This window comes from Staurois parvus, unplaced genomic scaffold (assembly GCF_062004578.1).
Source record: "Staurois parvus isolate SC_StPar_1 unplaced genomic scaffold, SC_StPar_1.0 ptg000694l, whole genome shotgun sequence".
NCBI classification, from domain to species: domain Eukaryota; kingdom Metazoa; phylum Chordata; class Amphibia; order Anura; family Ranidae; genus Staurois; species Staurois parvus.
The window spans coordinates 6,147,091-6,291,269 of record NW_028318490.1 but is presented as its reverse complement, the minus strand read 5'-3'; the positions used below and the strand labels follow the sequence as shown (position 1 = coordinate 6,291,269).

General features: G+C 42.8%; 2 protein-coding genes and 1 long non-coding RNA gene across 3 annotated transcripts; 1 reads left to right on the top strand and 2 right to left on the bottom strand.

Moving 5' to 3' along the window:
- Positions 1 to 51,378: 51,378 nt before the first annotated feature.
- LOC149446240 (LRRN4 C-terminal-like protein) lies at positions 51,379 to 56,580 on the bottom strand. Its single transcript, XM_089652878.1, has 2 exons — positions 56,302 to 56,580; positions 51,379 to 52,448 (listed from the first exon to the last, which is right to left on the bottom strand). The coding sequence occupies exons 1-2, from the start codon at positions 56,317 to 56,319 to the stop codon at positions 51,516 to 51,518; spliced, it is 951 nt and encodes a 316-aa protein (XP_089509004.1). The 5' UTR covers positions 56,320 to 56,580; the 3' UTR covers positions 51,379 to 51,515.
- Positions 56,581 to 73,600: 17,020 nt separating this feature from the next.
- LOC149446239 (uncharacterized) lies at positions 73,601 to 90,035 on the bottom strand. The gene is made up of 2 exons (XR_016306247.1): positions 89,973 to 90,035; positions 73,601 to 74,017 (listed from the first exon to the last, which is right to left on the bottom strand). It is a non-coding gene; the product is annotated as an uncharacterized LOC149446239 (long non-coding RNA).
- A 27-nt stretch (positions 90,036 to 90,062) lies between these two features.
- On the top strand, positions 90,063 to 134,250 carry MTA2 (metastasis associated 1 family member 2). Its single transcript, XM_089652877.1, has 18 exons — positions 90,063 to 90,212; positions 109,963 to 110,030; positions 110,133 to 110,226; positions 113,740 to 113,857; positions 114,829 to 114,892; positions 114,982 to 115,099; positions 115,272 to 115,374; positions 115,887 to 115,986; positions 116,135 to 116,323; positions 123,836 to 123,910; positions 124,414 to 124,472; positions 124,557 to 124,654; positions 127,117 to 127,256; positions 128,487 to 128,715; positions 128,808 to 128,897; positions 130,226 to 130,344; positions 132,104 to 132,258; positions 133,527 to 134,250. The coding sequence occupies exons 1-18, from the start codon at positions 90,185 to 90,187 to the stop codon at positions 133,693 to 133,695; spliced, it is 2,016 nt and encodes a 671-aa protein (XP_089509003.1). The 5' UTR covers positions 90,063 to 90,184; the 3' UTR covers positions 133,696 to 134,250.
- The last annotated feature ends 9,929 nt before the right edge of the window (positions 134,251 to 144,179 follow it).

Sequence of the window (144,179 nt, the reverse complement as noted above, 5' to 3'; positions counted from 1 at the left end):
TTCAGCTGGCCAATGCTCTGAACAATTAGGATGTTCCGCTTTCCATCCTCAGTAGACAGGACGTGCAAAATTTTTCTATATTATTATTATACAGTATTTATAAAGCGCCAATAGTTCACTCAGCGCTGTACATTACAAAGGGGGACAGAACATGTGACAGAAGAATACCAATGCAATGCAAAACATGAGGGGATTGAGGGCCCTGCTCTTTCGAGCTTACAATCTAAGAGTTTCTGTCCTTAAGCCCAACAGTGTGCCATGAGATGACACAATGCATAGCCATGAAGAATTTTTATTTTTTTACAAGGCTGGGTTGCTGCCCCAGCACTCGATCCTCCTCCTTCTCAGCATGGACTTGGGACCAGGCAGAGTGGAGTTAAAAAAGAATTAGATGCTGAGAATCACACACAGCATACAGAACAAAAGAAGTTCTGCTGTACAGATAAAATACATAGAGAATAAGAAATGCATGCAGCATTGCACCAGAACAATATTCTGGCGCTTAAAACTCGTGGCACTGGCCACACAGCTGACACGTTCAGCTGGCTGATGCTGTGCACAATCATAATGATGTGCTGCTTTCGTATTTCTGTAGAATAGGGGTGCACAACACTTTTGTCTTTCTTTTCATTTTTCTAATAGTGCAAAAATGCACCATCAGAGAGGAATAATACTTGGGAGCTTACAGCTTGAAATCACAAACATAGAAAACCCACCCTTCCTCCCCCCCAAAACCCCACAACACAGCAAATCCACACACACTCGCACAGCAAATCCACACCCCCACATTCTTAAATTTACACAATATCCAAGTATGGATCTGGAAAGGTCTTACCATTTGTGGAGGATCAACTTCTTCCTTTCATGTGCAGAGGAGATTCATCTAGATCTTCTGAGGGAACACCTCACCTTCTTCTCCAGGCTCTGATGAAAGGGTCCTTGCAACACTTTTATCACTTTATGTCTTTAAGCTTGAGCGTGTACATTGGATGGGACCAAAAGTTGAGAACTGAAAGCCAGAGAGATGGGTTGCTCAGCAAACACATTCAACTGGCCAATGCTCTTAACAATGATGATGTTCTGCCTTCCATCCTCAGTAGACAGGCCATGCAAAATATTTCTATATTTCTGTCCCTAAGCTCAAGAGTGCCATGAGATGACACAATGCATAGTCATGAAGCGTTTTTGTTTTTTTTACAAGGCTGGGTTGCTGGCCCAGCACTCAACCCTCCTCCTTTCTCAGCATGGACTTGGGACCAGCCACGGCGGAGTTAAAAAGGACTATATGCTGAGAATCACACACAGCATACAGAACAAAAGAAGTGTTGCTGTATAGAGAAAATACATAGAGAATAAGAAAAGCATGCACCATCACACGAGAACAATATTCTGGAGCTTAAAACTCGTGGCACTGGCCTCACAGCTGACACGTGCAGCTGGCTGATGCTGCGCACAATCATAATGATGTGCTGCTTTCATTTTTCTGTAGAATAGGGGTGCACAACAATTTGTCTTTTTTTTCATTTTTCTAATAGTGCAAAAATGCACCATCAGAGAGGAATAATACTTGGGAGCTTACAGCTCAAAATCACAAACATAGAAAACCCACCCCTCCTCCCCCCAAAACCCCACAACACAGCAAATCCACACACACTCGCACAGCAAATCCACAGCCCCACCTTCTTAAATTTACACAATATCTAAGTATGGATCTGGAAAGGTCTTACCATTTGTAGAGGATCAACTTCTTCCTTTCATGTGCAGAGGAGATTCATCTAGACCTTCTGAGGGAACAACTCACCTTCTTCCCCAGGCTCTGATGAAAGGGTCCTTGCAACACTTTTCTCACTTTATGTCTTTAAGCTTGAGCGTGTACATTGGATGGGACCAATAGTTGAGAACTGAAAGCAAGAGAGATGGGTTGCTCAACCGACACATTCAGCTGGCCAATGCTCTGAACAATTAGGATGTTCTGCTTTCCATCCTCAGTAGACAGCACGTGCAAAATTTTTCTATATTATTATAATACAGTATTTATAAAGCGCCAATAGTTCACTCAGCGCTGTACATTACAAAGGGGGACAGAACATGTGACAGAAGAATATCAATGCAATGCAAAACATGAGGGGATTGAGGGCCCTGCTCTTTCGAGCTTACAATCTAGGTATTTCTGTCCTTAGGCCCAACAGTGTGCCATGAGATGACACAATGCATAGCCATGAAGAATTTTTATTTTTTTACAAGGCTGGGTTGCTGCCCCAGCACTCAATCCTCCTCCTTCTCAGCATGGACTTGGGACCAGGCAGAGTGGAGTTAAAAAAGAATTAGATGCTGAGAATCACACACAGAATACAGAACAAAAGAAGTGCTGCTGTACAGATAAAATACATAGAGAATAAGAAATGCATGCAGCATCGCACAAGAACAATATTCTGGAGCTTGAAACTCGTGGCACTGGCCACACAGCTGACACGTTCAACTGGCTGATGCTGCGCACAATCATAATGATGTGCTGCTTTCATTTTTCTGTAGAATACGGGTGCACAACACTTTTGTCTTTCTTTTCATTTTTCTAATAGAGCAAAAATGCACCATCAGAGAGGAATAATACTTGGGAGCTTACAGCTCGAAATCACAAACATAGAAAACCCACCCCTCCTCCCCCCCAAAACCCCACAACACAGCAAATCCACACACACTCGCACAGCAAATCCACACCCCCACCTTCTTAAATTTACACAATATCTAAGTATGGATCTGGAAAGGTCTTACCATTTGTAGAGGATCAACTTCTTCCTTTCATGTGCAGAGGAGATTCATCTAGACCTTCTGAGGGAACAACTCACCTTCTTCTCCAGGTGCTGATGAAAGGGTCCTTGCAACACTTTTCTCACTTTATGTCTTTAAGCTTGAGTGTGTACATTGGATGGGACCAATAGTTGAGAACTGAAAGCAAGAGAGATAGGTTGCTCAGCCGACACATTCAGCTGGCCAATGCTCTGAACAATTAGGATGTTCCGCTTTCCATCCTCAGTAGACAGAACGTGCAAAATGTTTCTATATTTCTGTCTTTAAGCCCAACAGTGTGCCATGAGATGACACAATGCATAGCCATGAAGAATTTTTTTTTTTTTACAAGGCTGGGTTGCTGCCCCAGCACTCAATCCTCCTCCTTCTCAGCATGGACCTGGGACCAGGCAGAGTGGAGTTAAAAAAGAATTAGATGCTGAGAATCACACACAGAATACAGAACAAAAGAAGTGCTGCTGTACAGATAAAATACATAGAGAATAAGAAATGCATGCAGCATCGCACCAGAACAATATTCTGGAGCTTAAAACTCGTGGCACTGGCCACACAGCTGACACGTTCAGCTGGCTGATGCTGCGCACAATCATAATGATGTGCTCCTTTCATTTTTCTGTAGAATAGGGGTGCACAACACTTTTGTCTTTCTTTTCATTTTTCTAATAGTGCAAAAATGCACCATCAGAGAGGAATAATACTTGGGAGCTTACAGCTCAAAATCACAAACATAGAAAACCCACCCCTCCTCCCCCCAAAACCCCACAACACAGCAAATCCACACACACTCGCACAGCAAATCCACACCCCCACCTTCTTAAATGTACACAATATCTAAGTATGTTTCTGGAAAGGTCTTACCATTTGTAGAGGATCAACTTCTTCCTTTCATGTGCAGAGGAGATTCATCTAGATCTTCTGAGGGAACAACTAACCTTCTTCTCCAGGCTCTGATGAAAGGGTCCTTGCAACACTTTTCTCACTTTATGTCTTTAAGCTTGAGCGTGTACATTGGATGGGACGAAAAGTTGAGAACTGTAAGCAAGAGAGATGGGTTGCTCAGCCGACACATTCAGCTGGCCAATGCTCTGAACAATTAGGATGTTCCGCTTTCCATCCTCAGTAGACAGGACGTGAAAATTTTTTCTATATTTCTGTCCTTAAGCCCAACAGTGTGCCATGAGATGACACAATGCATAGCCATGAAGAATTTTTATTTTTTTACAAGGCTGGTTTGCTGCCCCAGCACTCAATCCTCCTCCTTCTCAGCATGGACTTGGGACAAGGCAGAGTGGAGTTAAAAAAGAATTAGATGCTGAGAATCACACACAGCATACAGAACAAAAGAAGTGCTGCTGTACAGATAAAATACATAGAGAATAAGAAATGCATGCAGCATCACACAAGAACAATATTCTGGAGCTTGAAACTCGTGGCACTGGCCACACAGCTGACACGTTCAACTGGCTGATGCTGCGCACAATCATAATGATGTGCTGCTTTCATTTTTCTGTAGAATACGGGTGCACAACACTTTTGTCTTTCTTTTCATTTTTCTAATAGTGCAAAAATGCACCATCAGAGAGGAATAATACTTGGGAGCTTACAGCTCGAAATCACAAACATAGAAAACCCACCCCTCCTCCCCCCAAAACCCCACAACACAGCAAATCCACACACACTCGCACAGCAAATCCACACCCCCACCTTCTTAAATTTACACAATATCTAAGTATGGATCTGGAAAGGTCTTACCATTTGTAGAGGATCAACTTCTTCCTTTCATGTGCAGAGGAGATTCATCTAGATCTTCTGAGGGAAAACCTCACCTTCTTCTACAGGCTCTGATGAAAGGGTCCTTGCAACACTTTTCTCACTTTATGTCTTTAAGCTTGAGTGTGTACATTGGATGGGACCAATAGTTGAGAACTGAAAGCAAGAGAGATGGGTTGCTCAGCCGACACATTCAGCTGGCCAATGCTCTGAACAATTAGGATGTTCTGCTTTCCATCCTCAGTAGACAGCACGTGCAAAATTTTTCAATATTATTATTATACAGTATTTATAAAGCGCCAATAGTTCACTCAGCGCTGTACATTACAAAGGGGGACAGAACATGTGACAGAAGAATACCAATGCAATGCAAAACATGAGGGGATTGAGGGCCCTGCTCTTTCGAGCTTACAATCTAGGAGTTTCTGTCCTTAAGCCCAACAGTGTGCCATGAGATGACACAATGCATAGCCATGAAGAATTTTTATATTTTTACAAGGCTGGGTTGCTGCCCCAGCACTCAATGTTCCTCCTTCTCAGCATGGACTTGGGACCAAGCAGAGTGGAGTTAAAAAAGATATATATGCTGAGAATCACACACAGCATACAGAACAAAAGAAGTGCTGCTGTACAGATAAAATACATAGAGAATAAGAAATGCATGCAGCATCGCACGAGAATAAAATTCTGGAGCTTAAAACTCGTGGCACTGGCCTCACAGCTGACACGTTCAGCTGTCTGGTGCTGCGCACAATCATAATGATGTACTGCTTTCATTTTTCTGTAGAATACGGGTGCACAACACTTTTGTCTTTCTTTTCATTTTTATAATAGTGCAAAAATGCACCATCAGAGAGGAATAATACTTGGGAGCTTACAGCTCAAAATCACAAACATAGAAAACCCACCCCTCCTCCCCCCCAAAACCCCACAACACAGCAAATCCACACACACTCGCACAGCAAATCCACACCCCCACCTTCTTAAATTTACACAATATCTAAGTATGGATCTGGAAAGGTCTTATCATTTGTAGAGGATCAACTTCTTCCTTTCATGTGCAGAGGAGATTCATCTAGACCTTCTGAGGGAACAACTCACCTTCTTCTCCAGGCTCTGATGAAAGGGTCCTTGCAACACTTTTCTCACTTTATGTCTTTAAGCTTGAGTGTGTACATTGGATGGGACCAATAGTTGAGAACTGAAAGCAAGAGAGATGGGTTGCTCAGCCGACACATTCAGCTGGCCAATGCTCTGAACAATTAGGATGTTCTGCTTTCCATCCTCAGTAGACAGCACGTGCAAAATTTTTCTATATTATTATTATACAGTATTTATAAAGCGCCAATAGTTCACTCAGCGCTGTACATTACAAAGGGGGACAGAACATGTGACAGAAGAATATCAATGCAATGCAAAACATGAGGGGATTGAGGGCCCTGCTCTTTCGAGCTTACAATCTAGGAGTTTCTGTCCTTAAGCCCAACAGTGTGCCATGAGATGACACAATGCATAGCCATGAAGAATTTTTATTTTTTTACAAGCCTGGGTTGCTGCCCCAGAACTCAATGTTCCTCCTTCTCAGCATGGACTTGGGACCAAGTAGAGTGGAGTTAAAAAAGATATATATGCTGAGAATCACACACAGCATACAGAACAAAAGAAGTGCTGCTGTACAGATAAAATACATAGAGAATAACAAATGCATGCAGCATTGCACCAGAAAAATATTCTGGAGCTTAAAACTCGTGGCACTGGCCACACAGCTGACACGTTCAGCTGGCTGATGCTGCGCACAATCATAATGATGTGCTGCTTTCATTTTTCTGTAGAATAAAGGTGCACAACACTTTTGTCTTTCTTTTCATTTTTCTAATAGTGCAAAAATGCACCATCAGAGAGGAATAATACTTGGGAGCTTACAGCTCGAAATCACAAACATAGAAAACCCACCCCTCCTCCCCCTCAAAACCCCACAACACAGCAAATCCACACACACTCGCACAGCAAATCCACACCCCCACCTTCTTAAATGTACACAATATCTAAGTATGGATCTGGAAAGGTCTTACCATTTGTAGAGGATCAACTTCTTCCTTTCATGTGCAGAGGAGATTCATCTAGACCTTCTGAGGGAAAAACTCACCTTCTTCCCCAGGCTCTGATGAAAGGGTCCTTGCAACACTTTTCTCACTTTATGTCTTTAAGCTTGAGCGTGTACATTGGATGGGACCAATAGTTGAGAACTGAAAGCAAGAGAGATGGGTTGCTCAGCTGACACATTCAGCTGGCTAATGCTCTGAACAATTAGGATGTTCCGCTTTCTATCCTCAGTAGACAGGACGTGAAAATTGTTTCTATATTTCTGTCCTTAAGCCCAACAGTGTGCCATGAGATGACACAATGCATAGACATGAAGAATTTTTATTTTTTTACAAGGCTGGGTTGCTGCCCCAGCACTCAATCCTCCTCCTTCTCAGCATGGACTTGGGACCAGGCAGAGTGGAGTTAAAAAAGAATTAGATGCTGAGAATCACACACAGAATACAGAACAAAAGAAGTGCTGCTGTACAGATAAAATACATAGAGAATAAGAAATGCATGCAGCATCGCACCAGAACAATATTCTGGAGCTTAAAACTCGTGGCACTGGCCACACAGCCGACACGTTCAGCTGGCTGATGCTGCGCACAATCATAATGATGTGCTCCTTTCATTTTTCTGTAGAATAGGGGTGCACAACAATTTGTCTTTTTTTTCATTTTTCTAATAGTGCAAAAATGCACCATCAGAGAGGAATAATACTTGGGAGCTTACAGCTCAAAATCACAAACATAGAAAACCCACCCCTCCTCCCCCCAAAACCCCACAACACAGCAAATCCACACACACTCGCACAGCAAATCCACAGCCCCACCTTCTGAAATTTACACAATATCTAAGTATGGATCTCGAAAGGTCTTACCATTTGTAGAGGATCAACTTCTTCCTTTCATGTGCAGAGGAGATTCATCTAGACCTTCTGAGGGAACAACTCACCTTCTTCCCCAGGCTCTGATGAAAGGGTTCTTGCAACACTTTTCTCACTTTATGTCTTTAAGCTTGAGCGTGTACATTGGATGGGACCAATAGTTGAGAACTGAAAGCCAGAGAGATGGGTTGCTCAGCCGACACATTCAGCTGGCCAATGCTCTGAACAATTAGGATGTTCTGCTTTCCATCCTCAGTAGACAGCACGTGCAAAATTTTTCTATATTATTATTATACAGTATTTATAAAACGCCAATAGTTCACTCAGCGCTGTACATTACAAAGGGGGACAGAACATGTGACAGAAGAATATCAATGCAATGCAAAACATGAGGGGATTGAGGGCCCTGCTCTTTCGAGCTTACAATCTAGGAGTTTCTGTCCTTAAGCCCAACAGTGTGCCATGAGATGACACAATGCATAGCCATGAAGAATTTTTATTTTTTTACAAGGCTGGGTTGCTGCCCCAGCACTCAATGTTCCTCCTTCTCAGCATGGACTTGGGACCAAGCAGAGTGGAGTTAAAAAAGATATATATGCTGAGAATCACACACAGCATACAGAACAAAAGAAGTGCTGCTGTACAGATAAAATACATAGAGAATAAGAAATGCATGCAGCATCGCACCAGAAAAATATTCTGGAGCTTAAAACTCGTGGCACTGGCCACACAGCTGACACGTTCAGCTGGCTGGTGCTGCGCACAATCATAATGATGTGCTGCTTTCATTTTTCTGTAGAATAGGGGTGCACAACACTTTTGTCTTTCTTTTCATTTTTCTAAAAGTGCAAAAATGCACCATCAGAGAGGAATAATACTTGGGAGCTTACAGCTCAAAATCACAAACATAGAAAACCCACCCCTCCTCCCCCCAAAACCCCACAACACAGCAAATCCACACACACTCGCACAGCAAATCCACACCCCCACCTTCTTAAATTTACTCAATATCTAAGTATGGATCTGGAAAGGTCTTACCATTTGTAGAGGATCAACTTCTTCCTTTCATGTGCAGAGGAGATTCATCTAGACCTTCTGAGGGAACAACTCACCTTCTTCTCCAGGCGCTGATGAAAGGGTCCTTGCAACACTTTTCTCACTTTATGTCTTTAAGCTTGAGCGTGTACATTGGATGGGACCAATAGTTGAGAACTGAAAGCAAGAGAGATAGGTTGCTCAGCCGACACATTCAGCTGGCCAATACTCTGAACAATTAGGATGTTCTGCTTTCCATCCTCAGTAGACAGCACATGCAAAATTTTTCTATATTTCTGTCCTTAAGCCCAACAGTGTGCCATGAGATGACACAATGCATAGCCATGAAGAATTTTTATTTTTTTACAAGGCTGGGTTGCTGCCCCAGCACTCAATCCTCCTCCTTCTCAGCATGGACTTGGGACCAGGCAGAGTGGAGTTAAAAAAGAATTAGATGCTGAGAATCACACACAGCATACAGAACAAAAGAAGTGCTGCTGTACAGATAAAATACATATAGAATAAGAAATGCATGCAGCATCGCACCAGAACAATATTCTGGAGCTTAAAACTCGTGGCACTGGCCACACAGCTGACACGTTCAGCTGGCTGATGCTGCGCACAATCATAATGATGTGCTGCTTTCATTTTTCTGTAGAATAGGGGTGCACAACACTTTTGTCTTTCTTTTCATTTTTCTAATAGTGCAAAAATGCACCATCAGAGAGGAATAATACTTGGGAGCTTACAGCTCGAAATCACAAACATAGAAAACCCACCCCTCCTCCCCCCCAAAACCCCACAACACAGCAAATCCACACACACTCGCACAGCAAATCCACATCCCCACCTTCTTAAATTTACACAATATCTAAGTATGGATCTGGAAAGGTCTTACCATTTGTAGAGGATCAACTTCTACCTTTCATGTGCAGAGGAGATTCATCTAGATCTTCTGAGGGAACAACTCACCTTCTTCTCCAGGCTCTGATGAAAGGGTCCTTGCAACACTTTTCTCACTTTATGTCTTTAAGCTTGAGCGTGTACATTGGATGAGACCAATAGTTGAGTACTGAAAGCAAGAGAGATGGGTTGCTCAGCCGACACATTCAGCTGGCCAATGCTCTGAACAATTAGGATGTTCTGCTTTCCATCCTCAGTAGACAGAACGTGCAAAATTTTTCTATATTATTATTATACAGTATTTATAAAGCGCCAATAGTTCACTCAGCGCTGTACATTACAAAGGGGGACAGAACATGTGACAGAAGAATATCAATGCAATGCAAAACATGAGGGGATTGAGGGCCCTGCTCTTTCGAGCTTACAATCTAGGAGTTTCTGTCCTTAAGCCCAACAGTGTGCCATGAGATGACACAATGCATAGCCATGAAGAATTTTTATTTTTTTACAAGGCTGGGTTGCTGCCCCAGCACTCAATGTTCCTCCTTCTCAGCATGGACTTGGGACCAAGTAGAGTGGAGTTAAAAAAGATATATATGCTGAGAATCACACACAGCATACAGAACAAAAGAAGTGCTGCTGTACAGATAAAATACATAGAGAATAAGAAATGCATGCAGCATCGCACCAGAAAAATATTCTGGAGCTTAAAACTCGTGGCACTGGCCACACAGCTGACACGTTCAGCTGTCTGGTGCTGCGCACAATCATAATGATGTGCTGCTTTCATTTTTCTGTAGAATAGGGGTGCACAACACTTTTGTCTTTCTTTTCATTTTTCTAATAGTGCAAAAATACACCATCAGAGAGGAATAATACTTGGGAGCTTACAGCTCGAAATCACAAACATAGAAAACCCACCCCTCCTCCCCCCCAAAACCCCACAACACAGCAAATCCACACACACTCACACAGCAAATCCACACCCCCACCTTCTTAAATTTACACAATATCTAAGTATGGATCCTGAAAGGTCTTACCATTTGTAGAGGATCAACTTCTTCCTTTCATGTGCAGAGGAGATTCATCTAGATCTTCTGAGGGAACAACTGACCTTCTTCTCCAGGCTCTGATGAAAGGGTCCTTGCAACACTTTTCTCACTTTATGTCTTTAAGCTTGAGCGTGTACATTGGATGGGACCAAAAGTTGAGAAGTGTAAGCAAGAGAGATAGGTTGCTCAGCCGACACATTCAACTGGCCAATACTCTGAACAATTAGGATGTTCTGCTTTCCATCCTCAGTAGACAGCACATGCAAAATTTTTCTATATTTCTGTCCTTAACCCAACAGTGTGCCATGAGATGACACAATGCATAGCCATGAAGAATTTTTATTTTTTTACAAGGCTGGGTTGCTGCCCCAGCACTCAATCCTCCTCCTTCTCAGCATGGACTTGGGACCAGGCAGAGTGGAGTTAAAAAAGAATTAGATGCTGAGAATCACACACAGCATACAGAACAAAAGAAGTGCTGCTGTACAGATAAAATACATAGAGAATAAGAAATGCATGCAGCATCGCACCAGAACAATATTCTGGAGCTTAAAACTCGTGGCACTGGCCACACAGCTGACACGTTCAGCTGGCTGATGCTGCGCACAATCATAATGATGTGCTGCTTTCATTTTTCTGTAGAATAGGGGTGCACAACACTTTTGTCTTTCTTTTCATTTTTCTAATAGTGCAAAAATGCACCATCAGAGAGGAATAATACTTGGGAGCTTACAGCTCGAAATCACAAACATAGAAAACCCACCCCTCCTCCCCCCCAAAACCCCACAACACAGCAAATCCACACACACTCGCACAGCAAATCCACATCCCCACCTTCTTAAATTTACACAATATCTAAGTATGGATCTGGAAAGGTCTTACCATTTGTAGAGGATCAACTTCTTCTTTTCATGTGCAGAGGAGATTCATCTAGATCTTCTGAGGGAACAACTCACATTCTTCTCCAGGCTCTGATGAAAGGGTCCTTGCAACACTTTTCTCACTTTATGTCTTTAAGCTTGAGCGTGTACATTGGATGAGACCAATAGTTGAGTACTGAAAGCAAGAGAGATGGGTTGCTCAGCCGACACATTCAGCTGGCCAATGCTCTGAACAATTAGGATGTTCTGCTTTCCATCCTCAGTAGACAGCACGTGCAAAATTTTTCTATATTATTATTATACAGTATTTATAAAGCGCCAATAGTTCACTCAGCGCTGTACATTACAAAGGGGGACAGAACATGTGACAGAAGAATATCAATGCAATGCAAAACATGAGGGGATTGAGGGCCCTGCTCTTTCGAGCTTACAATCTAGGAGTTTCTGTCCTTAAGCCCAACAGTGTGCCATGAGATGACACAATGCATAGCCATGAAGAATTTTTATTTTTTTACAAGGCTGGGTTGCTGCCCCAGCACTCAATGTTCCTCCTTCTCAGCATGGACTTGGGACCAAGTAGAGTGGAGTTAAAAAAGATATATATGCTGAGAATCACACACAGCATACAGAACAAAAGAAGTGCTGCTGTACAGATAAAATACATAGAGAATAAGAAATGCATGCAGCATCGCACCAGAAAAATATTCTGGAGCTTAAAACTCGTGGCACTGGCCACACAGCTGACACGTTCAGCTGTCTGGTGCTGCGCACAATCATAATGATGTGCTGCTTTCATTTTTATGTAGAATAGGGGTGCACAACACTTTTGTCTTTCTTTTCATTTTTCTAATAGTGCAAAAATGCACCATCAGAGAGGAATAATACTTGGGAGCTTACAGCTCAAAATCACAAACATAGAAAACCCACCCCTCCTCCCCCCAAAACCCCACAACACAGCAAATCCACACACACTCGCACAGCAAATCCACACCCCCACCTTCTTAAATTTACTCAATATCTAAGTATGGATCTGGAAAGGTCTTACCATTTGTAGAGGATCAACTTCTTCCTTTCATGTGCAGAGGAGATTCATCTAGACCTTCTGAGGGAACAACTCACCTTCTTCTCCAGGCGCTGATGAAAGGGTCCTTGCAACACTTTTCTCACTTTATGTCTTTAAGCTTGAGCGTGTACATTGGATGGGACCAATAGTTGAGAACTGAAAGCAAGAGAGATAGGTTGCTCAGCCGACACATTCAGCTGGCCAATACTCTGAACAATTAGGATGTTCTGCTTTCCATCCTCAGTAGACAGCACATGCAAAATTTTTCTATATTTCTGTCCTTAAGCCCAACAGTGTGCCATGAGATGACACAATGCATAGCCATGAAGAATTTTTATTTTTTTACAAGGCTGGGTTGCTGCCCCAGCACTCAATCCTCCTCCTTCTCAGCATGGACTTGGGACCAGGCAGAGTGGAGTTAAAAAAGAATTAGATGCTGAGAATCACACACAGCATACAGAACAAAAGAAGTGCTGCTGTACAGATAAAATACATAGAGAATAAGAAATGCATGCAGCATCGCACCAGAAAAATATTCTGGAGCTTAAAACTCGTGGCACTGGCCACACAGCTGACACGTTCAGCTGTCTGGTGCTGCGCACAATCATAATGATGTGCTGCTTTCATTTTTCTGTAGAATAGGGGTGCACAACACTTTTGTCTTTCTTTTCATTTTTCTAATAGTGCAAAAATGCACCATCAGAGAGGAATAATACTTGGGAGCTTACAGCTCGAAATCACAAACATAGAAAACCCACCCCTCCTCCCCCCCAAAACCCCACAACACAGCAAATCCACACACACTCGCACAGCAAATCCACACCCCCACCTTCTTAAATTTACACAATATCTAAGTATGGATCCTGAAAGGTCTTACCATTTGTAGAGGATCAACTTCTTCCTTTCATGTGCAGAGGAGATTCATCTAGATCTTCTGAGGGAACAACTCACCTTCTTCCCCAGGCTCTGATGAAAGGGTCCTTGCAACACTTTTCTCACTTTATGTCTTTAAGCTTGAGCGTGTACATTGGATGAGACCAATAGTTGAGAACTGAAAGCAAGAGAGATGGGTTGCTCAGCCGACACATTCAGCTGGCCAATGCTCTGAACAATTAGGATGTTCTGCTTTCCATCCTCAGTAGACAGAACGTGCAAAATTTTTCTATATTATTATTATACAGTATTTATAAAGCGCCAATAGTTCACTCAGCGCTGTACATTACAAAGGGGGACAGAACATGTGACAGAAGAATATCAATGCAATGCAAAACATGAGGGGATTGAGGGCCCTGCTCTTTCGAGCTTACAATCTAGGAGTTTCTGTCCTTAAGCCCAACAGTGTGCCATGAGATGACACAATGCATAGCCATGAAGAATTTTTATTTTTTTACAAGGCTGGGTTGCTGCCCCAGCACTCAATGTTCCTCCTTCTCAGCATGGACTTGGGATCAAGCAGAGTGGAGTTAAAAAAGATATATATGCTGAGAATCACACACAACATACAGAACAAAAGAAGTGCTGCTGTACAGTTAAAATACATAGAGAATAAGAAATGCATGCAGCATCGCACAAGAACAATATTCTGGAGCTTGAAACTTGTGGCACTGGCCACACAGCTGACACGTTCAACTGGCTGATGCTGCGCACAATCATAATGATGTGCTGCTTTCATTTTTCTGTAGAATACGGGTGCACAACACTTTTGTCTTTCTTTTCATTTTTCTAATAGTGCAAAAATGCACCATCAGAGAGGAATAATACTTGGGAGCTTACAGCTCGAAATCACAAACATAGAAAACCCAACCCTCCTCCCCCCAAAACCCCACAACACAGCAAATCCACACACACTCGCACAGCAAATCCACAGCCCCACCTTCTTAAATTTACACAATATCTAAGTATGGATCTCGAAAGGTCTTACCATTTGTAGAGGATCAACTTCTTCCTTTCATGTGCAGAGGAGATTCATCTAGACCTTCTGAGGGAACAACTCACCTTCTTTTCCAGGCGCTGATGAAAGGGTCCTTGCAACACTTTTCTCACTTTATGTCTTTAAGCTTGAGCGTGTACATTGGATGGGACCAATAGTTGAGAACTGAAAGCAAGAGAGATAGGTTGCTCAGCCGACACATTCAGCTGGCCAATACTCTGAACAATTAGGATGTTCTGCTTTCCATCCACAGTAGACAGCACGTGCAAAATTTTTCTATATTTCTGTCCTTAAGCCCAACAGTGTGACATGAGATGACACAATGCATAGCCATGAAGAATTTTTATTTTTTTACAAGGCTGGGATGCTGCCCCAGCACTCAATCCTCCTCCTTCTCAGCATGGACTTGGGACCAGGCAGAGTGGAGTTAAAAAAGAATTAGATGCTGAGAATCACACACAGAATACAGAACAAAAGAAGTGCTGCTGTACAGATAAAATACATAGAGAATAAGAAATGCATGCAGCATCGCACCAGAAAAATATTCTGGAGCTTAAAACTCGTGGCACTGGCCACACAGCTGACACGTTCAGCTGGCTGATGCTGCGCACAATCATAATGATGTGCTGCTTTCATTTTTCTGTAGAATAGGGGTGCACAACACTTTTGTCTTTTTTTTCATTTTTCTAATAGTGCAAAAATGCACCATCAGAGAGGAATAATACTTGGGAGCTTACAGCTCAAAATCACAAACATAGAAAACCCACCCCTCCTCCCCCCAAAACCCCACAACACAGCAAATCAACACACACTCGCACAGCAAATCCACACCCCCACCTTCTTAAATTTACACAATATCTAAGTATGGATCTGGAAAGGTCTTACCATTTGTAGAGGATCAACTTCTTCCTTTCATGTGCAGAGGAGATTCATCTAGATCTTCTGAGGGAAAACCTCACCTCCTTCTCCAGGCTCTGATGAAAGGGTCCTTGCAACACTTTTCTCACTTTATGTCTTTAAGCTTGAGTGTGTACATTGGATGGGACCAATAGTTGAGAACTGAAAGCAAGAGAGATGGGTTGCTCAGCCGACACATTCAGCTGGCCAATGCTCTGAACAATTAGGATGTTCTGCTTTCCATCCTCAGTAGACAGCACGTGCAAAATTTTTCTATATTATTATTATACAGTATTTATAAAGCGCCAATAGTTCACTCAGCGCTGTACATTACAAAGGGGGACAGAACATGTGACAGAAGAATACCAATGCAATGCAAAACATGAGGGGATTGAGGGCCCTGCTCTTTCGAGCTTACAATCTACGAGTTTCTGTCCTTAAGCCCAACAGTGTGCCATGAGATGACACAATGCATAGCCATGAAGAATTTTTATTTTTTTACAAGGCTGGGTTGCTGCCCCAGCACTCAATGTTCCTCCTTCTCAGCATGGACTTGGGACCAAGCAGAGTGGAGTTAAAAAAGATATATATGCTGAGAATCACACACAGCATACAGAACAAAAGAAGTGCTGCTGTACAGATAAAATACATAGAGAATAAGAAATGCATGCAGCATCGCACGAGAATAAAATTCTGGAGCTTAAAACTCGTGGCACTGGCCTCACAGCTGACACGTTCAGCTGTCTGGTGCTGCGCACAATCATAATGATGTACTGCTTTCATTTTTCTGTAGAATACGGGTGCACAACACTTTTGTCTTTCTTTTCATTTTTCTAATAGTGCAAAAATGCACCATCAGAGAGGAATAATACTTGGGAGCTTACAGCTCAAAATCACAAACATAGAAAACCCACCCCTCCTCCCCCCCAAAACCCCACAACACAGCAAATCCACACACACTCGCACAGCAAATCCACACCCCCACCTTCTTAAATTTACACAATATCTAAGTATGGATCTGGAAAGGTCTTATCATTTGTAGAGGATCAACTTCTTCCTTTCATGTGCAGAGGAGATTCATCTAGACCTTCTGAGGGAACAACTCACCTTCTTCTCCAGGCGCTGATGAAAGGGTCCTTGCAACACTTTTCTCACTTTATGTCTTTAAGCTTGAGCGTGTACATTGGATGGGACCAATAGTTGAGAACTGAAAGCAAGAGAGATGGGTTGCTCAGCCGACACATTCAGCTGGCCAATACTCTGAACAATTAGGATGTTCTGCTTTCCATCCTCAGTAGACAGCACATGCAAAATTTTTCTATATTTCTGTCCTTAAGCCCAACAGTGTGCCATGAGATGACACAATGCATAGCCATGAAGAATTTTTATTTTTTTACAAGGCTGGGTTGCTGCCCCAGCACTCAATCCTCCTCCTTCTCAGCATGGACTTGGGACCAGGCAGAGTGGAGTTAAAAAAGAATTAGATGCTGAGAATCACACACAGCATACAGAACAAAAGAAGTGCTGCTGTACAGATAAAATACATAGAGAATAAGAAATGCATGCAGCATCGCACCAGAACAATATTCTGGAGCTTAAAACTCGTGGCACTGGCCACACTGCTGACACGTTCAACTGGCTGATGCTGCGCACAATCATAATGATGTGCTGCTTTCATTTTTCTGTAGAATAGGGGTGCACAACACTTTTGTCTTTCTTTTCATTTTTCTAATAGTGCAAAAATGCACCATCAGAGAGGAATAATACTTGGGAGCTTACAGCTCGAAATCACAAACATAGAAAACCCACCCCTCCTCCCCCCCAAAACCCCACAACACAGCAAATCCACACACACTCGCACAGCAAATCCACATCCCCACCTTCTTAAATTTACACAATATCTAAGTATGGATCTGGAAAGGTCTTACCATTTGTAGAGGATCAACTTCTACCTTTCATGTGCAGAGGAGATTCATCTAGATCTTCTGAGGGAACAACTCACCTTCTTCTCCAGGCTCTGATGAAAGGGTCCTTGCAACACTTTTCTCACTTTATGTCTTTAAGCTTGAGCGTGTACATTGGATGAGACCAATAGTTGAGTACTGAAAGCAAGAGAGATGGGTTGCTCAGCCGACACATTCAGCTGGCCAATGCTCTGAACAATTAGGATGTTCTGCTTTCCATCCTCAGTAGACAGAACGTGCAAAATTTTTCTATATTATTATTATACAGTATTTATAAAGCGCCAATAGTTCACTCAGCGCTGTACATTACAAAGGGGGACAGAACATGTGACAGAAGAATATCAATGCAATGCAAAACATGAGGGGATTGAGGGCCCTGCTCTTTCGAGCTTACAATCTACGAGTTTCTGTCCTTAAGCCCAACAGTGTGCCATGAGATGACACAATGCATAGCCATGAAGAATTTTTATTTCTTTACAAGGCTGGGTTGCTGCCCCAGCACTCAATGTTCCTCCTTCTCAGCATGGACTTGGGACCAAGTAGAGTGGAGTTAAAAAAGATATATATGCTGAGAATCACACACAGCATACAGAACAAAAGAAGTGCTGCTGTACAGATAAAATACATAGAGAATAAGAAATGCATGCAGCATCGCACCAGAAAAATATTCTGGAGCTTAAAACTCGTGGCACTGGCCACACAGCTGACACGTTCAGCTGTCTGGTGCTGCGCACAATCATAATGATGTGCTGCTTTCATTTTTCTGTAGAATACGGGTGCACAACACTTTTGTCTTTCTTTTCATTTTTCTAATAGTGCAAAAATACACCATCAGAGAGGAATAATACTTGGGAGCTTACAGCTCGAAATCACAAACATAGAAAACCCACCCCTCCTCCCCCCCAAAACCCCACAACACAGCAAATCCACACACACTCGCACAGCAAATCCACACCCCCACCTTCTTAAATTTACACAATATCTAAGTATGGATCCTGAAAGGTCTTACCATTTGTAGAGGATCAACTTCTTCCTTTCATGTGCAGAGGAGATTCATCTAGATCTTCTGAGGGAACAACTCACCTTATTCTCCAGGCTCTGATGAAAGGGTTCTTGCAACACTTTTCTCACTTCATGTCTTTAAGCTTGAGCGTGTACATTGGATGGGACCAAAAGTTGAGAACTGAAAGCAAGAGAGATGGGTTGCTCAGCCGACACATTCAGCTGGCCAATGCTCTGAACAATTAGGATGTTCCACTTTCCATCCTCAGTAGACAGGACGTGAAATTTTTTTCTATATTTCTGTCCTTAAGCCCAACAGTGTGCCATGAGATGACACAATGCATAGCCATGAAGAATTTTTATTTTTTTACAAGGCTGGGTTGCTGCCCCAGCACTCAATCCTCCTCCTTCTCAGCATGGACTTGGGACCAGGCAGAGTGGAGTTAAAAAAAGAATTAGATGCTGAGAATCACACACAGAATACAGAACAAAAGAAGTGCTGCTGTACAGATAAAATACATAGAGAATAAGAAATGCATGCAGCATCGCACCAGAACAATATTCTGGAGCTTAAAACTCGTGGCACTGGCCACACAGCTGACACGTTCAGCTGGCTGATGCTGCGCACAATCATAATGATGTGCTGCTTTCATTTTTCTGTAGAATAGGGGTGCACAACACTTTTGTCTTTCTTTTCATTTTTCTAATAGTGCAAAAATGCACCATCAGAGAGGAATAATACTTGGGAGCTTACAGCTCGAAATCACAAACATAGAAAACCCACTCCTCCTCCCCCCCAAAACCCCACAACACAGCAAATCCACACACACTCGCACAGCAAATCCACACCCCCACCTTCTTAAATTTACACAATATCTAAGTATGGATCTGGAAAGGTCTTACCATTTGTAGAGGATCAACTTCTTCCTTTCATGTGCAGAGGAGATTCATCTAGACCTTCTGAGGGAACAACTCACCTTCTTCCCCAGGCTGTGATGAAAGGGTCCTTGCAACACTTTTCTCACTTTATGTCTTTAAGCTTGAGCGTGTACATTGGATGGGACCAATAGTTGAGAACTGAAAGCAAGAGAGATGGGTTGCTCAGCTGACACATTCAGCTGGCTAATGCTCTGAACAATTAGGATGTTCCGCTTTCCATCCTCAGTAGACAGGACGTGAAAATTTTTTCTATATTTCTGTCCTTAAGCCCAACAGTGTGCCATGAGATGACACAATGCATAGACATGAAGAATTTTTATTTTTTTACAAGGCTGGGTTGCTGCCCCAGCACTCGATCCTCCTCCTTCTCAGCATGGACTTGGGACCAGGCAGAGTGGAGTTAAAAAAGAATTAGATGCTGAGAATCACACACAGCATACAGAACAAAAGAAGTTCTGCTGTACAGATAAAATACATAGAGAATAAGAAATGCATGCAGCATTGCACCAGAACAATATTCTGGCGCTTAAAACTCGTGGCACTGGCCACACAGCTGACACGTTCAGCTGGCTGATGCTGTGCACAATCATAATGATGTGCTGCTTTCGTATTTCTGTAGAATAGGGGTGCACAACACTTTTGTCTTTCTTTTCATTTTTCTAATAGTGCAAAAATGCACCATCAGAGAGGAATAATACTTGGGAGCTTACAGCTCGAAATCACAAACATAGAAAACCCACCCTTCCTCCCCCCCAAAACCCCACAACACAGCAAATCCACACACACTCGCACAGCAAATCCACACCCCCACATTCTTAAATTTACACAATATCCAAGTATGGATCTGGAAAGGTCTTACCATTTGTGGAGGATCAACTTCTTCCTTTCATGTGCAGAGGAGATTCATCTAGATCTTCTGAGGGAACACCTCACCTTCTTCTCCAGGCTCTGATGAAAGGGTCCTTGCAACACTTTTATCACTTTATGTCTTTAAGCTTGAGCGTGTACATTGGATGGGACCAAAAGTTGAGAACTGAAAGCCAGAGAGATGGGTTGCTCAGCAAACACATTCAACTGGCCAATGCTCTTAACAATGATGATGTTCTGCCTTCCATCCTCAGTAGACAGGCCATGCAAAATATTTCTATATTTCTGTCCCTAAGCTCAAGAGTGCCATGAGATGACACAATGCATAGTCATGAAGCGTTTTTGTTTTTTTTACAAGGCTGGGTTGCTGGCCCAGCACTCAACCCTCCTCCTTTCTCAGCATGGACTTGGGACCAGCCACGGCGGAGTTAAAAAGGACTATATGCCGAGAATCACACACAGCATACAGAACAAAAGAAGTGTTGCTGTATAGAGAAAATACATAGAGAATAAGAAAAGCATGCACCATCACACGAGAACAATATTCTGGAGCTTAAAACTCGTGGCACTGGCCTCACAGCTGACACGTGCAGCTGGCTGATGCTGCGCACAATCATAATGATGTGCTCCTTTCATTTTTCTGTAGAATAGGGGTGCACAACAATTTGTCTTTTTTTTCATTTTTCTAATAGTGCAAAAATGCACCATCAGAGAGGAATAATACTTGGGAGCTTACAGCTCAAAATCACAAACATAGAAAACCCACCCCTCCTCCCCCCAAAACCCCACAACACAGCAAATCCACACGCACTCGCACAGCAAATCCACAGCCCCACCTTCTTAAATTTACACAATATCTAAGTATGGATCTGGAAAGGTCTTACCATTTGTAGAGGATCAACTTCTTCCTTTCATGTGCAGAGGAGATTCATCTAGACCTTCTGAGGGAACAACTCACCTTCTTCCCCAGGCTCTGATGAAAGGGTCCTTGCAACACTTTTCTCACTTTATGTCTTTAAGCTTGAGCGTGTACATTGGATGGGACCAATAGTTGAGAACTGAAAGCAAGAGAGATGGGTTGCTCAACCGACACATTCAGCTGGCCAATGCTCTGAACAATTAGGATGTTCTGCTTTCCATCCTCAGTAGACAGCACGTGCAAAATTTTTCTATATTATTATAATACAGTATTTATAAAGCGCCAATAGTTCACTCAGCGCTGTACATTACAAAGGGGGACAGAACATGTGACAGAAGAATATCAATGCAATGCAAAACATGAGGGGATTGAGGGCCCTGCTCTTTCGAGCTTACAATCTAGGTATTTCTGTCCTTAGGCCCAACAGTGTGCCATGAGATGACACAATGCATAGCCATGAAGAATTTTTATTTTTTTACAAGGCTGGGTTGCTGCCCCAGCACTCAATCCTCCTCCTTCTCAGCATGGACTTGGGACCAGGCAGAGTGGAGTTAAAAAAGAATTAGATGCTGAGAATCACACACAGCATACAGAACAAAAGAAGTGCTGCTGTACAGATAAAATACATAGAGAATAAGAAATGCATGCAGCATCGCACAAGAACAATATTCTGGAGCTTGAAACTCGTGGCACTGGCCACACAGCTGACACGTTCAACTGGCTGATGCTGCGCACAATCATAATGATGTGCTGCTTTCATTTTTCTGTAGAATACGGGTGCACAACACTTTTGTCTTTCTTTTCATTTTTCTAATAGAGCAAAAATGCACCATCAGAGAGGAATAATACTTGGGAGCTTACAGCTCGAAATCACAAACATAGAAAACCCAACCCTCCTCCCCCCAAAACCCCACAACACAGCAAATCCACACACACTCGCACAGCAAATCCACAGCCCCACCTTCTTAAATTTACACAATATCTAAGTATGGATCTCGAAAGGTCTTACCATTTGTAGAGGATCAACTTCTTCCTTTCATGTGCAGAGGAGATTCATCTAGACCTTCTGAGGGAACAACTCACCTTCTTCCCCAGGCTCTGATGAAAGGGTCCTTGCAACACTTTTCTCACTTTATGTCTTTAAGCTTGAGCGTGTAAATTGGATGGGACCAATAGTTGAGAACTGAAAGCAAGAGAGATGGGTTGCTCAGCCGACACATTCAGCTGGCCAATGCTCTGAACAATTAGGATGTTCTGCTTTCCATCCTCAGTAGACAGAACGTGCAAAATTTTTCTATATTTCTGTCCTTAAGCCCAACAGTGTGCCATGAGATGACACAATGCATAGCCATGAAGAATTTTTATTTTTTTACAAGGCTGGGTTGCTGCCCCAGCACTCAATCCTCCTCCTTCTCAGCATGGACTTGGGACCAGGCAGAGTGGAGTTAAAAAAGAATTAGATGCTGAGAATCACACACAGAATACAGAACAAAAGAAGTGCTGCTGTACAGATAAAATACATAGAGAATAAGAAATGCATGCAGCATCGCACCTGAACAATATTCTGGAGCTTAAAACTCGTGGCACTGGCCACACAGCTGACACGTTCAGCTGGCTGATGCTGCGCACAATCATAATGATGTGCTGCTTTCTTTTTTCTGTAGAATAGGGGTGCACAACACTTTTGTCTTTTTTTTCATTTTTCTAATAGTGCAAAAATGCACCATCAGAGAGGAATAATACTTGGGAGCTTACAGCTCAAAATCACAAACATAGAAAACCCACCCCTCCTCCCCCCAAAACCCCACAACACAGCAAATCCACACACACTCGCACAGCAAATCCACACCCCCACCTTCTTAAATTTACACAATATCTAAGTATGGATCTGGAAAGGTCTTACCATTTGTAGAGGATCAACTTCTTCCTTTCATGTGCAGAGGAGATTCATCTAGACCTTCTGAGGGAACAACTCACCTCCTTCTCCAGGCTCTGATGAAAGGGTCCTTGCAACACTTTTCTCACTTTATGTCTTTAAGCTTGAGCGTGTACATTGGATGGGACCAATAGTTGAGAACTGAAAGCAAGAGAGATGGGTTGCTCAGCCGACACATTCAGCTGGCCAATGCTCTGAACAATTAGGATGTTCTGCTTTCCATCCTCAGTAGACAGCACGTGCAAAATTTTTCTATATTATTATTATACAGTATTTATAAAGCGCCAATAGTTCACTCAGCGCTGTACATTACAAAGGGGGACAGAACATGTGACAGAAGAATATCAATGCAATGCAAAACATGAGGGGATTGAGGGCCCTGCTCTTTCGAGCTTACAATCTAGGAGTTTCTGTCCTTAAGCCCAACAGTGTGCCATGAGATGATACAATGCATAGCCATGAAGAATTTTTATTTTTTTACAAGGCTGGGTTGCTGCCCCAGCACTCAATGTTCCTCCTTCTCAGCATGGACTTGGGACCAAGCAGAGTGGAGTTAAAAAAGATATATATGCTGAGAATCACACACAGCATACAGAACAAAAGAAGTGCTGCTGTACAGATAAAATACATAGAGAATAAGAAATGCATGCAGCATCGCACCAGAAAAATATTCTGGAGCTTAAAACTCGTGGCACTGGCCACACAGCTGACACGTTCAGCTGGCTGGTGCTGCGCACAATCATAATGATGTGCTGCTTTCATTTTTCTGTAGAATACGGGTGCACAACACTTTTGTCTTTCTTTTCATTTTTCTAAAAGTGCAAAAATGCACCATCAGAGAGGAATAATACTTGGGAGCTTACAGCTCAAAATCACAAACATAGAAAACCCACCCCTCCTCCCCCCAAAACCCCACAACACAGCAAATCCACACACACTCGCACAGCAAATCCACACCCCCACCTTCTTAAATTTACTCAATATCTAAGTATGGATCTGGAAAGGTCTTACCATTTGTAGAGGATCAACTTCTTCCTTTCATGTGCAGAGGAGATTCATCTAGACCTTCTGAGGGAACAACTCACCTTCTTCTCCAGGCGCTGATGAAAGGGTCCTTGCAACACTTTTCTCACTTTATGTCTTTAAGCTTGAGCGTGTACATTGGATGGGACCAATAGTTGAGAACTGAAAGCAAGAGAGATAGGTTGCTCAGCCGACACATTCAGCTGGCCAATACTCTGAACAATTAGGATGTTCTGCTTTCCATCCTCAGTAGACAGCACATGCAAAATTTTTCTATATTTCTGTCCTTAAGCCCAACAGTGTGCCATGAGATGACACAATGCATAGCCATGAAGAATTTTTATTTTTTTACAAGGCTGGGTTGCTGCCCCAGCACTCAATCCTCCTCCTTCTCAGCATGGACTTGGGACAAGGCAAAGTGGAGTTAAAAAAGAATTAGATGCTGAGAATCACACACAGCATATAGAACAAAAGAAGTGTTGCTGTACAGATAAAATACATAGAGAATAAGAAATGCATGCAGCATCGCACAAGAACAATATTCTGGAGCTTAAAACTCATGGCACTGGCCACACAGCTGACACGTTCAGCTGGCTGATGCTGCGCACAATCATAATGATGTGCTGCTTTCATTTTTCTGTAGAATAGGGGTGCACAACACTTTTGTCTTTCTTTTCATTTTTCTAATAGTGCAAAAATGCACCATCAGAGAGGAATAATACTTGCGAGCTTACAGCTCAAAATCACAAACATAGAAAACCCACCCCTCCTCCCCCCAAAACCCCTCAACACAGCAAATCCACACACACTCGCACAGCAAATCCACACCCCCACCTTCTTAAATTTACACAATATCTAAGTATGGATCTGGAAAGGTCTTACCATTTGTAGAGGATCAACTTCTTCCTTTCATGTGCAGAGGAGATTCATCTAGACCTTCTGAGGGAACAACTCACCTTCTTCCCCAGGCTGTGATGAAAGGGTCCTTGCAACACTTTTCTCACTTTATGTCTTTAAGCTTGAGCGTGTACATTGGATGGGACCAATAGTTGAGAACTGAAAGCAAGAGAGATGGGTTGCTCAGCTGACACATTCAGCTGGCTAATGCTCTGAACAATTAGGATGTTCCGCTTTCCATCCTCAGTAGACAGGACGTGAAAATTTTTTCTATATTTCTGTCCTTAAGCCCAACAGTGTGCCATGAGATGACACAATGCATAGACATGAAGAATTTTTATTTTTTTACAAGGCTGGGTTGCTGCCCCAGCACTCAATCCTCCTCCTTCTCAGCATGGACTTGGGACCAGGCAGAGTGGAGTTAAAAAAGAATTAGATGCTGAGAATCACACACAGCATACAGAACAAAAGAAGTGCTGCTGTACAGATAAAATACATAGAGAATAAGAAATGCATGCAGCATCGCACCAGAACAATATTCTGGAGCTTAAAACTCGTGGCACTGGCCACACAGCTGACACGTTCAGCTGGCTGATGCTGCGCACAATCATAATGATGTGCTGCTTTCATTTTTCTATAGAATAGGGGTGCACAACACTTTTGTCTTTCTTTTCATTTTTCTAATAGTGCAAAAATGCACCATCAGAGAGGAATAATACTTGGGAGCTTACAGCTCGAAATCACAAACATAGAAAACCCACCCCTCCTCCCCCCCAAAACCCCACAACACAGCAAATCAACACACACTCTCACAGCAAATCCACACCCCCACCTTCTTAAATTTACACAATATCTAAGTATGGATCTGGAAAGGTCTTACCATTTGTAGAGGATCAACTTCTTCCTTTCATGTGCAGAGGAGATTCATCTAGATCTTCTGAGGGAATACCTCACCTTCTTCTCCAGGCGCTGATGAAAGGGTCCTTGCAACACTTTTCTCACTTTATGTCTTTAAGCTTGAGTGTGTACATTGGATGGGACCAATAGTTGAGAACTGAAAGCAAGAGAGATGGGTTGCTCAGCCGACACATTCAGCTGGCCAATGCTCTGAACAATTAGGATGTTCCGCTTTCCATCCTCAGTAGACAGCACGTGCAAAATTTTTCTATATTATTATTATACAGTATTTATAAAGCACCAATAGTTCACTCAGCGCTGTACATTACAAAGGGGGACAGAACATGTGACAGAAGAATACCAATGCAATGCAAAACATGAGGGGATTGAGGGCCCTGCTCTTTCGAGCTTACAATCTAAGAGTTTCTGTCCTTAAGCCCAACAGTGTGCCATGAGATGACACAATGCATAGCCATGAAGAATTTTGATTTTTTTACAAGGCTGGGTTGCTGCCCCAGCACTCGATCCTCCTCCTTCTCAGCATGGACTTGGGACCAGGAAGAGTGGAGTTAAAAAAGAATTAGATGCTGAGAATCACACACAGCATACAGAACAAAAGAAGTTCTGCTGTACAGATAAAATACATAGAGAATAAGAAATGCATGCAGCATTGCACCAGAACAATATTCTGGCGCTTAAAACTCGTGGCACTGGCCACGCAGCTGACACGTTCAGCTGGCTGATGCTGCGCACAATCATAATGATGTGCTGCTTTCGTATTTCTGTAGAATAGGGGTGCACAACACTTTTGTCTTTCTTTTCATTTTTCTAATAGTGCAAAAATGCACCATCAGAGAGGAATAATACTTGGGAGCTTACAGCTCGAAATCACAAACATAGAAAACCCACCCCTCCTCCCCCCAAAACCCCACAACACAGCAAATCCACACACACACGCACAGCAAATCCACACCCCCACATTCTTAAATTTACACAATATCCAAGTATGGATCTGGAAAGGTCTTACCATTTGTAGAGGATCAACTTCTTCCTTTCATGTGCAGAGGAGATTCATCTAGATCTTCTGAGGGAACACCTCACCTTCTTCTCCAGGCTCTGATGAAAGGGTCCTTGCAACACTTTTATCACTTTATGTCTTTAAGCTTGAGCGTGTACATTGGATGGGACCAATAGTTGAGAACTGAAAGCCAGAGAGATGGGTTGCTCAGCAAACACATTCAACTGGCCAATGCTCTTAACAATGATGATGTTCTGCCTTCCATCCTCAGTAGACAGGCCATGCAAAATATTTCTATATTTCTGTCCCTAAGCTCAAGAGTGCCATGAGATGACACAATGCATAGTCATGAAGCGTTTTTGTTTTTTTTACAAGGCTGGGTTGCTGGCCCAGCACTCAACCCTCCTCCTTTCTCAGCATGGACTTGGGACCAGCCACGGCGGAGTTAAAAAGCACTATATGCTGAGAATCACACACAGCATACAGAACAAAAGAAGTGTTGCTGTATAGAGAAAATACATAGAGAATAAGAAAAGCATGCACCATCACACGAGAACAATATTCTGGAGCTTAAAACTCGTGGCACTGACCACACAGCTGACACGTTCAGCTGGCTGATGCTGCGCACAATCATAATGATGTTCTGCTTTCTATCCCATGTAGAATAATGGTGGCACTTTTCTGTCTTTCTTTTGTTTTTTTTATAGTGTAAGAATGCACCATCAAAGAGGAATAATACTTGGGAGCTTAGAGCTCGAAATCACAAACATAGAAAACTCACCCCTCCTCACCTTCCCCCCAAAGCCCCACAACAAAGTAAATCCACACACACTCACACTGCAAATCCACACCCCCACCATCCAAAATTCACACAAAATCCAAGTATGGATCTGGAAAGGTCATACCATTCATAGAGGATCAACGTATTGCTTGCTTGTACAGAGTAGATTCATCTAGATCTTCTGAGGGAACACCTCACCTTCTTCTCCAGGCTCTGATGAACGGGTCCTTGCAACACTTTTCTCACTTTATGTCTTTAAGCTTGAGCGTGTACATTGGATGGGACCAATAGTTGAGAACTGAAAGCCAGAGAGATGGGTTGCTCAGCAAACACATTCAACTGGCCAATGCTCTTAACAATGATGATGTTCTGCCTTCCATCCTCAGTAGACAGGCCATGCAAAATATTTCTATATTTCTGTCCCTAAGCTCAAGAGTGCCATGAGATGACACAATGCATAGTCATGAAGCGTTTTTGTTTTTTTTACAAGGCTGGGTTGCTGGCCCAGCACTCAACCCTCCTCCTTTCTCAGCATGGACTTGGGACCAGCCACGGCGGAGTTAAAAAGGACTATATGCTGAGAATCACACACAGCATACAGAACAAAAGAAGTGTTGCTGTATAGAGAAAATACATAGAGAATAAGAAAAGCATGCACCATCACACGAGAACAATATTCTGGAGCTTAAAACTCGTGGCACTGACCACACAGCTGACACGTTCAGCTGGCTGATGCTGCGCACAATCATAATGATGTTCTGCTTTCTATCCCATGTAGAATAATGGTGGCACTTTTCTGTCTTTCTTTTGTTTTTTTTATAGTGTAAGAATGCACCATCAAAGAGGAATAATACTTGGGAGCTTAGAGCTCGAAATCACAAACATAGAAAACTCACCCCTCCTCACCTTCCCCCCAAAGCCCCACAACAAAGTAAATCCACACACACTCACACTGCAAATCCACACCCCCACCATCCAAAATTCACACAAAATCCAAGTATGGATCTGGAAAGGTCATACCATTCATAGAGGATCAACGTATTGCTTGCTTGTACAGAGTAGATTCATCTAGATCTTCTGAGGGAACACCTCACCTTCTTCTCCAGGCTCTGATGAACGGGTCCTTGCAACACTTTTCTCACTTTATGTCTTTAAGCTTGAGCGTGTACATTGGATGGGACCAATAGTTGAGAATTGAAAGCCAGAGAGATGGTTTGCTCCAGCTGGCCAATACTTAGATCAATTACAATGTTCTGCTTTCAATCTTCTGCAGATGGGCCATGCAACACTTTTCTTTCTGTCCTTAAGCTCAAGAGTTTGCCATCAGAGGACACAATGCATAGCTACAAAGAATTTTAGTTTTTTTATGAGGCTGGGTTGCTGGCCCTGCACTAAATCCTCCTCCTTTCTCAGTATGGATGTGGGACAAACCAGTGTGGAGTTAAAAAAAGGATTATATGCTGAGCATCACACCCTGTATAAAGAACAAGAGAAGTTCTACAGTGCAGAGACCATACATATAGAATAAGAGCATTTTACACCATAAAACAAGACCAATATTGTGGAGCTAACAGCCCGTGACGTTGGCTGCACGTTCAGCTGGCTGATGCTGCGCACAATCATAATGATGTGCTGCTTTCCATCTTATGCAGTATGGGGATGCAAAACACTTCTCTGTGTCTCTTAAATACACCATCAGCCAGGAATAATAGTTGGGAGTTTAAAGCTGGAAATCACACAGATAGGAAACCGAGCCCTACTCACCTTCCCCCCAAACCCACGCGCACAGCAAATCCACACTCTCACCTTCTCAAATCTAAACATAACCCAAGTATGGATCTGTAAAGGTCCTACCATTTGTAGAGGATGTCCAGCTGGCCGATGCTGCGCACAATCAGAATGTGCTTTCCATCCTCTGTAGAATATGGGTGCTGAACCCCTTTTTGTCATTTTTTTTTTATAGTGCAGAAAACCACCATAAGATAGGAATAATAGTTGGGAGCTTAGAGCTTGAAATCACACAGCAAACACACCCCTCCTCACTTTTTCTTTCAAATGTATGCATACAGCAAATACACACACAATCTCACAGCCATTCCACACCCCACTTTCCCAAATTCAAACATTACCCAACTATGGATCTGGACCATTCATAGAGGATCAACTTCTTTGCTTGTGCACTGGAGATTCATCTAGATCTTCTAAGGGAACACCTCACCTTCTCCTCCAGGCTCTGATGATGGGGTCATGCAACACTTTTCTCACTTTATTCTCGAGCATGCACATCAGACAGAACCAATATTTCAGAACTTAAATACTGAGATGGGTTGAAAATCCAGCACATCCAGCTGGCCAATGCTTTGAAAATTTATGATGTTCTGCTTTCAATCCTCTGAAGACAGGGCATGCAACACTTTTCTTTCTGTTCTTAAGCTCAATAGTGTGCCATCGGATTAGACAATGCATGGTCATTAAGAATTTTGGCTTTTGGGGGATTTTGAGGCTGCGTTGCTCTCAGATAGGAATAATATTTGGGAGATTAAAGTTCAAAATCACACAGAACACCCACTCCCTTCTCACCTTCCTCCAAAATCCATGCAGCCAGCAGGGATCAGTATCTGTTAAGGAGTCAGCACTCGCTGGCATTAGGGTTTTTGCAGCCAAACCTCAACACTTTAGCAGCGCGCAATTTTTTTTGTAGTATACATTATAGGATTGTATAAACCCTAGGAGAACATATGGTTCCCGAAGGACACTAGTAACGCGGCACGCATAACATGCTGCAGTGAACAGTGGGTGTAACCCAATTGGGTTAATAGTGGGAGAAGCTTAAAGGGGCATGGTTGTATAAAACAAAAGCATTTTTGCACCCATAAAATGTGCTTAGATTAAAGTGGAACTTTAGTCAGAAACTTAAGTCTTGCTAGATCACTTCAGGCTGGCCCCTTTTGCAGATATTGCTATGGAAAACATTAAAAATATTATACTATACGGTTTAAAATCCAGTAATACACTGTCTCAACCTGCTCTGCACATGCTCAGTTGCTCTGCATTTTTCGGCATTTTTAGGCAATGTGCTGAATTTGTAGAGGCTGATCTGCGGACAGTCTAAATATTAAAGCTGAAGTAAACCCATCGATTTAACAGTTATATTTGTGGCATGCCAAGAATGCTGTCACATTTGCTTGTGTTCTCAACCAAACTGTCAAAACATCAAAAAACTGGTGTTATAACTCTGATCATATGTGCAGCACCATGACAGCAGATCAGATGGCAGCTTCCTTGTCAGAAAAGCCCTGCTGCTCAGGGCTTCAACAAAATAGCAGCCTCCAGCAAGAAAAAAAAGGGATAATGCTAGAGGCAATTATCAGTACGCACTAATTTTTGTTGCATAATTAATAATGTGGATGTTCTTTGCTAAAGCACTTTATTTTTTTATCAATTTTTTATCAAAATGTCCGACTCGGCCTCTGCAATGAACCGGTCCCTCCTCTGAACCTTGTAGCAAGCCAAGCTGAGCAAACTGTTGGCGCTATATAAATCCTGTATAATAATAATAACCCGTCTCATCCCCTCCTTCAGGCCTCGTTGTTTCCCTGCAAGCAGTAGGGTTGCCACCTCATCCCTTTAAAACCAAACACATTCATTACACAGGGTCTATGGCTGAGTAAGGTGGTAAATAAACTCACGTAGTGCCTTAACTGCATTAAATTAGCCCCATAACCTGTGTAATTAATACGTGTTCATGTTTGAAGGGATGAGATGGCAAGCAGAGCAGCCACATTACCCGATATCTGGGGAGTCCCCTCTGAGCAATATTCTTAATTTACACAGCACACCTGCCACACGGTCAGCCAATCAGATGTCAGTGTGGTGTCCTGCCTCTCTAAATGTTGCCAGAGTCAGCCCGCCCCCTCAATCCTATTGGTTTATCAGTTCACAGGTGTATGCGGAGCCCCGCCTCACACCAGAGCCGCCCCTCAGTCCTATCGTCTACTTTGGCTATAGAATTTATAAAGATGCTGGTCATGTAAACACCGTCTGACATAGAATGAGACGGGTGATGTCAGGATTTGTAGTTTTGATTCCCGTTCTGCTCCCTTATTCATCATGGCCGACTAAGCAAGGAGACCGCGCTTCTCTTAAAGAAGAACTCCGGGATAGGTGAAAAAAATCACCCATTAGTACCCTACCCTACACTAAACAGACTTTTCTCTTCAATGGTAAGGAATTTCAGAAATGTATTAACTAATTGAATTTTCAGGAATTCATCTCTGTAACTCAAAAAATGCCAGCATCTGCTCTGCCAAGGAGGAAGTGTAACAGCCGGGGTTACATCAGAACCTCTCCTCTCAGGAAACTACACTTCCCATCAGCCTTTGGGAATGTGGGCGGGTACACTAGGCCTGTACATGTTGAGTGTGTGCTTTCCCAGAATGTAAATCACGCCCCCTCATTCTCCAGCCACACACAACAGTGCAGAGAAGAGGTTGAGAGGAGCCTGGGGGGGGGGGGGGGGAGATGGAGATGTGGGGTGGTATTTTGTGGGAAAGAGGACGACAGGAGCTGCAGATACCTGCAGAGGGGGGGGGGGGGAGATGGGCGGTGGTATTGTGCAGGGGAAGAAGATGAGAGAAGCTGCAAATACATGCGGGGGAGGAGAGATGCAGGGTGCTACTGTGTGGGGGGAAGCTGATGACAGGAGCTGTAGATACATGTGGAGGAGGGGGGAGATGCAGAGTGGTAGTGTGCAGGGAAGAGGATGACAGGTGCTGCAGATACATGCGGGAGAGGGGGGAGATGCAGAGGGGTAGTGTGCAGGGAAGGGGATGACAGGAACTGCAGATACATGCGGGGTAGGAGGAGATGCCGGATGGTAGTGTGCAGGGAAGGGGATGACAGGAGCTGCAGATACATGCGGGGTAGGAGGAGATGCCGGATGGTAGTGTGCAGGGAAGGGGATGACAGGAGCTGCAGATACATGCGGGGTAGGAGGAGATGCCGGATGGTAGTGTGCAGGGAAGGGGATGACAGGAGCTGCAGATACATGCGGGGAAGGGGGGAGATGCAGAGTGGTAGTGTGCAGGGAAGAGGATGACAGGTGCTGTAGATACATGCGGGGCAGTAGGGGGGGGAGGTGCAGAGTGGTAGTGTGCAGGGAAGAGGATGACAGGTGCTGCAGATACATGCGAGGGAGGGGGGAGATGCAGAGTGATAGTGTGCAGGGAAGAGGATGACAGGTGCTGTAGATACATGCGGGGCAGTAGGGGGGGAGGTGCGGGGTGGTATTGCGTGGGGGGAGGAGACTGAGCAGACAGTACAGTCGGTGAGAGCGGTGGCTGGGCTGAGTGTATGCAGGATGAGGGGGCAGAGGGTGAACGGCTTCTGGAAGGATTACTGGTGGCTGGGAGCAGAGGAGGAGCAGATCAAGTTTCGGAGACCACCCCCATGGGCAGTACAGACTGGCGGTCTCTGAGTCCCGGTCCGCACACTACAGCAAGCAGGGACGGAAGTACATCCCTGCCTGCTGTATAGAACTACAAATGGGCTGTACCAAGACTGGTGACTGGTGGTGTAACGACTGTGCGCAATAGGGACATGAAAACTGTAGGCGACAGCCATCTTGTTAAGGTCTCAGCCATTTTGTTTTTAATGAGCAGTGATCTTCCTCCCCTCCCTCCTCCTGAAATCTCTGGAATTTCTAGCTGTAAGTGTTAAAAACATCAAAAGAGCCTCTTATTGTAACTAAAACACACGGTATATAAAGATATTTTTGCCTGGAGTTCTGCTTTATTCGCCATTTAACCATTAGCCGCCCGGCCAATGGCCGTTTGGCGGCTTCAGATGTGCTCCTCCATTCCGGGTGCACGCCATTTGGCGTGCTCCCGCACATGCGCCGTTTGCGCTAGTGCAGAGCGGCGCAGCAGTGCGATCTGTCGTCGGCCGTGCACCTCGGACACAGCCGATGACAGATCCGAGTACCGGCTCCCGTTGCTGGTACCATGTGACCTGCTGTGACCAATCACAGCAGGTCACATGACAGTTGTATACATGGATGGCTTCATTCATGATGCCATCCATTGTATACTAGTGCCTAGCTGTGAATGGTCACAGCTAATCACATGCACATGTCATGTGATTAGCTGTGACCAAATCACAGCTAAGCACAAAAAAAAAAAAAAAAAGCTGAATGAATCGATTTCATTCAGGTAAATGCTTGCTTATAGCAAAGTAATTCTTTGCTATAAGCAAATTGTGTAAAAAAAAAAAAAAAAAAAATACTGATCACTTCCCCAAAGTAGTACAATGTTATTATGGTAACATTGTACTATTTTGGTCATAGTAAAATATGAAAGAAAATCTTAAAAAAAATAAAAAACATTTAATAATAAATTAAATATAATAAAAAAATAAAAAAAAATTAAAAAAATATATATATTTTTTTTTTTTCATACTGTCACCAGTCAGTGTCCCTGTTCACCGCCATGCCAGTTATATGATGACGCTGTACTGCACTGGTGACAGTATGTAAAAAAAAAATAGTGAAAATTATTTTTTTCATTTTCGGAAAAATTATGACAAAAAAATACAACTTCAAAAAACTCGCCATGCCTCTTATGAAGTACGTCGGACTGTCTACTCTGCAAAAAGGGGTCATTTGGGGATATCTGTACTATTCTGACATTCTTGGACCTCAAGAAATTAGATTGGCCGTCAGTACTTCAGGATTGATCAATTTTCAGATCTATACCATAGTTTGTGAACTCTATAACTTTCCTACAAACTAAAAAATACATCCTAATTTGGGTTATTTTCACCAAAGACATGTAGCAGAATACATCTCGACCTAAATTTATGAAGAACAATTATTTATTTGTAAACTTTTATAACAGAAACAAAGAAAAATTTGGTTTTTTTTCAAAATTTTTGGTCTTTTTTTGTTAATTTAGCAAAAAATAAAAACCCCAGCGGTGATTAAATACCACCAAAAGAAAGCTCTAGTTGTGTGAAGAAAATGATAAAATTTTAGTTTGGGTACAGTGTTGTATGACCGCGCAATTGTCATTCAAAGTGTGAGAGCGCTGAAACCTGAAAAATGGCCTGGGCAGGAAGGTGTAAAATTGCCCGGTATTGAAACGGTTAACTGTCTCTGCTTTCTCCTTCTAGCGGTCGGACGCTTTGTGCCATTTCTACAGCATGAGAGGTGGGAGTTATGTCTTTACGCAGGAACAGCTGCTAAACACATCTGTTCCCGAGTGGCCAGCTGCCAACTGAGGATGACTCCTCCCAGAGCTAGCTCCGCCCACTTCAGTCCTGTGTGGCTCCGCCTCTTGACCAATCAGACCCCACCCCCTCAATCCTATTGGTTTATCAGTCCAGAGATGTATACTTAGCCCCGCCTCACACCCGAGGCGCTTCTCAGTCCCATCCAAATTTCAGTTGCTCCCCCCCTAAAGATAACTGCCGCCCTTCTGCTCCCTGGACACTGTACTTGTCTGCTGAACGATACTTCAGACTGCTGCAGTTTCTCCCCTGCAGGTTTGTACACATAATAGATGTACTGGCCAGTTTATCATCAGGTCTGGGGGGGGAGCAGCGGGGTGGGGGAAGTTGCCTGTACCTCTCCCCTGTCATCTAATACTATTTATTAATTATTTATTTCAGGTACTTATATAATACAGGTCACTATCCCTCCATTACCTCTTCACTGTCTTCCGGGGCAGTTGGAGTTGGTGGGCGGGGCCGGGGGTGTGGCTGCCTTCTCCACTCCTCCCACAGACAGCTTAACACAGGAAGAGAAGTGGATACAGCAGCCAATCCTTGGGAAGTCTAATGAGCAGTGATCTTCCTCCCCTCCCTCCTCCTGAAATCTGTGGAATTTCTAGCTGTAAGTGTTAAAAAACATCAAAAGAGCCTCTTATTATAAAACACATGGTATATAAAGATATTTTTGCCCAGAGTTCTGCTTTAATCGCCCATTGACTGTCTCTGCTTTCTCCTTCTAGCGGCCAGACGCTTTGTGTGATTTCTATAGCATGAGAGGTGGGCGTTATGTCATCACACAGGAACAGATGGTAAAATAGTTCGCTCCCCTGAGTGGCCAGCTGCTGACCGAGGATCCCTCCTCCGCACAACACTCTAAGTTATAATGAGCAGCAGCACTAAAGGTCCTCAGAGCTAGCCCCGCCCACTTCAGTCCTAGCCGTTTATCAGGTGTGTGCGTGGCTCCGCCTCTCCACTGATCAGACTCCGCCCCCTCAAACTTGTTGTTCGGTCCCTCCTCTGCACCCCATAGCAACCCATCTCCTCCCCTCCCTCGGGCCTGCCGTGTTGGTTGTTTCCCTGCAAGCAGAACAGCCACATTACACCTCTTCTCTGGCAAGCCAGCTGCCGGCTGAGTCCCCTCTGGGCAATATTTTTAATTCCTACGGCACACCTGCCGTGCGCTCAGCCAATCAGGTGTGAGTGTAGTGCCCTGCCTCTCTAAAGGTCGCCTGAGTCAACCCGCCCCCTCAATCCTATTGGTTTATCAGTCCACAGGTGTGTACTTAGCCCCGCCTCACACCCGAGGCACCTCTCAGTCCTGTCACCCACCTCAGCAATAGAATTTACAAAGATGTTTGTCGTGTAAACAGCGTCTGACATAGAATGAGACGGGTGATGTCAGGATTTGTAGTTTTTGATTCCCACTCTGATCCCACATTTATCATGGCCGACCCTTCTATTATTCACCATTTAACTGTCTCTGCTTTCTCCTTCTAGCGGTCGGACGCTTTGTGCCATTTCTATAACATGAGAGGTGGGAGTTATGTCATTACGCAGGAACAGCTGCTAAACACATCTGTTCCCCTGAGTGGCCAGCTGCCAACTGAGGATGACTCCTCCCAGAGCTAGCTCCGCCCACTTCAGTCATGTGTGGCTCCGCCTCTCGACCAATCAGACCCCACCCCCTCAATCCTATTGGTTTATCAGTCCAGAGATGTATACTTAGCCCCGCCTCACACCCGAGGCGCTTCTCAGTCCCATCCAAATTTCAGTTGCCCCCCCCCCCCCAAAGCTAACTGCCACCCTCCTCCACACTGGACACTGTACTTGTCTGATGAACGATACTTCAGACTGCTGCAGTTTCTCCCCTGCAGGTTTGTACACATAATAGATGTACTGGCCAGTTTATCATCAGGTCTTGGGGGGGGAGCAGCGGGGTGGGGGAAGTTGCCTGTACCTCTCTCCCCTGTCATCTAATACTATTTATTTATTTTTTATTTCAGGTACTTATATAATACAGGTCACTATCCCTCCATTACCTCTTCACTGTCTTCCGAGGCAGCTGGAGTTGGTGGGCGGGGCCGGGGGTGTGGCTGCCTTCTCCACTCCTCCCACAGACAGCTTAACACAGGAAGAGAAGTGGATACAGCAGCCAATCCTTGGGAAGTCTGAGCACACTGTCATTACATACTGCCCCAGCCTTCCACCACACTGCCCCAGCCTTCCACTATAGTGCTCTAACCAGCCACTATACTGCCCTAGCTTGCCACTATACTTCTCTAATCTGCCAAAATACTTCCCCAGATTGCCACTATACTGCCCTAACCTTCCACTATACTGCTCTAACCTTCCACTATACTGCCCTAACCTTCCACTATACTGCTCTAACCTGACACTTTACTGCCACTATACTGCCTTAGCCTGCAATTATACTGCCCCAATCTGCCACTATACTGACATTATACTGCTCTAGCCTGCCACTATGCTGAACCAGCATAACCACATCTCTCATATATATGTGTGATTAAAGTATGGCATTAGGTTAGTGATATGTTGCTTTAAAAAATACCTGTTTTAAATGAATGCCTCATCCCTAATTTAAGTACATTCTTCATCTACAGTGTCTTTCTGGGTGCATAGCGAAAAAAGGTGACTCTGGAAATGTTTTTAAATGTTGGCAACTATCTCTGCACTGCACACAGCCTGGGCAAAGGCAGCAGAGCTCCTGCTCCCCACACAGCACATAGCTGAGATCAGATTCCCTTACATACAACCACAATCTGTACAGTGTGTAGCTGGCTACTCTGTTGAAGTTCTGACCTGTGAAATTCCATGGTCAGAATGGTAGCGCAGCTCCAGAAGCCAGCTACACACTGTCCAGATCAAGGTTGTGTGTAAGGGAATCCAATCTCAGCTATGTGTAATGTGTGGTGAGGAGAAGATTTGCTGCCTGTGCCCAGCCTGTGTGCAGTGATGGGATGGGAAAAAGAGTTCTGCTGAGTGCCCTGCCAGCAGTGACCCCTAACCTCTGCTGAGTTCTCCCTACAGTGACCCCTGCCCTCTGCCCTGCCAGCAGTGACCCCTAATCTCTGCTGAGTTCTCCCTACAGTGACCCCTGACCTCTGCTTTTTGCCTTGCCAGCAGTGAATTCTACCTTTGCCTTGCCAGAAGTGACTCCTATCTTCTGCCCTACCAGTAGTGACCTCTGTCTTCCTTCCTGCTGACCCCTGTTCCTTGCCCTGTGGACTCCTGTACACTGATCTGCAAGTTAATGGCCTCTGTTCCCTTCACTACAAAGTGATATCCCTAGCCTCTGTCCTGGTGACCCCATGTACACTGATCTGCTGACCTCCCATCCTCTGCCCTTTGACCCCCCACATTGGACAGGCTAGATTTGTCCCTGATTACACCTCTTCTCTGGCAAGCCAGCTGCCGACTGAGTCCCCTCTGGGCAATATTTTTTAATTTACACTGCACACCCGCCGCACGCTTAGCCAATCAGGTGTGAGTGTAGTGCCCTGCCTCTCTATAGAAATTCTGAAGGACCCTCTGCACACTGGTATATACCCTTTCAAGCAGACTATGCAATAAATAGGGATATTTAGTTCACACATATTGCAATACATGCTTAAACTGGCCAACTGCGTCAAAGTAATCCCTCTATGGCCAGTCCTACTCTGCTCTGCCTACGCAAATGCTACTGTGGACACAATGCTAGCATAGGGGAAAAGACACAATGGGGGAGAGCTACTAGGTTTTCTAGTGTTAATATGTGGTTACACCCCTTTAGCACCTGATGGATAAATGCATGCACTAGCTGTTGGGATTTGAGCACAGGGCTCTCTTGTTTGCTGCCTCTCTAAAGGTCGCCTGAGTCAACCCGCCCCCTCAATCCTATTGGTTTATCAGTCCACAGATGTGTACTTAGCCCCGCCTCACACCCGAGGGACCTCTCAGTCCTATCACCTACCTCGGCTATAGAATTTACAAAGATGCTGGTCCTGTAAACACCGTCTGACATAGAATGAGACGGGTGATGTCAGGATTTGTAGTTTTGATTCCCGTTCTGCTCCCTTATTCATCATGGCCGACTCAGCAAGGAGACCGCCCTTCTCTTAAAGAAGAACTCCGGGATAGGCAAACAAAATCACCCATTAGTACACCACCCTACACTAAACAGTTAATACATTTCAGAAATTCCTCACCATTGAAGAGAAAAGTCGAATTGAATTTTCAGGAATTCATCTCTGTAATTCAAAAAATGCCAGCATTGCTCTGCCAAGGAGGAAGTGTAACAGCCGGGGTTACATCAGATCCTCTCCTCTCAGGAAACTACACTTCCCATCAGCCTTTGGGAATGTACATGTTGAGTGTATGCTTTCCCATGAATGTAAATCATGCCCCCTCATTCTCCAGCCACACACAACAGTGCAGAGAAGAGGATGACAGGAGCCTGGGGGGGAGATGTGGGGTGGTATTTTGTGGGAAAGAGGGTGACAGGAGCTGCAGATACATGCAGAGAGGGGGGGGGGGAGATGGGCGGTGGTATTGTGCAGGGGAAGAAGATGAGAGAAGCTGCAGATACATGTGGGGGAGGAGAGATGCAGGGTGCTACTGTGTGGGGGAAGGGGATGACAGGAACTGCAGATACATGCGGGGGAGGGGGGAGATGCAGAGTGGTAGTGTGCAGGGAAGAGGATGACAGGTGCTGTAGATACATCTGGGGCAGTAGGGGGGGGAGGTGCGGGGTGGTATTGCGTGGGGGGAGGAGACTGAGCAGACAGTACACTCGTTGAGAGTGGTGGCTGGGCTGAGTGTATGCAGGATGAGGGGGCAGAGGGTGAACGGCTTCTGGAAGGATTACTGGTGGCCAAGAGCAGAGGAGGAGCAGATCAAGTTTCGGAGACCACCCCCATGGGCAGTACAGACTGGCGGTCTCTGAGTCCCGGTCCGCACACTACAGCAAGCAGGGACGGAAGTACATCCCTGCCTGCTGTATAGAACTACAAATGGGCTGTACCAAGACTGGTGGCTGGTGGTGTAACGACTGTGCGCAATAGGGACATGAAAACTGTAGGCGACAGCCATCTTGTTAAGGTCTCAGCCATTTTGTTTTTAATGAGCAGTGATCTTCCTCCCCTCCCTCCTCCTGAAATCTCTGGAATTTCTAGCTGTAAGTGTTAAAAACATCAAAAGAGCCTCTTATTGTAACTAATACACATGGTATATAAAGATATTTTTGCCCAGAGTTCTGCTTTAATCGCCCATTGACTGTCTCTGCTTTCTCCTTCTAGCGGCAAGACGCTTTGTGCGATTTCTATAGCATGAGAGGTGGGCGTTATGTCATCACACAGGAACAGATGGTAAAATAGTTTGCTCCCCTGAGTGGCCAGCTGCCGACCGAGGATCCCTCCTCCGCACAACACTCTAAGTTATAATGAGCAGCAGCACTAAAGGTCCTCAGAGCTAGCCCCGCCCACTTCAGTCCTAGCCGTTTATCAGGTGTGTGCATGGCTCCGCCTCTCCACTGATTAGACTCGCCCCCACAAACTTGTTCGGTCCCTCCTCTGCACCCCATAGCAACCCATCTCCTCCCCTCCCTCAGGCCTGCCGTGTTGGTTGTTTCCCTGCAAGCAGAACAGCCACATTACACCTCTTCTCTGGCAAGCCAGCTGCAGACTGAGTCCCCTCTGGGCAATATTTTTAATTCCTACGGCACACCAGCCGTGTGCTCAGCCAATCAGGTGTGAGTGTAGTGCCCTGCCTCTCTAAAGGTCGCCTGAGTCAACCCGCCCCCTCAATCCTATTGGTTTATCAGTCCACAGGTGTGTATTTAGCCCCGCCTCACACCCGAGGCACCTCTCCGTCCTGTCACCCACCTCAGCAATAGAATTTACAAAGATGTTTGTCGTGTAAACACCGTCTGACATAGAATGAGACGGGTGATGTCAGGATTTGTAGTTTTTGATTCCCACTCTGATCCCACATTTATCATGGCTGACCCTTCTATTATTCACCATTTAACGGTCTCTGCTTTCTCCTTCTAGCGGTCGGACGCTTTGTGCCATTTCTATAACATGAGAGGTGGGAGTTATGTCATTACGCAGGAACAGCTGCTAAACACATCTGTTCCCCTGAGTGGCCAGCTACCAACTGAGTATCACTCCTCCCAGAGCTAGCTCCGCCCACTTCAGTCCTGTGTGGCTCCGCCTCTCGACCAATCAGACCCCGCCCCCTCAATCCTATTGGTTTATCAGTCCAGAGATGTGTACTTAGCCCCGCCTCACACCCGAGACGCTTCTCAGTCCCATCCAAATTTCAGTTGCCCCCCCCCCCAAAGCTAACTGCCGCCCTCCTCCTCCCTGGACACTGTACTTGTCTGCTGAACGATACTTCAGATTGCTGCAGTTTCTCCCCTGCAGGTTTGTACACATAATAGATGTACTGGCCAGTTTATCATCAGGTCTGGGGGGGGGAGCAGCGGGGTGGGGGAAGTTGCCTGTACCTCTCCCCTGTCATCTAATACTATTTATTTATTATTTATTTCAGGTACTTATATAATACAGGTCACTATCCCTCCATTACCTCTTCACTGTCTTCCGAGGCAGCTGGAGTTGGTGGGCGGGGCCGGGGGTGTGGCTGCCTCCTCCACTCCTCCCACAGACAGCTTAACACAGGAAGAGAAGTGGATACAGCAGCCAAGCCTTGGGAAGTCTGAGCACACTGTCATTACATACTGCCCCAGCCTTCCACCACACTGCCCCAGCCTTCCACCACACTGCCCCAGCCTTCCACCACACTGTCCCAGCCTTCCACCACACTGCCCCAGCCTTCCACCACACTGTCCCAGCCTTCCACCACACTGCCCCAGCCATCCACCACGCTGCCCCAGCCTGCCGCCACACTGCCCCAGCCTTCCTCTACACTGCCCCAGCCTTCCGCCACACTGTCCCAGCCTGCCAGTACACTGCCCCAGCCTTCCACTACACTGCCCCAGCCTTCCACTACACTGCCCTATCCTGCCACCACACTGTCCCAGCCTTCCACTATAGTGCTCTAATCTGCCAAAATACTTCCCCAGATTGCCACTATACTGCCCTAACCTTCCACTATACTGCTCTAACCTGACACTTTACTGCCACTATACTGCCTTAGCCTGCCATTATACTGCCCCAATCTGCCACTATACTGACATTATACTGCTCTAGCCTGCCACTATGCTGAACCAGCATAACCACATCTCTCATATATATGTGTGATTAAAGTATGGCATTAGGTTATCAGCCTGTGTGCAGTGATGGGATGGGAAAAGGAGTTCTGCTGAGTGCCCTGCCAGCAGTGACCCCTAACCTCTGCTGAGTTCTCCCTAAAGTGACCCCTGTCCTCTGCCCTGCCAGCAGTGACCCCTGACCTCTGCTTTTTGCCTTGCCAGCAGTGACCCCTAACCTCTGCTGAGTTCTCCCCACAGTGACCCCTGTCCTCTGCCCTGCCAGCAGTGACCCCTGACCTCTGCTTTTTGCCTTGCCAGCAGTGAATTCTACCTTTGCCTTGCCAGAAGTGACTCCTATCTTCTGCTCTACCTGCAGTGACCTCTGTCTTCCTTCCTGCTGATCCCTGTTCTTTGCCCTGTGGACTCTGTACACTGATCTAAAAGTTAATGGCCTCTGTTCCCTACACTACAAAGTGATATCCCTAGCCTCTGTCCTGGTGACCCCATGTACACTAACCTGCTGACCTCCCATCCTCTGCCCTTTGACCCCCCACATTGGACAGGCTAGATTAGTCCCTGATTACACCTCTTCTCTGGCAAGCCAGCTGCCGACTGAGTCCCCTCTGGGCAATATTTTTTAATTTACACTGCACACCCGCCGCACGCTCAGCCAATCAGGTGTGAGTGTAGTGCCCTGCCTCTCTAAAGGTCATCTGAGTCAGCCCACCCCCTCAATCCTATTGGTTTATCAATCCACAGGTGTGTACTTAGCCCCGCCTCACACCCGAGGCACCTCTCAGTCCTGTCACCTACCTCGGCAATAGAATTTATGAAGATGCTGGTCGTGTAAACAGCGTCTGACATAGAATGAGATGGGTGATGTCAGGATTTGTAGTTTTTGATTCCCGCTCTGATCCCTTATTTATCAAGGCCGACCCTTCTCTTAATCGCCCATTAATTGTCTCTGCTCTCCTTCTAGCGGCTGAAAGCTTTGTGCCATTTCTATAGAGTAAGAGATGGGTGTTATGTCTTCACGTGGGAACAGCTGCAAAACCCGAGCGCTCCCACTCTGATCCCTTATTTATCATGGCCGACCCTTCTTTTATTCGCCATTTAACTGTCTCTGCTTTCTCCTTCTAGCGGTCGGACGCTTTGTGCCATTTCTATAGCATGAGAGGTGGGAGTTATGTCTTTACGCAGGAACAGCTGCTAAACACATCTGTTCCCCTGAGTGGCCAGCTGGTAATTGAGGAGGACTCCTCCCAGAGCTAGCTCCGCCCACTTCAGTCCTAAGTGTTGATCAGCCCCCCAAGCTTGTTTTTTGTTAGGGACAAGCGCCATTTTTTCCTTTATTTAAAATGGCCGCCTCGGCCTCAGAAAATGCCTGTCCTCGCTGTCTAAAATCACATTTTTGGTGAGCGTGACCTGACAAAGGAAGAAGCAGTCATGCTTTCTCTGTATGCCATCGCTGTGCTGCAGAATGAGGATGTTCAGGTGAGGAGTTCAGGATAGTGATACTACCACAGCCGACTGGGGGCGGTGCAGGCCTGAGGAGGGGCCCTCACAGTGTCAGGGGCCCCTAACACTAAGGGAGCCAGACAGCCCTGCACCAACGTGAATGAAACCTTATTAGAGCTGCTGATATCTAACCCACGAGACACACAAAGTGGTAAACTAAGAATCTATAAAATGAGGCAGTGCTATTAAGTGTTAAAGTGCAGGTGCAATGATATACCAAACAACACTAATTGCAGTCCTTGCTTCACAAAAATAAATATATAAACAAAAAGTGAAGACATATTCTTAATTTAAATTGCGCACCTGCCGCGTGCTCAGCCAATCAGATGTGGCATGGAATCCAGCCTCTCTAAAGGTTGCCAGAGTCAGCCCGCCCCCTCAATCCTATTGGTTTATCAGTCCACAGGTGTGTACTTAGCCCCAGCAAAGACAAATGCTCCTGCGCTTGGGGATGGACTCGATGCAGGCTACAACCACATTAAGAATGTCCTGGAACATGCACACCTTGCTGCCCTCAAATAGACCGGGGGAATCCAAATATACTGAATGAGGAAGGAAAAACAGAGGGCGCACAGGCCTAGTGCATTACCATAAAACATGTTTAATAAAAAATAAAGTGGGTGTTGTACTCACAAACGACAATATAGTCAAGGCACATCATAAAGAACAGCTGGATCAACACCGCGCTGAGTAACAGTCCGCAATGGGGAGTGTAGACATCCAATAGGCTGACGCGTTTCGAGGACTTGCCTCTTCCTCAGACCCAACTGACCAAATGTCTGCTCCCTCTTTTATATGCTCACTACTAGTTGAACCGAAGGTCACATGGGCCGTCCTGGACACCCCCCTATGCAGGTGGAGGAGTCACAGGGGCAATTGACATAGTATAAGTAAACACAAAAGATCTATAAAAATATATATAAATATATATGTATAAATAAAACCATTGAAACTAGTGACAATCATAAAATTATATGAACCATAAGAAGTGTGCAAATGAAAAATAAATAAGTAGAATGTTACACATATTTATATTAAAAATCCTTCCCTGGTGATGCACTGCACTGCTCGCATTTAAATAAATGGATGGATGGATGAACAACGCTACGAAGCTGCCTAGTGCTCTGCTTGCCATAGACAACCATGGGACATGGATTTAATGAAGAGAGTAGATCTGAAACCAAGCAGAGACACTTATTAATTCATAGAAATGCAGCCTACAGGGTGTGTGCTTATCATTCTAGTATAGTCATATGTGATGAAACTTAGGCATGTGTGGCAATGCAGTGCACCATGGATGGATGTACATATGTGACACTATATACGGGGACAAAGGAGATAAATCACTAGTATAAACATAAATGTTGATATACAACATTACAAAAAACTTCTTAATATGGTTCACAAAGTTTAAATAAAATAAAATGAAATAAGTATTGTTACAATATAGTATAATAGCTGGTAAAATTGGTATAGTGTATAGTATACGTGTGTATGCATAAACATGGAAGCATAAGAAATATAAATATATAGGAAATAAAAAATAATAATAATAATTATATAATAAATGTGTAAAAGATATATATGTGTGTTATATATAAGAATTATATAGATGTCAAAGGTGTTATGGAACAAGCACTTGCATGACGAGAACGCAGTGCTCGGAGAGAGCTCACTGGACCACATGCGTGCGCACATGTGTGTGCAATCCCCCCTCTCAATCTATATCAGACGGTGTTTACACAACAAGCATCTTTATAAATTCTACTGCCGAGGTAGGTGATAGGACTGAGAGGTGACTGTAGATACATGCGGGGAAGGAGGCGGGGATGTTGTGTGGGGGAACAGGAGGACAGGAGCTGCAGATACAGATGCCTGAGTCAGCCCACCTACACTATCCTATTGGTTTATCAGTCCACAGGTGTGTACTTACCCCGCCTCACACCCGAGGCACCTCTCAGTCCTATCACCTACCTCAGCAATAGAATTTATAAAGATGCTTGTCGTGTAAACAGCGTCTGACATAGAATGAGACGGGTGATGTCAGGATTTGTAGTTTTTGATTCCCGTTCTGATCCCTTATTTATCATGGCCGACTCAGCAAGGTGACCGCCCTTCTCTTAAAGAAGAACTCTGGGATAGGCACAAAAAAATCACCCATTAATACACCACCCTACACTAAACAGTTAATACATTTCAGAAATTCCTTACCATTGAAGAGAAAAGTCTAATTGAATTTTCAGGAATTCATCTCTGTAATTCAAAAAATGCCAGCATTGCTCTGCCAAGGAGGAAGTGTAACAGCCGGGGTTACATCATATCCTCTCCTCTCAGGGAACTACACTTCCCATCAGCCTTTGGGAATGTAGGTGGGTACACTAGGCCTGTACATGTTGAATGTGTGCTTGCCCACTTCAATGTAAATCAGGCCATGCCCCCTCATTCTCCAGCCACACACAACAGTGCGGAGAAGAGGACGACAGGAGCCATAGATACATGTGGGGGAGGGGGGAGATACGGGGTGGTATTGTGCGGGGAAGAGGATGACAGGAGCCATAGATACATGTGGGGGGGGGGGAGAGATGCGGGGTGGTAGTGTGCGGGGAAGAGGATGACAGGAGCTGCAGATACATGCGGAGGAGGGGGGGGCATACGGGAAGATGTCAGCCCTCCCCCTTAATCCCATTGATTTATAAGTCCACAGGTATGTACTTAGCCCCGCCTCATGCCAGAGGTACCTCTCAGTCCTATCACCTACCTTGGCTATAGAATTTACAAAGATGTTTGTCGTGTAAACACCGTCTGACATAGAATGAGACGGGTGATGTCAGGATTTGTAGTTTTTGATTCCCGCTCTAATCCCGCATTTATCATGGCTGACCCTTCTTTTATTCACCATTTAACTGTCTCTGCTTTCTCCTTCTAGCGGTCAGACGCTTTGGAGTTTATTTACTAAAGCTGGAGAGTCCAAAATCAGACTCCCTTCTGCATAGAAACCAATCAGCTTCTAACCTCAGCTTGTTCAATGAAGCTTTGGCAATGAAACCTGGAAGCTGATTGGTTTCTATGCAGAAGGGAGTCTGATTTTGGACTCTCCAGCTTTAGTAAATAAACCCCTTTGTGACATTTCTACAGCATGAGAGGTGGGAGTTATGTCATTACGCAGGAACAGCTGCTAAACACATCTGTTCCCCTGAGTGGCCAGCTGCCAACTGAGGATGACTCCTCCCAGCGCTAGCTCCGCCCACTTCAGTCATGTGTGGCTCCGCCTCTCGACTGATCAGACTCCGCCCCCTCAAGCTTGTTTTTTGTTAGGGGCAAGTACAAAACAACACTAATTGCAGTCCTTGTTCACAAAAATAAATATATGAACAAAAAGTGAAGACATTAATCCAAGTAAATAATAAAGCAAGTGCAAATGAACCATAGTGTCCATTGTACCGTCCATGGATAGTGCTCCACACATATAAAAATGATCATATTCAGAAAAGTGAGAATTGTCGCTATTCCACACACTGCCCTGCTTAAGGCTTGGTTCACATCTGTGTGGGTGGTGGCGCTGCGTGACCAGCACAAATACCTGCAGCACCCACACAGAGGAATGCAGACCCGCGGGCGGGTGCCATTAATTCTGATGGCGTGTCCTGAGGCATGGGAGTCCATTCAAATGACTGGGCTCTCGTGCCCACGCAAATCACGGCCTTCACAGCCGCACATAGGTGAACCTGGCCTAAGCTGATTCACACATGTGCGGTGCGGATTGAAGCTCAGGTTTCACAGCTAATTGATACAGAAGTTGTTCACAGGTTCCTCTCAGGTTTACTCCAGTCCCAGGACAGGATTATCCTGTTCACTCATATGTGGTTTAGAGACAGTTCCCATAGAAGTCAATAGCCTGTAATCCGCACTGCTCAGAAATCAGACAGGACTCTTTTTTTTAAACCACACTGAATCGGCACAGGCAGTGCACCGGACAGGCACCATAGAAAGCAATGTTATTTCACATGTCATGTGGACTGGTTGCAGTTCAAACCGTATCCAATCTGCATATATGTGAACAGGCACTAAAGGTGTCAAGCATCCTATGTAGTCCCCTTTGACATATTAAACTCACCAAAAATAATAATAGTGGGGTCTCCATCCTTTTCTTAACGGTTATACAGGGATGATTAGCGGCTGGATTGCTTTTACAAGCGGTGAACACAGCGCCATTTTTAAATTGGGAAAGCATCGTATCGCACCAAACTTGGTGTGATCAGATGCCGTGAAGTGCAGAGGAGAGATTTGGGTTCTAGACACAAGATTTCTCAGTAAAGAGTACCTGTCTATGCCTAATGCTATCACAGGTTATTTATATTCCCTGTGATAAAAATAAAAGTGATAAAAAAAAATTAAAGGTCCCCTGTGCTCACACGCAAAGGCAAACAAACTTGTCGATCCCGCACGCGTGCAAACAACGATCGTCCCACACAAGCTGTTAAAGTATTTTTCTGATTTGTTGGCAGCTCCATCTGAATTGCATGAAGAAGCTCTCCACTATTTATTTGGGAATAGAAGGGACCCACAAAGAGCTTCTGCTATTCCTGACAGGTGTGTCATGTGAGAGAAGATAACCCAACAGGGGCGGACTGACAACTCATGGGGCCCCCGGGCAATAGGGAATCATGGGGCCCCTGTGTCCTTGCCCAAACTCAAAAAAGCCTATGAAAAAGGTACCAGGGGCATCTCATGGGGTCCCCTACTGACCCCGGGCCCTCGGGCAGTGCCCAAGTTTCCAAATGGTCAGTCTGCCCCTGTAACCCACCATTCTTCTTTTTCCATTTACGCTTCTTATTAACTCTTTCCAGCAAGAAGGACCACTGCATGGGCTTCCCGGTCATGTGATCACTGTAATCGGCGGTCACAATGATTACATGATCAGGAGTCCACCCAACCTACTCCAGATCGCAAGACAGCACAGGCAATGTGCTGGGGGCACCCAGCACAAACAAGAGACCTTTTATGTATGAATATGTATGTGACAGCTGGGAGTTAAAGGCCATTATTGTGATGCTGCATATATGCGTGGGACCTGGGTTCAAGAGACACTGTCACCATATCTCAAAAAGACATAACCCAACCCCAATATACTTATCTTACCTGTGCTCCCTCATAGTGCTCACTACTAGAGAGGAACTCTCGCTTTTTGTTTTATTGTTCTAATGAGCTGTGAGCCAGGACATTCCCACAACAAAGAGGTGGGCTGCAGGATAGGAATGACCAAGCTCAAAGCTCAGTAGAGTAAAAAAGAACACGCTCAGAATTCAGCTAGAAATTACTTCAGGGAATATTGCTTTCAATGGGACTGCTTAATTGCAGCTAATCTCGCTGGGGTTCTCACATGTAATTTCCTGCAGGGTGCATTTACAGGTGTGAATGCATCCTAAAAGATCAGCTCATTAAGCGGCTGCTTCTTTTTTCACTGTCCAGTTTTGGAAGGAAAGGAGTCCTATACATTGCAGCAGAGAAAGATCAGGTTTCCTTCCCTGCCAGACAGGGCCCTGTGGTGTGACAGAGCTGTGTAACTCTCAGCATTGGATGGACAGAAATAAAAATCCTTTGGCAAGTAAAACAGCCCTCGTATATGGATTTTATTTATTACAGCTACTTGTGTAGCACTACCCTCTTGGGGGTTGCTAAGGATTTGGGTCCCCCTATAGTCCTGCACAGCCAGGCAGTCCGCATTCTCCACACAAGCTTGCACTCCGAGTCCAGAAATCAGTCCTTGAGCTGTTGTTTTGTATTTTGAGGGGATTTAACTGGGATAGGGTAAGAGGGGGTATAGTACCATCCTGAACAATTTAAGACCCACCTCCCTGCTCCCGTTTACCTCTAAACTCTTAGAATGCTTAGTCTACAATCGCCTGAGCTCCCACCTCACTGATAACAACCTTCTTGACCCTTTACAGTCTGGTTTCGCTCACTCCACTCCACTGGAACTGCTTACTAAAACTCACTAATGATTTACTAAATGCTAAAACCAATGGCCACTACTTCGTACTCTTACTACTTGACCACTCTGCGGCTTTTGATACTGTTGACCATCCCCTCCTCTTCAAAAAAACTCCACTCTCTTGGACTCTGCTCTCTCCTGGTTCTCCTCCTACTTATTGCAGCGCTCCTTCAGCGTTACCTATAACTCTGTCTCCTCATCTTCCTCTTTCTGTAGCTGTCCCTCAAGGTTCTGTCCTTGGACCCCATCTCTTCTCCATCTACACCTCCTCCCTTGGTCACTTGATAAACTCCCATGGCTTTAAGTACCATCTCTGTGCTGATGACATACGAATCTATCTTTCTACTCCTCAACTCACCCCTTCAGTCTCCTCTCGCATTACTAACCTACTAAGTGATATATCAGCATGGATGTCACTCCACTTCCTCAAACTCAATCTTTCGAAAACTGAGCTCATACTATTCCCTCCAGCCCGTGCCCCCTCCCCTGACTTCTCCATCAAGATCAATAATACAACCATCAGTCCCTCCCCTTATGCCGGGGTACTAGGTGTAATCCTAGACTCCCATCTGTCCTTTCAACCCCTTATCCAAATCTTGTAGACTTCACCTCCACAACATCTCCAAGATACGCCCGTTCCTAACCAGGGAAACCACTAAGCAACTTATTCACTCCCTTGTTATCTCTCGCCTTGACTATTGTAGCTCCCTCCTCATTGGCCTACCTCATCGCAGGCTATCCCCTCTTCAGTCTATCATGACTGCTGCCAGACTCATCCACCTCACTAACCGCTCCATATCTGCCATCCTTCTCAGCCAATCCCTCCACTGGCTTCCCATTGCCCAACGAATAAAATTCAAAACTTTAACAATCACATATAAAACCATTTATAACTCTGCCCCAAATTACATCACCAATCTTGTTTCCAAATATCACCTAATCTGTACTCTCTGCTCCTCCCACAATCTCCTACTCTCTAGCTCCCTTGTCTCCTCCTCCCATGCTCGTGCTTCCTATGATGGCACACCAAGAGGAGGAGCCAAGAGTGTAATCGGGGGACCACAGAGGAGGAGGTCTAGGCCTCTCTGTGCAATACCATTGCTCAGAGCAGGTAAATATAAACCTGTATGTTATTTTAATAAAAAAAAAAAAGACTTTATAATCACTTTAAAATGGAACTACTGTATGAGCAAACTAAAAATTACATATACATATGATGCAGTCTGTCAATAGTAATGCAGCAGTCTTTGCTTTGCCCCCTCTAACATAGTTTTATTACCCGTGGATCCTGCCAGTAATTCTGTTATTTTTCACTTTCCTTTAACAAACCAAGCTGAGACAAGCATTTAACACTGTCAGGGGTATTTCCAATTACCAGCATTTATTCACATAGTTAAATCTTTATTCCAAAAGAAAAAAAAACTGTTGTAACTACTTGTGTTCAGCTTTTTTTATTGGTGACTTTTTAAAGTTTGTTTAAATGTACTAGTCTACCTTCTGTACAGGTTGACAGTGTTGCTGTTAATGAGTGACTGCATTGCTCTTGCATAGATACAGTGGAAGATGAAGCATAGTCACCATAAGACTGGAAGTGTGTTACTGTCCACATCACCAGCTGAAAAAAGGAAAAATATGCATGGAAAAGAATAACTAATGCAACCACTGCATCTAAGGATTAAATATATTATCTAATATAGTAAGTTTTTGTTTTTATGCATATATTTTAAAGCTTCCTCTTATTTCATCCATATCTGCCAAAATACATTTGAGTTCTTCAGTATGCTGTAAGTTTGTATGTATTTAAATTACATGTAAAGGTAAATATTAAAGAAACAGAACTGTATAAAAATAGATTTATTTGGAATAAATAAATAAATATTAACATAAAACATATGTACATGGTAAATACGCCATGCTTCCGTCTATTCATTAATATCACAATAGTGCCTCACATCATATACCTCACAAGTATTCTTTCACAGATTCTCAACACTTTCTGCCCTAAATGACATATTGGTGACCCCCTTCTCCTCCCCAATTGCCCTTTTAATTTTTCTACTCCTCTTTCTACACCTAAACCAATAAACAAAGGAAAAGATCCCTAAAAGACCTGCTAGTACTGCCAAACCAATTCCTACTGCCAAATAAATATATGATGCATAGGGGTCATAGGTATTATAAATGCCACACGGACCTGAAATGCGTTCCTGACTGGGCCATTCTTTTTCTTCATCCTTTAGCTCCACCTGGCTTTCTCCTGCATCATTTATGGCCACTACACACACCCTGTAGGTTGTGCCTGGGACAAGGTTTGGTATTGAGAAGATGCGATAAGATTGATTAAGTAAGGGTCCTTGCTCCAGTGGACCTTCTGGAGCACCATACAGCACCCTGTATCCCTGCACTGTTGATAGAGGGGAGCACCAACTTACACTGATGCCTTTCTGTCCAGGAGTTACGACATGTAAATGTGGAGCATCAGGAGAAATAGTACGTCCACTTATCCCTGGACAAAGGCATTTGCCCCCTGCACGCTTCTGTATTTCTCTGCATGGGAGCTCCAGATGCTTGCAGCGGTCAAAGGGGCAGGCTTCATAAGATACTTGTGGGGGCAAAGTGAAATGCTTCTTGTAACTGGTATCCTCTTCATCCTCATAGCTGTCATAGTCAATGTCTTCAGTTATAAATTGAATTCTTTCTCGTGTTGTCTTCTGATTTTGCGTGATCTTGCGTGGTTGAGGAACAGAAGACTGTTCACCTTTGTAGTCTGAAGAATCTGTGGTGAGAGGACTCATGGTGTAACTCAGTGGTACTGTGTTGTTTTTGTTATCCTCTGGTTCTGCTGTGCTATTCTTCTCAGCATGCAAACCTGTGATGAGTTGAAGTAGTAGTAGGCAAGAAAGAGATAACTAAAAGAATCACAAAGGGACAGAAATGTCACAAGAAGGGAAGAGAAAGATCAAAGAAAATAAGAGAAAAAAATTAATTACTGAAAACTTGATAGAAAAAAATCTGCAAAAATATGTTTTGCATCTCCAATAATATTTTCATCAGTGTTTTCCAGTCTACCAGAACTCCCGTAAAAGAAAGATTTTACAGGAGTTCTGTAAAAGATGCTTACCTTTCCTGCCACCTATTCACAAAATCTTCTCTTGGTTGCTAAGCAAATCTGCCTGAAGCATCTTCACTTCTCTGATTCCTCCTGATGGTCCCTACATTACTACTGTGTCCGGTTGTAAAGAAGGGCCCCAGAGGTAAAGAAGGGCCCAGCGGGAGGAATCAGAGAATCCCACACACCCAGGACTGTCATGTGAAGATCCTTTGGGTAGCTTTACTTTGCAATCAAGTGACGATTCTATGAATAAGTGGTGAGGCAGGAAAGCATAAAGTGTCTTCTTTTAGTGCTTCATTTTAGTTTTTTTACGCACAGAAGAATGTTAACCAACAAAATGGTACAATCTACGGGAGGCTGGCTAGAAACAAAATCATTCTTCTTGATGAGGTCACCTACTGCACTTGATGTACTACCAAATCTCCATTTACATTGGATACTATTCATCTCATGTCTGTAGGCAGCTTTACAATTATCAGCAAATGGGTACAGGTAAATAGACTCTTTGCTTTGCAAGGGAATTTTCCCTTAGCTTAGTGAATGAGGTGAAGCTCTGATGACTTTCCCATCCAATCATGTGCAAGCATTGAGTCTTTGTATATGATTGTGTATTCTCTGCAAAGTGCATCTTTACCATATTCATTAAGCTAAAAGAACATTTCCTTGTAAAGTAAACAGCCATTTTTTCCTTTTGTAAATCAACTCCATAAATGTGCACACTCATGGCTTATGAACAGTATATCTAAAGGTGTGTGAACCAACACTGAAGAGCTCTAGCTCAAACAGGACATATGAATTGATGCACCCAGGACTCCAGCAGGCAATATGTCATCACCTAAGTGTAGCAAGGGGATAAACACATAGGGGTTGATTTACTAAAACTGAAGAGTGCGATGAGGTGTTGGAAAATGTAAAACAAGTCTCCCCTAAATTACCTGGTAGACTTACCCAACTTTATGTCCTACATCGGGCATATCTCACGCCAATACGTGTCTCTCGCTATCGTCCTGGCTGTTGCCCTCTCTGCCCGCGGTGTTGGATGTCATCTGGTAATTTAATTCATATCTTGTGGTCCAATATTTTGTAGCCAGAAAGTCTGAACAGTCGGGAAGACTGTTCAGACTTTTTGGCTACAAATTATCAAATTTTTGCATGACCATGTGGGCTCACCCCTTCAGTTGGATCCTGGAGTGTGCCTGTTGGGCTCCTTACCAGATATGCCTGAGGATAAGTTTTTAGTTATTCTCCTCCATGAAACTTTATTCTGTGCACGTAAACTCCTTGTGCGCTACTGGATGCAGACAACCGTTCCTACTTTACAACTATGGTTATCAGAGGTCAACTCTACCATACAAGAAGCTTATGTATGCTCACAGAGGATGCCCCTCGAAATAAAACAGGATTTGGGACAGGTGGCTTGCCTCCTCGGCTACTTAGCTGGCTGAGTGCTTGGGGAAACCCGTTGTGCAATATATTGTGAGGGTCTTGCCCTCAATTCACTACCCTGTTTGTTGTTCTTTCATTGTGACTGTGTGACCCTACCAAGGGTTCTGATCCTGCATTGTGGTGTTTTTTTCCTGTTGCAATGCCATCACACCCAAGCCTGTATCTGTACGTTGTTGCTTTATAATTTTATCAGTGTACCATGCGCTATATTTGTTGATGTTTATTATGCCCCGACCTGGGGGCTTTGATTTGTTTTCTGTCTTTATCTTGTTTTATTTTCCTCCTTTTCCTTATTACTTATACCTCTTCTTCTCTTTTCTTATATTTTTTGCATCATTGTCTGTGGCTTGAATGTTATATACTGTTTTCCTTTATACTTTCACAATAAAACCTGGAAGCTGATTGGTTGCAGACTTTGCACTCTCAACTTTTATTAAATCAACGCCATGGTATATACAGTATTCGGGGTCAGTTTCCAGTCAAAAGTCCTATAGCAATGGCATACTTGAATTGTTGGTTCAGAGCACGCCTCTGCCATATTAACAGCTTTAAAATTTTACATATCTGTCTAGAAAAATTATAGATGTAATTTCCGTGTACTAAGACCACTTGTCATAGATATGGTACAGTTTTCCCTTACAATTTGTATCTACTAATCAGCATATGTTGGGTTTACATTATGATAAGCATTCATGTTTTCTGCAAAAAAATAGACAACAATGTGCTGTATCCCATAGTAAACAGTTAAATTCACCATTATTTCCTGTCTGATCACAGTAATTAGTTAAATGTGAAATTGATTTGGCATTGTTAGTGAGATACAGAAACAATGCTTGATAAATAATTAAAAATAGTTGGCATTCTTTCATTTTATATTTCAATGGCTTTTATTAATTTTAAACAGTATAAAACACAAGCAACAAAACACGCCCACGCAGGGGCTATCAATTGCACCAATAAAAAAGGCAAAATAGAGCAGACAACGCTCTAATTCTAATAAGGCAAAACGTATGCCCACGCAGGGGCTATCAATGGCACATAGATTACAATAACATCAGTGAGACTTTGATTATCTCAACTAAAGACAGCTGTCCACTGTCACATCAAAACAAACAGAAAAGGAGAGAAGAAGAGCAGAGAAGAAAGGGAAAAAAAAAAAAACACACCAAAGAGCAGGGGTCCACGAGCGCCAATACCAAACTCCATTACCTCCCCACACTGGTCGGGGGGAGCGTGGAAAAGGCGTATTGCAACCAAGGCTCCCAAACTTTCAAAAATTTATGTTAAGAGTCGTTGCATATGCTCGACATCTGTTCGTTGAGCATCATAGTAGTCATACGATCCCGCACCCCCTGGAAAAGTACAAACGGACTCTTCCAGGCCTGAGCAATTGTCCTAGTAGCCGATAAAAACAAATAGGAAGCCAACCGCTGCTGACGAGCCAAAAGGCCCGGTATGGGGCAATGAAGCAAAGCATACCGAGCATCCCGGCGTATAGAGAGATGGAAAAAAGTGAAAAGGAGGCCAAACACACGAGACCAAAAACGAACCAACCTCGGGCATGACCACCAGATATGCAGTACATCGCCGCGATGGCCACAACCCCGAAAACATCGATCACTACAGGCAGGGTTAGCCTGGGCCAGACGAGCTGGAACCCAGTACCAACGGAACAACACCTTGTAGGCTGCTTCAGCATTCTTTCATTTTGACACTGTACATGTTGTAGAATACATACCAGATCTTGCTGAGAATTTCTTCAGAATAGAACACATAATGCCAGTCATATGACCATGAAATTCCACTTTTAAGCTTCTACTTCTAAATCCAAATTTCAGCCTTTGCTATCTTTCTACTATAATATCCCAGGACACTTTGCTACTGTGCCTGTGTATGTAACCTGATAACATATCAAACTGTTTTAGAAAACAAGAAGTACAGTATACCCAAATAGGGCATTCTGTTAAATTAGCTGAATTTTGTAGATAATAATTTAATGTGGCACACAAAGCAAAAGAGTGATTTTTGGTAGTAACATGGTCATGAATGTCACCTAAAGCCTGGAAAAAGTTAACAAACTTTCTGCTCAGTCGTCGTGCCATGACTTGCATTCAGCAGCTGCCGCATAAAGTTCTAGTTCAACATGTGGAAAGTGAATTTCATTACCTGTCTCAGAAATAATTCTAGCATGCTTTTTTACTTACCTTTGTGTTACAAGCCATCTTAGAATTTCTATTTCCTGCAATTTAATAAATCTCGGTGAATATATCCTTTCTTTTGTAGTGGTTCCCTTTTCTGTACTCCGACGTTTTTTGTTTCATATTAACAGAAGTGTAATATTAGGAACTGAATATTTGTCTCTTCCTCCCACATGCTGTGCCTCGCTTTATAGAGCTTGTGAGATTGTGATGTCACTTGACTCGATCCTGATTCACTGACTGGGTATGTGCAAATAGAAGGGGAGGGGAGGCAGACAGGCAGAAGCAAATCTTGGGGGGACACCAGAGGCGGATGGAATATCATCTCCAGATGTGGAGAGAGCTGTGGGAACCTGTCTTGGAGATACTGAACTCCAGATGTGCAGACACCCAGGCTCTGTGTTTATATGGGTGGGTCACTAGCAATTCTTCCCTACAAGGAAATTTTCTCTGATAAATCTGAATAACTATGCTATTGGGAGAAGTGTTTACATTCTTTGCAGTCTTGTTCTTTATAGTGCTCAGAGAAATGTTTGATCTCAGTCTGTTCACATGACTACTTCAGTTTGAGAATGAACAAGGTGAATGCAGGTAACATTACTGTCTGATGAAAATGTGACAGCATGGAACAATTGATCAAAAAGTTATAAAATGGTAAGCTTCACTTAGTATAATTTATTATGCCTGGAGTCATCAGAATAAATAAACAAACCCTGGCCTAAAAGCCCAACTCTGAGCAAATTAAAAATGAATACTCCAAAGTAAAGGTTTAATTAAAACAAAAAAATTAAGCCCCCCTCCTCTGCTGTGTAAATCTTTTTATTATCCTCTCTTCCATATTTTGCCTGTTCTGAGACCCTATGGGGTAATTATTTTCCTTCTTTCTTTCTTTCTCCTTCTGTTTTTTTTTTTAATAAGTTGGTCCAACTTTTATCTTGCTATCAAATAAGTGCTGCATATCAAAGCAAACAGATCGATTAGGGCATAAGATATAAAACACACGGAAGGTCCAATCGGAACCACCTGTCAGTTTTTCAGGTGAACCTGATCGGATAGTCCATTCACCCCTATGGACAGGAAGGTATAAACGGACTTGTGCCTGTGTTACACCCACCTAACTCTAGGTCTGGTCGGCTCAAAATCCCAAAAAAATAGGAGATCTGTCCTCTTCCCTTTGTGTGGATCAGATCGGAAGGTAGTAGGGTGTAAATGGACAGTGGAGTCCAGTTACATCCAGCCACCCATAGCCCTGAGCAGCTGCATGTCTGTGTTCAGGTGGGCAGTCAAACTGCAGCTCAACCATCTAGTTTTACCCCCCCCCCCCCCCGCAATACGTGTTAAAAAACCCTTATAGAGGTTATGTTTAATTTGTTTTCCCAAGGAAACTAAAGCTTCCAATTGGAACATTTTCCTAAAGGGACACAGTTCTTTTTCTAGCCCAGTTTAATGGGAACCTCTCTCTGTTCACTTTGCAAGACAAATTCTTCTGACTTAACCCCAGCCACCTGACTATTTATAAACTAGACTCAAAAAGTACCTAAAATGACAGGTTTATTACCTGGAAAGCAAAAGGTGGGATCTCCCATTAATAGGTACTAACACCTTGTTACAGGTGCAGACATGCAATATGTTCTATTCTTGTGCAGCATATTAGTGTGAACTGATACCATAGGTTATATGCTTTCTCTGGGACTGTGTTACGCAACGAAGCCCAAAACTGCTGGTGCGAATGGGCCCTTGCAAGCAGGCTGTTTTTTGTTCTGACTCAGCTGAACTATCACATACCTGGTCGAGGCCAAGCCAAAGGGCTGCCCTTACACCTTTTGTCCACTTTTCCCCGGGATGATGACAGGGTATCACAGCGCACAGAGTGGCATGGAGGCCTGTAGGAGATCCGGTTCAGAATATCTTGGAAGCAGATGCAGAGCTGGAGCAAGCCAACTGGCAGTAGGAAGATACTGGATCTCAGATGTGTAGTCAGACGGACAGAGGTCAGAAACAACCGGCCAGCAGGAACTCACCATCAGGAACCAGGAGCAGAACCAGGCCAAGGTTAGCATAAAGGGAGCAGAAGATGTACTGGAACAGCAGTCTGGAAGCAAGGTCGGGTCACAAGCCAGAGTCATCAGCAGAGGTTCAGGAAGTAGCAGGAAGAATAAGCCTGGTCAGGATGCAGATGAGCACAGTATCAGGCCACAAGCAGAAGGAGTTGATGACCACTCAGCAATGAACCACTCAGCGTGAGTCCTGTAATGCTTTAAATAGACCACTAGGCACCAAAGTCCATCAAACAAGCAAGCTCAAGCACATGAGCACGTGCATAATGCTAATGCTCATGTGTATGTGCACATGCCCATATAGATGAGCTCAGTGTCCTAATGCTGCGCAGGGTTCTATGGACTGGTATGAACACATTAGCATTCCTTTGAGCATGGGCATTCCTTTAACCGCTTCCATACTGGGCACTTTTACCCCCTTCCTGCCCAGGCCAATTTTTAGGTTTCAGCACTCTCACACTTTGTGTACAGTGTTGCATGATCACGCAATTGTTATGCAAACTAAAATTTTATAATTTTCTTCACACAACTAGAGCTTTCTTTTAGTGGTATTTAATCACTGCCGGGATTTTCATTTTTTGCGAAATTAACAAAAAAAGACTGAAAATTTTGAAAAAAACACGTTTTTCTTTGTTTCTGTTATGAAAGTTTGCAAATAAATAATTGTTCTTCATAAATTTAGGCCAAGATGTATTCTACTACATGTCTTTGGTGAAAATAACCCAAATTAGGATGTATTATTTAGTTTGTAGGAAAGTTATAGAGTTCACAAACTATGGTATAGATCTGAAAATTGATCAATCCTGAAGTACTGACAGCCAATCTAATTTCTTGAGGTCCAAGAATGTCAGAATAGTACAGATATCCCCCAAATGACCCCTTTTTGCAAAGTAGACAGTCCGACGTACTTCATAAGAGGCATGGCGAGTTTTTTGAAGTTTTAATTTTTATGTCATTTTTTGGAAATGAAATTAAAAAAATGATTTTCAACTAGAATACCCAAAAATCTCCATAGGTGACATTTTAAAAGCCTTTACAGCTCACCAGTTTAGAGTAAGACCCCTTTCACACGGGTATTCCGTTTTTTTCATCAGTTCAATCACTTTTTTACAAGCAAAAACGGATCAGTTTACATCCGTTTTTCATCCGTTTACATCTGGGCGACAAGACCCTATAAAGATGGACAGGTATGAGGAAAAATAACAAAGGGAAGGATGGGCAGGGGAGCAGGTCAAAGGATCTAAAAGGAAGGCTGAGGAGAATCCAGAGGACAGACCTGAGGTAACTGTTGACCCCGCCCAGTAAAAGGAGAGGCTATGCAGGTCAAAGGTTACACTCATTGGCCAGCTGCTTCCCGCCAAAAGATTTGTCCCCAATCCAGCACTCAGCTGACTGAACATCTGCCCAGAAGCTGAGGTAAATCTTCCTAGCAACAGCAAACAGCTTGTAACCTGAAACACAAAACAGAAAGAATCAGCAAAGCCGCCCCAGAGGAACCTGTACTTAACAGTCACCATAACCCTCTACTAAGAATAGAAGTAAATTAAAACAAATGGGTGATAGGGGTGACAATCCCACGGGGCCACTTTTTCAGTTTTTTCTTTTGTGGCCCTAACATTCTGATTCATCCCCCGGTCACAGTTCCTATTAACCCCTTAATGCTCAGAGCACTCCACACAAAGACCTCTACACAGACCTTAGGCCTCCATGAGTCCAGTCCCTCTCCCAAAGGTTCTAGGGGGAGCTCTCCTCCTGAGAGGCCATCTTTTCTCTAACAGCTGATGGCACAGAAGGCCTAGACTGGTCATTTAATGCTAGGCTCACACTGCTGCGCTCCAATTTTGATCTGACTTTCAGTGCAATTATGTAGTGCAACTTGGATTCTACTTTGAAGTGGTTTGCATATTCTATGGGCCAAAACTGCTGGAATTCCACCAAAGTAGTATAGGAACCAGTGATGCACCAATACATCAGCCACCGAAATAGGGTTATCAGCATTTTGCCGATAGAAAAAAAGGTGTTGATAATGTCATTGACTTCAATGCAAAATTGCATCTATTGACTCCAGTGCAAAAAGGCCCATTATTGACTTCAATGCAAAATAGCGTCCTATTGACTCCAATGCAAAATCATGTCCCATTGGCTTCATTGCAAAATCGTGTTCTATTGACTCCAGTGCAAAATCGGGTCCCATTGACTCCAGTGCAAAAACGCTCCCTATTGACTTCAATGCAAAAACGACTCAGTATTTATGTTTTAAAATTTTATACATTTCATAAAAAAGTAAAAAAAAGGATTTTATCTGTCCAAAACGCTTTATAAAGTGCACTTTAAAGGCATAGTACTGTACAGGGACATGATTTTAAAAAAAATCGTAAATGCATTGAAAACCAATTAATCCGTTCCAGAGGTCAGAAGAAAGTAAAAAAAAAATGTTATCTGTTCAAAACTTGTAGCCTCCCTAGCGGTCTGATTATGTCAGTGTTTCTGTGCTCAAAGCGGTACATTTTTTTTGCATGGAAATATGTATTTTTTTTATTGTAGGCCTGTAATTTTTAGGAATAACTCACTGAAATCTGTCCGAACAAGAGTCTAGTAAACATCCCCGGTATGATAACATTTGAAACATCATAAATTATAATTTAATAAATAATCATAAAAATAATATAATAATACATTTAATTCAATAATATAATCAAACCAAAAACACTGGAGTTTGAAATATAGCGCCAAGTTTGCACATCACTGAGCAAAGTCGCAGAATCGTTTTCAGTGTCTGATGACGAATTTCCCCACGAATCATTATCACTCAATTCTTGAAGTGGTTCTGATTTACTATCGCTGTTCTCTAGCTGGTCTAAAACCGCTTTTGACCTAAAGGGACGCTTTTTGGACGTCATGGACATTTCTCAGTTTCCAGGCAGAAAGAACGGTAAAAATGCAGGCAGGGCGCAGGACAAAGCACTCGGGACAAAATGTATGTGAAATGCTTTGATACAGTAATGTTTTACTATCTGATTTTAGTGTATTTAGTGAATTTCACATTTTTAAATTTCCCACCGTTCCGTCCCCGTACGTCCTGACGTCGCAGGGAACAGAACCCAGAAGACGCATGCCGGCATCGGCCGGAGGACATTGCCGGGGACACTGCAGGAGGGACATCGCGGGAGCGAAGGTAAGTGCAGAAGAGATCCCGGAGCAATGCTGCAAGGTATTCCCGAGTGTACCTCAGGGTTACTGCTTGTGGTACTGAAACTTTACCCCGAGCTACACTTGGGAATACCTCCAGGGAGGTTAATAGAGTGCACTTTAATGGCATAAATACTGTACAGGGACATGATTAAAAAAAAATCGTAAATGCATCGAAAACCAATTAATCTGTTTCAGAGGTCAGAAAAAAGTAAAAAAAGGTTTTATCTGTTCAAAATTCTTCATTGAAAACCAATTAATCAAAATATTGTGCAGCTCAGTTCACAAGCAATGTGTCCTTAACTGCTTTTCCGCTACCATATAGCAGAAATAGGGCTGTGCAAAATCACGTATATACACGTGATTTTGCAGTTACGGGTAAGGGGCGCAGCACGCCCTACTCGTTCCGCCATTGGCGGCTTCAGCTGTCGATCACAGAGTTCCAGCTCCCATCACTGATGGGGGAGAGGTCTGCATGTAAACGATACAGATCTCTCCCCTGTCAGCTCTAGCACACTGCTTTGTATTGCTTTGCATAGCACAGCAATACAAAGCAATCTGCTTACACAGTAGTAAAACAGCACATAGCACATAATTAACCCTTTGATCGCCCAGATGTTAACCCCTTCCTGCCCAGTATCATTAGTACAGTGTCAGTGCTTTTTATTAGCACTGATCACTGTATTAGTGTCACTAGGGAAGTCGCTGATCTCCGCCATTACTAGTATTAAAAAAAACTTTCACGCAAACCAATTAATTTACACGTATTGGGATTTTTTTTTAGCACAGACATGTAGCAGAATCAGGGGTGGACTGACAACTCATGGGGCCCCCGGGCAATAGGGGATCATGGGGCCCCTGTGTCCTCGCACACACCCAAAAAAGCCTATGAAAAACCCAATGAAAGGTATCAGGGGCATCTCATGGGGCCCCCTATTAAGCCCAGGCCCTCGGGCAGTGCCCGAATGCTTGAATGGTCAGTCCGCCCCTGAGCAGAAAACATTTTGACCTAAATTTATGCCGAAATTTGTTTTTTAACATTTATTTAATTGACATATTTAACCGCTTCCCTCTATAGAAGATATACTGCTACAGGGCGGCAGGGGTGCGCAAAATCACGTATATATATACGTGATTTTGCATTTCCGTGTAAGGGGCCAGCGCCCTACCCGCACCGCCATTCGCGGCCACGGCTATCAATCACTGGGTCCCGGCCGGTGATTCCTCCCCGGCGCCGAGTGATTACCGAGGATCTCTGATGGGGAGGAGGGTTGCTTTGCTTACTAACAGTCCTCCTCCCTGTCTTCACGGACACACTGCTTTGGATGGCTGTGCATAGCACAGCCATCCAGAGCAGTGTGCTTACAGTGAAGCACACTGATACGGCCCCCTAGTAAAACACTTCCAGCACACAGTTAACTCTTTGATCGCCCCTCATGTTAACCCCTTCCTGCCCAGTGACATTAGTACAGTGTCAGTGGGTTTTTTTTAGCACTGATAACTGTATTGGTGTCACTGGGGATGTCAGTGACACCAAGTCAGTTCCCCCCAGTGTCAGAATGCCCGCCGCAGTCCTGCAATCCCGCTTTAAGTTGCTGATCGCCACCATTACTAGTAAAGAAAAAAAATCCAGTATATATACATCACCATTTGTAAACGCTATAAAACTTTCACGTAAACCAATTCATTTACACGTATTGGGATTTTTTTAGCAGATATGCAGCAGAATACATTTTTGGCCTAAATTTATGACAAAACTTGATTTTTTTAATTTTTTTACTGGACATGTTTAATAGCAAAAAGTCAAAAATATTGTTTTTTTCTTAAAAGTTTTTTTTTTATAGCACAAAAAATCTAAACTGCATAGGCGATCAAATACCACTGAAAGAAAGCTCAATTTGTGGGAAAAAAAGGACGTACATTTAATTTGGCTGCAGCGTTGCATGACCGCGCAATTGTCAGTTAAAATACTGCAGCGCTGTAACACAAAAAATGGCCTGGTCAGCAAAGGGGGTAAATCCTCAGGAAGGCAAGTGGTTAATAGCAAAAAGTAAAAAAATATTGTTTTTTTTTCTTAAAATTGTCAGTCTTTTTTGTTTATAGCCCACAAAATATAAACGCAGAGGCAATCAAATACCACCGAATGAAAGCTCTATTTGGGGAAAAAAGGACATAAATTTAATTTGGGTGCAGTGTTGCATGACTGCACAATTGTCAGTTAAAATAACGCAGCACTGTATCGCAAAAAATGACCTGTTCAGGGAGGGGGGTAAATCCTCTAGAGGGCAAGTGGTTAATAATTATGCCTAAATCCAAATAAACAAAAACAATCTCTTTAATGTCCACCATCAAGTGCAATATGTACAAAAAATTTTATACGAAAATTCTCTGTGCATAAAGGTGTGATGTCAAAGTAAATGGCTCACCTCTTTCAACACAACTTAAAATACAAAGTAAAAATGTGTGTTCCTTAACTACCTGCCGACCGCAGATAGCCGAATGACGGCTTCACTGCGGCCGGCCAGTTCTGGGTGGACGTCATATGACGTCCTCCCAGAACGCGCTTTCCTGCGCGCCCCAGGAGGCGCGCACCCGGCGATCTCCGTGATCGCTGTGTCCTACGGACACAGCTGATCACGTGATGTGGTAAAAGGCCAATCACAGCGGCCTTTTACCACCTGATCAGCGGTGTCCAATGACACGCTGATCAGAGGGAAATGCAAGTGCCGGTTCTCGGCTGCACTTTCCTCACGCTGTCAGATCGTGAGGAAAGTACTGCCGAGAACCGGCAGTTGTCAGAGAGGGGATCGGCACCGATCATCAGGGCACTGATGATCAGTGCCCTGATGATCGGTGCCCAGCAGTGCCACCCGCAAGTTCCGCCCACCTGTGCCCAGCAGTGCGCCCACTAGTTCCGCCCACCTGTGCCCAGCAGTGCACCCACCTGTGCCCAGCAGTGCACCCACCTGTGCCACTCTGCAGTGCCACCTACCTGTGCCCAGAAGTGCCACCTACATGTGCCCAGCAGTGCCACCCACCTGTGCCCACCAGTGCCACCCACCTGTGCCCACCCACCAGTGCTGCCCACCAGTGCCACCCACCAGTGCAGCCCAGCAGTGCTGCCAGTCAGTGCCACCAGTCAGTGCCCAGGGGTTGTGCCAGTCAGTGCCGCCAGTCAGTGCCCAGCAGTGATGCCAGTCAGTGCCGTCTATTAGTACCCATCATCAGTGTCACCTATCAGTGCCGCCTATCAGTGCTGCATATTAGTGCCGCCTATCCGTGACACCTCATTAATGCTGTCTATCAGTGCCGCCTTGCGTGCCACCTCATTAGTACTGCCTATCAGTGCCCATCAGTGCTGCCTATCAGTGCCCATCAGTGCCCATCAGTGCTGCCTCATCAACGCACATCAGTGAAGGAGAAAAAATGCCTGTTTGAAAATTTTATAATAGAAACAAAGAAACTTTTTTTTTTTTCAAATTTTTTGCACTTTTTTATTTATAGCGCAAAAAGTAAAGCGCCCAGCGGGGAGGACATACCACCAAAAGAAAGCTCTATTTGTGAGGAAAAAAATGATCAAAATTTCATATGGGTACAATGTTGCATGACCGTGCAATTGTCAATCAAAGTGCGGCAGCGCTGAAAGCTGAAAATTGGCCTGGTAAGGAAGGGGGTATAAGTGCCTGGTAGGCAAGTGGTTAAACCGCTTCCCGCCTGCCATAGAGGGAAATGATGGACGGGCGCTAGCTCCCTTGTTCTGGGAGGACGTCATATGAACCAGTGTAAAAGGCCCTTTTCACACAGGTGGTTAGATTTCAGCTTTTAGCTGCGGTTAGAGGAACTTAATTACCGCAGCTAAATACATACAATGCATCCCTATGACTCCTTTCACACACTGCATTTAGCAACGTTTTCATAACATACGGTTTTATGTGTTAAGGAAAAATGAAGTTCACTGCATCCAAGAGCGATGTACCGCAGCTATCTGATCAGATCCAATCCATCCTGCGGGGATCGTTATTGCAACATTTTAGAATAGAAAACAAAGAAAAACACTTTTTTTTTTTTTACTAAACATTTTTTATCTTTTTATGTTTATTTAGCAAGAAATAAAAACCCCAGTGGTTATCGCATGCCACCAAAAGAAAGCTCAATTTGTGTGAACAAAATGATAAAAATTTCATATGGTTACAGTTTTGCATGACTCTTCAGTTGTAATTCAAAGAAAAATGTTCGGGGCAGGATGGGGGTTAAAGTGACAGGTATTGAAGTGGTGAATTCAAATGACAATCAAGGCCAATCAAAGCTGAGATGTGGAGAATACCGGATTGACAAAATCAAAAGATCCAAGGTCAGAGGCAGAGGGTTACAAACATAGAGATGTGTACCAACAAGGGGATTTATATGAGAGGTGAGTAAGGGAGGGTCGTACAAAGGTAAAGAAATTTTGGTGTTGAGGGCCAGCATGAGAATCTGCAATGATGTGATAACTCTCTGGATGCCTAAAGACTCTGAAGCTTGCATCAGGAGGCCAAAGTTGAGAGCCGCGTGATATAGCTAGTCACTGTGCTTCTCCACAGAGGAGAGTGATGGCTTTTCAAGATGAGAGCTGAAGTGTGTTTTTGGACAGTCACAATTCTAACACACATTGCAGCTATATGATGAAAAAGCTTCAGATATCTCTAAAAAGCCAGATGACTTTGAGCAATTGAGGGCTACGGGCAAGCAGCATCACCAGAGCTAGAGCTGCCCACCTAGAAGTTAGCCTTAGGCTCCAATCACACTGAAGCAGGTGTGACACAGCGTGCAAGCATTGCTGTGTGTTTCAGTGTTAATGTAGCCCTAGGCCGGCCATACATGGGTCGAGATTCGTACCTAAGAATAATCGGCCAATTTTCGCTCTGTTAGTGGGTCAATGGCACTGGCCGATTTCCGTGGTTCCTCCCCTTTTCGGTGATCGGGCATGTTGGAAAATTTGTGAAAAACGACCGATTTTTGACTCAATGATGGTCAAATCATACGATCATTTTTCCGAAAAGAATATGTGCATGAGCCATGACCTGGAAAGAACAGAAGTTTTGCTTGTTATATGGGGTGAGCTTTATGACTTGGTCGGCCGATTTTCAAAATCATTGACGGCACCATCGGATTACCGAGCTAACAACGTTTTTGATTTTCAGACGAAAAATCGTTCGGAATTCGACCCATGTATGGCCTGCATTACACCAGGTAATTTTGCTTTTTTTTCAGTTATTGTCTTCAACATACCACAAAATATAATTTGCGCTAGTAAATATAAAAATATAGAACCACCATACCCAGCGGCGTATTTACCACAAGGCAAATAAGGCACCTGCCCAGGGTGTCACAAAATATACTTTGCGTTAATAAATATAAAAATATATCCGTGAATCAAAAAAATATATATATAAATTATTTCCATATAAATAATACTTAAAAAAGAAATGTCCAAATAAATAGTCCAAACTTAGAAATATGTGACACAAAAAAACAGTGCACAAAAAAATATAAGTGACAATACCACCACCAAAAAAACTGAATAGACTCACCAGAGCTATAAAACTAAAAACATAAAAACATGTATTGCTCTGGGGGCAGTAATATTAGTAGAAAAATGGCGCATCCATAGATGTGTCTTCAAGGAGTGATATTCTGCAGGACCCAGATCCAAATAGACCAATTTCAGATGGAACAAATGCTTAAGAATCAAATATCATCAAGGAAATCCACTTCTCCAAAAGAACCTTCCTATTCGTATCCAAGGAGGGAAATGCCAGACACTGGGAAGAAACAAAAGAACTTCATGGTGCAGTATTATTAGAAAACAGCTTCCTTTATTAGATACTCATTGCACTTATCTCAAAAGGTGTCCCAGCCGACACCAGCGTAAACAGCATACAGCAATCACAACGAACGAACGGATGAACGAACGAACCCAGCTGCTCGGCTATCTCGTGGAAAAAACATATTGCCGTCACATCGATCAAGCTCCACCTTTTGAGATAAGTGCAATGAGTATCTAATAAAGGAAGCTGTTTTCTAATAATACTGCACCATGAAGTTCTTTTGTTTCTTCCCAGTGTCTGGCATTTCCCTCCTTGGATACGAATAGGAAGGTTCTTTTGGAGAAGTGGATTTCCTTGATGATATTTGATTCTTAAGCATTTGTTCCATCTGAAATTGGTCTATTGGGATCTGGGTCCTGCAGAATATCACTCCTTGAAGACACATCTATGGATGCTCCATTTTTCTACTAATATTACTGCTCCCAGAGCAATACATGTTTTTATGTTTTTAGTTTTATAGCTCTGGTGAGTCTATTCAGTTTTTTTGGTGGTGGTATTGTCACTTATATTTTTTTGTGCACTGTTTTTTCATGTCACATATTTCTAAGTTTGGACTATTTATTTGGAAATTTCTTTTTTAAGTATTATTTATATGGAAATAATTTATATATATATTTTTTTTTGATTCAAGGATATATTTTTATATTTATTAGCGCAAAGTATATTTTGTGACACCCTGGGCAGGTGCCTTATTTGCCTTGTGGTAAATACGCCCCTGGGTATGGTGGTTCTATATTTTTATATTTACTAGCGCAAATTATATTTTGTGGTATTTGTTACACTTTATTTATTTATGGTGGATTTTGCAGCTGGTACATCAAGAAAAAGTGATTTATACATATCATAGGCGCCATTATATATATTTTTTATTTTTATTGTCTTCAACATCACTGTCTCCACTCGCACAGCTGTTTTGCCACATTTCAAATCCCAGTGGCAATAATCTACTGATTCCTGCTGCTGGGATTGACAGCTGTGTGCAGACAGCAGTGGTCCCCAAGTCTGTACACTGCAATGACAAGCTGTCAGAGGCCACAGCTATTTGTGTTTGTTCGCACACCCATCAATTACTCATATTGATCGCAGCTCCACAGGTACTATAAGTATAAAATGTTTGTTATTTAAAAAAAAAAATCAAATCTTTACAACCGCTTTAAGGAACAGCCGTGGATTGTAGTTTTGTAAAAAAAAAAGTTTAAAAAAGCTTGTATTAGAATATAGAGTAATTGTGCACAAGAGCATTTTGAGAAAAGTGTCATTATGCTACCTGCCCTTTCAATTAGGAATACATTACATTTAGATCAGTGAAATGGATTGTTATAACTAACAACTGACTCATGGCTCTGGCGCTGCATTGCATTATAGGTTTTCTAAAGAGTAAGCAAACAGTATGCCGTTTGCTTTTAAACAGTTTTTCTTTAATTAAATGTCTTCATGGAGCTGTACAAGGGAAAGGTGAGTCTTCAATGGATTGGGGAATCAATCAATCCTGTTAAGTTTGTGTGTTAAATTTAGGCATGAGCTTTTGAGCTCTGTTGCCTTTTTTTTTAGCAAAGCTGTTAAGAGAAGAATGGCCAGACCTTTTTTTGGCCCTAGTCATCTTGTGGGTCACGGACGTACAATTAATTTTGTCCTCCTGTGACCCAGAGTCAGCTGATATCAGCTAATCGGGCAGAGCCACTCCAGGCTCAGGAAGCATCCTGACAATATTGTCGGGATCCACCCCACTGCCTGATTGACAACTGGTTCACCTTTCATTGCATGACTGAGATCCAGAGCCAGCCACTCCTGCCTCCTTCCCAGCCCAGAACTACAGTGAGCACCGAAGGTGCAGAATGGAGAGAGGTGACTGACAGTCACCGCTCTCCACTCAGGGCAGACAGAGAACTGAGCAATCATGTAACCACTCAGTTCTGGGGCTTAGAGTTGAGGTGGGAATGCTGCAGGATCACACAGATGCTGCAGCATGGCGATGAGTGCATATTGTGAATATTTTTTTTTAAATCACATACTTCTCCTTTAAGATTAGCTCAGTAAACGTGAAGACAAGCCTAGAACTCCACCTACTGGCTGGAAATACATATCAGACAATCATATATGCCATCTTATTTACTTGACTATAAAAAAAAAATCAGTATAAAGACCTAGTGCAAGTATTTTTTTTTTTTCCTCCAAATTTTAGTATTGTAGTAATTGAGGTAATTGCCATGCCAAGGCTGAAAAAGGGTCCGCTTTTTGAACACTGTAGGTCAGATGAATAATATTTGTCCAAAACTAAAAGAAAATTGGTTAGACTTCTCTTTTTTGTTTTTAAATGCACACATAACTGTATTCAGTGGCGATTTAGTTATACATTTCCTCTTACAGCCCAGCTTTCAACCTTCACTAAAATGTAATTCAACTTCACTTCTGTAAAACCTATCCAATCCTGTAGCAACAATAATACAAACAAAAATAATGTTGTCATATTAAAGCTTAAGACTTTGTCATCCTTCCTGTGAGTCACACAAAAACTACCACAAGTGTTCCTCTGAATATATTCTTTACTAGGATTCAGGCCAATGGGCGTGTTTGTTAACTAATGAACATATAAATGGAACCAATTTCCTAATCAGATTGAAGAGGCAATTTACATTTTTTCTTTTTATGTTGCTGAACTTTTTGGGTATTTGAAGTGATTTGAAAAAAAAAAATATTCTTTCCTTAAATCTGTTCTACAAAAATCTTATAGAATAACGTGATAGATCTTTACCCCTGGTCCACACTAGTCCTCATGCTGCGGGCGAGAAACTATGCGATTCCTGCACCCGCAACCACCCGCAGCCACACCGCAGTTCTCTTGTTCTCATTCTGAATGCATCTTATCCTGCAGCACGATTGAGGGTGTGGGAACTGCATGGAAACCGCATGGTCAAAAAGACCATGCGGTTTCCCTGCAGATGCGTTTTGGAAAAGGTGCATGCATTGCGTGAAATGAGGGAATAGCCCATTCAAATGAATGGGCTGCATGCCCTTCCAAACACGGGCCGCATGGCCTGCACTAGTGTGAACCTTACAGCTGAACTACAGGAAGATACCTAAAAAAGCTTGAAATACATATATGGGAGATGTTCCACTTATCAAAGAATTGTGTTTCTGTCCATCTAGTACTGAGATTTAAAAAGTCCTGCCAAACTGTCCAGTCAGCCTGCTGATCTGACTTTTCTCTACTGTAGTTAAGTGATAAAACTCATCAGGTATCTATGGGATATTGCAGGAGAGGTGGTGCAGGAACTCAACCACAACCCCCCTACCCCTGCTCCCCAACACACACCCTCAAAACTGCATCAAATAGTGGGTGTGGTCAACTGAGCTAAAAGTGGGAGGGTCCTAGCAGGAGTGCATTACATACAAAGTGCAGAGTTGGGGGGGAGGGGAGGTTACACAGAGAGTGCAGAGTAGAATAGTGTGCTATGTACATAGTGCAGAGTTCAGGGGAGCGCTACACACAGAGTGCAGAGGTCAGCTTTCTTCCACAGCTGCTTACTGCTGCATCCCCATCTACATCTCACCCCTCTTCACCTCTGATCTGAGCCCTCCCCCCCCCCCCCCACTACCCCCCATCTTCTCCCCCCTCCTTAAAAACTCCACCATCTTCCACATGTCTTACTTTTGTTACTGTCTTAACCCCTTCATGCCCAAGGGTAAAACAAATGTTAATGCCTAAGCACAGTTTTGCAACTTTGACATGTGTTAGCAAAAGGAAAACTGATCCAAAATAGTTCAAATAGAAATTTGTTTTAATTTAGTTGTATATTTCTTGCTACTACCATAACTAACCACCATAGAACAACCCAAAATAATTTCTCTTGCTCCTGACAATCGCAGTGATACCTATGTGTATGTTAGTTGTTGTTTGTACCCGTAGTACAGCCCAGAAACAATAGTGCACATTTTGTTTTTTTGTTTTTTTCTTTCTGCCACTAACTGAGACTGATACTAATTTAAAAATTAAAAAAAAAAAATCATGACCAAAGAAAAAAATATTGACCCTGACCTTGACCCAAACAGTAACTCTGACCTAGATCAAACCTTGATCTAGGTTTTTTTTTAATTATTATTTTTATGTATTTATTTTTTACAAACAATTGTTTTATTTCTGAAAGGACAGAGAGTGATACAATGTATCTCTCTCCTCCACTCAGAGAGAGAACACAAGGGGGGAGGGCTTCACAGTGACTGATCACTGTGATATCCAATCAGAGGCTTTCACAGCGATCATGTGACCCGGAATTGTGAGTTCTAGGTCCTGATTGTTAGAACGGGACCCAGGGCTCTCACTGTCACCCCGGTCTTTGTGCTGGTAGCTCGCCATGCGACGTGCTCCGAGCACAGACAGGTATGCAAATTAGCAGCCCCAGAGAAAAAAAGCCCAGTCCAGTGGGGCCGCTAATTTGTGTACAGACGCCGCCAAGGGTTTAAGCTGAAGCAGCCAGCTGGCCGGCTCTAGTACTTTCCCGCACACTGTAGGTGGCCCTGCCTCTTTCACTTGCAGGGAGATCTTCCAGTGGGGGTGTCGGCATCCACACTGCACCCTGGGCACCTACATCTCCCTTGTCCCCATCCTGTACTCAGTGGGAGCCCCTTAGGGGATCAGATCTGTGGGTGACATTGAGAGACATGCTGTCACTTGTAAACATAGAAGCCGGACTTCTGTGTTTACGAGTGATAGTGGTGAGCAGGAAACAGAGGGCCTGGAGGTGGTGGAAGAGTTCTACCAAATTCCAGCTGAAATAAAGCTCTGATTTTAGTTTTTGAACTAATGAGGAAGAGTTATGAGCCCTATCAGGTTTTATTGCAGTATCCCTGCTCAGGTGACTTGGGTGATTTACCCTTTCTATTTGTCTTGGTGACAATTGTCAATGTACCAGAAAGCAACAGACAACCCAAACTTGTACAGTCACTGCAACAGAAGCTGAAAACTTTGAAGGAGGACACCTGTTCTGGTGATAACTCTGTCAGAGGGAATTTCCCTCACTTTAGAGAGATTTCTTCTTACTTCTTGTTGTATCTCTGTACCAGGATGTGAGGGGTCTTAAAAGCATGAAGAGTGGCTCTTCATTGCAGATGTCAGATGTCACAAAAAGTGTAACTCATTGGCAGTGCCAATACTTATAGGATGACAGATGACTCTGTTGTATTGCCTTTCCAAATTATAGTCAGGCAAAGTAGAGTGCACATATTTTGACAAGAAGAAAGACCTGAGCCGCACCACAGCTGAATCCAAGGGCCCAATAGCTTATAGTTAAAATCGATGCATCTCCTGCCATACACAGACTCCACCACTGATACGTTTCACTCAGAACTGGATTTAGTCTTAGAGGAATGACTAAACCAAGTTACAGGCAAAACGTGCCAGTGACAGTGTCTGTGCTGAGTAGGATGGGTCCATACCTGCTATAGAGTATGCGGCTCTGGTTTTTTCACTGTGACTTTCAGATATTGAATGGATCTTTTGAATGCCTGGGCATCTGCAACCAGTTCCTGTGTACTATGCAAGCCTTGAAAGGCACCTGTGTGTGGGGGAGGGCCTACAGCGCTTGTGCACATGAGGGTACCCTTGGCTTGTGTACATGCTTGCCAATGCTCAGGACCAAGCGGGGCCACGTTCATGTAACATCAGCTATATGACGGCACTCCGAATTAGAGACTAGTGGTACACCATGTGCTGTCCCATGTCACTACACAGTATTTCTGTGAGTTGTTCCATAGAGCCTATGCCCTTTCCACCTGTTCAGCATACTTCTGTCACCTCACTCCCAGTGACAGAATGGGGTCCTGCCATGCACTTAGAATAGACCTCATGAGTGCACTCAGTAACTCCTTCTGCTCTCCTGTACCATGCGGCCAGACTGTGGGTCTCCATAACATGGGTTTGGTCCTGAACTTTTGGGGAACTGACCACTGGGGAGGGAGTCAGACCTCCGACTCCCTCGCTACTGGAGGACTCATCACCATGCTTCATGACAGGCTGCTAAACACTTTACACAAATCCTTGATTACCCATGGCAACTACTCTTCCACTCTTCCTGCTGAGTCAACTCTTTATAATAAACTTGCTTCGTACCCCATATGTGTTTTACAGGCCCTGTTCTTTCATATGCCAAAAACCATCATGCACCCCTTTAGAGTAACTTCAGACCACGCTTTAGGAATGGTTTAGCAAACTTTACTTAACTTCTTTTTTGTGGGATTATAAATAAAAGGAACAACACAGTCCAATACCACAAGCTAACTGGCATATGCGGCTGTCCAGGCACAAGGCATACAGGTGAGAGTCCATGATTGGCAACCTCCAATACAGGTAGTATCCTCCAGACTTTCCAATATCTTGTGGGGTTACATGTTGGCTCTTGGTGCACTTTCTCCAATTCTCTCTAAGGCTCCTTGGCTAGGCTCTCTTGGGCGACCTCTTCCAGAGGTAGCCTGCTCACTGGGAAATTGCTGGTTATAAAGGGTTGCATCTTCTTCTGTGAGCCTCTTGCTTCTATTTCCATGTGGCCACAGCTTCTAGAGCAGAGCCCTCCTTTATATATGAGCACAGGGAGATGAGCAGGGCCCAGCAAAAGCCTGCAAAACAGTAGAGCTACCATTAATCCTTCCCAAACTTGGGTAGACTAGATAGCTCACTAACATGAAACATTCGCATTGTAGGCACCTGCCTGCAGTCTAATATTGCTGCCTCTGATCTTGTATACATATTTTGAGTCACTATTGCAGCATTTACATTACATTTTTATGTGTCTTTAACACTTTAAATTCCTCCATATTTATGTTTAAATATAGATTTACTAAAAAAAAAATCACTAAAATGGAGCTTGGTATATGGCTCAATTCCTAAATCTGCCATCTCCCATAGGTCCTTTGAGGAATTCTGAAAGACGGGAGGTTCTTGATTGTGTGACTGCTATGAATGGTGACATACTCAGGAGCCCACCCACCAACTTCCTATCATAAACTGTGACCAGGAGTTCCTTATTAGATCCATGTTTAAATTATTATTATTATACAGTATTTATAAAGCGCCAATAGTTCGCTCAGCGTTGTACATTACAAAGGGGGACAGAACATGTGACAGAACAATACCAATACAATGCAAAACATGAGGGGATTGAGGGCCCTGTTCTTTCGAGCTTACAATCTAGGAGATATGATCAACAAGTATAAATGAGTCAGTCTGCCTGAAATGAAATGAATGCTAATGTGCTGGCTCTTTAGCTATCCTATAGTGCTCTGGGAACCTCTTACCGTTTGTTAAAGTGCAGGCACTTAGAAGTTCAACACTGCCTGGAAGTGTCAGAACTTTGCCTGATCAGAATGGTCTGTATTGCTGTCACTGGGGATGTCAGTGACACCAAGTCAGTACCCCCCAGTGTCAAAATGTCCGCCGCAGTCCAGCTATAAGTTGCTGATCATCGCCATTACTAGTAAAAATAAAAAAAAAATTCCAGTATCTATACCGCCATTTGTAAACGCTAATACGTTCACGTAAACCAATTAATTTACACGTATTGGGATTTTTTTTTAGCAAAGACATGTAGCAGAATACATTTTGGCCTAAATTTATGACAAAATATGATTTTTTTTTAAATTTTTTACTGGACATGTTTAACCATTTCCATACTGGGCACTTTTAACCCTTCCTGCCCAGGCCATTTTTTAGGTTTCAGCGCTCTCACAATTTGAATGACAATTGCACGGTCATACAACACTGTACACAAAGTAAAATTTTATAATTTTCTTCACACAACTAGAGCTTTCTTTTGGTGGTATTTACTCACCGCTGGGGTTTTTATTTTTTGCGAAATTAACAAAAAAAGACCGAAAATTTTGAAAAAAAAACACGTTTTCTGTGTTTCTGTTATAAAAGTTTGCAAATAAATAATTGTTCTTCATAAATTTAGGCCGAGATGTATTCTGCTACATGTCTTTGGTGAAAATAACCCAAATTAGGATGTATTTTTTAGTTTGTAGGAAAGTTATAGAGTTCACAAACTATGGTATAGATCTGAAAATTGATCAATCCTGAAGTACTGACGGCCAATCTAATTTCTTGAGGTCCAAGAATGTCAGAACAGTACAGATATCCCCAAATGACCCCTTTTTGCAAAGTAGACAGTCCGACGTACTTCATAAGAGGCATGTCGAGTTTTTTGAAGTTGTATTTTTTTTGTCATAATTTTTCGGAAAATTAAAAAATTAAAAAAATAATTTTCGCTATTTTTTTTTACATACTGTCACCAGTGCAGTACAGCGTCATCATATAACTGGCATGGCGGTGATCAGGGACACTGACTGGTGGCAGTATGAAAAAAATATATATATATATATTTTTTTTAATTTTTTTATTATTTTTAGTTTTTTATTACATTTTTTTTCTTTTTTTTTAAGATTTTATTTTCATATTTCACTATGTCCAAAGTAGTACAATGTTACCATAGTAACATTGTACTACTTTGGGGAAGTGATCAGTATTTTTTTTTTTCACAATTTGCTTATAGCAAAGAATTACTTTGCTATAAGCAAGCATCGATTCATTCAGGGTTTTTTTTTTTGTGCTTAGCTGTGATTTGGCCTCAGCTAATCACATGACATGTGCATGTGATCGCTGTGACCATTCACAGCTAGACACTATCCATTGTATACAACTGTCATGTGACCTGCTGTGATTGGTCACAGCAGGTCACATGGTACTGGCAACGGGGGCCGGTGCTCAGATCTGTCATCGGCCGTGTCCGAGGTACACGGCCAGTGACAGATCGCGCCGCTGCGTGGCACTGCAAGCGCAAAAACTGAGCATGTCCGGGAGGACGCCGTATGGCATCCACCCGGAAATATACAGCCTTTTCCCAGCCGCCAAACGGCTATTGGCCGGGCGGCTATTGGTTAATAGCAAAAAGTCAAAAATATTGTTTTTTTCCTCAAAATTGTCGGAATACATTTTGAGATCATTTTGAAATATTTCTGTTTTGTTCGCTCTTTTTCCATTTGCTGTAACATGTTATAAGTTATTGTATAACATCCAGACATTTGTAGATTCTCCCTCTAGTGGCTATCTGTATATCATGCAGAGTCAGCCATCCCGGAGACAGGTAGTAGATACTCAGCTCAGTAAAAAACAGCCATCTCAGGAAATAGAGACGTGTTCAATAATGCAAATCAAATGGTAATCATTTTCTACAAAAAAAGTACATAATTGCAGTTGTGCTCGTATATTTGCATACCTCTGGCAGATGTTATGAGATGTGAATCATTTTTATTTTTAATGTGATTCAAATTAAACTATTAGGAATTACAACAAACCATAGGAATAAACTCAAATAATAAAATGGTACTGTTCAATAGGTTTACTTACCCTTAGTTCTTAAAGAGGAACTTCAGTCCCCTAAGTGATTGTAAACCTTTATTTTATTTTTTGTTTAATTGAAATAAAAAAGTTATGCTTGCCTGATGTGTGCAGGGGTATTGCACAAAGTGGTCCATTACTGTCCCTTCTGCCCCCCCATACTCTCCACTTCTCCATTTCTGTGTTTGCAGACCTGGACCCAACTGCACCTGGAAGATATCTTTTGAGATGGACAGTGGACAGAATGTATTGGTGAAAAAGTTTTGTGAGTGCCAATCCTTTGTTTTAGAAATGCTTTAACCTAGGGTTGCCACCTCATCCCTTTAAACCTAAATCCATATTAATTACACAGGTTCTATGGCTAATTTAATGCAGACAAGGCACTAAGTGAATTTAATTACCATTTTAATCAGCCCCAGAACCTGGGTAATTAATATGTGTCCGTTTTAAAGGGATGAGGTGGCTTCCCTACTTCAACCTGAATACAGCACTATGGAGCCTCTCTCTGTGTTTTTTTCCTGCAATATAGCTGAGTTGCAAGTAGAACTACACTGCATCTGAGCACCGCAAACCAAAAACGCTTTTTATTCATTTTTAATATTCAAAGCTAACTCACCTCTCCTCCCATGTCTCCATGCTTTATTTTGTTGAGTAATCACTTTGAAAAACATCCAGCTAGCATTTCTGGATGAAACCATCTTGAATAAGGGTAGAAGATTCATGTAGGATTTACTGTACTTCCTGGATGCTCCGGCATGCAGGCAGGAGGATTACATAGTTACAGTTAGTCTGGCTGAAAAAAGACAAAAGTCCATCCAGTTTAACCATTAAAAAAAAGAAGTCATAATGCTATACGCACAGTTGATCCAGAGGAAGGCAAAAAAAAACCCAGCAAAGCATGATCCAATTTGCTCCTGCAGGGAAAAAATTCCTTCCTGATCCCCCGAGAGGCAATCAGATATTCCCTGGATCAACTTTCCCTATAAATGTTAGTATCCAGTTATATTCTGTGTATCTAAGAAAGAATCCCGGACTTTTTTTAAAGCAATCCACTGAGCTGGCCAGAACAAACTCTTGAGGGAGTCTATTCCACATTTTCACAGCTCACTGTGAAGAAACCTTTCCATGTTTGGAGATTAAATTTCTTTTCCTCCAGACGTAAAGAGTGCCCCCTTGTCCTCTGTGATGACCTCAGGGTGAATATCTCTACACCGAGTTCACTATATGAACCACTGATGTATTTATACATGGTGATCATATCTCCCCTTAATCTCTTCTCAAGAGAGAATACATTCAGTTCCTCTAATCTTTCCTCATAGCTGAGCTCCTCCATGGCTCATATCAGTTTGGTTGCCCTTCTCTGTACTTTCTCCAGTTCCCCAATGTTCGTTTTGTGAATTGGTGCCCAAAACTGAACTGCATATTCCAGATAAGGTATTACTAATGATTTGTACAGGGGTAAAATGATATCTCTCTCTCTGGAGTCTATGCCTCTTAATACAAGAGAGGATTTTGCTCGCTTTAGAAACCGCAGCTTGGCATTGCATGCCATTATTAAGCTTGTGATCTACCAGAACTCCCAGATCCTTCTCCACCATTGATTCCCCCAGTTGTACCCCCCCTAGTATGTATGATGCATGCATATTCTTAGCCCCCAAGTGCAGAACCTTACATTTATCAACATTAAACCTCATATGCCACATAGTTGCCCAATTAAACAGTACATTGAGGTCAGCTTGTAAATTGGAGACATCCTGTAAGGACGTTATTCCACTGCACAGCTTGGTGTCATCTGCAAAGACTGAAATGGGATTTTTAATCCCCGACCCTATATCGTTTACAGGGTCTGGCAAGAGGGTGTACTTAGCTGAGAAAACCCCTCCTCCCCTCCTGTAGACTCCTGGGACATATGACACAATTTGCCTAGGCCTTGAAACCAGGAAGTAACTGAAAAAATGTAAAAAAAAAAAAAAGTGTAAAACAAGTAAATATTATTATACATGAATTATAGCACCAACAGTTTGTTCAGCACTTTACAATATAAAGGGAGACAATACAATTACAATGCATTTCAGTACAGAAGTAATAGGTAGGCCCTGCTTGTGGAGCTTACAATCTAAAAGAAGGGGGAGGTAGTACAAAAGGTGATAGCTGCATGGGATGATCTGATGGAGGTGTCTCAAGTACAGTTCTTAGGTAAAGGTGGGGTAGGCTTCCCTGAATAACTGAGTTTTCAAAGATCGCCTAATGGCTGGGCTGGGGGCTGATCGGACATACTGCAGTAGGGAGTTCCAGAGGATGGGAGAGGCTCTGGAGACTTCCTGGAGGTGAGAATGGGAGGAGGTGACGAGGGAGCTGGAAAGCAAGATGTTTTGGGAGGAGCGGAGCAGCCGATTTGGACGATATCTGCGGATGAGGTTAGTATTTTGAATTTTATACGTGGGTTAGTGGAAGACAATGAAGGGACTGGGAGAGGAGCAGAAGTCGCTGATCAGTTGGTAAGGTGTATGAGTCTAGCGGCAGCATTCATAATAGACTGAAGGGGGGATAGCCTGTGTAACGGTAGACCAGTGAGGAGGGAGTTGCAGTAATCAAGGCGGGATATAACCAAGGTGTGGATAAGTTGTTTTGTGGTGTCATTGGCCAGAAAGGGGTGGACTTTGGAAATGTTGCGGAGGTTGAGGAGGCAGGATTTAGCCTGTGACTAGATGTGGGGCCTGAAGGAGTACAGGATTTTGCCGAGCACCCTGGCATGAGGGGAAGGACCAATGGTTCTGCTGTTGATCTTAATGATAAAGTCATGAGTGGGGGATCATGGAGGAGGAAATATTACAAGCTCGGTTTTGGAAAGATTGAGTTTGAGGGAGTGGTGTGACATCCATACTGATATGTCACTTAGTAGATTTGTGATACGTGAGGACATTGAGGGGGTGAGCTGGGGAGTGGAGAGATAGATCTGGGTGTCATCAGCATAGAGGTGGTATTGGAAGCCATGGGAGGTTATCAATTGGCCCAGGGAGGAGGTGTAGAGAGAGAAAAGGAGGGGCCCAAGGACAGAACCTTGGGGTATCCCAACGGAAAGAGGAAGAGGAGCGGAGGAGGAGTTGTATGTGATGCTGAAAGTGCGCTGAGAAAGGTAAGAGGAGAACCAGGAGAGAGCAGAGTCACGGAGGCCGATGGAGTGGAGGTTACTGAGGAGGAGTGGGTGTTCAATTGTGTCAAAAGCAGCGGAAATGTCTAGGAGAATGAGTATGGAGTAATGGCCATTGGTTTTAATAGTTAGTAGATTGTTAAATGATACACTTTACTATATATTTACTAACTCTAGCAGCATAAGGATTAAAAATAGTCAATGCGCACAATTCACTAAAGCTTATTGCATGAGTTAAGTCAGTCACATGACCACATATCACATGCGATACTGAAAATGTCAATTCACTATTGCTAGTATGCGGTATTTACCGAAAATAGCAAAAACAATTTTAGTATGCGCTAGTATGCGGTAATTAAGTAGTGGTCCAGGCTTGTGGTATGTCTTGGTATCTGTCAGTACTGTCATGGGTTGTTAAGGAATGGGTGGCCGCCGAGTCCCTAACAACCTTTGAGCCATCAGCTGTCAGCAGGGTTCCCCACTGACAGCTAAATGTAAAAAAAAAAAAAAAAAAATTGCCAGCAATGAAAAAATCATTTTAAAAAATGGCGTGGGGTCCCGCCTTCAGGTCTGGCTTGGATTTTGAGGGGAACCCCCACACCAAAATTAAATAAGAAATGGTGTGGGGTCCCCTCAAAATCCATACCAGACGCCTATCCGAGCATGCAGCCCTGCAGGTCAGGAAAGGGGGGAAGAGCAAGCGCCCCATCCCTCCTGAACCATACCAGGCTACATGCCCTCAACATGGGGGGGTGCTTTGGGGCAGGGGGGCTCCATGTGACCCTTCCCCTGTGTGACATCATTGATCCAGCATGTCCCAGTTGATGATGTCACACGGGGGCGAGGTTACATGGGTATTGTGACTGGGTGGAGCAGTCCGATGACCGGGAGCCAGCGTTGGGAGCAGAACCTTTTTTTTTTTTTTTTCGGGTAGGGGGGGTGGCGGGCATCGTGATTGACATTGGATCTACTTCAGGGGACATTCTTATATTTTCCTTCTTTTAATAAAGGACTTGTCAAAGACTGTCTCCTGTCTTTTTTCACACTACAGGTTTTTTTGTGAATGGGTAGCGGTACCATGTACCCCATACTCATTCACATGCGGGGGGCTGGAATCTGGGGGTCCCCTTGTTAAAGGGGGCTTCCAAATTTTGATAAGTCCCCTGCTCGCAGACCCCCACAACCACCAGCCAGGGTTGTGGGGAAGAGGCCCTTTTCCCATCAACATGGGGGCAAGGTGCTTTGGGGGGAGCCCCCCTGCCCAAAGCATCCCCCCACGTTGAGGGCATGTGGCCTGGTATGGTTCGGGGGGGGGGCGCTCACTCATCCTCCTCTTTCCTGACCTTCCGGGCTGCATTCTCGGATAAGGGACTGGTATGGACTTTATGAGGGACCCCCACACCATTTTCTTTTTAATTTTGGGGTGGGGTTCCCCTCAATCCATACCAGACCCGAAGGGCTTGGTAAGGATTGGGGAGGGAGACCCCACTCCATTTTTTAAAATTATTTTTTAATTGCCGGCAATACTTTTTTTTACATTCAGCTGTCAGTGGGGAACCCCGCTGACAGCTGCACCATTAATGCATGGTTTTCACTACTAAAATACCACGACTTGATAAAATAACTCATGCTGTATTTTAGTAGCATTTTTTGTGCATTTAAATGTTTTTTTTTTAAATGCTGTGTAGTATTGTACCACATATTCGGATACGGTAAGATAACGCTTAGTGAATTGTGCCCAATGTTCACTGAGAGAGTGCAGTTCCACTTTGCTGTTTGTGATGAGTGTTTGGATCCTGACTGCTCTTTGGATGTCATATTGAACAGCTGTGAGACCTCTTGATCTGCGGGGTCCATTAGTCTGATGTGATGGTGGAGGAGCACCTAGAATAGGGGTCTCCAAACTTTCTAAACAAAGGGCCAGTTTATTGTCATTCAGACTTAGAGGGGCCGGACTGTGGCAAGTAGAAGTAGAAAATGTCCCGGCATTGTTAACCATGCCCCATTATTGGTGCCTGTGAGAATATTAACCCCATTATTGGTGTCTTTAGAAAGAATAGTGCCCCATCATTGATGTCAAGGGGAGGAATAGTGCCTCATCATTTGTGTCATTAGATAAAAGTTCCCCATCATTGGTGTCAGTGAAAGGAATAGAGCCCCATCATTGATGTCATTAGAAAGAATAGGGCACCATTATTGGTGTCAATTGGAGGAATAGTGCCTCATCATTGGTGTCATTAGAGAAAATAGTGCCCCATCATTGGCATCATTAGAAAGAATAGTTCACCATCATTGGTGTCAGTGGGACAAATTGTGCCCCATCATTGGTGTCAGTGGGAGGAATAGTGCCCCATCATTGGTGTCAGTGGGAAAAAAAGTTCCCCATCATTCCAATCCAATGATTACCATTCAGAGAGATCCCTCCAATAGTATAACCTCCTCCAGTTAACGATGAATAATAACACGAGCAAACTAGGCAGGTAAAATCTCACATCCATACCCTCACAGTCATTACTATAAGAGAGCACAAGGGATAATTATATGGTTAACTGGTATTTAGGGATTTGTAAGAGACCTCAATACAATATACCATGTGGCCTACCCCGCCATATCAGATGAAAGCCACACTTGCCAGACTTTATTAATCTTCTTCACACAACCCCTAGATAGGTAAGTGGCCTTGTAGTATGGGAGCATCATATTTAGTAGACCTTTCCAGAAGGAAACTGTGGGAACAGTGGGTTTCTTCCAGTGCAATATAATAGCATTACGAGCATAAAATAATAAAGGGTTGAGAAGGGTTCTTTGGGCATTGGTTGGAACCAATGCCATACAGAGATAGTAAGAGGAACCGAGGTTGTGGGGACCTCTGCGATACACAATGTAATGTCTTTCCACAAAACAGTAATGAGCTGGCAGTGCCAGAATATGTGGGTGAAATCAGCAGGGGAATGGGAACAAAGCCAACACTCTGCTGAGGAGGCGGGGTGTATTACCGCCAGCCTGGCTGGGGTATAATATATTCTGCGCAGGAATTTAAAGTGAATCAATCTATCTTTAGCCCGATACCAAATGTTTGAATGGGTGATCCCACATATCATCCCAGTCCTCCCCCTGGATACCCGGGACTTCCACACTCCATTTTTCCCCACAGCATTGCAGCTGTATGGGGGATGTTCGGAACAATTCCTTAATTCCTTATGTACCACTGATGTTTTTGAAAGTGAGACATCTGTCAACAGACTTTCAAGGACCGAAGGCTGAATCTCTATGGTCAAATCGCTAAATTGAAATTGGTGTGCGTGGCGCAGTTGAATATATATATCGGAACAGTGATTTGGAAAATTATATCTTATTTTTAACTGATAAAATGTGAGCAGGTTGCCATTTCTATGTCACCCACCCTTTTGATGCCTCTAGTCGCCCACAGCCCCTGTATAGTGTGGAAGTCAGACAAATACTGATTCATCCATAGAGGAGAGGAAGGTGAAATCCCTTCCATTTCAGGTTGCATCAGTTTAGTAGCAAGTTCCCAAGCCCTGATAGCGGCTTTCATGGAACCTGTGAGCGGAAGAGAAGACCCCGCTCCCCTGAACAGTGCCATCCGTAGGCTTTCATAGGACTCATAAGCCTCCTGGACCGTCGCCGAATCTGCTCCATCTTCCAAAAGCCAGTGGTGGGCAAACACCACTTGGCCTGCTAGATAGTATTTCTGCCAGTCCGGTAGTGCAATCCTCCCTGGCCCAGGGCTGTAGTAACTATAGACCTATCCATGGAGGGGAGGGGGACTACAGGAATGAGCTAATGTGACTTTCTAGTTTCTTGAAATACGATTTAGTAACCCACGTGGGAGCCTGACGTAGAAAATATAGGATAACGGAGTATTTTCATCCTAATGAGGTTAATTTTGCCAATTAACCTCTTGGCACCAGCCGAACGCAAATGTGCGGCCTCCCGGCGTCTGGGTCTAGACGCCGAGCAAATGCACATTTGCGTTCTATTAAAAAAAACATATGTGCTGAGAGCACGCGCTCCTAGCACACATGTCCGGTACTCTCGGAAAGGTCCCGATCTCCTCTTTCGATCGGGACCTTTCCTGATCATGTGACTGCCGTGACGGCGTGTCACATGACCCTAAACCACATCTCCTGAAACCCTTAAAGGGCCAGGAGGTGCCAGCACCAAGGGGTTAAAGACAAGGGAAAATTTTTTTCAAGCTTCGACTTTCTTTTTCAGAAAAAGTGGAGTGAGATTGAGATTCATATAGTCTGCAACACTCGCTGTAATTTGAACCCCAAGGTAAGTTGAGACACCCAGCGAAGTGGAAGATTAGGGTCAGCCATTGTTCGAGCCCTGGGGTCCCAAGGCAATAAAGACAATTTGAACCAGTTTGCCTGCAAGCCAGAGTAGGTGGCAAAATCATTTAGGACAGGGGTTAAAATTTCAAGTCCAGACCTACTAGCCAGTCACAAAACTTACTCTCCACCAGTTGCCCCACCCAACCTTGCCCAGGTCCGCCCCCAACCCCACCCCTGGCCTGCCCCCTTAAAGCTTATGAAATTAAATTTTTCTTTAGAATAAAGAGTCCAAAATATAAAACTGTACACAGTAATGTATATCCCAGCTCCCCTGTACTCCATTATAGTGATATGACATGTATACAGTAATCATTACTGTGTACATGTCATATCACTATAATGGAGTACAGGGGAGCTGGGATATACATTACTGTATAGATGTCATATCACTATAATGGAGTACAGGGGAGGGGGATATACATTACTGTATACATGTCATATCACTATAATGGAGTACAGGGGAGCTGGGGTATACATTACTGTATACATGTCCTATCACTATAATGGAGTACAGGGGAGCTGGGATATACATTACTGTATACATGTCATATCACTATAATGGAGTACAGGGGAGCTGGGATATACATTACTGTGTACACGTCATATCACTATAATGGAGTACAGGGGAGGGGGGATATACATTACTGTGTACACGTCATATCACTATAATGGAGTACAGGGGAGGGGGGATATACATTACTGTGTACACGTCATATCACTATAATGGAGTACAGGGGAGCTGGGATATACATTACTGTATACATGTCATATCACTATAATGGGGTACAGGGGAGCTGGGATATACATTACTGTATACATGTCATATCACTATAATGGGGTACAGGGGAGCTGGGATATACATTACTGTGTACACGTCATATCACTATAATGGAGTACAGGGGAGGGGGATATACATTACTGTATACACGTCATATCACTATAATGGGGTACAGTGGAGCTGGGATATACATACTGTATACACGTCATATCACTATAATGGAGTACAGGGGAGCTGGGATATACATACTGTATACACGTCATATCACTATAATGGAGTACAGGGGAGCTGGGATATACATTACTGTATACATGTCATATCACTATAATGGAGTACAGGGGAGCTGGGATATACATTACTGTGTACATGTCATATCATATCACTATAATGGAGTACAGGGGAGTTGGGATATACATTACTGTGTACACATCATATCACTATAATGGAGTACAGGGGAGCTGGGATATACATTACTGTATACATGTCATATCACTATAATGGAGTACAGGGGAGGGGGATATACATTACTGTATACATGTCATATCACTATAATGGAGTACAGGGGAGCTGGGATATACATACTGTATACACGTCATATCACTATAATGGAGTACAGGGGAGCTGGGATATACATTACTGTATACATGTCATATCACTATAATGGAGTACAGGGGAGCTGGGATATACATTACTGTATACATGTCATATCACTATAATGGAGTACAGGGGAGCTGGGATATACATACTGTATACATGTCATATCACTATAATGGAGTAAAGGAAGCTGGGATATACATTACTGTGTACATGTCATATCACTATAATGGAGTACAGGGGAGCTGGGATATACATTACTGTATACATGTCATATCACTATAATGGAGTACAGGGGAGCTGGGATATACATACTGTATACATGTCATATCACTATAATGGAGTACAGGGGAGGGGGGATATACATTACTGTATATATGTCATATCACTATAATGGAGTACAGGGGAGGGGGGATATACATTACTGTATACATGTCATATCACTATAATGGAGTACAGGGGAGCTGGGATATACATTACTGACATGCTGTATACAGTACTTACTCCTAGTCCCTCCGAGTCCCCCGCGGCGGTGGAGAGGGTGTCTCCTCTCAGCGGAGCCGAAGAAGCCAGAAACCAGAAGTTGTGAACCGGAACTCGGTTTCACAATGAGGCTTGGAGCACAGGTGCAGTCGCTCCATGCTTCATCTGTGCTCGCTGCTCGCCAGAGGAATTTCTCCTCGCATTTGGCGAGCGGCTTTTTCAAGCCCTGATTTAGGATACGCATCTGGATCTTGGAGAAAGGGTATCAAATCATCTGCGTACAATGCAAGGCATTCTTTGATGGTGCCCACCCTTAGGGCCTTCACCTCCAGAGAAGGTCTCAAATCTATAGCCAGTGGCTCCATCATTAATGCAAACAAAAAAGGTGAAAGTGGACAGCCTTGCCTTGTGCCCCTACCTATGGGAAAGAAAGGGGAAACCAAAAGTCCAAGCCTGATTGCCACCCAGGGAGCACTATACAGTATTGATATCCATCTGTGAGTGATCCAAAGCCCATCATGTCCAATATCATAGACACGAAGCCTCAGTTGAGAGTCAAATGCCTTCTCTATGTCAATAGATACTATGGTTGCATTTTTAAGTCACTTTTTTCACAGGTGCAAAACAGGAAATGCAGCAAAAACGCATATGCATTTTTACCATGTTTTTAAAAGGGAGTATTGTGAAAGAAGCCTAGGGCTGCATTCACACGTTTCCTAAAAGTGCAGCAAAGCACACAAAAATTAGCATTTTGCCATGTTTCAGAAATGCTCTGCAATCGAGGGTGGTGCCATTAAAGCGGAGTTGCAGTTTTGTCTTTATTAAAAGTCAGCAGCTACAAAAACTGTAGCTGCTGACTTTTAATAAACATACACTCACCTGTCCCAGGGTCCAGTGATGTGCTCACCCGCGTCGTCCCTTCTCTGCCTCTTTTCTCCTCCGAGCCAGCATCACAACTGTGGGAACCAGGCTGTGACAGCTTGTGACTTCACAGCCAGGTGCCCACTGTGCATGTGCGACTCACACTGCGCATTCTGATTGTGAAAGTTCCCAGGAGACTGCGGGAGGAAGGAGGGGGCCGAGCTTTTGGCTCAATTCGCCGTGGCTAACTGAGCCAGAAGTGGGAGCGGGTGCCTGTTAAAACCAGGCACCCGCTCCCCCCCAAAAGGTGCCAAATGTGGCAGTGAAGGGGGGGAGGAGGCAAACAAGTGGAGCCTCCACTTTTGAGCGGAACTCCACTTTAATTGTTTTGCTGTGCGACAAGACACCCACTGAAATAACACCCAACACTCCACGATTAAAAAGATTCTGGAGCTCATTCGCAATGTTAGTTGTGCCTAGTATAGCCAAATCAATCGAATATCGCAAGAAGCATTAGGCTGCTTTCACACTGATCCGGTGCAAAAATGCAGTAAAAACCAGGGCTGCAGTGATACTAAGATACCTGAAACACCCATACCTTTGCGGTGCGATTTGAGCCTATACAAAATGGATGGGCTCAAATTGCACTGCAAAGATTCGCATGTGATTTGGACAGGAATGTGGTGCGATTCCCGTTCGAGTCACATGCGGTTTCCCTGTGGGTGCAATTTGTGCCATTCATTTTGTATGGGCTTAAATCAAGCCGCAAAGGTATTATTATTATTATACAGGATTTATATAGCGCAAACAGTTTGCTCAGTGCTTAGGTATTGGTAGTTGGTATCAGTGAGTATGTAAGCGCAAATATTGGTGCTCACACTTGCCGATAAAAACGGTATTGATGCAACCAAAGTAAAAATGCATATGCGTTTTAGCCGTATTTCCGATGCATTTTGCATTTGTTAAAAAAGAATGCGACTCAAAAAAGCACCCATGGTTGCGTTTTCCATTTATTTCAATGGGGAAGTATGTTTTCGGTGCATTTTTTTTACCACACCAAACACACTCCAAGTAGACTTTTACAAAATGCAACAGACCCGCCACTAATCAGTGTGACGAGTCCAATGGGATGTCATAGTCGTGCGTTTTTCTTCTGTTTTTTTAATGCAAAAATGGAAGAAAAACTAATCAGTGACAGCACTCTAAGGACCCTTTCACACAGGCATTCCATATGTCCTTTTTTCATCTGTCCATTTACAGATGAAAAACAGACACCCATGTATTTCTATGGACTAGCAGATGTAGACGGATGATCATCTGTTTACATCCGTTAGCCCCTGTTCACATCTCTGCGTTCCTGCGGGCCACGTTTTGTGTGGGCACGAGAGTCCATTCATTTCAATGGATGCTCGTGCCCCGCAGAGAAGTCTCTGCACTTCTGAAAACGCAGCCCATATGGGAACCTTGGCTCCCAGTACAGTTGAGTTTTCCAGTGCGGGTGGTGTATCATTAGAACTAATGGCACCCACCCGCGGGTCAGCAAATCTCTGTGCGGGTGGTGTGGCTGCACGGATTTTTATGAGGATCCGCAGCGGCACCACCCGCACGGATGTGAACCTAGCCTTAATGTCTGCATCCGTTAACATCCATTTTTTTGAACGGAAGAAAACCCTATTTTTCTTCCATTAAAAAAACTGGAATAGATGAAAATCGGATGTAAACAGGCAAAAATGAATGTATACAGATGAAAACAGATGTAAAAGGACAAAAAACTGATGAGAAACTGATAAAAAAAAAAACTAATGCAGGCCATAGATGGGTCAAAAATCGGCTGATTTTTCAGCTGACAAAAAAATCGGTCGATTTTCGCACTGTTAGTGGGTTAATCGGTCGGCCGTTTTTCTGGATTTTGGCACTTTTTTTATCGGTAAAATTAGAAAAAAAAAATGCCCGATTTTTGCACTGTTAGTGGGTTAATCGGTCGGCCGTTTTTCTGGATTTTGGCACATTTTTTTTATCGGTAAAGTTGGAAAAAAAATTGTCCGATTTTGCCGATTGGCAGATTTTCACGGCAATGATGGGCAAATCGGCCGATCTTTTTACCGATAAAAAAATCTGCGCATGAGCCGTGAGCTGCAAGAAAGAGAAGAATTCCAGTCCGCTATTATATTTGACATGAAAAAGTATTGCGGTTGCAACAATGTATCTATTTGTATCCGAATAAAACATCTGTATCTGAAATGGATATAAATAGATACATTGTTGCAACTGCAATACTTTTTCATGTCAAATATAATAGCGGGGCTCTCTGCAGGGACAGAAGTAATTAAATGCTGGCCATAGACGGGACGAAAATCGGCTGATTTTTTTTTTTTTAAAATGGCCGGTTTTCGACCCGTCTATGGCCTGCATTAATGTGAACTGATCAGTTTTTTTCTTGGAAAAACCACGACTTAACTGATAAAAACCCCGGAACGCCCGTGTGAAAGGAGCCTTATGCAGGCCATAGACGGGTCGTTTATCGGCCGAATTTTCGTCCGCAAGGAAAATCAGCTGATAATCACGCGGTTAGTGGGGCCAGCCCATTGGCCATTTTTTGCGGATCTCCTCATTTATTTTTATCTGTCATGCTGGAAAATCTGCAAAAAATTTACATGGGTGGCGGCAACGGGGCCGACCGATTTGTTTATCGGCCGAAAATTCACCTGATAAACGGCCCATCTATGGCCTGCCTTAGAAACATGCAAAAAAAAACTTTCAACAATCCCTCTACACTCAGGTGTGAATGGGGCCTAAAAAAAAGACGTCATCCATTTTATATGACGTCTCTTCTGCAATGAGGAGCCCCCTCGGGCACAGGGTTCTAATGGTTCACTTTCGTTCTACTCGGAGGAGTCAGTCAGTCGTTTCAGTATTTTCTATAACGTCTTGCAACAGACGCCGCTCAACCCCACCAAGCACCGGCCTCCCTCCACACACTGACTTCCGGCCTCCAGCGTCCTTCCCGCCGGAAGTAGTTCTTTAACCCTTCTCTCCTACCGGAAGTTCTCCCCCTTCTTTTTTCTTTTTTTTTTTCTTTGCCGGAAGTCTCCCCTTTTCTTCTCCCCCTGACGGGCACCGGAAACACACTCGGCGCCCCGAGTTATTGTGCGCGGGAGAGGGCAAGATGGCGGCCAATATGTACCGGGTGGGCGGTGAGTATTGGCGGCAGAGTGCGGGGAGAGGAGGGAGCCGGTGAATGGTGTGTGTATAATGAGCCGTGTGTGGCGGGCGGGGAACCTCCATTGTACAGGCCTGAGGGAGGCCAGGCCACCGCCATACTCGAGAGGCCTGCCGGAGGAACTACAAGTCCCAGCATGCCCGGGAGCTCTGGATACATGCCGGCTAAGCCGGTTTTCTTCTATGGAAGTCCAGGCAGAGGGGTGTCTGAAGAGGCTGAAATAAGGACTGTGTTGTAGTAATGGAGGCCCAGGACTTCCCCGGGAATACAGAGAGGATTGGAGCTGGGGGGAGGACAGGGTGATGTCTGGGCTCCTGACAATGGGGGGCGCCATCATTACCCATCTATTATCTCCTGGGATCAGACCGATCGCTGCCGACAGAACTCGCTGTCTGTTCTCACTCTCAATTATTTCCATAACTGACCGCCAATGAAAATGTCCAATAAGATGACATGGACGCGGTGTAAAAGGTGATCAACTGTCATAATTACCGTTTATGGCTCGTTTAGATCTACACATGTGTGGCTTTTGTAGTGTCAGGTAGTGATGTCATGCGTCAACATGCGTTTGAAGCTTTATTCAATGTGTTTTGGCATTGAGCAGGGCTTGTAAGTATCTGTTGCCAAGGCCTTTTCTGCATTTTGATGCGCTGCTATTGCCATCTTTAGGAATCCCAACACAAAGCTTTATTTGGATGTGTGGTGGTGGGCAAAAGTTTTTGCTGCCCACCAACTGCTCCTCTCAAAGGAGAACTAAAGTCCCATTGTAAAAAACCGTGAGCAGACGGGCTTTTATTATAGAAGAGATGTGCAGTTTCTTCTGCAGTACAAGGCCCCTGCCTGCCCGCCTGCAGTACAAGGCCCCTGCCTGCCCGCCTGCAGTACAAGGCCCCTGCCTGACTGACACTGCCCCTACCTGCCTGTTCGCCATCTCCTCTGGCACTGTAAACTGAGCTGCACATGCCCAGCTTACACTGCCAGGCTGGTGTCTGAGTGCCTGATTGACACCACCTTGCACATACACAGCAGTGACATCAACCCCTGCCTGTCTGAAGAGGCCTGAAGACCAGCACTCAGAAGAAGGGGAGCGCAGGACCGTTGGGCAGGTAAGTATGGAGACTAGTTCCACTTTAAGCTGCTGTAGGCAGTGGAAAGGGGTCTTTACATGCACCTGTGGAAAAGTTTTCTTGACCTGTAGTGATCAGCTGGTGGTAATCCTACCAACGCTACACACTAAAACAAATGGCCTGCAACCACGTGCAATGCATGCAGTTGAGGAATGTTTGTTAGCAAAAATGGGGTTAAAGTGTTACTAAACCCACAACAGTAAAATCAATCTGTATATACCGTAAAGCATGCTTGTTATACTCACTGTGGAACCTAAGGGGTTAACATCCTCTGCATTGTGTAAAAATGCTGTTTGATCCTGACTTCTCTGATCCTCCCCTTCTTCCAGTGCCCCCCTCTTATCTCCTGATAAGACATATCCTGTGGAGTCCCTCTGCACATGCTCAGTTTAGTGTGTATTGATAGGTTGTTGTTTTTTTACGTGGGAGAGTGCATTTGATCAGCAGAGAGCCAATCAGCACTGTCCAAACAAAGGTCAGTGGTCTTGCATCCTTCTAGAGTAAGATGAAAACTGCTCCTTCAGGCTTTAACCAGTGCTTGGCTGAACACTAATAGAAGTCACAAAACTGCTCTAACTGGTGATGAGAAAAAGTATTTAGCAGTTTATATTTACTAAAATAATTGCATTTCCATGTTCTGTGCACTGTGGGAGACCAGATATAGTGAATGCAGAGTCCTGGGTTTAGTAACAGTTTAATTGTCAATAGCCTCTGAAGTGTGATCTGAATGCAGATCGGGCTTCAGAGGAGAAGGAGATTTAGACTCCTGTCTAAATCTACCCTAAAAAGCAGAATAAACACGTTGTTTTTCAGAATGCAATTTACTGAAGAGCTGAGATGGGAGCAGACAATATTTTTACTACTGGGATGTTGGAGGCATGCATTATAGCACATTGCAGCGCATACGTTAAAACCCAACAGTGTAATGAAGTCATTCACCTGGCCATTAGATCTTTTTTTTTTATTATTCAGTCTGCAGGCTAAAGCTGGCCATAGATGGATTGAAGTTTGCCCAGTTCAGCATGGGCCAGCCAAATTTTGATCTATCTATGGCCATTGCTACGCAAGAGATGCTGATCTAATGGATTCTCTGTAACAGGAATGATGAAAAACATTAATTCGATCAGTGCCTGTAGCCAATCTGCTGCAGCAGTGATAAGTGTATTCTGACAGCTGAGGCATCCCTGTTTCAGAATACATTAGCACAGCTTGGTGGAATCTGTTTTTCATTTTTTTTATTCTTTTTTATATCAGCCAAAGGCTGATTTAAAAAACAAAAACAAAAAACATTCCATCTATGGCCGGTCTTAGATGCACTAACAAATTGAGGCCAAACTCCAGATAAGTTTTGTTCCCTTTGGGATAAATATTTTTGTTTACAAATAAAAGCTGATCATTGTAAGCACTCTTGTCACTAGTAAATAGTTTTTTTAACCCTCTAACTGCTACATTGATAGGACAGCTTGTCCTGTTGAAAAACAGACTTGCATGTGAAAATTAGGGAAAGGGAGCCTAAAAAAGAAAACTAATGTAGCTATCACATCTAAGAAATGGTAAACTGCAATATGATAAATGTTTGCTCTTGGGTTTAATACCGCTTTAACATTTGTTGCCAAGGTTATGCATTTTGATGGGCTGCTATTAATATATGTTGGCCTCCCAACTCACTAAAATTCAGAAATAAAATGGATGTGTTGTATTTTTTTGAAAGTGCGCTTTACGGAAGAGCTGAGATGGGAGCAGATACTATTTTTATTACTGGGAATTGGGACACATACCTTTAGCATATTGCAATTCACGCATAAAACCCAACAGTGTAAATGCATCATTAAGCTGGCTATGCACTGTTGGAATTTTTTTTTTTGAAACATTCAGTCTTCAGGCTAAACAAAAATAATCAAATTCCTTTGCCTGTGCACAGATGGCAGAATTCTCTCTCTCCCCCCCCCCCCCCCTCAGACTATTGCAGTGTGACAGCTGCAGCCAGCGGCTGTCAGAATACTGGAGCAGCATCCATCTGACTGCATGCAGCTGCTGTTTGGCAAATAATTATCTGCCCAGTTCCTTTTATTTTTTTGATTGAGGGATGTCGGGTAGGAGGGACTGACAGACCCACACACATAGCAAGTTTATAAACAGTTTTAAGGAACCTTCTGAAATTTGCACAGTGTATGGCCAGCTTTAGGGCTTGAAAGTAATTTGTGGGATCCTGGTGGTCCTGAGGAGAAGCAATAACACTTATCATTTGGAGTAATTTGTGAGGTCTGCATTGTTGACAATACAACAGCCCTGTAATTAATGAGTGTTGAGGTCACTCTTCAGAATTCTGTCTTGCCTGCACATGACAAGTGTTGGTGCCTGGGATTGGCACTGAGGCATGGGTGTCCATTCTAGACAGGCTATTCTCAGTGCATGTTCATCTCCCGGGCTACGCAGCATCCTTGGTTGCTACGATGCAATTGGCTTCATAGTGTTACTTGCTGCTAAAGAAGCTGTAAGCTGTGCAGTCAACTGCATCCTAGCAACCAATAACACATGCCCACCTCGTTCAGCTGCTGCCCAGTGCCATATTTGTGTAACGTCAGCATCCCATGACTCTGTTTACATTCAGCTGTCAGCCAGAGAATCTCCGTTTTGGCATCCTAGCAAACCACAAAAATTTACAACCGCCAAAAAACTCACCATGCCTCTCACCAAATACCTTGGACTGTCTGTTTTCCAAAAATGGGTAATTTGGGGGGTATTTGTACTATCCTGGCGGTTTTTTGGCCTCAAGAAATGAGATGGGCCATCAGTGCATCAGAACTGATCAATTGTTTATATATATATGTTGGTTTGTGGACTCTATAACTTTCCTACAGACTAAATAATATACACTAATTTGGGGTATTTTCACCAAAGAAATGTAGCAGAATACATTTTGACCTAAATTTATGAGGAGATGCTATTTATTTGAAAAATTTCATAACAGAAACCAAGAAAAATTTGTTTGTGGTTTTGTTTTGTTTGGGGTTTTTTTTTTTTTTTTTTTTTAAACGTTTCAGGGTTTTTTGTTTATTTACTAAAAAATAAACTCAGTGGAGATTAAATATCACCAAAAGAAAGCTCTATTTGTTAAAAAAAAAGATACATTTTTTTTTTATAGGTACACTGCTGCATGACCGCACAAAGTCACACTTTGAATGACAACACTGAAAATTGCCTGGGCAGGAAGGGGGTAAATGTGTCCGGTATTGAAGTGGTTAAGACCGATGTCATCTTGGAATCATTTGTTCTCATTCTGGTGCATCTTTGACCATATCATGGGCTGATAACACTGTTTGAGATATCAAAACAGCAGAGGCAGTGTTCTCAGCCCAGGAAAGAAAGTTGGGAACGTGATGGATTTCTGGCAGGATAAACAGGCATTTTTTTGCTTTTAAAGAAGAAAATGTACCTGTATTTGGAAAAAGGATCTGGTTTTCTGGAGTGCAGACAGTGGAGTACATCTACTAAAACTGGAGCACTCCGTATCTGGTGCAGCTGTGCATGGTGTCCAATCCGCTTCTAACTTCAGCTCCTTCAGTTAAGCTTTGACAATAAAACCTGGAAGCTGATTGGTTTCTAATTATGCACAGCTGCACCAGATTTTGCACCATGGTGTTTTAGTAAGTAACCCCCAGTGTCTTTTTAAAGTGACCCTGTCACCATAAGTCATTCTACCTTTACTTCTCCATTAGATTGTGTGTTGAAAAACTGCAGCATGCTGTGGTTCCTCCTTGTACATCGCTAAGGTTACCTTCACACTTGAGAGATTTGTAGCTCGAAGTTCTAAAAATGAAGTAATTTAAATCTATTCTCCATTGTCCCTGTTTTCACAATCCCGTGTGAACAGGCACCATATAGAACAATTGAGTTTTGGAGCTTCAAGCTACAAATCGCTCAAGCGTGCCTGTGGTGGAGATATCAGGTGCTCATTGACCCACCCAAAGTGTTGAATACCTGCTGCAGCTTTTTTTTTTATATGCTGTCTCGTGTATAGCAATGACACAGTGGTGGCAGTTCTTATGTATATTTAAAGTGGAGCTTCACTCGCCCAATAGGGGAAGCCACTTCCCCTCTGACTACCTAGGCGGTTGGAGCAGGCGTTCTCACTTGTCCCTGCAGTCTTCTGGGACATGTGACAGGTCCCAGAAGACTGTGGGACCATTGACAATGGGCAGCGAGGCTTGTGCGTGCATAGTGGGCACCCGGTTGTAGAGCCACAAGCTGTCACAGCCAGGTGCCCACAGTTAAGATGCAGGGGACAGGGAGGTGAAAATGGCTAGGCTGAGCACAACGCTGTATCCCGGGACAGGTGAGTGGCTGTTTATTACAGTACAGTTTTTGTAGCTGCTGACTTTTAATTTTCAAACAGGAGACTGGAGCTCCTCTTTAAATATTGGATTGTTGTGTCTGATTTTGAGACAGTTGAGCAAATATAGTGTGTTGATTCTGGCACCTAGAATTCCAAATTCCCTTTGTAGTTAACCGCCTCCCGTCCGCCCTATAGCAGAAATACTGCTATAGGGCAGCATGGGAGATTTTTGCATTTCCAGGTAGGGGGAGCTTGCGCCCTAACCACGCCGCCATTTGCGGCCACGGCTGTCAATCACCGGATCCTGGACGCCATCCAAAGCAATATGCTTACAGTGAAGCACACTGACGCCCCCCCCCGTAAAACAATCCCAGCACAGTCAACCCTTTGATCGCCCCTCATGTTAACCCCTTCCTGCCCAGTGTCATTAGTACAGTGTCGGTGCTTTTAGCACTGATCACTGTATTGGTGTCACTGGGGATGTCCGTGACACCAAGTCAGTTCCCCCCAGTGTCAGAATGTCTGCCGCAGTCCCGCTATAAGTCGCTGATTGCCGCCATTACTAGTAAAAATAAAAAAAAAATTAAAATTACAGTATATTGCCATTTGTAAACACTTTCACGTAAACCAGTTAATTTACACGTATTGGGATTTTTTTTTTTTTAGCAAAGACATGGAGCAGAATACATTTTGGCATAAATGTATGACGAAATTAGATATTTAAAATGTTTTTACTGGACATGTTTAATAGCAAAAAGTTTTTTTTTTCCTCAAAATTGTCGTTTTTTTGTTTTTTTTCTATAGTGCAAAAAATAAAAACTGCACAGGCAATCAAATGCCACGGAAAGAAAGTTCAATTCGTGGGAATAAAAGGACTTAAATTTCATTTGGGTGCAGCGTTGCATGATCGCACAATTGTCAGTTAAAGTAACGCAGCGCCGTAACACAAAAAATGTCCTAGTCAGGAAGGGGGGGCAAGTCCTGAGGAGGGCAATGGTTACGGTTATTGAAGGAAAGCTTTCTTTAGGTGTACAAAATGAAGTCCACTATAGTGGGTTCCTGTACATTGGAAGCCAGATGTCCTGCCAGGTTTTTGTTTTCTGGTCCCTTTTTGCACAGAACAATATTGGAAGAGGGGTTTAGATTTGCAAAGTCAGTAGGTCAAACAATAGGTGATAGTTGGGGTCAGTTTAGAAACAAATTACTGCTTGTTCTTTTAATTTTTCTTGAATGGTCAGCCCTGCCCCTCTTTTGTCATCTACTGTGTCAGACAGCAAGTTGGTGTCATTTGTAACCAGCAGTGCTTTTATCTATCTGCTACTAGGTGAAAAGCAGTGATGTGCTGTGCTTGTCACAGGCTGGCTACGGCTGCTGGTGCTGTATAGATTTCTGCCAGATTGAGGAACCTGGTTCTAAGCGTGTCTTATGAATGGTCTTCACATAGGTCTGTAGCTAAAAATGAGAAATACATATAGAGTTGTGTTTTAAATGTCTTTAGTTGGGAAGGTTTGTGTCTGTTTGCTCACACAAGCATATTGTATTTGATTCCTTGCTATGAGTTCCTGGATTGTTCAGGTTTTTTGTGTAGCCCGGTTTTGGTGTCTTTCCAAATGCTGGCAAGTCATGAGAGCTTTTCCTTCTTTTATTCTGCATTTTTTTTTTTGTAAGCATGCGGTCTTTTTTAAAGGAACTCTTAACCCTATTTTGCATAGAGCCTAAAATCTGTCTAATGTGAAGAAACGGTTATTTTGGGGCATGTCCAGGAAACTAAATGTTCAGTCTGTAGTTCTGATTGTACAGGGTTATCTATAATGTTATAATTATTATATTATCTATAATGTAACATGTATATGTTTAGATTCCGCCCAGTATTCAGCATTAGGCTCCATGTACACGGGACGTTTGGAAAACACTTCTGAATGATGGAAATTGACTGCTGGAAAATGTAGGTTTAACCACTTCCCAATCTTCATCACCCCCCACAATCTTCATCACCCCCCACAAGTAGTACAGTGTCACCATGGTGACACTGTACTGCTAGGGTGACAGTATGTAAAAAATAAATAAAAATAATATAAAAAAATAAAATAAAAATGTAAAAAAAAGTTTAAAAATTATAATTTTTGGTTATAAACTTTGGATTTTTTTTTTTTTACTAAAAAGATAACGGAATAAATTTTGGCAAAGATTTATGATGAAATATTAGTTAAATGAAATATTAATTAGCAAAATGTTATAAAAAAAAAACACTTTTTTTCAAAATTTTTGGACTTTTTCATTTACATAGCAAAAAAAATAAAAATCCCAGCAGTGAATAAATACCACCAAAATAAAGCTTTATCTGTCTCAAAAAAATGGTAAAAAATTCATTTGGGTACAGTGTTGCATGACCGCGCAATTGTCATTCAAAGTGTGATAGTGCTGAAAGCTGAAAATTGCCCTGGTCAGGAAGGGGGTAAAAGTGTCTGGTCTGGAAGTGGTTAAAAAAGTCCGTCTAGCTGCGTTTGCATACCGGGTTTATGCGCGTTTGCGTTTAGAAGCGTTTTTTAAAGATAACAGGAGACCTTCCAATGCACAAACAGTAAAAAAATTAACTATTTCAGACATTTTGAGTGGAATAGAGAGAGCAGAAGCAGAGAGAGCAGTATGTGTTGATCACCTGTCTTTTCTGGTTGTATTCACTATGGATCCCATCATGAGCATAATGCAGCACGTTCCACCATTTTTTCCTTCGCAAAACCTGGAACTGACTGCGCTGCTGTGCTAGGCCCATTTGAATACATGGAAAACGCTTTGCATTCATTTCTGATGATGATAAAGGCTCTGGGCAGCATTTGGATATGGAACAGTTAAAAAAAACGCTTCTAAACACAAACGCGGTTAGCCACGTGTACAAGCGCTTGGCGTTTGAAACGCTGATAAAATCTACTCCTGAACGTAAGTTTGGTGCATTCAAAAAAACATCTGTAAACTCAACTGCCTGTAAACGACGGCGTGTACATGAGCACATAGGAAAACATTATGGAGAGTTCTGCGGCGGCTGAAAAAACGCAGAAAAGCTCCTGAACGTGAGTTTATCATCTGCAGTGTACATGAGCCCTTCCACTGAGCATAATTATCTGGTTTGTGTGTGAGTGGAAATCTCAAATGTTAGTTCCCATCATCTCCATCTTTAATGCCCCTTTTAAAGCTACGTTGGCCCAAACAAATTATTTACTCTTTAGATTGTAAGCTCCCAGGATCAGGCCCTCCTAACCCTCTTGTATTGAACTGTATTGTTGCTGTATTGTCTCCCATTATATTGTAAAGCGCTGAGCAAACTGTTGGCGCTGTATAATAATACTGCACTAATAGGTGTACTTGTTGGGCATACTGTATTAACTGTATGTAGCTGAAGCTTTTACAGCACTGTGTTCCTCACAGTGCCACAGGGACTTTCCATCCCGCTCCCAGAACAAAACGGACTCAGGCAGACTGCTGCTCAGCTATTTACAGGAAGCTTTGTATTCTATGAATGAATACAAAGCTTCCCCTCCCGCCTTCTTCAGAGGTGGTAGACCCACAGGTCATGCATTTTCTGTTAAATGCTACTTGATCTTGTTTTTTGTTTCTTTTGCTTTTTGTTCTCTCCCCCCTGCCATAGCATCCATAGCACACCTTTTATGTCAGAGTGGTCAACAATCATGCTCTTAGCATTTGGTTCAAGCCTGTCCTTTATTTGATGCACTGCACTCAGGTTTACCAATGCTGCTTTATTAGAAACTGTACGGACGAACCTTAAATATTTGCATCCTGTTTAAAACCTAATAAAAAAAAAAAAAATACTGAAACAGAGTACAATGTTTCCTCTGCTTGGCTAAGGCAGAGCTTTTGACATCATCCACCTGCCTCAGCCAATCAAAGAATGCTAAGGCTGAAAACTGGGAAAATATAAATATTTTATAATAAGCTTTCGCAGTTCTATACTAAGATTGGATGTTCACATTTTTGCCTATTCTTAGTTGTAACTGTAAGTTATTTACAAAGCTATTTGTACATTTTACGTATTTGATACATAGTTTGAAATATGGGCTTCGAAATGAAGTGGCAACCACCCCAACCTATAACTAGCCTTTGTGGTAAGGTGCATATTGAAGGACAACGCATAACCGTAAAACCTGTTTTTACCATTATTTGTTAGGGTGTCAATTTGGTTGTTTGCAGACTGGTTGGTAAGTGTGCTGGGAAATCTCGTTCGTTTGGCCATGAGTTGGATGTGTTGTGACTGTCGGGTTTCTGTTTAGTAATAGACTGGCTATAAGTGGCAGAATCTGCCCCAGTTTTATTGAAGTGATGCAACTCTTGGGCAAGGAATGTGTAGGTTGGGGCAACTGTAGAGGGACATGATTGGTATCCCTGTCTTTAACACACAGATTTTACAAATAAATCTTTCTGGAAGTTTGCGGATTCTTCCCTCCCTGATTATTGGGTAGAGCGAAATAATTAATGCTTTTTGTCCAGATGTGAATAATGATGTGCAGATGTCTCTCCATGTGAGTGGGTGGCATATGCCAACACATTACAATCTAATTGTACAATATCCAACTGTGCAGTGCAGGAATCTGCCTGAATTGATACATTTTAACAATACATTCAATTTTTATAGACAACTTTTTTTTCTTCTTTTTTTATATGTAGTTGGGGTAGAGAACCTCTCATCAAGCTTTACGGCTCTTTGAAGTTTTGTTAGAGATTCTTGCTTGCTTTTTGCATTGGGGATACCATACCAGACTGGGGGTGAGGTAAAGTCTACAACAGGGAACCATACAATACAAAGTCGTCGGGGGTTTTTGTCATTAAAAACTTTTTTTATATTGAGCACACTTGGCTGCACTGCCTTGCCATGGCCCCTCCGTATAGTGCAGTCCTAACTATAGTCTGAGAGCCTCCATGTTTGAGTGTATGTAACAATGGCAACTGAGGGCATCCTATGTGTTCCCCTGCAAATTCTAACAAGCTAAAGGTAACTGCCCCAATTTATAGCTATATTTTTAAAGTATTGAGTACATGGAAGGGCTTAGAACAGACTGAGGGGTAAAAAATCTGGCAGGGGTTCTTGCCTTTCCCAACTTGGAGTATGTAAACCCAACATATTCCAAATATGTGTTCGCTGTATCATGTACTTGCATGAAAAAAATATTCTGTTCTCTTTGTATTGCTTCTTTTGTTGAAACCCCTGGTATTCTAGCCAGTCCTGCTGCTTTCCTAATAAAAACTGACCACACAAGGCATGGGAGCACAGCATGGTCAGTTCTCTAGCTGTGCTGGGAACTCTGTGCTCTCTTCCAGTGATCAGACTTCTGCTCACACTCTCCCTGCAAAGCTATTCACTAGAAAGTTCAGTGTCCCACTGTTTCTCCTCCCCCAGCTCTCTGTTCTTAGCTGCAAAGGGAGGGAATGTGATCACATATATAAAAAAAAAAAAAAAAAACATTTTTATCTTGTTTTCCTCTGTTTTATATCCATACAGAAATATCTTACCTTTTAATTTCTATTTAAAATGCGTTCTTTTACAAGGTGAGGGTTTACACTTCTTTATAAAAATAAAAAAAAAAATTTTTTACCCCTGTCTGTATTGCTGTTGGGGAGTTTTCACTACTTCCTGTAGGGTAAAAAGGTTGTCCTTAGGACCGGAAGTGAGGGAATCTCTCTAAACATGCCCGACAGCAGTGCAATCCAACAGCGGTTCTAATTTTTCCCTATTCTGTCCAAAAAAAAAATATGGTATACATATACTATAAATCGGAGCTCCAGTCCTCTGCAATTGTCGAACTTCTGTTTACGTCCCCAATTCAGATACCCCCCTGCTCCCCAAAGGTGCCAATTGTACACAGGGAGCTGGGGACCAGTCCTAAAGCAGAACTTCCCCTCTTGGGTGGAGCTCCACTTTAAGATGGGCCATACCACTACATGATTGTTGGTAAATCTAATGGAGATTGTATAAATACATTGTAATGTGCAGGAACCAGTAAGCTGTCCATGCACTTTGCAATCTGAATAAGCGAGAGGTTTTGGATATACAAAAACTATGTAGTAGGAGGGGCCTTAGCTAAGCATCCCACCTTATTTGTATGTTGTTAGGGAATTTCTTCTTCTACATGATTGTTGGATGATTTAAAGAAGATTGTTCAATCAGATTGCAAAGTGTACGGCCAGCTTTGCAGTGAGGCTGCATAATACAAGTAAAGGGGAAATATGGCCATATGAGGTACACCCAGAAAGCTATTCCTGAAAATTTGAAAGTTAATGCAAAAAAAAAGTGTCACTGATAGCACTGTTTCTGTTGCAAGTGCACTGATATGGCTACAATCAAGTCAGTACTCCGTGTTCCTAATCCCAGGACCCTGCATTCACTATATATGGTTTCCCAGGACCCTGCATTCACTAGATCTGGTCTCCCCAGACCCTGCATTCACTATATCTGGTCTCCCACAGTACACAGAACATGGAAATGCAATTATTTTAGTACATATAAACTGCTAAATACCTTTTCTCATCTGTAGTTAGAGCAGTCTTGTGACTTCTATCAGTGTTCAGCAGAGCACTGGTTAAAGCTTGTAGGAGGAGTTTTCTTTCTTCTTTAGGAAGATTCAAAACCCCTGATGTCTGGCTGGACAGTGCTGATTGGCCCTGTGCTGATCACATGCATCTCCCAAGAAAAAAAAAAACCTCTCTAGCAATACCCACTAAACTGAGCATGTGCAGAATGGCTACCGTTCAGTCTGTCATATCAGGAGATAAGACGTGGACATTTGAACAAGAGGAGGAGCAGAGAAGTGAGGATCTAACAGCGTTTTTACACAATGCAGAGGATTAACCCCTTAGGTTCCACAGTGAGCACAACAAGCATGCTTTACTGCATATACAGACTGATTTTACTGTTGTGGGTTCAGTAACACTTTAATGTATAAAAACTTGTTAACTTGAAGAAAAAAATCTCGATTGCAATTTTCCTTAACGCTAAACTCCTGCGTGGATTTTCCTTTGTAATAAGCCATACTTAGTACAGTAGTGGAAATCACATGAATACATCCGTTTCAGATGGAAAGTGAAAAACTTTTCCATGTACCCCATCCAATGCTGGTTGGTGGAGATCTGTTTAAAAAAAAAAAAAAAAAAAATCCTGCAGCTTTTTGCTTCAAAGCAAGCTGCACATACTTCCAATGCTTTTATTTGCTACAGTCAACAGAGGAATTTTTTTTTTTTCTACTCTCTGAAAGTGGAAAACATCATTGAGCTTTATGTTGCATACATTGGCCCACCCGCATATTAAACTTCATGGCCACTTGATTAATCAAGTAAATACTGTTACTGCAGTCATTTGTAACATACACAGAGGTTCCAAGCTATTCACACAGACACCACCAAACCCTGTCCACTGTCTGGCCCCTCTCACATTGGCACTCTGTGAATACGTTTTTGGCTTGATGTTACGGGGTTTATTTACTAAAGCTGCAGAGTGAAAAATCAGGCTCACTTCTGCATTGAACCCAATCGGCTCCCACGTATTATTGCCAAAACCTAATTGAACAAGCTGAGTTTAGAAGCTGATTGGTTTCTATGCAAAAGTAAGCCTGATTTTTTACTCTGCAGCTTAATGAATAAAACCCGTAATGTCAAGAACAGAATGTAGTATATCCACATGGGCTGGATGTAGGCAGATGTTCACCCGTAACTTGTTTACATCTGAGCTCATTCAGATTTCATTGGACCAAGCTGAAGAAGGCAGCGCCAGGGTCATTTTGTAGGACCTGACCGAATGTGGGTGGATATTGGCAGATGCATGTCTGTTCACATTAGGCCTCCTTTAGGGATTACATAGGTTTGTTTTTTCCACACCTGTGATATGCGCTTTCGTTGTGCTCCAACTTTGCACCCCTGATTAACAAGCATGTTGTGTGTGTGTGTTGTGTGTGTTGTCTAGTAATGCAAGAAGGCAGAACTAATTTTAGTGTCTGAGTATATATTCATAGACAGTGCAGTATATGACTAGTTATGTGTTTTTGTAGACGTGGGGGAGATGAACTAAAACTGGAGAATGCAAAATCTGGTGCATTTCTGCATAGAAACCAATCCGCTTCCAGTTTTTATGGTCAAAACTTTACTAAACAAGCTGAAGTTAGAAGCTGATTGGCTACCATCCACAGCTACACCAAATTCTGCACTGTCCATTTTTAGTAAATCTCCCGCACTGTGTAGGTTTATTTTATTAACCACTTGCTGTCCGGCCGTTGTATATAAACGGCCGGACGGTGGCAGTCCAGAGGCGGGTTGCCGTTATGGACTGTGCATGCTCCCTGGGAGCGTGCAGCACCGCGATCCGGTGCCCACTGTGTCTTCCGGACTAAGTGAAACACCAATCGTCATACAGGACCTCTGTGCGAGGTCCCAATCATATCACTGATTGGCCAATCAGTGATCACATGCAGAGTAGTAAGCAAGATGTCACTTCTGACATCATTGCTTACTACGTGTGAAATCTGTGAATGATCACAGAGGTCACATGGTACAAAGCTATTCACAACAGCCTTGTACCATGTGACAAGCTGTGACCATTCACAGATCACTCAGTAGTTCTCAATGGCTGCAAGAATGCAGCCAGAGAGAAAGAGAAATGATTGCTTTTACAGCCTTTATGGGTGTAAAAGCAATTAGTGTAACAAAAAAAAAAAGAAATCGTCACCCCCCACAAGTAGTACAGCATCACCATGGTGACACTATACTGCTAGGGTGACAGTATGTAGAAAAAAAAATGTAAATAATATAAAAATGTAAAAAAAATAAATTTAAATATTATATTTTTTGGTTATAAACTAATTTTGTTTTTTTTTGTTTTTTTTGTTTTTACTAAAAAGATAACCGAATAAATTTTGGCCAAGATTTATGATGAAATACTATTTATTTGCAAAATTTTTATAAGAAAAATACTTTTTTCAAAATTTTTGGACTTTTTCATTTATATAGCAAAAAAAAATAAATCCCAGTGGTGAATAAATACCACCAAAATAAAGCTTTATCTGTTTCAAAAGAATGCTAAAAAAATTCATATGGGTACAGTGTTGCATGACCGCGCAATTGTCATTCAAAGTGTGATAGCGCTGAAAGCTGGCCTGGACAGGAAGGACGTAAAAGTGTCCGGACTGGAAGTGGTTAAACTGCTCCCGCAGTAAAGTTTGCATCCAAGTAGCTCTTTTTAGAGGGTAAAGCGGCGTTCCAGCTGAAAAAAATAAGACGTTGGCTACAAAAACTGTAGCTGCTGACTTTTAAAATACAGACACTTACCTGTCCCTCGGTCCAGCGGTGTCCTCACCATGGCTAGTTTCACTGGCCGTTTTCTCTCCCAGACGCCGGCATCTTCAGTGTGGGCACCCGGCTGTGACAGCTTGTGGCAACATGCGCGAGAAGCGCTGCGCTTTGTGAATGGCCCCATAGTCTTCTCGGACCTGTCATGTGTCCCAGAAGACTACAGAGAGGGGGGGGGGGGCGCAACTTCCGATCACCTAGGCGATCGCAGTGGGAGCGGGTACATGTCAAATTTGGGTACCTGCCCCCCCTCGCTCCCCAAAGGTGCCAATCCTTAATGGGGATCTGGGGACAAATTCTTAAAGCGGAACTTCCCCTTTTCCGTGGAGCTCTGCTTTAAGTAGTTTCATGAATCCAATTCAAAATGAACAGTATCAAGGCTGTCTGCTGGGATATTGAATACACTGGAAAACTGTGTTGCCAACATGTGTAGGTTTATCTGTGTTTTGGCTTTGTATTGAGCCATGTTGTAATTGAACATTTCTGTCTAAATATTTTCTTTAGTTTTGTGTATAGTAGGGAGGTGTTGGAGTTTCTGTTCGTGTTTTTTTTTTTTTTTTATTGCTGTGTTTTCTTTATGGAGCTTTCCTTTTACGTCTGTCTGTGGGACACGGGGAAGAATTGTAGGGAATTAATGTTACTGAATTAAGAAACCTGACTGGATCTAGTCCTTCCCCCACTTTTATGAAAAAGTGTTCTCGTTGAAGGGTTTTCTCTTTAGCGCCTGTCCTTGTGACACACTACTGACACAATCCCTTTCTCCTCTATTAAAACCGGAGGGCTGTTGGCTTGGACTGCACTGTAATGCAGTTGTTTGACATGTTGAACCATTTATGCGAAGACCATTTGAATATAGAGTATAAATGTGTGAGATAGCGAGCGCACCAATAAGAAGCTGCTGATGCACAAAAAGGAACCACAAAGCCTTTCTAGGAAAATGACATGAAAATAGGGTGTGCAGCGCTATACAAATAAAACCCACTATCTAAAGTATGGCAAAATATGACAGAAATGGAAAAGTCCTATAAACTGAATGTTAAACAGTCCAAGGTGGTAAAATATCAGTCCAAAAGGTATACTCCAGTGATGGAGTATAGATAACTTCAATCCAAATGGGTATATTCCAGAATCCTAACATGAAGGTGTAGAAAAATTGCCCACTCACCGGAAGTGCAATTTAATGTGCACATAGAAATTCCATGAAGCCGGAGGTCCCATGAAGGAATAGCTTGATGATAAAGGTGCCCTCTGGTGGTAGATGGGGTGACGGCTGCCAGAGAAGTTGATCTGGACCAATATCCCAAATTGTCCTGCCTGGGTGGACTCCTAGAATGCTGGGCTGAGATGTGGAGGCTCAGTGCCAGGTGATAGAGATGAAAACGCTCATGGTGTAGTATTATAAAAAGTATTTAATGAGTATATATCATTATGATAAAACAGTAAAACGTACAGGGTTAGAGTACCAGTATAGGTATAGTGTAAACGAGCTCTTTAAATGCACTGACCAGTGAATACAAATGATGGCCACCGGACCTCCTGATCCGGTGGCGTAACGTCAAGGCGTGCAGAGGCTCCTCCTAGACGCGCTTCGTGTAATAACACGTCTCCTGTAGGGGTGATGCCATGCATGCCTGACGTCTCCTTACTGCTATTTATAAGCTAAAATTGCGCCAAAAAGTGTCCTGGCGCCGTTCTGCCGTTTTTCAGCCTATTGCGCATGCGCGGGCGCCATTTTGCCGGCTATTTGGCCTCATGCGCATGCGCGGGCGCCATGTTATCGGTGATATTGAAAACGTCTAAAAATGGTCGGCGCGCGGTACACTGCGCATGCGCGAGAGTTCCGGCGGCCATTTTATTGGTTTGAAAGCATGCTGCCGACATTCAACTGCGCATGCGCGAGCCGAACGATCGCAGCTAATGCCAATAGAACAGTCTAGGTGGTATCATACTGAGCTGATGGCCAGTATATATCACACCTAGCAAATGGACAATGACTGTGGTGGTGGATACGAACGGTACCAATATAAAAATATGGAAGTATATAAAAAATATGAAAGTATAAAAAATATGCATATAGAGATGTGCATATAAAAAAGGGGGGGAAGCCTATGCTTTAATTAAAAAAGTGGTCGCCATTTTATTAGGGATATGAGATAAACCCGGGCAATTAGCAGGCATGAGGTCTCCCCACACTTAAATAGACAAATATGTGGATGGAAAGACTATATCCTGCTGAAGATCAGTAGATACTTAGCGTATTGTTTTAAAAGATATTGGCTTAATAAAAATATATAATATAATCCCCAGTAATAATAATAATGTATTGAATAGTTATAATTCTCATTGAATCATATAAACAATCATATACAAAATATAAAAAAATATAAAAAAAATATAAAAAATATATATCACACATAATAATAGTAAATGGATATTACCATAATCAAATTCTTTAAATGCTGAATAAATCATGTAGACATAATGACCTAAAAGAGTATTGTTATGATCACATAGTAAAACACTAGATGAATCATGTAGACATCCATCTAGTATGCATCCCTTTCGCCCAGATTGGGTCGTTACTACATATGTGCGTGCAGTGTGTCAGAAAAAAGACCTTTCTCATAGTGCAGGGTATATACAATATGCCAGATCAGCTATTATCTATATAACAGTTGATATCCACTTCAACATTATGTCCTAAAGGGACCATGGATTTCATTTCGAAAATCCATTTAGTTTCTAGACGTGAGACTTGTCTTGATTTATTAATGCCACGCCAGTGATGTTGTGCAATATCAATCCCCATAAATTTAAGGGAAGAGGGATCTTTATGATGAAATTCCCTATAATGTTTTGAAAGTGAGTGCTCGCGGAACCCTCTTTTAATATTATATACATGGTCGCGGAATCGGTCACGCAGCCTTCTGGTCGTCCTGCCAATATACTGTTTCCGGCAAGGACATTCCAGAAGATATACCGCGTACCGGGTGTTACAAGAAATAAAGTTGGAGATGGTATAATTTTTGCCTGTTGTAGTCGAGGTGAATGATTCCACTTTCTTTTTTGACATTCTACTACGTTGACAGATCTGACACTTTCTGCACGGAAAAAAACCTTTCAGGTTACTAAATAAGCTCGGACGAGGTGGGGGGTTAGTTATGTTGGGTGCAATCGTATTGCGTAAAGATGGTACTCTCCTGAAAACAACTTCTGGATTGGTAGGTAAGGCCCCAGCAAGGATGGGATCCGCTCTGAGCACTTCCCAATTTTTCTTCATTATATAGCGTATAGTTTTATGTTGAATAGAGTATGGAGTAATGAACGGGCAGAACATACTCTTTTTTAAGGTAGGTGGTCCTGAGAGCATGTCCTGTCTGTTCATGCGGGCAACATTATCAATCTCTGCATCTAAAGTGTCTGCCGTATAGCCCTTATCCAGAAACCTCTGCCTTAAAATTTGTGCTTTGTTTTGATAAGTATCAATTTCAGTGCAGTTACGCCTAATTCTCATAAATTGGCTCCTAGGAATACCTGTCAGCCAGCGTGGATGGTGGCAGCTGTCAGTAGGGATGTATCCATTCCTATCCGATGGTTTAAAGTACGCTTCAGTGATACAGTAACCTCCCTTGTTAATAATGGAAATGTCTAGGAAATTAACTCTGTCTGTACTGTATTCGTAAGTGAGATGGATATTCAAATTATTGTTGTTCATCGTGCCAAAGAAGTTTACCAGGGCAGTTTCTTCTCCCTGCCATAATAGGAGAATATCGTCTATATACCTCTTATAGAAGAGCAATTCTGGCCATTCCATGGAATAGATGTTATCTTCCTCCCACCTGGCCATAAACAGGTTGGCCAGGCTAGGGGCAAACTTGGCCCCCATTGCGACGCCTCTGGTTTGTAGATAAAAAGTATTATTAAACCAGAAGTAGTTTTTTTTTCATTGCAAAATTTAATAGGTCAAGAATGAATGTTTTATGGGTTATAGAGATATTCTCTGCTAGACCCAGGTAGTAATCTGCTGCCATCATACCGTCATTATGATTGATGTTACTATATAACGAAGTTACGTCAGCGGTAACAAGGAATGTTATAAGATCGGGGTCCCAATTAAGTGTACTTATTTCGTTTAATATCTGTTTGGTATCTTTGATGTAAGATGGGGTGGATGAAACCAAAGGTTGTAGAAAGTAGTCGATGTACTCACCAACTTTAGAACATAGCGAGCCAATTCCGCTGATTATTGGTCTACCCGGAGGGTGTATGGGGTCTTTATGTACTTTAGGGAGGTAGTAAAAAACTGGAAGTCTTGGTGCCTTAGGGCATAAATAATCTCTTTCTTTATTATTAATGACATGATGGTCAAATCCCAGTTTAATTAGGCTCTTCAGAGACTTTTTGTATGCGATGAGCGGATTTTTTGGGAGTGTGGTGTAAGTGTCCTTGTCCCCAAGGATTTTTAAGGCCTCAGTGATATAATCTGTTTTCTTTAAAACCACTACGCCTCCCCCTTTGTCAGCGGGCCGAATAACGAGATCTTTGTTATTTAGTAGAGATTTGAGGCCTATATCAAGATCCTTAGGGTTGCGTGGTTGTTTTATTCTGATCGCTTCAACATCCTTGATAACTAGTTCCCTGAAAATATTGATGTATGATTGTTTGTATGGTGGGGGGTTAAATAGAGATGCGTTTCTGAGATTGGAATGATGGGAGTTGTTAGTTGGATTACTGGATCCTATGGGCTTATTCATAAAGTGTCTTTTGATTGACAATTTGAATATAGTCACTCAGGAATTACATAGTCGAAATCATATATTTGTTTCTCTGTTTTTAGATAGTAGTAGAAAATTTTATCCATTTGGTGATTTGCCATATGAACCTTTTTAGGTAATTTGCTTTTTTTTTTTTTTAATCAGATTATGTGTATTTTGAAAACTCTTCAAGTAACCCGTACCTTATTCGGCGAATCGAAGAACTCAACAAGGTAACATTTGCTTTTGTAAACTTTGTAAGTTGCATGATCTATATGTTTTGCTCTCAATGATTATGAACTTGCATGGCTGAAATATTGCGTTCTTTTTTGTAGACAGCAAATGGTAATGTAGAAGCCAAGGTTGTGTGTCTGTTTCGGCGCAGAGATATCTCCAGCAGTCTGAACAGTTTAGCGGACAGCAATGCACGTGAGTATCTGTCACTATTTTAGTTGTTGGACATTTCAGTGTCATGAAAAATCCGTATAAGGGGTGGCTGGATACAATGGTGATACCTGCGTGGATCAGCAGTTTGCTTGTTCCAGCTAAAAATGACTTTGTGATCCGTGTCAGAAAATATTTCATACAGTTGTACAGGGGTGTGAATTTTTTTTTTTTAGAAAACTACTTGTCCAAGGGACTAAATCAGTGTCCCAGTCTACTTGTCACTCATAACAATCTACTTGTCCAGATAAAAAAAAAAAAAGTTTTAACCAAAACTGTATTTAAATCGGAGGTGATATTAAGAAAGTTTTAAAAACAAAAGGGGTTTTATGGTGACTTAAACGGTTAATATTTTTAATATTGAGCTGTTTATCTTCTCTTTCTCTCCCTGCTTCTCTCCAGCACCGCACTTGGACTAGCAGGGAGCAGAGAGACACCATGCAGTGTAATGAGCACTGATTGGGTGCTTGTCAGGAAAGGGGAGTGTCCGGCTTATCCTTGATGCCTTTCGCTGCCAGAGCCGTTTTTTGCATTTTTTTTTTTTTACTTAAGATTAAAAAAAATCATTTTAGGGTTGAAGATTACACAAAACCCCCAAACATGATATATTTTCTGAAATCCGAGACCCTAGAGGATGAAATAGTGGTAGTTCCAATTTTTTATGTCGCATGATATTTACCGCAAAATTTCAGTGAACAATACAAGTTAGTTGATTTTAGGGCACAAAAAATAGCAATAAACTACCCTATTGTTTTGTAAAATATAAAATATGAGGTTGCAGCAAGTAAATATCCAACTTGTCAAACCTTAAATTTGAGTGCACTGAAATGGTGACGAACTTCAGTACCCTATATTTTCTATAGGTGATGCTTTTAAAGCCCTTCTAGGTCATCAGTATAGTGTTATGGAGGAGGTCTGGTGCTAGAATTATTGCCCTCGTTTTCATGCGTAGTTACCCCAGCATGTGCTTTTACGTTTGTATGTGGTGGGCTCAATTTTTTTTCCCATCACATAGGGAACAATGTCCCCTATGTGATGATTTTTTGGTGACAGGTTCTCTTTTAGACTTGCAAGGTTTAAAAGACCCTAGATGTCTTCCCTGAATGTAATGCACACATCGCACAGCATTGCATTCTTTCCCGGCCTCAGTTGCCGGGAATCTCTCAACTGGGAACCAGAAGTGATATCATAACGTCGCTTCTGGATCAAGACAAGAAGGGGAGTGGACGTGTCTGCTTTCCTCCCTCCCCTCTAGCCATCGGCGGTGAGCCGGTCTTGGGCCCTCAGGTAGGCAAGCGGAGCCCGGGAGACAGTTGGCGGGGGGCAGGGAGGCTGGCACTGTGTGGAAGCATTTGAGCGGCAACGCTACTGCCCGAATTCTTCCACCTGACAGGTGGGCTGAAGGTAAAAAGAAACGACATGTCCCAGGCGTTGGGTGATATGAAACTCGTGGGTGAGATCAAGGGGCAGAGCACAGATACCCAAGAAGAACTTTTCAACTGTGACTTACCCTTGCCACAATTTGTGGCAATAAACTCTGTACACCAGCTTCGATTGTTGTTTTAATATATACATATTTATATAAAGTTACTTGGTAAGTAAAGTTGGAGGCTCATTCCTGCAACATAGAACCTCTGAAGAAATGTTATCCATATTAGGTAGTCTGTAGTGTAGCATCAAATTTTTAGCCCTGGTTCACACCAAATGTGAGTTCAAAGTGATGCGATTTGGTCCCATGTAATGCGCAACCTCAAAATAACGCTGATATAGACACAGGTGCGATTTCAGTGCCATTTACCTTAGTCTATGAGAGTTAAATCGCAGTGAAGTGGTGAAAAAGTAATGCAGGAACTGTTTTTAAAATGGTGCTATTTGACGATCGAGTGACTTCCAAACTTTGGGACCTTGACTAAGCAAGTGTACATAATACCTGCATTGACTGATGTGGGCAAGTAACGCAATGGAAGGCATTTACTAAACCAGACAGAACCTGGAGCTGCTTTGTATAGTAACCAATCAGTTTGCCTTCAGTTTATTCATTTAAGCTTGTAAAATGAAAACTGGAAGCTGATTGGTTGCCATATACAGCTGCTCCAATCCTAGTAAATTCCCGTCAGTGTAAGTAAGCATTTGAATGAGGCCAGACAGCAAGCATTTTCATCAGCCTACACATTTGTTAGCTCAGGTTTCCTATGGTGATCTATAGGAAACCTGGGTATTTGAACTTGGGTATTCTAGTTGGTGAGATGAGATGAAGGGTGTGGTTGGAAGGTGCCCTGCCCTTTTAAATAAGGAGCACAAAGTGTTGTTAGGAAGTCTACTTTACTAAAGAATGGTCTGTGCATGTGAAAACTTGCCCCAGTCAAAAGGAATTTGAGGACCTTTGAAGAATAGTTGTAGAAAAGTGGAGGGCTGGAGAAGGCTGAGAAGATTTGGGTGTTTATCAATCAACAGTAAGGGTTCATTCACTGCTGAGCTTCCTTAGCACATGCAGGCTTTGTCTTTGTACCAGTGTGTGTTGCATTAAAGTAAACCTGTATCTAGATCAAACGAAAGTGTAAACCTATTTTAAACAAGAAGTAAAATAACTTTAAAACAAGCCGCAATTCATATTTATAATCATTCTAAGGAAATTTAGTTTTTACAACACATTCATTGTGTTCTTTTTTTTTTTTTTGGCAATGTAAACAAATAGTTGTTTGTAGCTTTTGGAAACTAACTGAAAGAGGCTTTAGGCTAGGTTCACATCTATCTCTGTGGTTGATGCATTTTTGAGGCCCGTTTTGTGTTTTTGTATGCGCATTTCTGATGCTTTTTCAATGCACTTTTTTAATGTGTTCAGTGTTGCTAGGAGGGGTCTGTTGTTGTGCAGAAAAATGCACCAAAAACTCATGTATGTACATTTTTCATGCTTTTTTTTTAATGCAATTCCATTGAAGTCTATAGAGCCAAGAACGCACCATGCTGTGTATTACAAAAAAAAAAAAATCCTTGCACCCTTCCAAAAAAACACTGGTGAAAACTGCATAGATGTGAATTTGACCCAAAGGAACTAATGTTAAACAGCCTGTACCCCATTTCTGCAAATCATGTAAACATAGCCTTGGAAATTTTGATCCTTAAGGATAAGTGACCCCAAACTAAAAGCAGCCAGAGATGTTAAGGATAGCTTGTTTCAACCCTTTCTCTGTCACTGACTTAAAGCCGTAATAAACCGATATGCTGTTCCTTCAGGGCACATGTGCCAGTGACATCATTTGCTGCAAGGACACTGAATATCTCCCAAACTGTGCGTGTTTAGGAGATATTCTTTGTTCCTACAGTTAAGCTTTATTGTAAGCATACCTGTAGGTAGAAGTGTCCAATGGGAGTTTACTTCCACTTTAAGGCCTCTCATAAGCCTCCAGTTATGAAGATCCTATGTAATAATTATATACACATAATTTTACAAACCTGTCGAGCCTTTTTGTTTATCACATTGGTGTGTCTTTTATACAGGAGAATTTGAGGAAGAGTCCAAGCAGCCATCTGTTGGTGAACAACAAAGGCACCAACTGAAACATCGAGAACTTTTTCTTTCCCGACAGTTTGAATCTCTACCAGCAACACATATCAGGTAAAGCCAAATTAACTGATTTTTTTTTTCTTTTTTCTGCATACTTGTAGCAGATCGCATAGTTGCATAGTGCTTTTGTTAAATCTGTATGTTAAATTAAAGTAGATTTAAATCCACTAATTTAAAGTGTAAACAAACCCCATCTTTTTCATCCAAGGAAGCTGTCATCTTAGACTGTTTGATCTTCAACTGCCTAGGTGCTGCACATGTTATCAGTTATGACACCAGCCATTTGATGGTTTGACAGTTTGGATGAGACCACAAGCAACTGTGACGGTTACATTCCCGACACTTGGGAATTTAACTGTTTCTTTTAAACTTTTCAGTCAATGGATTTAGTTCCGCTTTAGCCCCGATTTCACGTATATGCGAATTGCATGTGTTTTGGAACCACATCCCCGATTCTCGTGTGGACCAAAAGCCATTTCTATGGAGCTGGTTCACATATGTGCAGACGACCGCAGTGCGATTTGAAAAAGAGTCCTGTACGATATTCAGCCCAGTTCAGGTGCAATTTCCAATGTCATACACTTTAACTATTCGCACCTGAACTGCTGAACGAAGTTGCACCGGAGGGGGCTTGAAATCACATTGTGAACCCAAGCTTAATGATTTCCCAAGGCATGCCTCTCAAGATTACCACGCTGGCAACTGTGTCAGTTATGTCAACTCTTAACCAAAATTTCAAGCCTTCAAATGGCTGGTGTCATAGCTTATCACATCTGCAGCACCATGGCAACTGTAGATCTAAATAGATACTAAGATGGCACCATCCCTGTCTATAAGGGATAGGAGGATGTAGTTATGCTTTAGGATGTAACTGTATCATTGGAGATGTCTGCTGGGCAAAATCGCTGAGGGATAAGGTAATTGTTGCATATGGAAGGTTTAGGGTTTTGATAATCCCCAGCTGTTTCAATAATCAACTACTTTTGGGAGTTTTTGTTATATGCCTGATTTCTTTTGTGCAGGGGCAAATGCAGTGTAACTCTGCTAAATGAGACAGATATTCTAAGCCAGTATTTGGAGAAAGAGGTAAGATTTTTCTGTTCAGGTGTTTTTAGCAGCATTGTCCTATTCTGTTAGCCACCTTAACCATTGTCCTCATTCACTGTTGTCTTTAGGATTGCTTTTTTTACTCGCTGGTGTTTGACCCTGTGCAAAAGACTCTGTTGGCTGATCAAGGAGAGATCAGAGTTGGTTCCAAATATCAGGCAGAAATTCCCGACCAGCTAGCTGAAGGTGAGTAAATGCCACGAGACTGCAAAATCTTCATTTCTCCCCATAATTGTATGCAAATGTTATCTAAAACTCAGCCTCCATCATTTCAATTTAATTTTTCCCATGGCAAGTAACATTCCTATTTTATTCCAGCATGTTAAGATATCCTTATAATGTTTGTTTTCCTGTATAGGTGAATCTGATAACAGGAACCAGCAGAAAATGGAGATGAAAGTTTGGGATCCTGAAAATCCTTTGACAGATAGACAAATAGACCAGTTTCTTGTAGTTGCCAGGTAACATTTTTATCTCATCCAGAAAGTGAGTTAGGGCTGTTACATTGCTTGTTTTCCCTATCATGATTCTAAAGACCACTTCTGCTGTCATTTTCCAATGAAGTTAAAGTGGAAGAAAAGACTAACATCAAAACTGTCCCCTCGCACTCTTACCTATCCTGCTTGACCTGTATAAGAAAGATGTGTATGTGCCCATTTCTAACTGCTCTGGCTCAGGGAGTGTTCGACAGCGGCTGAGAATATCAGGAACCATTACAGCAGCCATTGTCAGCACTTCCTGAAGCCACCGCTTACTGGCACAGACGATCCAGCACTGCAGTATCATGTGACCGGACCAAGGAATTTTAAAATTGTGTAAATATACAGATCCTTTTTAATATACAGGTTAGGTAGGAGGAGGGGATGGGGAACATTTTTAACACCGTGTTAGGCATTTCTTCCACTTAAGGATTTATAGAATACAGTAGCAGATTTTTCGTTCTGCTTCTCATTGTTATTCTGTTTATTTGTAGGGCTGTTGGCACATTTGCAAGAGCATTGGACTGTAGCAGCTCAATCAGACAGCCAAGCTTACACATGAGCGCAGCAGCTGCTTCTCGTGACATTACATTGGTATGAATCATATTCTTCGTCTTTCCATGATAGAACATTTTGGGGTGCTTAAAGTGACATAGTAATCATTCAGCATTTTTTAGTGCTTGTATCTATTCTAAAAAAAGAGTAAAAAGCTCAGATGTGTATTTTTTTTTTTTTGTGTCAGTTCCATGCAATGGATACCCTACAGAGGAACGGTTATGATCTTGCTCGTGCCATGTCGACACTTGTCCCTCAGGGTGGTCCAGTTCTGTGCAGGGATGAAATGGAAGAGTGGTCTGCATCAGAGGCCATGTTGTTTGAGGAGGCTTTGGAGAAATATGGAAAGGATTTTAATGACATCCGACAAGACTTTGTAAGTCAGACTGTAATATTTTTATTTTTCCACATTTTGTATTGTAGGAGCCCTCTGCTCTTTGTAATAGTTTGGTTTTCATTAATAAAAGATACATACTTTTAAAGAAGTAAAGTACCCGGCTTAGCCACTTACCCTTTGTTTTACCCACCCCTTCAGGACGAGGCCATTTTTTGGTTAGACAGAGCTGTGCTACGTTAACTGACAAGTGTCATGCAGCACTGTACAGAAATTAAATTGATATTTGTTTACACATAGAGCTTTATTTGTTCACCACTGAGTTTTTTACTTTTTGCACTATAATTGAAAAAAAACCAGAACATTTAAAAAAAAAACAAAAAACGTATGTGTATCTCCCGATCAGTGACTTTATAGCAGGACTGTCGGGCATTTTTGACACTGGTTGGGAACTGACTGACACTGGGCAGGAAGGGGTTAACATCTGGGTCTATCAAAGGGTGCGATTGATTAATATGTACTATATTGTGTTTTAGTAGAGGACATAGCAGCACGTGCCTGCTGACAGAAATCTGTTTAAACTCACAGATCTCTCAACTGTCAGCTTATCCCTCGATCACCAAGTCCCGGCCATGAATCGCTGGCCAGGGCCCGGTGATTGATATCTGCGGGAGCCAATGACAGCGCTGGTAGAGTGGCGCACGTGCAAAATCGCATCTATTTGTGATTTTTTTTTTTTTTCTTTTTTGCACAGAGCGGCTGCCCTGTAGCAGTTAAACTGCTATAGGGTGGCAGGGAAGTGGTTAAACAAAATTCTTCCATGTTAGTCTTTCTTTCTCCACCAACCAGGAATATGTCATGAGCAGGGGCAGACTGACAAATCATGGGGCCCCCGGGCAATAGGGGATCATGGGGCCCCTGTGTCCTTGCCCAAACTCAAAAAAGCCTATGAAAAAGGTACCAGGGGCATCTCATGGGGCCCCCTACTGATCCCGGGCCCTCGGGCAGTGCCCGAGTTTCCAAATGGTCAGTCCGCCCCTGGTCAGGAGGTGACACAATCACAAAGCTAAAGTATGGGATTGGTTTGAAAATTTTTAAGTACCTCCAGTGTTTTTATGTATATCAGCAGGTATCCAAATGCACTAGTAGTATCTTTTTATCTGAGTCTTTAATTGGTGTTAAATCGTGCTATGTGGCTTGGCAAACGGTAACAGATCGAGGGACTAGCTACACAGAAAATTTTCATCCCACTGGTTGAACAAAAAAAAAAAAACTTGCTGTGCATACCTTATCTAAAGCAAACAAAACTCTAGTTTTAAACTACTGGGGCAGAAAATATGTCTGGGTCTCTATCATTGAGTGATTTCTGCAGTGTTGTGCAGAAAACACACCGAAGAACACCACAGACTGTGCCCTGTGTTTAATAAAACCTAAAATTCTGAGCACATTGCATATTAAATACTGCTTTGTCCTGGTAGATGCTTATGCTGGCTAAAAACATATTGAGGGGAAATTGGTAAAACTGAAGCAGCTGTACATATCAACAATCAGATTTTCAGCTTATTCAGTTAAACTTTTAAAATGAAAGCTATAAGCTATGCGATCACAATGTTAGCAAAGCTGTTATGAATCAATTTGTTTCATAACAGCTCTGCTTCTCTTCCTAGTGAGCTGTGATTGGCCCACAGCTTGTCACATGATACATGGCGCCAATCATAGCAACCTGTACCATGTGAACAGCTCCAGTCAATCACAGATCACTATCTTGAGCTGTCAAAAACCTAACTCATTCATGATAGCAAGCTTTGCAGTGCAGGAGAAATGATCTTTATTTCTCCTGCAAAGCAAAGTGTAAATAATAAAAAAAAAAGTTTAAAAATTAAAAATACCATATTGAGAATTTTTTTTTTTTTTGTAACTAGCCGACCACTTATCTGTATTTTGTGGGTGAGCAGCAGCCCTGGGCAGAGTGATGTAATCTTGCGGTGCTTTCTTTTTCGGGGTGTGAACGCGCCTGTGCCCACCCAAACCCCCCCAGCCGGGCTAGGGAGAGAACAAACACGGCACTGAGTAAAAGCACTACATTTCTTTCTCTCTCTCCCCCTCTCTCCCCCTCTCTCCCTCTCTCTCCCCTCTCTCTCCCCTCTCTCTCTCTCTCTCTCTCTCTCTCTCCCTCCCCTCTCTCTCTCTCTCTCTCCCTCCCCCCTCTCTCTCTCTCCCCCCCCTCTCTCTCTCTCTCCCCCCCCCCTCTCTCTCTCTCTCCCCCTCTCTCTCCCCCCCCCTCTCTCTCTCCCCCCCTCTCTCTCCCCCCCCTCTCTCTCCCCCCTCTCTCTCTCTCCCCCCTCTCTCTCTCTCCCCCCTCCCTCTCTCTCTCCCCCTCCCTCTCTCTCCCCCCTCCCTCTCTCTCTCCCCCCTCCCTCTCTCTCTCCCCCCTCCCTCTCTCTCTCCCCCCTCCCTCTCTCTCTCCCCTCTCCCTCTCTCTCTCCCTCTCCTCTCTCTCTCCCTCTCTCTCCCCCCCCCTCTCTCTCCCTCTCCCTCTCCCCCCCCCCCCCTCTCTCTCTCTCTCTCTCTCTCGTGTTAGGTTAGCACATCTAACTCTTTGATCACCCCGCCATCCATCCAGTGCCATTAGTACAGTGTGGGTATATAAACTTATTCACTGATCATTGTATTACTGCCACTAGCAACATCATATAGTGTCAGTGTCACTTATCGCCCCTCCCAGTCAGGGTCAGCTAGTATTAGATTGCCCGCTCACTATTGCACTCACACTATAGGTTACTGCTCACCACCATTACTAGTATAGTGTTAGCGGGATCAGACCCGTTTGCTCTCAGCACTAGCGTTTAGCCCCTCTGCTGTTTTTCACAGAAGATTTGTACCAATTGATTGTGGGCCAAAGCAATTTATACGCACAACAATACATCGCCGCCCACCCAAATTCAGCTGTTGCCAGACCGCATGGATTTAAAACTTTTTTGGGCCTAACCCTCAACATGGGCATTACAAAAAAAGATTGAATTGCGGTCATATTGACCCACAGACCTGAGTTCCTCATATGCCCGTGTTCTCTGCTGTTACATATATGCCCAACATGGATCAGCAATGTACTGGTATGTTGCTGGTGGTCTGCTTTCATGTAAAAGCAATCCTAGTGACTAATTAGCTGCTGGATCATTTTTACAAGCAGTGGGAAGGGACATCTCCATTTTAGGGCCTCTGAAACTGTGATCGGTAGTGAGGAAGTGATATGAGGAAATATGCCCTTGGAAAGCCTGGAGGTGGTCTTTGGATTTTGGGGGCCTGTATGTAGCTAGACTGCCAAAAAGTCTCTCACATGTGGTATCCCCATACTCGGGAGAAGTAGCAGAATGAGTTTTGGGGTGTTGTTCCACATATTCCCATGGCATGCATGAGCAATATATCATTTAAGTGACAACTTTGTGGTAAAAAAAAAAAAAAAAATTAAAAAGAGAAAAATTAATTTTCAAAAAATGTGTGGCAATATATAAATGCTCCATGGACTCAACATGCCCCTCTGCAAAAGCCTTGGAGTAGATGAAACAGGAAGGCGCTTCTAAGGTCAACTTCCAAGGTCAACTTTTAATAAAAGCGGTTAAAAACACTTAGTATACTAGTACAAACAGGCTCTAATGTAATCCGTCAATAGCAGGGCTCTGTCCTCTAATCGATGGCGCCACTGTGCCAGCCAGCAGCTGCAGGGTGAGCTTGAGAAGAGGTGTTAAAGATGGCCACAGCTCTATCCGGACCGCTGGAACGCACGCTGTCCACGGACTGGAAGTGACATGAGCATGGAGCGGTGACGTGTTTTGTAGCATGCGCAGACCATCAGTCTTGAAGGAGCTCTGCGTATGATCTGAAATGCGTCACCGCTCCATGCTCATGTCACTTCCAGTCTGTGGACAGCGTGCGTTCCAGCCATCCGAGTAGAGCTTTGGCCATCTTTAACACCTCTTCTCAAGCTCCCCCTGCGGCTGCTGGCAGGCACAGCGGCTTCATTGCTTAGAGGACAGAGCCCTGCTTTTGACGTATTACATTAGAGCCTGTTTGTACTACCAGACTGTCAGTGTTTTTAACCGTTTTTTATTAAAAGTTGACCTTGGAATAATGCACCTGGAAGCGCCTTCTTGTTTCATCTTCTTCTGCACAGAGTTTGCTTCCACTCTATAGAAGTGCTGCTCAGTACTGGTTTTCCTAAACATCATCCATCATTTGCTGCCATACTTCCACAGCATCGTCCACCGACGTGCCCTGCTACCCATTTAAATCCTTGGAGTGTCTACTTTCCAAAAAGGGGTCATTTGGGGGGGAGGGTTGTACTGCCCTGGCATTTTAGCACCTCAAGAAATGTGATCGGCAGTCAGAAAGTAAAAGCTGTGTAAATTCCAAAATATATACCAAGTTTGTAGACGCCATAACTTTCACACAAACCAATTAATATACATGTATTGGGATTTATTTTACCAAAGACATGTAGCAGAATACATTTTGGCCTAAATTTATGACTAACTTTTGAGTTTATTGGATATTTTCTTATAACCAACAGTGAAAAATATTGTTTTTGTTTTTGTTTTTTTTTCCCTGTTTATAACACAAAAAGTAAAAACTGCACAGGTGATCAAATACCACCAAAAGAAAGCTCTATTTGTGTGAAAAAAATGACAAAATTTCTTTTGGGTACAGCATTGCACGACTGTGCAATTACCAGTTATAATAGCGCAGTGCCGAACAGCAAGAAAATGGCCTGGTCATGTAGGGGGGTAAATCTTTCGTAGAGCAAGTGGTTAAAGATCAGCTTGATATAAATAATATCTTTTATGTTTTAATGGTTTAAAACTTTGGCCTATGTATAATTTGTAGGTGTGTGTGTGTAAGACAGTAATATTTGTTAATTTACATATGCAGCCTCTCTTCTGCAATGCCACAGTCTTAGGCTACAGTTACACTTGAGCGATTTGTAGCTTGAAGCTCCAAAACTGCTCAAACTTAAATCAATTGTTATGGTGCCTGTTTGAACGATCAGGTGTGAACAGGCACCATAGAGAACAATTGATTTTTTACGTTTTAAGCATTTTTGGAGCGTTGAGTTTCAAGCTACAAATCACTGAAGTGTGAATGCAGCCTTAAACTGGTCATAGAGGAACAAAAAAAAAAAGATTCCTACAGCCACACAAACCAGGTGAATGAAGAGATCCCCCTTGCCGGGACATTGTAATCAGATAGCAGGATTCTCCAGTGTTAGACAACATTGCTGATCGATTTTGGCAAATAAGGACAACCACACATGGATTGAAATCTGGCAAGTTCCTGCAAAATGTTCAGTTTTAGTCAGCTGTCTCATTGAACAAGTGCACTCCCTGTGGGGCTCATATCTTAGTAGATATGTAGGCAGAGTCAAAAGGGCTCCTTCTAGTGGTTAATTTACAAATCTTTATAGGTGATACAAAAATATGATAGCACAAGCAATTAAAGTAAAGGTCAAACTACAATGTACTTTTAGCTAAATCATTTAAATGTGTTATTATTATTATACAGTATTTATAAAGCGCCAATAGTTCACTCAGCGCTGTACATTACAAAGGGGGACAGAACATGTGACAGAACAATACCAATACAATGCAAAACATGAGGGGATCGAGGGCCCTGCTCTTTCGAGCTTACAATCTAGAAGGGATGGGATAGTGGTACAGGAGGAGATAGTTGTGGGGGATGGAGTGGTAGGAAGAGTGGAGGAGGTCAGCAAGTTAGCAGGGGGTGAGGTAGGCTTCCCTGAAGAGATGGGTTTTCAGGGTGCGCCTAAAGGAGAGGAGAGTAGGTGATAATCTGATGGGTTGGGGAAGGGAGTTCCAGAGGATGGGTGACACCCTGGAGAAGTCCTGGAGGCGGGCATGGGAGGAGGAGACCAGGGAACTAGAGAGAAGGAGGTCTTGTGAGGAGCGGAGTGTGCTTGCTGGGCGGTACTTGGATATTAGGTCAGTGATGTAGTTCGGGGCAGTATGGTGGACAGCTTTGTACGTCAGTGTTAGGATTTTAAATTTGATCCGTTGCGCAATCGGAAGCCAGTGGAGGGATTGGCAGAGGGGGGTGGCGGAAATGGAGCGGTTGGAAAGGTGAATGAGTCTGGCAGCCGTATTCAGGATGGACTGAAGCGGGGATAGCCAGCGGCGAGGCAGGCCAGTGAGGAGGGAGTTGCAGTAGTCGAGTCGTGATATGATGAGGGAGTGGATGAGCTGCTTAGTGGTTTCTGGGGTTGGGAACGTGCGGATTTTGGCGATGTTGCGGAGGTGGAGTCTGCACGAGTTTGTTAAAGATTGGACTTGGGGCTGGAAGGATAGGTTGGAGTCCAGAATGACACCCAGTACTCTGGCCTGCAGGGTGGGTTTGATATTGGCGTTGTTGGATGTGATGTAGAAGTCAATGGGGGGTGGGGTTCGGGCTGGGGGGAAGACAAGGAGCTCGGTTTTGGAGAGATTCAGTTTAAGGAAGTGTAGCGACATCCAATCTGATATGTCGCTCAGTAGGTGTGTGATTTGGGCAGAGACCGAGGGGGTGAGGTGGGGGGTTGAGAGATAGATTTGTGTCTCTCGTCGGCATAGAGGTGGTAGTTGAAGCCGTGAGAGTGTATGAGTTGGCCAAGGGAGGAGGTGTAGATGGAGAAGAGAAGGGGCCCAAGGACAGAGCCTTGAGGGACCCCAACAGAGAGGGGGAGTGAGGGGGAGGTGGTAGCATTATAGGTAACGCTGAAAGAGCGTTGTGACAGGTAGGATGAGAGCCAGGAGAGAGCAGAATCTCTGAGGCCGAGGGAGTGTAGTATTTTGAGGAGGAGGGGGTGGTCAACTGTGTCGAAGGCCGCAGAGAGGTCAAGGAGTAGGAGCACTGAATAGTGGCCATTAGCTTTGGCGGTTAGAAGGTCGTTGGAGAGTTTGAGTAAGGCGGTTTCGGTGGAGTGTAGGGGGCGGAAGCCAGACTGTAGGGGATCGAGGAGGTTGTTGTTGTTGAGGTGAGAGCATAGGCGGGTGTAGACGAGGCGCTCGAGGAGTTTAGATGTAAGTGGGAGCAGGGAGATGGGTCTGAGGTTGTTCGGGTCATTGGGGTCCAGGGAGGGCTTTTTAAGTATGGGGGTGATGTGTGCATGCTTCAGGGGGGAGGGGAAAGTGCCGGAGGAGAGGGAGAGATTAAAGATGTGGGTGAGGGAGCGTAGGATGGAGGGAGAGGGAGGTCGTAGGAATTGTGAGGGGATAGGGTCGAGGGGGCAGGTGGTGAGGCGGGCATCAGAGGATCTTGGAGACTTCCTCGATGGTAGTAAGGTCAAGTAAGTGTTCACCAGAAAAAAATTTTATCCTTTCCTTTAACATGCTCTGCATGTCCGTTGTGCTTGGCCGTAAAGCTTACCTCTGTTCCACTATGTCAGAGATACTTCTCTTCAGTAGCAATTGTGCTATCTTCCATTGTTAACTGGTTCTTAAAATTTGCTTTAGATACGATTTTTTTTTTTTTTTTTTTTGTATTCTGAAATTATTTCCTTTCTTTTAGCTCCCCTGGAAGTCTTTGGCTAGTATTGTTCAGTTCTACTATATGTGGAAAACTACAGACAGATACATCCAACAGGTAAAATTACAGGAGTAAATTGTGGGGCTTATTTATAAAAACTTGATTTATCCTAAAGTTGGAGAACTTGTCATTGTGTCCATTTGGCTTTCATCCTTTTAATTTCTGGGAAAATGAGACAAAGCACCTGATTGATTTGTAAATGTAAATCCAAGTTTTAATTTTCCAATAAACTGATCAATTCGCTAACCTATATTGGTATTGAGCTTCATTTTACCCACAGAGCACAGAGCCTTAACATGGCAAAAAAGCAGAGGCTTGTGGTGCACACCTTGTTTTCCTAGCTAGTTCTAAGATTCATCCTTTTACAGGGAAGATAATGAATAAGTTCCATGTGTGTCTGTGCCATGAGACTTGCCTATTAACCACTTCTCGGTGCAGCTGGTTAGTCTGCTGTGTCCATACATCAGAAAGCCAAAGTCCATGATTTACCCTGAAAATGCAGAAGTACCCCTCTAGTAATTACAGTGAGAGTATACATTCACCTTGTTATCTTTCTTTAGAAACGTTTGAAGGCAGCTGAAGCAGACAGCAAACTGAAGCAAGTCTACATCCCCACTTAGTGAGTATTACACATCCTTATATATTTGCTGTGTGTACTGACGGTACATATATGATCTGTAAATCCCATGTCTTTTGGTTTTAGCACCAAACCGAATCCCAATCAGATTATATCTGTTGGATCTAAACCTGGACTTAATGGAGCTGGATTCCAAAAGGGTTTGACTTGCGAAAGCTGCCACAGTAAGTCAATACTTAAAATTGCTAAATACATATATGGGAGCTATTTACCTGCCAAGGTATTTGTATATCTGTACCTCAAGTCCTGAGATATACACAGTCCTTTCACGCAACCTTGCCTGGGAGGACACAAGAGATGATTTTTCTCAACTGTACTTACTAGTCTTGTGGCACCCCCAGCCTGTGGCTGCTCAGGAAAAGGAGAAGCAGCAGATTGATGAGCTTATCTGTCAGTCTGCTCTTTCCTCATTTTGGCATGCTTCTTGTTAGCAAGAAGAAAAAATAAGATAAACCTCCTGCGCTCAAAGGACTGGATATATATGGAAGGATCTTCATAGACCTTAGCATTCGAACCAAGACGGCAGTACTGTGAAGCCCTCTAAGGGCTGGGGATAGCCCAGTACGGCACTAGAAAATAATGGAAAAGGGGCGCACAAGCCTTGCGCATTACCTCAATAAAAACTTTAATCGTACAAAGTAGCAGATGTATACTTACAACAAATGTACACAGGCATATCATGACCGACCGTGGTCTGAAATGGTGCACAAGTCCCTCCCACAAGCAAAAAGGACGCTTGAGAATGTCTGATGCGTTTTGAGGAGTGATCTCCTCCTTCATCAGAGCCTATTCCTAATCGCCCCTTATATAAAACATAATTTGAATCCGGCCCCAATTCTTGTAAATGGGTTCCTCCCATTTGCCGGTGGGCAGTCCTGATATCTTATAAACACGATACTCAACAATTACATGAAGCTTCTAATAGTGAATCATTGAATGATTTGCTATTAGAAACTTTATGTAATCTTTTGCTGCAGGCTACCCTGAGAACTGTGATGGAAAAGATGGGTGCTTTGACTGTAATCCAATATCTACTGCTCAGCGCGTACCCCACTTATTACGTTCCTTTGCCCTCCTAGTGTCTGGGTTCTTGGCTCTCTTTTGGAGTCTTAAGGATGACTGCTGGACCACAAACTGGAAGTGACGTAGTCCCGTGACCGGAAGTAGCAGCTGGAAAGCAGGATAATGCCGCACTTCTGGTCTTTCTGAGCAGCGTGCGTTCTATGGCATCCCACATGGTAGCAGCAGCTACTGCCATTGCTGTTGTGTAGAGGATCACATTATGAGTGGGCTTTTTTCTCCCCCTTTTTTTTTTTTTCTCTCAGTCGTAGCTGAAATCATTGAATAAGGCCATTAGCCATTGAATATGGTAAAAGTATCTAACGAACACACACACACACACACACACACCTCTGTCCTTTTGCTCATATTTTAGCATGCATAGGTATGTACATTAATATGACCGATAATTACTGTCTGCAATATCTTTTACGTGTGGGTTCATAGTTGTCATGTTATAACTGATGTTGAATATCGTGTTTAGTGCACACCCCTTAGATATCAGACCCGCCCACAGGCAAATGGGAGGAACCATTCACAAGAATTGGGGCTGGATTCAAATGATGTTTTATGTAATGGGTGATTGAGCAGCATTAGCAATAGGCTCTAATGAAGAGGAGATTGCTCCTTGAAACGCGATCATCCATTCTCAGGCATCCTTTTTACTTGTGGGACTCGTACACTTTCAGACCATGGACCACTGTCGGTCATGATATGCCTGTGTACATTTGTTGTTTGTGAGTATACATCTGCTACTTTGTACGATTAAAGTTTTTTCTATTGAGGTAATGAGCAAGGCTTGTGCGCCCCTTTTTTCCTTTTCTAATGCTTCTTGTTGCACATAAGCATTGCAGCACAGCTGATTGACTTCTTGTGCTGCGTCTTCTTGCAGTCTGGGCTCTGCTGACCTGTAGACTGTAAGAGGTTGAAGCATATTACATACACTGCATGCAATTACGAAAAATTTAAATTAATGGTGTTTTATAAACAGAACTATATTCACATGTGTCTTTATATCTGCCTGAAGCTTTAAGGCTCCATGCACCCTAGTGTGTATTATTATTATTATTATTATTAATAATAATTTTTTTTTTTAGCCAAATAAATGCTGGTAATAGCATTTTTCAGTAGCGTTTTAGGGGCATTAGCCTTTTATCAGCGTTTTTACAGTACATGTAGAAAAAAATCTGTTAAGAGCATTTTAGTAGCAGTTAGCAGTGTTTAGGAACGTTTAGCGTTTTATTCTGCTGGAAAAACGCTCTAAAAAAACTCTTCAAAAACTATTTTTTTTCTGCTCTTAGATGCTAAGCTCAAAAAAAAAATGCTAAAAGTCTAAAGCAGTGTGCATGAACATATAGGATAACACTATTTAGCTTCTGGGCTTCTAGGAGCTTAAAAAAATGTAAGTGTGCATTGAGCCTAAATGCTTGTGAGATTCCATCACATTATTATTATTTTTTTTTTTTTTTTTTTTTTCCTTCTATGACTTGAATTTTCATGTTTGTTTGGCATGACTGTGTATTTGTCTTTGTACCCTCCTATATATTGTTGCTATTTTCTTTTACAGCCACAGTCTCTGCACAGTGGTATGCATGGGGTCCTCCTAACATGCAGTGCCGCCTTTGTGCATCTTGCTGGATCTACTGGAAAAAGTATGGTGGGCTTAAAACACCAACGCAGCTTGAAGGTGCTGCTAGGAATATTGGGGTATGTGTAGATATTGATTACACTGAGAGGTTTTAAAAATATTAAGTGTAATCTGTAGGAATTTTTGTATTCATTTTTTATATATTTCCTATGGAGTAAACGAAACCTGCTTTTGCTGGCTTCTTTAAAATGTTAATTGCTTGGCTGCCATCCAATGGCAATAATATTTTCTGAAGCTGCAGAACTGCGACTACTTCAGTGCCTCCGTTTTGAGGTCATTGGAGTGGTATAATTAATTACAGCTGTATGCAACAATCTGGTCTTTTCAAAAAATGTTTAACTAGTCATACAAAAAAGGCTGCCCATTCTTCAAGTGGAAATAGTTATATCAGTTGGTAACTTAGAGTAAGTCTTTTCTGTAATGCATGCATCATCTTGCCTGAAATGAGATGTGCCACAAAAAGTGTCTCCCATCAAATGAGCGGTCAATACAAAGCAGGGAACTTTCTTACATCTGTAATGTTGTTTTCTGGGAATCCGTCACTGCTGTACCCACTCTGTGTGCAGGGTGACTGGTCTTCCATCTACCTTCATGTAGCTGAAAGTTGGTAGTTGGAGTTCTCAGTAGGTGAGCATGTGAACACTGGTGTATATTGCCATGAATGAAGTGTATGTTTTGTACACTTCAAATAAAGTTTGTACAAAACAAAAAGATGGAGCAGTGTGATGCGTTGAATCGCATACCACACTGCTCCCTACTGCAGCCAGGAAAGGATAGCTGCTGCTGGAGTGGTGAATCGCTCTGGCAGTTCTGCGTTTGTGTGAACCCAGCACCGAGTGAGTTTGTGGGCATGTGCCTGTGTAACTAGAATGTTACATATCTTATCTGGCTGATCCCTTCCTCTGACTAGACTGATACAAAGAACTCTGCTGGTGATGTCCTAGGAATACTAATTTAAGGGTAAAAATAGCTTTTCTGGCATGAATTTTAAGAAAAAAGTACAATTGCTTCTGTAGGTTATTTTAGAGAGGTACCTCATTTAATAATTTAAACAAGTGGAAGAGCCCCACCCAGGGGGTTGACATTTTAGATATATCTTTTAAAATTGCCTTGCCCTATGTGGTATTTACAAAGATGGTAAATATGAGGGTGGGAAATACACATAATACAAACTAGTACAATGTTTTCAAAGACCAGTATAGGTGTTGTACAGCATCTTAAACATTAGATAGGTAAAATGAGTAGACAACCTTGTATGACCTGCAGAAAAATGTCATTTCTGGTTTCAGGAGCCACATTCTCGTGGCCATCTTTCTCGGCCTGAAGCTCAAAGCATGTCACCATATACCACCAGTGCTAACCGGGCTAAACTGTTGGCAAAGAATCGGCAAACCTTTCTTTTGCAAACGACCAAACTAACTCGTATAGCACGACGCATGTGTAGAGATATCTTGCAACCTCGAAGAGCTGCACGTCGACCATATGCTCCAATAAATTCCAACTCCATAAAGGCAGAATGTAAGTTTATCTTTTTCTGTTTAGTTGTACTTTTTTCTGGTTATGCTTTAAAACTGTTCAATATAGGAGCTAAATTTTATTTCTTTCAATAGGCTCTATTCGACTACCAAAAGCAGCTAAAACTCCACTAAAGATCCTGCCCCTGGTGCGCCCTCCCTTAGCTGCCATTGTGAAAGAGCTAGGTAAGCACAAGAACCTTACGCCTAGTAGCAATACATTAGAACTCCAGTTTCAGTACATATATGCTTTTGGTACCCTGCCCTAGGTCATGTAAAGTGTTAAGCTCAATAGTACCTTTAAATTGTACAACAAAGTTTCAGTCACGTGACCGGTCCATCTTCTCCCTCCAACTTACTCTGATCAAGCTGCGGGGCTGGAACTGGCAGCATGCCTGACTTCACTGAGGTGTGCATTGACTCAGGAATTGCATGATTCATTATACCCCGACATCAGTAAGCTTCACCCCCTCCCTGTTCCTGAGACCAAGTGGAGAGGAAGTGTGCATGTTCTCCCTGTGCCTGCGTGGGGTTCCTCCCGGGTACTCCGGTTTCCTTCCACACTCCAAAGACATGCTGGTAGGCGAGTTGGCTCCTGTCTAAATTGACCCTAGTATGTGTATGTATGAATGTCAGTTAGGGACCTTAGATTGTACGCCCCTTGAGGGTTAGGGACTGATGTGAATGTACAATATATATGTAAAGCACTGCGTAAATTGACGGCGCTATATAAGTACCTGAAATAAATAATAGAACAACTTTTGGATGAATAAGTGTGAAGACTGTGAGCCAGGTCTTCTTGTCCGACATCAGTGCCTGACCTCACAAATACTCTACTGGAAGAATGGTCAAACATTCCCATAGACCTTGTGGACAGCCTTCCCAGAAGATTTGAAGCTGTTATAGCTGCAGAGGGTGGGCCAACTCAATATTGAACCCTATGGATTAATGCAGGCCATAGACTGGTCGAACATCGGCCAATTTGTTTTTTTTTGAACAATCAACGAAAAGTTGGTCATTTGGCCGACGTTACCACCAATGGTTTAAAAAATTGCCTGACTAAATCATAAATTTCACCCCATAACTTTGCAAGTCACTGCTCATGCGCTTTTTTTTTTTTTATCGTTAAAACGATCGGCCGATTTGGCCATCATTGCCGGGAAAATCGTCCGATCGTCCAAATCGGCCGCAAATTTTCCAAGACCGAAAATCTCAAAGTGCAAAAAACCCCATAAAACAGCCGACCAATTAACCCACTAACAGTGCGAAAATCGGCCGTGGTTTTTTTTTTCCCCGGCCGACAAATCGGCTGATTTTCGAACAGTCTATGGCCGGCATTAGACTGCCTTTAGAGTTCACAGAAAATTTCTCTCTGTGCTGGGTAGGTGGAAGGGCTGCTTGGAATAGGCTGTTGCTGCCTGTCCAGGTCACATACTGTACTGTAGATTGTAAATAACACAAGGGGTTACTTAGTCTTAAAGTACTGTTTGACACTCACATCATCTTTCTTTTAGCTGCTCAAGCACCCCTCAAGCCGAAAACCCCACGTGGAACAAAAACGCCAATAAATCGCAACCAACTCACTCAGAGTCGTAGTTTGAGTGTGTTACCCACAAAAAGAGCATTTGAAGCTGTAAGTATTATATTGGTACTGGGGGACAACAGATTAAAGCTGATTGGAGTTTTTTTTTTTTTTCCCTAAATCTACATTAGTCCATCTTGGTAACTACTAATCCTTCATATCTCACATCCGGAGGGCCAGAAATTCACTGTAGTGGCCGTTCCTAGATAGCATAGCATTGGTCTCTTTAGGCATTGCAAGACCTACTTACTTTTTGAATACTGAGGGTTGATTGCTTGGTACCTCCGCCAATTCAGAGAACATCTTAAATTTTTTTTTCCAATGAATACAAGGTGTTCTCTGATTGGACAAAACAGAGATTGTGCAGTCTTCCACCCCTCCTCTGCCTCATCCCGTGAAAGAAGGTCTTCGGGTCATTGAATAAAAAAATACAAGACTTTCTCTGAATGGAGGAAATGCTAAATGAGATCATTCCTGGAGTTCAGCTTTAACTTGGACATTTATGTGAATAAACTGTAATGGATTATAAAACTTTCTGTTTAGTGTGGACCTATACTCAGATGTTAAAACTGTTAAGTCTTGATGGAATAGGTAGTAAAAGTGTTGAAACACTTTCCTGGACAAAATACTTATGCTACGTATAAAAGTCTAGGATGGATAGAGAGAGAGAGAGCGCTTATATATATATATATATATATATATAGATAGATAGATAGATCTAGAGAGAGATATATTGGCCATTGAATACATAACACAAACTATATGTGAAACATTTCATGGTTTATATTAACAGTACTATTTTAATGTAAAAATAACACAGATTTTGGAATCTCTCCACAGACTAATTATTAGGGAATTTTCTGTTTTCATCTGCTTTATTTGTATATGCATCCTACTGTAATGAGGGTTAGCAGGATGTTTTCTCAATTTAAGAGATAAGCTCACTTTTTAGAGAAAAATAATAAATGCACATTTTTTTTGCAGGTAAAAAAAAAAGTGCATTTTTTTTTATTTTTGTCTACAGGAGCCTGGAAAGCATTGCACGAGCGTTCAGAAGATTGCTGATGCCATGCAGGTCTCCTGTAGATCTGTCAGAATATCTGCTTGCCGTACGGCATGTACGAGCAAGCCGATATTCTGACAGGAAACTTCAATGAACTACCATGGCACTCCACAGCGCCGTGGTAGTTAATTGAAAACTACAAGCCGACAGCCTTAGTGCATTAATTCACGGAAGTCTGTGAATAAATGATGTGGCTGTGTGGGCAAAGCCCTGCACAGTTGTGCTGGTTTCAGATCTGACAGTACAGGGAGACTTCTCCCCGTACTATCTGTCACAGGGAGGGGTGGTGGCGGGCAGCTATGGGAACATGTTACATGTTCCACCCTAAAACCGGGTGGAACATGTTCCCAAAGGTGAACTTATCCTTTTAATCAATTTACTGAAGACTGTAATAGGTTTGGGTTTTTTTTAAATACAAAAGATAACATTTTCCTTATCTATATAGTATAATCTAATCCAGTTACAGAATTACATAAATCACTCCCATCCGTGTTGGTGCGCAATAAGTTGATTCCCCATCTTATTAGATACAAAATAGATTTAGCAGCCGGTGGTATAAACTGTCATGGATAACTAAACCTGATTGGTTAAGCTATAAAGGATCCAAAGAACTGTTTTGAGTGCTGAGGTGAAGAGAGATCCTTCCTGCAATCTGTATGTTTTTAAGTGGTATATTAAACACAATTGTCCTGTAGTCTCAGGTTTGTTTCTTTCTTAATTTTCTTCTCTGCAATAACTTCCTTTTAGGTATCTGGGGTTGGTGTGGTACCTCCTTTTTCTGCCAATGGCCGCTCCTTCTCCTCCGGTGTCCGTTCCAGCTCTCAACCCAATGTTAAGAGGCAGAAACTCAATCTTGCTGATGCCCCTAATCCGGTAGTGTTTGTGGCTACAAAGGATACAAGGTAACTGTCTTGCTTCTTAAACATTCCCCCCCCCCCCCATTTTGAAAGCCCATCCCCAGCCAGACTTAGAGGTTGATTTTACTAAAACTGGAGAGCGCAAAATCTGGTGCAGCTCTGCATAGAAACCAATCGGTTTCCCTTTTTTTTTTTTTTTTGGTCAAAGTCAAAAAGCTGATTGGCTACAATACAGAGCTGCACCAGATTTTGCACTCTCCAGTTTTAGTAAATCAACCCCTATTGTGTATAGGACAAAGTAAGGAGGGGATATAACCATTGCTCTGTTTTTGTCTTTGTTCCTGTTAGGAAGTGAGGAGAAATTTCTCCATAAGGAATTGAAGTGATGGGAGATCTCCTCTTCAACAGGGACAGAGACATAAACGCAATTTATTAGAGTGGGGAAGGGTTAAAATTTCTGACTTTTATTGCTTATATCTGAGTTTTATTGCAGTCTGCTCCTTTTTGTTCTGGTAACAGACATATCTGAAATTTCTTGTATGGGCATCACAGGGAACAGGCTCAATTGGCACTTGTGCAACTTTGATCCAACTTTACACTCTGAAAAGGTTTGTGCAAAACTTTGTTGCAACTTAGTTCCAAAGTCGCTGCAACTTTAAAGAAGTACAGCCAAGGCTTGTTTGGCTGTACTTCTCCTGTGGATCACAGGAGTAAAGAACTGCATTCCTGTGACCCCTTTTTTAGCTGATAGCAGGCTAAAGTCTGCTGTCAGCTGATGTCACTCTGTCAGTCCAGGCTGGGGAAATATACCGACTTTAAAGTGAGGATCCACCCAGATCCCTAGACTGGTAGCTGGCTCAGACTCTCAGCGATCCACAGACAGCGGTAACTGACAGTTGCTGCTCCCTGCTCAGAGTGGCACCGCTGATCGCTCAGTTCTCAGCCTTAGAGCCTTTGGGGGACAGATTCTGCATCGGATCAATGCTGCACCCACCTAGTTAAAGAGAAGTTGGGTTTTTTTCCAAATTCTACTTAAGTCGCATTGATCCTAAATGGTGCCATTTGAAAACGGACTGTGACTTGTCATGCGACTTTGTATCCAAAGTCGCAGGACAAGTTGCACAAGTGTGAATGAAGCCTAAAGGAAAATTAGAAAAACATTTCTGGAGTCGGCCTTTCAATATTACTGACCGTTACACTGCACTCACAGCACCTACTTGTTTTAATGTTAGGGAACAGAGCAAGAACTGTAGCCCTACAAATATTTATGATAATTTATCAATTACTTTTTGTGTTACTTTATACTTTTGTAGATGCTTAAGAAAATCCCTTTCACACATGGAGATGCGCCGAGCTGCTCGTCGCCCCAATCAACCCTTGAAGATAAAGCTACCACTGCCTCCAAGAACAGCTGTGCTTATGCCCTCACTTGCTGCAGCCCATCCTGCCAGCACAAGTGAACCTATTGTTTTGGAAGACTGAGGGACTAAAAACACCAGTTTCTATGTAGAAAGAAATTCCTGTCCCCTTCTTACCTTTTTCAAGCCAGTACTCTTCACCATTGCTTAACGGACAGTATATGTGCTTGAGGATGGCAGACTTCCTTTGTCCACCTTCCCTAACAAAGATGTCAACGGTCCAAATCCAGAAAGCCCAACTATCCCAACCTAGCAGCGACAGGGGCAGGTTTTTGCTCTTTCGCATCTCCTATTTACACTTTTTCCCCTGGTCCTTTATTTTAATATATATATTTTTCTTCATCTAACTTCCATGAATTGAATTGTTGGGAGGTGCTCTTGCTCCCAGCTCATATCCCCACCCTTTTTTATTTTCTTGTTTTAGTTTTGCTTTTTTTTGTACAATGAAAAAATTGAGGTCCATCAGTAAAAAGAAACAAAAGAAAAAGTGTCCTGAAATTTTTGTGAAAGGTAGTATGGGTGGGTGTGACTGGATGGTATGAGAAATGCAAATTACAGGGGATTGTAATACAGTACTGTCTGAAAATAATGAATTGAATAAAAATTCTGGTTAATCTGATCTTAATATCACTATACATAGGAAGAGAAACCAGTTATTTATTGAACTGTGGCAAAGGTCATTATACGTGATTTTATGTTTTGTGTGGTAAATCCATTTGGGAAGGATTTATTTTGTTATGATTCCTCTGCTTCACTGGGTATAAGATGCTCAGTCTTTGTGGATGGAATGTTTTATAATGTTCTTTTCGAAGCCTGATTCCTGCAAGGTGTTTCATAATGGCTGAGGTGGAGACATTTCACAATGAGTTGTACTGTTGATTAGTGTGTAAATTTTACCTTCAAACCTGCAAACAGAATGTACATTAAATACCAAATGATTCTACAGTAAAGCTTTCAAACATTTAGATTGAAAGCATTGACAGCATGTATTACTTTATCAGGAGCCTTATGTAACAAACATATTTTGTAATGATTACCTTGCTTAAATTTTTTTATTAAACTTGAAGCTGAACTCCAGCCTTACCTTCAGGTTTGTACAATCATACAGGCTCCTCTTCTGTACTGAACTTGTTTTTACTCTTTCACTGCATACTGTATGCTTCTCACAGTGTGCAATAGAAGCTGCAGCAAGTCAGATAGAGCCCACCTCTGGCTGAAGGACATTTAGCATCATCTAGCCTTTTCCTCCCCAACCTTATGGCCCCTGGTCTGCCTCTTTCATTAAGGGATTTAAATTCTTTCAAGTGAAACTACACTCTATCTGATCACCACAAACCAAAAGCCCTATTTAATTCCTTTTTATTATTCAAAGCAAACCCAGCCATCCATCCATGTCCCCATGCTTTATTTTGCTAAGAAATCATGTAGAAAAACACCCCATAGCATTTTCGGCTGTGGACATCTTGAGTAAGGGCAGATGATTCCTGTAGTATTAACTTCCTGAAATCCATCTGCCCTTGGATCAGGCATACAGGAAGGAGGGTGTGATTAGCTGAGAAACCCTCCTAAAGATATGTTTAAAAAAAAAAAAAAAATTTTACTGCTTCCTGGCCGTGCTATAGCCAAAAGATGGCTACAGTGTGGTTGTCTAGTTCTGGAAGGGCGTCCACGGACGTCCTCCCAGAACCCTGCCCGCCCTCTGTGATTGCTGTGTCCTTTTGGCCTCAGCTGATCACAGATTGATGTAAAGGGCCAATCACGGCAGCCCTTTACTTTGTGATCAGCTGTGTCCAATCACAGCTGATCACATGTAAACAGACTTGATGAGTATGGGCAGTCCTTTCCTCACAAACTCTCTGTAGAAGAAAAGCTGATAACCAGCATGACTGTCAGTACATGGTTTACACTGATAATCAGGGCAGTCTCATCAGAGCACAACAGTTAAGAATTACTTATTTGCAAAATTGTATAACAGAAAAACTTTTTTTAAATTTAATTTTCATTTGTTTAGCAAAAAAATGGTGATTAAATGCCACCAAAAGAAAGAAAGCTCTATCTTAAAAAAAAAAAGAGAAGTTCATATGCGTACAGTGTTGCATGACCAACCACAGTTGTCATTCAAAGTGCAACAGCACTGAAAGCTGAAAATTGGCCTGGGCAGGAAGGGGGTGAAAGTGCCCAGTAGTGAAGTGGTTAAGACAAATATATATGATATACTTTCCTATCCAGTTACTAATTCTAGCAACATAAGGATTTAAAATGACCAGTGTTAATTGAGAGCCTGCTCATATATATGCGTTTTGAACTGCATCCAATTTGCATGATATGTGAAATAACATTGGTTTCTATTGTACCTGTTCACATATATGCAATGCAACTGGAGTGTGGATTCAGTGCAAATTAAGAGCCCTCTGTTTTCTGAGCAGTGCAATCTGGCTCAGGTGCAAATTCAGGCTCATTGACTTTATGGGAAGTCACCCTCTCTACTGATATCCACCCATCAAGATGTGTTGATATTTGTATAACTCCTCCCATGAGCAAGCCGACTGCTTCCATCAGGGTGTTGTCATCCTTTCAGGAAGAAAGGTTTCAATACCTAGCATTGGATGTACACGTACATCACCTTGACCAGCAATGATCTGCCTGCATTGGATAGAAAAGCACAGAGACCCAGTGAGAACACTGGATCTAAAATAAGCTATGTAAAGAAGGCTAGGTTGATTAAACATTTCATTATGTTGCTGATGAGGAAATGGAGGAACCAGCTAAAGCAAAATTTAAACAAATAAAACTTTAGCTTTTAAAATTACCAAAGCCGACCTCTCACCTCTCGTTAAATCTCACCTCTCGTTAAAATGCCTATGTATTAGCTGTTTCCTTGTCTGCTGTGATTCTTTGTTGCCTTCCTCGCCAGCCTCTCTCTCACTTCCTTCTTCTCTTTCCTCTACTGGTATATCTGTGCTAAAACCTAATGCCATATTGTGCAGGACACAACAGGCTGTAAAGATCTGGCTGACTTTGACAGGACTGTATTGAAGTGATCCACCATGTCGGGCTAGGCATCGGAACCTTGACTTGAGATTGCAGAAAGCTTTTGATACCACACTGAGTGCTGCTGCATGTGAGGAATTGTATCTTAACTCTGCTGGAGTCTGAGGATCGTCTATTGGGGTCATCAGCCAGGGCCTTTGGATGTAACTGCGTCCTCCTGGGAGGAAAAGAACATGAGCAGGCAAAGTTAGTAAATAGGATTATGAAAATGGGAGTCTTTAAATTGCTTGTTACTTTTGTATAGTAGCAATGAACATTTTTTTTATTTTTTTTTTCCCTGGTTTTGGAGTACAGCACATTAGCAGTGAATGATTTGATGTTGCCAAGTCCCTACAGTATTATATGTAACTCTCTTTCCCTAATTTAAAAGCAAATATAATGAATACTTTTCTACCCATTAACTACATTGGATTTCACAATATGCTCACCTACAAGCCAAACTTTTTCATCTTCGCTTTGGTTTTGAAACATGCCTCCTAAGCTGGATTGTCCCAAAATGTCCTCCTCTGACACAGAGCCTGGATACTCTGCTACTATATGTGACATTGCTCCTCTTGCATCACACACAGCCTGCATATGCATGGAATGGTAATGCCAGCGGTTGCGATATTGACTTTCATGATCAGAAGGAGGCTTTAATGCCACGTGAGTACAACCTACAGCTCCTACTGCTCCTGGGAACCCATGAATTGTTTGAAAGTCACATGATGCTGCCTTACGTTGAATAATGCCCTTTGGGAACTGGATAAATTTGTGTGCACGACGTACTATGGCTTCAGTGACCTGTGTAACACAGCGAGACATACTGGCTTGACTGATTCCTGCAGCATCACCTGCTGATGTTTGGAATGTACCAGATGTGTAGAAATCCAAGGCAGCTGTCACCTTGACATAAACAGGAAGGGCATGTGAGCGTCCAGTAGAGGGCTGTAGGTCACATTCTAGCAAGTGGCACAAATCGCGGATCAGGGCTGGATGAAGGCGATAGCGCTGCAAAACCACTTCCTCTGGGAAGTTCAAGAACTGTGTACGTGCCCTAAAAACACGTTCCTGAGGATGGCGTCGGCGACGTCTGACATGAGCCCGTTGGGCTAGTAGTACAAGAGCCATATGGCTAGGAGCAACAGTTGGACTCCAGCGTGGGAGAAGTGAACCTGGGGAGAGAAAATCGTGTGAAACTTAACAGTGAGGATTTGCTTATACACGGTTTAAAAAAAAAAAAACTAAAGGAACACTTTTCTATCTGGAGTATACCATCAAATCCGTTAAACTCTGGGATATTTATCTCGTCAATTAAGTAGCAGAGGGGGTTGTTAATCTGTTTCAGCTTCTTTGGTGTTAATTAAATTAACAGGTGCACTAGATGGGCAACAATGAGACGATCCCAAAACAGGAATGGTTTTCCAGGTGGAGGACACTTTTTTTTTTTTTTTTTTATTTCCCCCTACTCTTTTCTGACTTTTTCACTAGTTTTGCATTTGGCTAGGGTCAGTGTCACTACTGCTGGTAGCAGAGGTTGCACAGGCAGTCCAACTTCTCCAGGATGGCCCATCAATACGTGCCAGTGCCTGAAGGTATGCTGTTTCTCCCAGCACAGTCTCGAGAGCATGGAGGAGATTCCAGGAGACTAGCGGTTTCTCTAGGAGAGCTGGACAGAGCCGTAGATGGACCGGTATATGCTCCTTTGTCACAAGTGTAATAAAAGCGCCACACCCTTAATACTTTAAAGCAGCAATTCCACCTCAAAGAAACCAAATAAATTTCTTAGTGCTATAACTTAAATCAAGGAATGCGCTAAAACCACAAACTATTCCTAATTTAGTGTAGAAACATTAGTGCAAAAGATATATATATCTATTATCAATTAATATCAAAAAATATCAAAATTATGTGCAAAACATAAGTAATTTAAATAATTAAATTTGTGAATATAAAAAAACAAAAAAACAAAAATGTCCAATTCTGAATTTCTTCAAATGTCCAAACAAATCCTTTCCAAATTCAGGTGCTCTCAAAGAAATTGTGCCAAAATCCACCACCAAAAGTAAAGTTGGGTAACTCACCAGAGCTCCATGCTGATCAATCTCTAGATCAGCAAAAAACGCTTTTTGCTCTGGGAGCAGATGCAATGAATCCACTTCTCAGGTGTGATGATCAATAGCTACACATTCATCCATAAGGTAGGTATCCACCACTCAATATAATGGTTCCAGGAGCATTATATCACTCTCTCTTTTTATATCTCTCCACCGAGGTCATGTTTGGGAATGAAAGAGAAAAATCATGGTGCAGCCAGTTTTTTTATAAAAGTATCCAACAATTTAATAAAGATTTACACTCACAAAAAGGGTGTCTTCACCGACACCAGTATAACAGCATAAAACAGCAAATGGTATAACAGTCTCCTGTTCCCCGTACACTCACTACAGCGCTCGTGACTTAATTTTCTCCACAAACGTCAGCATCCAGTAAGCCCTACTAGTTTCGTCATGAATGACGTCTTCAAGGGGACGTCATTCATGACGAAACTAGTAGGGCTTACTGGATGCTGACGTTTGTGGAGAAAATTAAGTCACGAGCGCTGTAGTGAGTGTACGGGGAACAGGAGACTGTTATACCATTTGCTGTTTTATGCTGTTATACTGGTGTCGGTGAAGACACCCTTTTTGTGAGTGTAAATCTTTATTAAATTGTTGGATACTTTTATAAAAAAACTGGCTGCACCATGATTTTTCTCTTTCATTCCCAAACATGACCTCGGTGGAGAGATATAAAAAGAGAGAGTGATATAATGCTCCTGGAACCATTATATTGAGTGGTGGATACCTACCTTATGGATGAATGTGTAGCTATTGATCATCACACCTGAGAAGTGGATTCATTGCATCTGCTCCCAGAGCAAAAAGCGTTTTTTGCTGATCTAGAGATTGATCAGCATGGAGCTCTGGTGAGTTACCCAACTTTACTTTTGGTGGTGGATTTTGGCACAATTTCTTTGAGAGCACCTGAATTTGGAAAGGATTTGTTTGGACATTTGAAGAAATTCAGAATTGGACATTTTTGTTTTTTTTTTTTATATATTCACAAATTTAATTATTTAAATTATGTTTTGCACATAATTTTGATATTTTTTGATATTAATTGATAATAGATATATCTTTTGCACTAATGTTTCTACACTAAATTAGGAATAGTTTGTGGTTTTAGCGCATTCCTTGATTTAAGATATGCTCCTTTGTGTAAGGAGGTACAGGATGAGCACTTCCACAGCCCTACAAAATGACCTCCATCAGGCCACTGGTGTGAATGTCTGTAACCAAATAATCCGAAACAGACTTCATGATGGTGGCCTGAGGGCCTGACATCCTCTAGTGGACCCTGTGCTCATTACCTGGAACCATAGAGCTCGATTGGTATTTGCCATTGAACACCATACTTGGCAGGTCTGCCACTGGCGCCCTGTGCTTTTCACAGATGAGAGCAGGTTCACCTTGAGCATGTGACCGATGTGAAAGGGTGTGGAGAATGTTATGCTGCCCGTGACATCGTTAAGCTTGACCGTTTTGGTGGTGGTGGATCAGTGATGATCTGGGGAGGCATATCCATGAAGGGATGCACAGACCTCTGCAGGCTAGACAATGGCACCCTGACTGCCATTAGGTATCAGGATGAAATTCTTGGACCCACTGTCAGACCCTATGCTGGTGCACTGGGTCCTGGCTTCCTTCTGGTGCATGACAATGCCCGGCCTCATGTGGCGAGAGTATGCAGGCAGTTCCTTGAGGATGAAGAAATTGATACCATTGAATGGCCCCCACACTCGCCTGACCTAAATCCAATAGAACACTTCTGGGATATCATGTTTTGGTCCATCCGACGCCGCCAGGTTGCACCTTGGACTGTCCAGGAGCTCAGTGATGCCCTGGTCCAGATCTGGGAGGAAATACTCCAGGACACCATCCGTCGCCTCATTAGGAGCATGCCCTGACGTTCCCAGACATGCATAAAAGCACATGGGGGCCATACAAACTATTGAGTGCCATTTGCAATGAAATTTCAGCAAAATGGTCTAGCCTGCTTCATCATTTTTTCAGTTTGATTTTTGGGGTGTCTTTGAATTTAGTCCTCTGTAGGTAGATAATATTCATTTCCATCAAATGATGGGGCATCCTTACATTCCTAACACATTATCCAGTACATATCAGTATAGATATCGAGCATTATATTTTTCCCCATTGAGATCAGATGTGTTTTCAAAGTGTTCCTTTAATTTTTTTGAGCAGTGTAGCATAGCCAAAAAGACCAATGAAGAAAAATATTTTAACATAGAATGTACCTTTTTATTAAACGTGAATGCATTAAATGTGAGAAGGTGCACTTGCATGTACATTTTACGCATCTTAATGCAGCCCAGGACCCCTAAAATTATATGAATATTAACTCTGAACTGAAGTTGGTACTTTGATTCTTCCTATCTTTCACTCTTTTCCTTAACCTCCCTAGCGGTATTCCCGAGTCTAGCTCGGGGTAAAATGTCTATACCAAAAGCGGCAACCCCAAGCTAGACTCGGGCTTACCATGCGGCGCTGCATAGGGAGTCCCTGCAGCACTTACCTTGTCCTTCGCTCCCGCGATGTGTCCCCTGCAGCATTCCCGGCCATCTCCTCCGGCCGGTGCCGGCATCCGGCTTCTGTGTTCCGGTTCCCGTGACGTCGGGACGTACGGGCACCGCCGGCGGCGGGAAATTTAAAAAATGACGGTTTTTTTATTTTAAATAGTAAAACATTGCTGTTTCTTCCCATTTCACATACATTTTGTCCCGAGTGCTTTGTCCTGTGCCCTGCCTGCATTTTTACTGTTCTTTCTGCCTGGAAACTGAGAAACGTCCATGGCGTCCAAAAAGCGTCCCTTTACGTCAAAAGCGGTTTTAGACCGGCTAGAGAACAGTGATAGTAAACCAGAACCACTTGCAGAATTGAGTGATAATGATTTGTGGGGAAATGTTCCTAAAAATTACAGCCTACAATAAAAAACTATTTCCATGCGAAAAAATGGTACCGCTTTCAGCACAAAAAATCGGAAAGAATAATACCGCCAGGGAGGTTAATGTGATGTGAGGTCATAGGCCTTTACTTAAGAAATTGGGTGGTCTGTGCTTAAAGGCTAAGTTTACCTTTAACAAAAAAACGTAATAAATGCACATATTTTTGCAGGTCCATTGAAATTACAGGTTCGTCTGCCGCAGTGAAAAATGGAATTTGTAGTTTATTTATTCACAGATCCTTGTGAATGAATGAGGTGGCTGTGCAGGCGGAGCTCCACAGAGCTATGCTGATTTAAAATGTGACAGCGGGTGTAGGGGAGAAGAAACCCTGTCATGAGAAGGGAGGGGGGGATGCTGAACGTGTTACATCCTAAATACAACATATTCAAAAGGTGAACTTATCTCTTAAGTTTTATTTAATATTGAAAACACAATAAAAGTGCAGGGCTAATAACTATCAGAATAAATACTTATACCTTACTCTTGCCAAAACATAAAAACCGTGTCATAAATTCATATAATAGTCCCAAACCATAAAATCCACACATTAAAAAAAGTCTTCAAAATCGATCTTCAGAAAGATTCCCCACAGCTATGAGGTAATATTCACTGGGTGCATTCCCAGATCTGTGTGCCTATACCTCTCAGCTTCATAAATAGACCTCCTACAACAGAAAAGGTCTAGAAGTGCATTTGTCATCAAGGTAGGTAATAGGGGTTCCACCACTCCTTATTAACAGCAACATTTAGTCTTCAAAGGATTCGCATCCACCCTTTCCTTCCCAAAACAACAATATCACAGAGAGAAAGATAAATCGTAGTGCTCACTGTTGTCAAACATTTCTAAATAAATGTATTCAACTCACAAAGATACTGTGCTTCATGCAACAAATAAATGCAATAATCCAAAGGAGATTATTTACTAAAGCTGATCATTCAGAATCTCATCCACTTCTGCATAGAAACCAATCGGCTTCCAGGTTTTATTGCTTAAGCTTAATTGAACAAGCTGAGGTTAGAAGCTGATTGGCTACCATGCATGGGTGCACCAGATTCTGAGTGAACCAGCTTTAGCAAATAAACCCCAAAGTGTTCGTCAAAGTGCTCTTCACACCGTGCAGTAGTCCAGTGTGTTCGTTCCCAAGTGCATCAAATCTGTTCTTTAGCAAATGACCCCTTAAATTACACGAGATCCAACGGAGCTTCTAAAGTGTAAAAATCTTCCAATTGGCCAAATCCTCCCTGCAACAGGCAGCTCAAGGGTTCATCACTCCTTCCTAGCAAGCACCCATACTCCAAGAGAAAGGAAAAGTAGGCCCATAGTGGATGGGCCCATGGGGTATCAGAAAGGATTTTTTTTTTCCCCCTGCAGAAGCAAATTGCTGAGGTTTTTTTTTGCCTTCCTCTGGATCAACTCTGGGTATAGGATAACTTTTTTTCTTTTTTTTTTTTTAATGGTTGAACTGGATGGACTTTTGTCTTTTTTTCAGCCAGACTAACTATGTATAGTGTATAATGATAGAATGTACTGGCCAAATCCTTACTTTAATCACAAGCTAGTAAGAAGAATCCACTTGTTTCCTACCTTCTGAAGAAAACCCTGATTGATGTTAGGGCTGAGTCATATGAGTGACGTTATCACGCTTGTGGGTACTCAGACCACTGTTTTTGAATGGTGACACAGGTTGTAAAGTTGGCTGTACAGCTAGTTCCCCATATGATACAAGTTGATTCGTCTTACTAGCATGTGAGTGCTTTTGTTTGTTGCATAAAGCACTGTATTTTTGTGAGTGGGATCATGGTTTTAAAAAATATTTCTATATGACAGCAGTGAGCACTATGATTTATCCTTCTCTCTGAGCTATTGTCCTTTTGGGAGGAAAAAGTGGATGAGCAATTTTATTGCAAAGAGCGGGTAAGTAAAACATGTTTGTGATTTAAAAAAAAATAAAATAAAAAAATTAGACTTTAAAGCTTTAGTAAATTTTAGTAAAGAAAAAAAAAATGGGCCCCGGTTGGTTTAAGCCATAGTGTGCTAGTATGCACTGCATACTAGTGTATTGTGGCAAACTTACCTTAAAACAAAGTCCTCCAGTGGCGTGCTGTCACCGCTGACAGGGCTTCCATCTTCATCCGGTCCTCCTGGGTATGCGGGCTGTGGCTGCTTGAATGGCCAAGCCGCGATGACATCACTGCCACAGCACAAAGCTCTGAAGGGACGGCAGGAGTATGCCATCCCTTCAGAGCGCATGCACCAGTGACGTCGCCTGCTGCATCCTGTGTGCCTATCTCCTAAATACTGCAAGTTTAGGAGCAAAGAGCGGGTATTAGTGGATTAAAGCGGAGCGCCACTCAAAAGGGGATGTTCTGCTTTAAAGACTGGTCCCCCGCTCCCCATTAAGGATTGGCACCTTTAGGGAGCGGGTACCCGAAATTGACAGGTACCACTCCCA

What these genes read in the sequence shown, in the direction of transcription:
- MTA2 (XM_089652877.1), top strand. Translation starts at nt 90,185, where the DNA reads ATGGCGGCCAATATGTACCGGGTGGGCG. An exon ending in CAATATGTACCGGGTGGGCG is followed by an intron (nt 90,213 to 109,962) that starts GTGAGTATTGGC and finishes TTTTTTAATCAG; the next exon opens with ATTATGTGTATTTTGAAAAC. An exon ending in CAACTCCATAAAGGCAGAAT is followed by an intron (nt 128,716 to 128,807) that starts GTAAGTTTATCT and finishes TTCTTTCAATAG; the next exon opens with GCTCTATTCGACTACCAAAA.